We start from the raw sequence: 143,599 nt of genomic DNA, 5'->3' as shown, positions 1-143,599 counted from the left end.
CTCCCTCATACAAAAAAGATATGTCGATCAAATAGCAAAATGGGATTAGCTAACCAGCTGATGAAAAGTTAGGCAGATCTGGAAATACAACGTAAACATGCTCACACAGGTCAGAATTCCAGTAGAGGCCAATTGTTCAAAATTTGTACTTTAGCTGCCCTTGGAACAAAAGAAAGGAAAGAAAATAATAAACCACTAGTGATGAGGATGAAGTAGTTTAGAGCCAAAATTCCAAATTACAAATGATCAACTTAGGCCAAGCTATTTCAGCCGATTTGACCCACTAGCAGCAAATGCCATTTTCAGATGAAAAATACTGCGTACTCATAGTGTTCTCTGATCTAGTTTTCTATCGGCCACTAGGGGTGAAATAGAGAACAATGCCCTTCAAAAACCACCTACCGCAGTTTGGTGCTCATCCTGGGTACACTACGGGCACTCGAAGCAATGTTCTTCCATCATGCAACTGTATTACATTGCTTCCCGAAGTGTTAGTTGACTAAGAATTGCTTAAATCTATCCTCAACTCTCCCAACTGGCAAGTACACGATGCCTAGTTAGAAGGTCACCCTCAAGAAAGAAGAGGGAAGGGAGCAACAAGTGAAAGAAGAGCAAAGGAGAAGTATTGCCACGTCTCCGTCATGGATATGCATGTGAATTGGGTGGAATCCTAATTAATAGAGAGAGAACAAAGGTCTCCACAGCACAAATAATCCAGACGCACTAACCATCTCTGGAGTGCCTCCCTAAGCAATCAGTTGGTCTCCATCATCCCCTACGATCATGAGTCCAAGCAGCATGAAGGCCATGAAGGACCTCAGATGGCAGTTACCAGACCATCACCTTTCGAGAACTCCCAGAGTTCGAGTTGAATATGATAAGCCACTACTCAGATGAGATGAATATGATGAGATGAATTTTCTGGAGATGCTGCTGATCGATGACTGTTTCCTCATCCAGGCATTCGCCCCTAGGAATTTGACAGCAAAGGACCTCGAGTTGCAGATGAGGAACAATACATGGTTCCATTGCCTTCTTTATCAAGCTCCCGTATGTCATTGTCGATCCCATCCTTGATGTGCAGAGGACAGCAGGGTGGGCGAACATCCACCTTCAAAAAGTTGCTCTTTCTTTCGTACCAAAAAGCTAGCCAGACAATAAGTTGGATCGATCTTTGGTTCCGTTTTTAAGGTATCCAAGACCTCTCCAATGCACAACTAATATTTGACTATACATACGCAGAACAAGTCCTTACATAGGCACTGGTAGCCTCTATATGAAAAGAGTTTGACTAAATACACTAGCACAAATCTTTACGCATGCCCTGGTATCCTGGATGATGAAACAATGCAATTACAAACAAAACAAATATAACGATAATCACCATGACTGGGTCTCTGTAGGTTTGTAATGACCCAAAGACCTCGCCAAGAAATACCAGTCAGAAAGATTTTTAAGATCCCTAACCCTGCTTAATTCAAGATTACCCCAACATACACCTCATATCGGACATACACGCATTCATGGGTTCTCACAATTCTAAATCAGACCTTCTAGGTAGAGCATTTTTGTCTACTTGTTTTACTGCATCCTGAATCAACATAGATGTGACGCATGGTATGCCCGAAACTTGCTCGTACACAAATTAGACTTTTTTAGCCTCCATTATCCCTTCAAGCTTCTCGAATTGCTTATACCACTATTAATAAAAATTTAAAACCTTCCTCAACAGCATCCAATCTAATTTTCGGATCAAGCCTTAGCAGCAGGAATTTTCTATTTACTGTGGTGCGATGATTGTCCCGTATATTCTTCCTAATAAGTGTTTTCTCAATTATTCTTCCTAATAAGGAGAAACGAGCTGCCGCAGCGCCGCTGCTAACCTCACGTCGCTCTCCCGAACGCTTCGAGTCCCGCACCATCTTCTATAATAACTCATGACTAGGCCTAGATAGCCAAGCCAAGGAGTATTCCTACGGGTTGTTACAACCCAGCCGAGATCGCTAATCTCGACTCCAATTTCTTTCCGGCGGCCGCGATTCCCCCCTCTCTCTTGCTCTTGGACTTTGATCCCAGCTCTTGATTTCGGAATCGATCCTTTTTGAGGAGGATTTGGATGATTTCCCGTGATTGGTTTTCATATGCAGGCTGGAAATTAGAAATCCCAACGAGAAGATGGATGGGGAGTTTTCTTGGTGCTACCTCTGTTCCTCTTAGCAGGTATTCTCTCTCTCTCTCTCTCTCTCTCTCTCTCTCTCTCGCATATCATCTTTGACGAATCTTTGGCAACTTTGTGTTCTTGAACGGCCAAATTTGACGAGATGCGATTAGTTCTTTAATGTTTGAAGAATGTAATTGTCGTTTCCTTTTCTTCAATCATGAGAACATTAAAACGATTGTGTAACATGTTCGCATTTTATGTGGAAACAAACTGTCTAGGAGCATCATGAACGTATACCCGATCTACATGTTTAGTTTTATTTTTGTGTGTTGATGACAAAGTTTTACATGTTGTGTTAATGGTTGCTGTCTGTATTGATGACTTACGTTGTCTCTAGACTATAAGCAAATTTTGTTCTTAACCAAAAACAATTTTCAAGAACATTCAAGACTTTTGTGTGATGGAGTGGAAGCTGTTTCTCTATGATTTGGATAATTTTGTGTATTTTTTTTAATCTCATACTCGGATCAAGATTCCTTCAAGCAAGGTGATGGCAGCGTAGGGGCTCCGGACATAAGAATTTAGCATTACTGTAAAACAACTAATGGCAGGGAAAGAACTTTGGCCAAATAAGAAAAGCTAGCAAGATGAGATCAAACTTTAGAAGATATTGTCTTGGAGCATCGAGTGCTAAATTTGATGCTTCTTAACAGGATGAACCGTTCTATTGCTTCGATCGATGTGGCTCGGCCATCAATGACGGGGGTAAATATGTGGAGGTTTCACTGCATTTCTCCCTTAAAATAATAAGAGAACACGATGCGAAAGCAAAGCGATAGCAGCATGAGTACGCTAAGAAGCGATTTAGAGGCCGTCCGATTGTACAGAAACCCATAAAGGACCGATAGCAGCAAACTTCTGGTGCATATCCACAGACACATTTCGGTACTTACGGACCGGCTTACGTACGCTGATTTACTGTTTCGCATTAGATACCGCGCTGGGGAGAGGTACTAATCCCCCCCCCCCCCCCCCCCCTCCTTTCTTTTTTTTCCTTAGTAAAAAAGAGGTAGGGGAGGAAGTAGAGGTGGGCAACGGGCCGGGGCGGCCCCCCGGGCCCAAAGACTAAGCACGGAAGGCCAGCCCGGCCCGGCCCCAGGCCCCTCTATTGGTGGGCCGGGCCGGGCACGGCACGCCACGGGCCGTGCCAGGCACGGCCCGTAACGGGCGCAAACGGGCCGTGCCAGACACGGCCCGCAACGTGTCCAAACGGGCCGTGCCTGGCACGGCCCGTAACGGCTCCAGACGGGCCGTGCCAGGCACGGCCCGTCTGGAGAGGGGGGAGGTCGTGAAAATGACCCTTTTACCCCTCCCTACAGTCCAATAACGGCTGAATTGAGGGGTATTTTGGAAAAAAAAAAATTTTGGGCTTTTATAAATAGCCCATTCCTCCCTCATTCTCACCACACCAAACCTCTCATTCTCTCCTTCTCTACCGCTATTATTTCTCTCTTCTAAAGTGCTCTTCTAGCAATTTAATTTTTAGTTTGTTCAAGTGCTACACAAGAGGAGGTTCCTGTTGAGAAGAGAAGGTCGCTTCTGTTGAGAGCACAAGAGGAAGCTCGGAATCTCGGTTCTGCCTCTGCCCTCCGACCCTCTACTCAATTCCTCCTTGCGGTTAGTTTTTATTTTTTGAATTAATCATAGATATGTCATCTTTTGAGGAAAGCCAGTTTGGCATTCCTGTTTCTGAGGGAGAAGAAACTAATCCCCAACCCCCTGTTCCTAGTTCCTCTAGAACTGGTGAACCGAGTGAAGGTCAAACCTCTTCTCGTAAGAGGACTAGTACTGTATGGAATGAATTTGATAGAGTTATGGTTGAGGGAGTCTGGAAAGCTAAATGTAAAAAATGTGCCAAACTTTATAGTTGTAGTAGTAGTGGGGGAACAGGGCATTTAAAAAGACATCAAGAGAGTCATAGGATGCATGATTCTCATGCTCAAACTCAAAGTACCCTTAATATACAAGGGGGATTACTTGTAGGTAATTTTGCATATAATCATGAAAATCAAAGAAAAGCACTTGTAAAATGGATAGTTAAGGATGAATTACCTTTTAGTTTATGTGAATCTTTTAATTTTGAAGAATATGTTCAATTAAACCTACAACCTGCTTACAAAAGAACTAGTAGGCGTACATTTAGAAGAGTAGCTATGACCAATTTTTTAGCAATGAAACAAAATTTAATTGAAACACTTTCTACTTTAAATGTAAAAATTTCATTAACTTCTGATATTTGGTCAGCATCTGTAGGTAGTAATTGTTTTATTGCCATTACTGCTCATTATATTGATAATGATTGGCAATTAAATAAACGTATTCTTGCTTTTCGTGCTTTTGATTTTCCACATTCTGGGCAACAAATTTCAAATATAATTTATCAAACTGCATGTTCATATAATATTAATGATAAAATTATGTCTATTACTTTTGATAATGCATCTAATAATAATTCTGCTGTTGTATTATTAAAAGACTCATTGCATCCCATATTAGATGGAAATTTACTGCATATTAGATGTACATGTCATATCTTAAATCTTTCTGTTCAAGCTGGCATGGGCATGATTCAAGATGTGATTTCAAAAATTAGAAATGCAGTTTCTTTTATTCATGCTTCTAGATCAAGACTTCAAGAATTTAAGGAATTATGCATAAATCATGGTAAACGTTTTAAAAAATTTAAACTTGATGTAATTACTCGTTGGAACTCCACATATAGCATGATACATGATGCATACCCATATAAAAATTTATTAAGTGCATATATTAATGATCGTGGATTAGGATTTACATTGACTGAAACTGATTGGAATAAAGAAAAAATTTTGGAAGATTTTTTGCTTAGTTTTTATAATGCTACCAATGTTCTTTCTGGTATTTATTACCCTACTTCATGTTCATTTTTACAACAAGCATATATAATTAGTCAAAAATTTGCAGAACATAGATATGATGATGTTTTAATGCCTATTATTGACCTAATGGAATCTAAATGGAATGAGTATTGGGACAGGATATGTCCTATGCATAACTTAGCTGCTGTATTTGATCCTAGAGTTAAATTAAATGGCGTGCTAATTTTACTTGATGCATACTCTGAAAATATGAATCAAGATGCTGAATCTGCTAAAGATGAGGTAAAAAAACTTCTTTATGATATTTATGCTATATATGATGAAAAAATTCGTGGATCTAGAACACAAATACAAACCTCTATTTCTCCTTCTAGTAGTTCTCGTTCGTCATCTATTTTTTCATTCATTGCACAGAGAAGACACGCACATGCTTCAAGTTCCTCTTCATCTTCTTCATCTTTAAGTAGTGAACTAGAATTTTATTTACGAAATGATCTTCATTCTGCATATGATGAAAATCAAATAGAGAATCTAGATGTATTATCTTGGTGGAAGAGTGTTAGAAATCAATATCCTGTTATGTCTGCAATTGCATGCGATATTTTAGCTGTGCCGATGTCCACGGTAGCATCGGAATCCGCTTTTAGTGCAGGTCGGCGTGTTCTTGACGAAAAGAGAAGTAGGATGACGGGCGAAACGGTGGAGATGCTTCTCTGCTTCAAGGATTGGCTGGATGCTGAGGCAAGACTTCAAGATAAAGGTGGACATAATACAACATCCTCTGATGATGATGATACAAACACTACCGAAGACTGAAGACTGAAGACTGAAGAGTGAATACTGATTCACTGAATCACTGATGATTAGTAAGATTTCTTAATTTTTTATAATTGTACATTTTTATTGTATTCTGGAGGTCAGACCAAGGTCCAAACCTCGGCCCTTTCTTAGTTTCTTATTGTATTCTAGAGGTCAGACCAAGGTCCAAACATCCCTTCATGTACCATTTTGATTTAAATTAATAAACTGGTAGGGGTCTATGCCAAACCCCCACCATTAAGGTGGCTTTATATTCATAAATCATAAATTCTTAGTGTTCAATATTTATTAATTTATTAAAAAAATTTATGAAGCATTAATTTTTATCGGGCCGAGCCGGGCCCAGGCCCGGACCGTGCCAGGCCCGCGTGCCAGCCCGGCCCAGGCCCTTATGGGTCGTGCCGTGCTGGCCCGCGGGCCGTGCCGTGCTGGCCCGCGGGCCGTGCCGGCCCAGGCCCGAAGCGGGCCGTGCCAGGCACGGCCCGCTGGCCAGGACCCTCTAGCCCAGCACGGCCCTCTCAAAGGGGCCGTGCCAGGCACGGCCCTCTCAAAGGCACTGTAGCTGGCGGGCCGTGCCAGGCACGGCCCGCCCACGGCCCGGCCCAGTGCCCATCTCTAGGAGGAAGGAACAAGCCCATCCCCACGTAGCAGCCCCCACTGGGCCCCCGCCCCGCCAGAAGAATGTTCGATGCACGCAGAAATGACCGTATATTGGGCATCCTGACCGGTTTTACTCATACCCTCCCCAGCCATGGGCCCGGCTCAGCTACTCCTCTGAGCTTTGGCTTGAGTCCCACGTGTGAGTACGTCACACCCGGCACCACCCCGGCTACTAGCGGTTCAAGAACGGTCCTACACCACAAGTTCAAGCAGTGGCCAAAGTAGTGAGTTACGGTCCACAATTTAATCGTCGCCGCAGCGATTCGAACTTGGGACCTTGTGGTTAGAATTGCTGCCCAGTACCACTAGGCTACCATCTTGGTGGCAATTCCCCCCCCCCCCCCCGGCTTTTTTTTTTTTTTTTTTTTGCTTTCCGTTTCTTCTTTCTAAAGTTCTGCATGATTTACTTTTTTTTTTTTTTTTTTTTTTTAATAGTCAGTCGATCGCGGTACGATGTCTGCATTGGATATCACAATGGGACAGGTTCTTTTTTTCTTAAAAAAATTGAAAGTTTTAGAAATTCCCAAGACCCGGCTGCAGCTCAAAAGAAATGAGATATGAATAAGATATTTATAAAACTATGTTTATATTTATTTTATTTGATGAGTATGAATGTGCGCATGAATCGAATATTTAGTAAGGATCTGCTTTACCCCTGTGACATGCAGAGAGCAGTTTTTTTTTTCATTTTTTTCTAGTTCTTTGGAAATGCATATTGTTAGGGGAAAAATCCTAAGTCATATATCCACAGAGGCGCTCGGCCGAAGAGCGCCGACCGGAAAGCCGCTCGGCCGAAGAGCGCCGACCAGGAAGGCGCTCGACTAGAGGGCGTCGACCAGAGCGCGCGCCAAGAGGTGCCCCACCCAAAGCTGCTCGGTTAGAAAGTGCCGACCAAAGACAGCGCCAAGGCGCTCTGCTAGAAGGTGCTCGCCTAAAGGGCGCCGACCAGGAGTACTTGAAGCAACCCCGCCACAGGGCGCCCCATTGGGCGACCAGCTCGGCTCGGCACTCTTGCCGAGCCGATGCCTTAACCAAATATTCAACCTCCGCCTAAAGTCCAAGGGACTGACAACTCCTACGGCTTGCGACCTGCCACTCTCCAAGCCATCAAGGCATAAGATCTTCGCAGGTATTCGGCACGACCTGCCATTAATGCACGAGACTCTCTCAAGTCTCCGATGCACTCAGTCATTTAATGAACACGGCCCAAGACGATCTCCGGATCACTGAACCATCAGAGCGCATGGCTCTACCTGACCGCCGGTTCATTCGGTAATAAATGCACTTACCATCCACAGACCCCAGGCCCGCTACGGCCGGCGGTTCAACCACTCCAACAGGTCCGATCGACCGTGACAACTCCCTGATTCCGGTCTGATTCGGCCCTGTTCTCCACTATGCCATAAATGGGCCAAATCGTGCCCAATTATCACAGACAGGGACAAATCCCCCGGTTACCTCCCAGGTAACGTAATCCCCTCCTATAAAAGGGAAGCTGGGAGAACCAGGGGGGGGGGGACAAACAAAAAAACAAAAACAGATCCCCGGGACTGAACCCGCCGGGAAGCATAGACACAATTGAGGACATCATCCTCTTCGTCTTCTTTATCCTATCCAAATGTTCTTGCTGTCTTCTCCATATACTCTCTTCCCTGCTCTCTCCACATACTTGCCCCCTCTGACTTAGGCATCGGAGGGCCGGCGCCGGGAAGCCCGGCCACCGGTTTTCCTTGCAGGACTTGCACACCCCCCCGCAGCGGAGGTCAGGACCCTCAAGTCCAGGCCTCCCTCTGGAGAGAGCACCCAGTCAGAGATCACGGAGGCTGGCCATAGCCTTCAAAAGCTGAGTCGGTTCCAGGGCAACCTGCACCCGGAGGAACCGCTGTAGCGATCCTCCAGAGTGATGGACTCGACAAGAAGGTCGAAAAGTTGGAGCGCCAAATCCAGGCACTCCACGGGAGAAAATCGAGATGTAACGGCGACTTCGAGTTCAATACGAAGTCGCCCTTCTCCCAGGAGATTGAAGATGAACCGGTTCCCCTCCGGTTCAAGATGCCCCAAGTGGAGCCTTACAACGGCAAGGCAGATCCCTTTGACCACCTAGAGAGTTACCGGATCTTAATGGCCCTACAAGGAGCCTCGGAAGCCATGATGTGCAAGGCTTTCCCGGCGACACTCCGAGGACCAGCCCGGCTTTGGTTCACCGGGCTGAAGCCAAGTACTGTCTCCTCCTTTGAGCAGCTCGGCAGACAGTTTGCCGGCAACTTCGCCGCTAGCCAGCCTCAGCGGCGGACATCCGACTCCCTCCTCGACATCAAACAAAAGGAGGGAGAGTCCTTAAGGGAATATCTGGACCGGTTCACCGCCGCAACATGGGAAGTCCGGGAGCTTGACCAGTCAATCGCCATGTCGGCGCTGAAGACTGGAGCCCGGTCCTACAGATTCCTCTTCTCGATTGAGAAGAATTTTCCAGCGGACCTTACAGAAATGTTCGCTCGGGCCCGGAAGTACGCCAAGGCTGAGGAAGCCGTCGCCGTCAGGCGGGGCGGGACCGAGCAGAATCCCAAGAAGAGGCGCCGCGAGGAACGCGGCCGACCCAGAAGCTCGTCTCCACGACGAGCTAAGAATCCGCCCCGCCCGAAGAGTCCACCCCGGTTGAGAGGACCGCCGCAGCAGAGGTCACTCCGCCCGAGGTTCCCACTGCAGGCCCGTGCACCTGAAGGGAGGTATGAAAAGTATACTCCCCTTAATGCTCCTCGGGCTGAAATCCTCATGGAGATTGAGAATCGGGATTGCATCCGGCTCCCCCCTCCAAAGTCAGACACCAGAATCCGGCGTGATCTCCGGAAGTATTGTCGTTTTCACCGGGACCACGGCCATGATACCGAGGATTGTTATCAGCTCCGAAATGAGATCGAAGCACTCATTCGCCGAGGGGTGCTCGATTGGTTTGTGCAAGGCCGGCGCGAAGGGAAGAAACCAGCCGAAGGAGCAGCACAGCCTGAAGGTTCCAATGCCAACAGGCCCATCGCCGGCGTCATCAACACTATCCGAGGAGGGACCTCGGCTGGAGAAGCCTCAGGGGAAGGAGCCTCCTCGAAGCGCCCGCGCACATCTGAAGCTATCTCCTTCTCAGATGACGATCTAGAAGGAGTCGAAACTCCCCATGATGATGCCATGGTCATCTCCATGATCATAAATAAATTTGATGTAAAACGCATCCTGGTTGATAATGGAAGCTCGGCGAATGTTTTGTATTTTGATGCTTATTGTAAAATGGGGATGACGAAAGAACAGCTACGGAGGATGAATGCTCCGCTAGTTGGATTCACTGGGGATTCAATCCCAGTAGAGGGCGAGATCGACCTTCTGGTCACAGCCGGGCTCGCCCCTCGTGAAAGTACCATGGGTATGAGCTTCCTTGTGATACGCCTGCCCTCGGTTTACAACGCCATTCTTGGAAGGCCAGGACTCAACGCCCTCCGAGCAGCGGTCTCAACTCACCACCTGCTGATGCGATTCCCCACCAGCCAGGGAGTCGGTGAAGTCCGAGGGGACCAAATGGTGGCAAGGCGATGCTACCTAGCGACCCACGAGGCAAGACGACCAGCCGAGGTGCCCGCCCCAACGACTGACCAGCCCTCAACTAAAGCTATGGAGGCACGGGTCAACCCCCAGAAAGAGCGGGTAGAGCCTGGTGAGTTGTTAATTCAAGTTCCCTTGCGAGAGAACTTTCCCGAGCTAACCGTGCAGATCGGCTCTGGCCTTGGCGAAAACGGGAGGAGTCGCCTCGTCAACTTCCTACGGGACAATATGGATGTCTTCGCCTGGTCGCCTATAGACATGCCGGGAATAAACCCGGAGGTCATGGTCCACCGGCTTCAGGTAAAGCCGACCTGCAAGCCTGTGCGACAAAAGAAGCGAGGCGCCGCCCCTGAACGACAACGAGCAGCAGCCGAGGAGGTCGGTAAGCTCCTTGAAGCCGGCTTCATCCGGGAGATATCCTACCCGGAATGGCTCGCCAATGTGGTCCTCGTCAAAAAAGCTAGCGGAAAGTGGCGTATGTGCGTGGACTACACCGACCTGAATAAAGCCTGCCCGAAGGACAGCTTTCCACTTCCCAGCATAGACCAGCTCGTGGACTCCACCTCGGGTCACGAGCTGCTGGCATTCATGGACGCCTTTTCCGGATATAACCAGATCCGCATGGCGCCAGAAGACGAGGAAAAGACAGCCTTCATCACCGACGGGGGAACCTACTGCTACAAAGTGATGCCATTCGGTCTAAAAAATGCCGGGGCGACTTATCAAAGGCTGGTCAGCCGGATCTTCAAAGACCAAATAGGCCGAAACATGGAGGTCTACGTGGATGACATGCTGGTGAAAAGCAAGGCGGCGCAAGACCACATAGCCGACCTCAATGAAGCATTCTCCACACTCCGAAAGTACCAGATGAAGCTCAACCCAGCTAAATGTGCATTCGGGGTCACCTCCGGCAAATTCCTCGGCTTCATCATTACACAACGAGGAATCGAGGCCAATCCAGAGAAGATCCGAGCCCTCCAAAGGATGACGCCTCCCAGGACGGTCAAGGAGGTACAGCGGCTCACGGGCCGAGTAGCAGCCCTCGGGAGGTTTATCTCCCGCTCGGCCGAGCGCTGCCTTCCATTCTTTGCAGCCCTCAAGAAGCCGAAGAACTTTTTGTGGTCGGACGAGTGCCAGCAATCTTTTGAAGAGCTCAAGCACCTGCTGGCTTCCCCTCCCCTACTCACGAAGCCTCAACAGGGTGAGCTCCTCTACTTGTATTTAGCTGTCTCCCCTGTAGCAGTAAGCTCGGTCCTGGTCCGAGAGGAGGGAAAACTTCAGAAACCGGTGTATTACACCAGCCGGGTCTTAAGGGATGCTGAGACCCGATACTCCAAGCTTGAGAAGACCGCCTATGCTTTGGTCATCTCAGCTCGGAGGCTCCGACCCTACTTCCAAGCTCACACAGTGGCCGTGCTGACTGACCAGCCGATCAGGCAGATCCTGCAAAGATCGGATCGTGCGGGTCGGATCACTAAATGGGCCATTGAGCTCGGGGAATTCGACATTGAGTACCGGCCCAGACAGGCGATCAAAGCACAAGCACTCGCAGACTTTATGGCCGAGTGCACTATACCAGATGAGGTCAAGCCTGAACCTGAGCCACCGCTGGAGCAGACCCCGAGTTTTACATGGGCTCTACATGTCGATGGCTCTTCAAACTCGGGGGGTAGTGGAGCAGGATTTATTCTCACCAGCCCGGAGGGGGTGGTCGCCGAGCAGGCCCTGCGCCTCGAGTTTCCTGCTTCCAATAATATGGCGGAGTATGAAGCGCTCGTCGCCGGGCTTAAGCTAGCCAAAGAGCTAGGAGTGAAGGACTTGAAGGCCTTCAGTGATTCTCAGCTCGTCGTCAACCAAATTGTGGGCGACTTCGAAGCTAGAGACCCGACCATGCAGAAGTATCTCCAGAAGGTACGGGATCTCGCCTCGACCTTGGACTCTTTCCACATTCAACATATTGCCAGGTCGGAGAATCTCAGGGCCGACCAGCTATCAAAGCTGGCGTCCTCTCGCATGAGCGAGCTTCCCAAAGGGGCAGTCCTGGAATATCTCCAAAAGCCCAGCACGGACGAGACCGAGCAGACCCTCTGCACCGAGCTCGAGCCAAGCTGGATGGATGGACTCATCAGCTATCTGCAAGACGAAACTCTCCCTGCTGATGTACGAGAGACTCGCTGAATCAAGCGCCTCGCCACCCGATACATACTATACGAGGGAAAGCTCTATCGGAAATCCTTCACCTCTCCCCTTCTCAGATGTCTTCGCCCAACGGAAGCTAATTATGCCCTGCGCGAAGTCCACGAAGGAATTTGTGGAAACCATCTGGGAGGACGAGCCTTGGCCTATAAAATTCTGCGCCAAGGGTATTATTGGCCGACACTCCAGAAGGATGCTATGGATTTCGTCAAGAGATGCGACCGGTGCCAAAGGAACGCCAACGTTCAACGCCGGCCCTCGGCTCTTTTGACTTCTATCAGCTCCCCTTGGCCTTTTGCCCAGTGGGGAATTGACATCCTCGGGCCATTTCCTCTGGCCACCGGGCAAAGGAAGTTCCTGGTCGTCTCCATCGACTACTTCACTAAGTGGGTGGAAGCTGAGCCCCTCGCCCGGATAACCGAGCAGAAGATGCGGGATTTCGTTTGGAAGTCCATCGTTTGCAGATTTGGGCTTCCCCGCATCCTTATCTCTGACAACGGTCGCCAGTTCGACAACATCCATTTCAGAGAGTTCTGCTCCGAGCTTGGCATTGACCACCGCTTCACCTCGGTCGCGCATCCTCAGACAAACGGAGAAACCGAGGTAACAAATCGTACTATTTTGCAGGGTCTCAAAACCAGGCTCGACAAATCCAAAGGACAATGGGTCGAAGACCTATACAATGTCCTGTGGGCTTACCGGACTACGTTCCGCGTCCCCACCGGCGAGACTCCCTTCAACCTGACATATGGGACGGAGGCCGTCATTCCACTGGAGATTGGGCTCCCCTCTCCAAGAGTCGAGCACCACGATGCTAGCTCCAACTCTTCGCAGCTCAGAGCAACCTCGACTTGATCGAGGAAACAAGGGAGGTCGCCCGAGTGCGTATGGCGAGGTACCAACAAAAGACAGCTCAGTACTACAACGCCAGGGTCAAAGTCAAATCTTTCAGACCAGGGGACCTTGTCCTAAGAAGAGCTGAAACCTCCCGACCAACTGAGCGAGGGAAGCTGGCCCCGAATTGGGAAGGACCATACCGAGTCACGCGCATTCGCCGACCCGGAGCTTATCAATTGGAGTCTCTAGATGGGACTCCCATTCCGCTGAGCTGGAGCTCTGAAAATCTCCGCGTGTACCACCAGTAGAACCCTAAGGGGTCCCTCATTATTCAACCATTAAATTTCATCTTATGAATTTCACTCTATAAATTTCATTTCACGGTAAACTGATAGATTGCGAACTTATTCCGAGCTCACCAATTTTCTTGATTATCTCATGGCATCAGGTTTATTCTTCCCTAACCACGGTTGGGATGCCCTGATACCTCGGGATGATGGAGTACCAGCATGGACTCCCTGAAGATGTCCATGAGTTTATGGTGCGCTCTCCATGGACGAGCTCGGCTCGTGCTCCATCGACTATTGAGTAGCGGTCCTCTGACCGGACGAGCTCGGCTCGTGCTCCATCGACTATTGAGTAGCGGTCCTCTGACCGGACGAGCTCGGCTCGTGCTCCATCGATTATTGAGTAGCGGTCCTCTCTGACCGGACGAGCTCGGCTCGTGCTCCATCGACTATTGAGTAGCGGTCCTCTGACCGGACGAGCTCGGCTCGTGCTCCATCGATTAGAGTAGCGGTCCTCTCTGACCGGACGAGCTCGGCTCGTGCTCCATCGACTATTGAGTAGCGGTCCTCTGACCGGACGAGCTCGGCTCGTGCTCCATCGATTATTGAGTAGCGGTCCTCTCTGACCGGACGAGCTCGGCTCGTGCTCCATCGACTATTGAGTAGCGGTCCTCTGACCGGACGAGCTCGGCTCGTGCTCCATCGATTATTGAGTAGCGGTCCTCTCTGACCGGACGAGCTCGGCTCGTGCTCCATCGACTATTGAGTAGCGGTCCTCTCTGACCGGACGAGCTCAGCTCGTGCTCCATCGATTATTGAGTAGCGGTCCTCTCTGACCGGACGAGCTCGGCTCGTGCTCCATTGACTATTGAGTAGCGGTCCTCTCTGACCGGACGAGCTCGGCTCGTGCTCCTACCCCGACCTCGGCCGAGATGCCCCGATTCATCGGGATGCCCCGATACGTTGGGATGTTGTCTTTATCGGCCAAGCGAGCTCGGCTCATTCTTTACCGGCTTCAGCCAACGAGCTCGGCCCGCTATTCCATTTCTGGATTTCTCTGCCGACGTCCTCGAAGAACGGAGTCCGAGCAGAGAAGCGTCCTCAGTCGCCTCGGCGCATGGACGCATACGGTACAAGGTACCCATTTATTTAATATTTTTTACATTATCTATTTTTGCTTCTGGATTTCTCTGCCGACGTCCTCGAAGAACGGAGTCCGAGCAGAGAAGTGTCCTCAGTCGCCTCGGCGCATGGACGCATACGGTACAAGGTACCCATTTATTTAATGTTTTTTACATTATCTATTCTGCTTCTGGATTTCTCTGCCGACGTCCTCGAAGAACGGAGTCCGAGCAGAGAAGTGTCCTCAGTCGCCTCGGCGCATGGACGCATACGGTACAAGGTACCCATTTATTTAATGTTTTTTACATTATCTATTTTGCTTCTGGATTTTTCTGCCGACGTCCTCGAAGAACGGAGTCCGAGCAGAGAAGTGTCCTCAGTCGCCTCGGCGCATGGACGCATACGGTACAAGGTACCCATTTATTTAATGTTGTTTACATTATCTATTCTGCTTCTGGATTTCTCTGCCGACGTCCTCGAAGAACGGAGTCCGAGCAGAGAAGTGTCCTCAGTCGCCTCGGCGCATGGACGCATACGGTACAAGGTACCCATTTATTTAATGTTTTTTACATTATCTATGCGTTGCTATACCATTGGTCGAAGAACCGAGCAATGGAGCTCGGCAAGCCAAAACTTAAGCTCAGGCCCTAGAGCCCATATCCTCGGAACCTAAAATAGATCCGAGCAGAGAAACTTAAGCTACAATAGACAAGTTTCCACACATGAATATTCATTTCAAAAAGCCCGGAGGCCTAGTACAAGAGCTCGGACCCGGCCTTAACAAAGTATAGAGGCCGCTCCGGCTTACAAAAAGAAAAAAGAAGATAGGAAAAAGGGGAAACTACACCAAGGGCTCAGGCCCGGCGACTTTAGGAACAGCTGGCTCTACTGCGGCCGAGGCCCCCACGGTGGCTTTAGGAGCTGCCTCGGTGACCTCGAGAACGATCTCGCCTTCTTCAGCTTGACCCTCCTGGTCGGTCCCGCCAGAGGTTGGAACCTCTACCTCCGCCTCCGCTTCTGGGTTTTCGACCCCAGCGCCTGGTTGAAGCAGGCTAAGGTCGAAATCTGGGAGAAGTCGCCGCAACTGATTGCGGAAGTCCTTGAAGCCCTGGATGAGACCATTGACGCCTTCCTCTTCCATCAAGTTGCGAAACTCTTCCGATTCACGGAAGAGTTTGACGGCGTCCTGGGCCTGCTCCCGGGCCTCCTTCTCCCGAGCCTCATGGTAGGCGGCCTTCCGCTCCAAAATCTTTATTTCTCTTTCGCGATCCGCGAGCAGAGATTGCACGTCAAGTAGACGGATCTCGAGATCTCGGACCTTTATTCGAGCCTCCCCCACCTCCTGCTCGCGTATAGCGAGCGACGATTCGGCCTCCGTCCGGCGGGCCTCCGTCCGGCGGGCCTCCGCGGCGCGCACTTCGGACCTAGTCAAAGAGTGCGCGCCCTTCTCCTCTTCAAGTTCGGCGACCAGAGTCCGAACCTCGTCTTCGGCCGCCCCTAGCTTCGCTTGAAGCACTTTCTGCTCGGCCTCAGACGCGAGGAACTTTGTTTCGGCCTCCTCGCGCCCCCTTTGATGCCTTCGGGCCCGGTCCCAATAGTCCTGGATGATGTGAATCATCGTCTCGGTCTCGTGGAGGCGCTGCAAGAGGGACATGTAAGAAACAGTTTTAAGCCGAAACACAAATTTGCACAGAGATAAAAGCTGACTTACTCGGATGGAAGAGCAAATAGCGGAGTCCATGAACTCGCCGTAGTTCATGGACCGAATTTTGGCCTGGTCGGCCGGGAGCAGCGCGACCCGAAGAACTTCGCGCGCCACTTGTGCATTATCGAGGGCCGAGTCGCCCTCGAAAACAGCCCATCCAGGAGCGTAAGGCACCCGCTCCTGAGGACCCGAAGAACCCGCCAGACCGGCCTCAGCTGGCCTGGGTGCGGCCGACCCCGTTGCTTCTTGGCTATTCCCCGGCTCAGAGCTGGGGAATTGGGGTCGAGTAGACGGCTGACCGGACCGCTGCGTGGTAGAGGTGGGGCGTGCGAGCGCCAGATCTGTTGAGGTCCTCCCTCCCTGGTCGGAATTTGGAGCTTCCCGCCGACCAGGGACTTGCGAAATCGGCTCCGGACACGGAAGTGCCATCGTGGCTCCGCCAGAGCCCACGCCCTCTCCCCGACCAGCCTCAGGGCGCACGGGGCGAGAAGCGCGCGCCTCAACGGTTGTGGTCATCGAGGTCTTCGCCGAGGTCTTTGCTTTCTTCCTCGGCTCGGTCGGTTCTCCTGAGAGTTCGGCCGCCCTCTTCTGGAAGCGGGCGTAAAGGACTTCGCTCTTGGTCACCATTTTTGCGATGTCTGCAAAGATGAGCAAAATTAGAACATTAGAACAATAAGAAATAAGAAGTTGCTGTAACTATCCTTACCCTGAGGACGTGCCGAGCTCAAGCCCACGTTCACCAGGGCGTCCTCGCCAATGAGGCCGTTCAGCAAAATCCCGTCCCCAAGGCTGCGGATGGTATCGAAGATCTCCTGCTCACGCGGAGAAAGCTGGGGGAGCCTGTTGATGGATTTAAGTTGGGCCGGCCTCCACCTGGGGTCAAACCCCCAGGACCGTTCAGAACCCAGGAAGAAGAATTTCTCCTTTCAACCATGAATGGATGAGGGGGCACCATAAAAAAGTGGACGACCCACCCGGAGGGCGATGTAGAGCCACTCCCCGTCTCCCGTGCTCGACTTAAAAATAAAAAGTCGCCGGAAGACGTTGACAGAGGTAGGAATCCCCTGTAGTAAACACAGTGATAGGAAACCCATCACTGTCCTCCAAGCGTTTGGAGTGAGTTGCGCCGGGACCAACTGGCATACCGCCAGCAACTCATTCACAAAGCTGTGAAGAGGAAATCGGAGGCCGGCCCAGAGTGACTCCGAGTGCACTCCGATCCGGCCTACCGGAGGATCGGTTACCCGATCCCTTCGCCTGGCGGGTTCCAAATGGAAACCCGTGAAGAGGGAAAAACCACTCTTCGGTCATCTCGACCTCCAGGACACTCATGGTGGATACTACTTCACTAGACAAAGAACCCATTACAAGAGAGGGAAATCAAAAAGAAGGGGGACCTGGGAAAGATGCCGGAGAAAAGGGACTTCGGTCTGAGGAAGACTGGGAGAATAGGAAGCTGGAAGCAGAAGGCAATAGAAAGAGGACGGGGGGCCGGGGGAGAGTTTATATAGACCTCCCCAACGGCCCGGATCAGCGAAGAAAGCGCTGCGTCCTGGTTAGATGATAACACGTGTCGGCCTAAAAGACAGAACGACGCATTTAATTAGGGCTAGCGCTTTGAATGTCGAAGCGCCCCATCGGATCGTGCGGAAAGGCATCCGCAGTCGAAGATCGTGCGGCCCCATCATGAGCCCACGACGCGAGGACGCTTCGCAAAAGGTGTCCCAATAATGAGGTTCTTCGGGAAAGAAGAGACGCCGCCTATTAAAGGCACCTCGAAGCGTTCGATAACTCAAAATGCACAGTAAATCAAAATTTTCGGAATTCGTGATGACCCAATTAAAGCTACTTCCCGCGCTCCAGCTGATAGCCAACTGGAGCTCGGAAGTCGGGGGGTAGTATTAGGGGAAAAACCCTAAGTCATATATCCACAGAGGCGCTCGGCCGAAGAGCGCCGACCGGAAAGCCGCTCGGCCGAAGAGCGCCGATCGGAAAGCCGCTCGGCCGAAGAGCGCCGACCGGAAAGCCGCTCGGCCGAAGAGCGCCGACCGGAAAGCTGCTCGGCCAAAGGATGCCGACCAGGAAGGCGCTCGACTAGAGGGCGTCGACCAGAGCGCGCGCCAAGAGGTGCCCCACCCAAAGCTGCTCGGTTAGAAAGTGCCGACCAAAGACAGCGCCAAGGCGCTCTGCTAGAAGGTGCTCGCCTAAAGGGCGCCGACCAGGAGTACTTGAAGCAACCCCGCCACAGGGCGCGCCATTGGGCGACCAGCTCGGCTCGGCACTCTTGCCGAGTCGATGCCTTAACCAAATGTTCAACCTCCGCCTAAAGTCCAAGGGACTGACAACTCCTACGGCTTGCGACCTGCCACTATCTCCAAGCCATCAAGGCATAAGATCTTCGCAGGTATTCGGCACGACCTGCCATTAATGCACGAGACTCTCTCAAGTCTCCGATGCACTCAGTCATTTAATGAACACGGCCCAAGACGATCTCCGGATCACTGAACCATCAGAGCGCATGGCTCTACCTGACCGCCGGTTCATTCGGTAATAAATGCACTTACCATCCACAGACCCCAGGCCCGCTACGGCCGGCGGTTCAACCACTCCAACAGGTCCGATCGACCGTGACAACTCCCTGATTCCGGTCTGATTCGGCCCTGTTCTCCACTATGCCATAAATGGGCCAAATCGTGCCCAATTATCACAGACAGGGACAAATCCCCCGGTTACCTCCCAGGTAACGTAATCCCCTCCTATAAAAGGGAAGCTGGGAGAACCAAGGGGGGGAACAAACAAAAAAACAAAAACAGATCCCCGAGACTGAACCCGCCGGGAAGCATAGACACAATTGAGGACATCATCCTCTTCGTCTTCTTTATCCTATCCAAATGTTCTTGCTGTCTTCTCCATATACTCTCTTCCCTGCTCTCTCCACATACTTGCCCCCTCTGACTTAGGCATCGGAGGGCCGGCGCCGGGAAGCCCGGCCACCGGTTTTCCTTGCAGGACTTGCACACCCCCCCGCAGCGGAGGACGCAGCCGGCCGGCGCACCGCCGTCCGCCCCCTGTAGCAGCGGAGCTCCTCCTTCCCCGGCTTCGCGGCGGCCCCCGGGTCCAATTTCCAGCAACACATATGAAATAAGTATAATTTATCTATTTAAATAGATAAATAGATAGAATAAATTTGGAAACGAAGACAAAACTGGACCTTGCGAATCGTACAGATTATATGGTAGGTTATATGTAATCTTGGTTACTTGAGAATTAGTTACAACTATAATAAGAGTTATTCTTAACCATTATAATCAGAAACAGCAAAAGCTTACTATAGAAATAATGAAAATTTTTTATTTGTGTCCATGCTCACAAAACAAAATATTAATTTTTTTATTGACATATGGTTTGCACCTATATTATATGTTAAATAGTTGAACATGAAAACCCATCATACAATTCTTTTTCTCCCTAAAAAAAAGAAGAGGAAAATATGTCATATAATGGCTCTTATTCTCATATTTGATGCATTATCCTTATATAGTAGATTGAAGTCATCAAATGCCTGATTCGAGCATCTAATAGCAGGAATTTTTGTCAGCATATCCAAGCGATCTCTACGAGAACAAAAGCAGAAAAAAAGAATGAGTCCAAGCAAAATTGAAGCAATAGAAGTCAGCCAAGAGACAATTGTGAAGATGGATCCAGCATGGGAGAAACAAGTACTAGGTAACATAGAAATGTCTGGGCAACGCAAACTTCCAGCTATGCCAAGTATCTTCAGAGTCTCCCCAATTCCGTGATAAAGCAATCTGTATGCCTACGAGCCAAAGTTGGTCTTTGTTGGTCCTTACCATCAAGGTAACCCTAACCTTCAAGTCATGGAGGAAATCGAGTGAAGAATACAAGACCACCTCCTCTTGAAAGCTCTGAAAGGTAGCATCCATCAATATCTAAAAAAAGATGCATGACTTAAAGGCCAAAGTCCGAAGCTACTACTCTAAAATGATCAACATGGACAGCCACAAATTTGCAAAGATGTTGCTGCCCGATGGCTATTTTATTATTCAACTATTCATCCACTATAATTTGATGACCAATGAGCTCGGCGATCTGTTGAACAATAGAATTTGGCTTGAAGTCTGTACTATGAAGCAAAAGCAAATCTTGAAGGAAACAAACTTCAAGCCAAATATTGTTGTTAGCTAGGTCGTCATATTATAATAGATGAATAGTTGGATAATAAAATAGCTATCAAGTAGTAGCATCTTCATAAATTTTGTGGTTGTCTATGTTGATCACTTCATAGTAGTAGCTTCGGGCTTTCACCTTCAAATCATGCATTTTTTAGGTACCGATGGATGCTATCTCTTGGAGCTTTCGGAAGGAGGTGGTCTGGTATCCGTCACCTATCCATGACACGAAGGCTAGGGTTGCCACGATGTTTAGGACCAATGGAGATCAGCTTGGGCTCATAGGCATGCAAATTGCTTTGCCGCAAGATTGGGGGGACAATACGATTGGCAACAAATAGCTAAAGTAGCAATACTTAAGCATTTGCTCTAGGATATTAATTTTCAACAGAGTATTAGAATATTTTTATATGCTGGACAAAAGAAAATGAAATGTAACTCAACTACAATGGTTCAAGGATCTGAATATTTGGACTCTTTTCTCTTTATATATATAGCTTGCTGAAAAGTGATGTTGAAGAAAACGAAAATTAGAGCCCATGACCATGCATCAGCGACTAGCTTTCTCTCTCTCATTCTTTTTTATGAGGTTTGGAATATAGAGTAAATGAGAAGGAATTCTAATTGATGAGAGAGAATGTATCATGGAGCAATCTTAATATGCAACCAATTAAAAGTTTGAATCTTGATTTTTTACCTATACAAATCTATAAATTTAAAATTTCATATTGATTTGCATCAATTTCACTTTATAAGTTATTGGGATTTATTCACTATTTATTGATACATTAGCCATATCCCTTTCCATTAACCCATGACATAGAATACCATTTTCTGTTTATTCTTTTTTCAATGTTTTCGTTTAGCCCCGCATTAAGGGGTGCTTTGCTTGTCGGCCTTAATGGGGTCTTTTGTGAAGTAGGCTGCCAAGGATTTGTTTGCAAGTTGCCAAAATGTGTACAAAATTATCATTCAGTACCTTAATGCTAGTTTGGTCCAAAATTGAGTTTTTCTTTGTCTAGTCTAGAAGCATGGTTTGTATGAGAAAATTCGTTTAGCGGGCACTGCGGTTGAAGCAACATGATGACGATTCCTGGCACGGAACAGGGACGTGGTTCATGTGGGCATTGGATCTGGCTCAAAACCCCATGATGTGAATTTGCGTCCTGATCCAAACTAACACTTCCCTAAAAGGTGTTCCCTATTCCAGACCCTTCAAATTTTGATTGATGAGTCTCCTCCATCACAAACTTGTATGACACGAAGAATAGATTCCAAATTTTGGTAACCAACGGATTCTTAGTTGCAGAACACGGAAATCCTGTTACACCTATCCTACAACATTCTACAACAAACCAAAGACTTCATCCAAAAACTTTGGAAAGATCATTATCTTATAGTTATTGGAAAACATAGAGCATTTTTATAATATGAAGAAAATACATAAGATGACTAGATATCAGATTATTATGAGTTATTAGTATTATATAAATGAAAGTACACTGATTGCACTCCTTTTCTCAAGACTCCAATGTGGAATATTTTTTGTTTACCCCAAGTCACCTCCTGGCCGTGAGATAAAGTCCAGAAGCCAAGGCAACCCCGGTCACTGCCACACCTATAGATGCTAAGATTTTCATCCAAGGAACACCTGCACCTTTGGCAGGAACTTCCAATAGATGCTTTACCTGCAACATACAGGACAGAAGAAAATTAAGAGATATGAGACATATGTGAGCAAACCCCCTCTATAATTACTCGGGGGTTATGATGGATAATCTCATCCATGGATGCAAGGCAGAATTTTGCCAGACTATACAAAAAAGTCTCTCACGAGTTCAATCTAACTTCATTAGTTATTTTGTTACCAGATCTCGATGTCGTGTCCATGCATAACATCTCGTATAATAGAATCAATTACCATGCAGACAATGCCTAATGATATAGCATGCAGACAAATGCCTAATAATGAAGTTATTGATTTATGAGAGATGACAACCAATTGTTGCCTATTCCACACGTTCCGAAAAAATCAACCGAGCTGAAAAAGGCCAACACTAGTTACCAATAAAACAACCTAGAATGGATTCTCCGAGTAGAAAATTGAAGTAGAAAATGTATCTTTTGAACTACACAATCACCACTACTTGGCGATAATATGTTTCCAGTAACGATCTTTAAGGACATTAGTAATTTCATAATGCTTTCTAAAATATAAAAATATTATCTAACTAAAAATACTGCTAACATGCATTACACACAGAATGTGATCTCATTATAGCTTTCACATATCTTGAGACAGTTCAGCAACGATAGAGCTCTCCAGACTCAACCTACCTTTCATGAAAAGCTAGAATCTCTCGTGGCAACCATTCTAGCAATATTATGAATCAAATTCACAAACAAATCAGCACGAATATCCATTACAAAAATGGTTCTAACCTCAATAGGCTGCTTCCAGTGCTGCTTTATCCCAGACAAATGCCCTTTGCCAACGACTGCAACAACCGAAGAATGTTCTCTAGCAACCTTCAGCAATGTTGATGACATATACCTGGATTGCAATTCTACAAAGGCTAAAAACAGTACAAAAGAGAAGAAAAGAGGATCTGTATTTCCACATTAAGCTAATTATAAAAATATATAATGGATCATAACAAGCATAAGTGTGAACGTACTAGTTGATACCGGTACATACTGACATATCGTATCAATACCGAATCGCTATACGGTACAGAGGGCATACCGGCACTTGGTATGCTGAACTGAATACCATATTGAGAGTACTGGCACTATAATAAGATGGTACCGATATGGGGTCCGATACCAAGACGACAAACTATGGTATAATCAGTTGTTTTCCGCATATCTTAGGTGTGTTATTGACAACTACATAACTACTGCCAATAATTTTATCCTCCATACTCTAGATTATCTATATCATGATTGTATTGCACGTGAAAATTGCACTAGAGTGTACCTTTTGCATTTGATTACATAATTGTATAAATTCAAAAGTAAAACAAAATTTAAATTAAGATGTTGATGCTGGAAGGTGTTGAACTTAGGTTGAAAACACGAAGAAGGAAAGATATATCGACGCAACCGATTGTGGCAAGGTAGAAACCTCACTATAGCACGTACAACGTAAGGTATTAGAACGGACGAATAGTAGTTGAAAAAGGAGCAGGGCGGGTCACTCTCTTCCAAGGCTAAAAAATATCACCTTGGCTGGCCACTCTAAGGATACAACTCTCACATGCTCACTCACAAATCCTAAAAATCCACCAAAAGAGAAGAGAGAGAGAACAGAGATAAGGCAAGAATAATTCTTACTAATCAATAACTCAAGTTTCTCTAGCATGATTGCAAAAGAAGCCCCAATGGAAGTATTTATAAGCTGTACAAGGAGACTCATTTCTTCAACTTTTCAATATAGAATTCCAAGTTCTATTTAAACTCGCAGAACCCTAACTTCCAACTTTCCTAATAATATCAGAAGTTCTCAAAAACAAAGTTCACAAAAATCAAAACTCCCCATAATTAACTAATATTTCTAGCAAAACATAACTCAATGTGGATTTTGAGACCCATGCATACGGAACCCGCGACCCATGTGGCGGGCACGTGCGCCTTGCACAGTCCCACAACCCGTGCAATCCAATCTCACGACCGGTTTTAGCTCAACCCCACTTATCTAGCAAGTGAGCCCGGTTGGAGAAGACTCATCATAGAGTCTAGATCATTTTGATCTTCCTGGTCTTCAACATAAGGCAATAGGTCAGCTATGATGAATGTTGCAAATACTCCATATTCTTTAGAAAGTTCAATTTTGTAGACATTGTCATTGATGAACTTCAAAACCTTGAAAGGGCCATCAAATATTTTCTAGCATGGTGTTCTGGTGGCAGATCGCATTGCAGAGGGATCGAGGTTGGGCAACGAGCACAAGAAGCTGAAATGTCCTTAAAGTCTAATGAGAACTTAAGGTTGAGGTCTAGTGCAGTTGAAGGATTGATAAACCCAATACCAGGGTCGAACAAAGTGGAGAGATATAGAAAGTACAGTTCGGAGCCTTGTGACATGATAGGTTGCCCACAGTCAATATGCTTCTTAGCAATGGTGGATATGGCAGAACCAATCATGGACAATGTCCACATCGGGTGGGCTTGCTTGATGAGCTTATGTATTGTAGTAACCACTCTCTTTCCGGCATGAGCCATGTTATGCAGCATGTTCAATTTTGGCTCCATTGAAGCAGATGACAAATTTAGAGACATTAAAGACCATTGGCTTCGAAATACACCAGCAACAATATTTTCTGCACTAAGCAGGTAGTTTGAGCAATGTTACACTTTAAACTGGTGTCTTCATTGGTACAATTCCTTTCAATAGAATCAATAGTCGAGCTCTTTTTCATATTCTTCTTTGTTTTCTCTACTGATGGACTTTCACTACCACTTTGGTTATCCCTACTTGAGTCCATGGTGACATCTCCATCAATGTTTCCTAATTGATCCACCTGTTTGTCACAGAAAGGATGGCAAAAGTGCATCTTGAGTTTTGGATCCATGGATACCGCAACACTGTCTTGGCAGAGTCTTTGCATTGTATCTTTTTTAAAAAATTGATGGAGAAAGTTAGCAATGTCAAGTGAAATGCTCAATTGACAAGGAGAAGAAAATGGAGATTGTGCATGAGAAGGTGATTGCATAGGAAAGCTTGTGTTGTTTAATGATCCTACATGCCATAGAGCTAACTGGTTGAGGCTTCTTTAGTTTTTCCTCATTAATGATGAGTTTCTCCTATTGTGCTACTTGCAATGCATAGGTTAGACAAATACTTTTCTCAATTATATCTCGTATGTAGGAAAGAGCCTTTGATGCAGCATCAAACAATTCTATTTGAATTTCATCTTAAAGTAGATTCGTGGCGAAAACTAACCTTTTGCATCACTTTGGTTATCATTTTCTAACAGTATTGGATTGGAACCACCATTGCTAACCTCAAAAAGAGGAGAAAAACCTCAAGAACTGAAAGGGTTTGTAGAACTAAAGGTACCCAGTTGAAAGAAATCTGAGCAATCAAAGCCTGGTACTGATAAAAACTCATCCATGAGATCCATCTCCATAGTGGCATCCAAGAGGGCTTTCTTGTAAGCTAGCCATCGGAAGAACGTTATCTTCCATCACTGAAAATTCCTTTTCAACTCCATCACAGAAAGCCAAATCCAGAACAACCTTTCCATGTGAAGGGCATTTAGTGTGGAAGATGTAGCGTAACCAATCTTATTCATCAACTACCATGGTTGTATTAAGGCTGTGGCGGACCACCAAAGCTTCACCTTGATTGGCATGCACTAGCTCTTCCTCGCTCGGACCTTCCTCATCCCACTTGACTGGCTGATCTTCTTCTTCCTCTTCCATGCATGATTCTTCCTCCACCAAAAAGATGAGCTTTCTATTTAGGCGATCAGCTGCAATATGCCCAAATCCTTGGCACTTGAAACACTTGCAAGGGTTAGAGGCAAAGAAATGGTTGGAGTTGCTGAGGATGTCCTTACCCTTCTTCTGAGACAGTTGGGAGGCACCGATTTTGGCGGATACCGACGTCTTCGACATGGAACTCCCCCAGTTGGACGCTCCATCTCCATACCATGGAAAGCGCAATTACTTATTCTCAATTGTTGATTCTCGACTTTTGTTGCCTATCCTATCATATCATTCAGCATGCAATAGGGTTGGAGTTATATGACTTGCTCAATTTCATGCTTCAGTCCTTCGGCGCTATGGTTTGCTCTTCAAGCTCCTTAATGTCACAGGCATGGTATGCTGAACCAGCCCATACCAGCCGGTTTAGCCCGTACCGGACCGGTCCAGTCCCTGACCGGTTCAGTTCAAGCATGGAAAACGGTTCTGACCCAAAGGAGCCGGAACCGACCGGTACAAGCTCGGAACTGGTTCCCCACGCGCGAACTCGGCCCCGCGTGGGCGCGCTGTCCTACGCTACCCCGCGCTAGCCATTTACTGCCATAGTGTGGCATTTAACGCCACTCTGTGGCATTCGGGTTGCGCGCGTCCGCGCGGACACGCGCTGGGAACCGCGCCCGCATGTGGTTCCCCGTGCTCGGACTAGGAATCACACCCGCACAGGGTAGCGCATTAGCCATTAATGCCTCTGTGGCATTCACGTATGCATGGGCACGCGCGGGGAACCGTGCGCGGATGGGAGCTGGAAATCTCGCCCACGTGTGGTTCCCCGCGTGCGATTTTCCGCGCTTGGACTCGAAATCGCTCCCGCGCGTTGCCCCACGCGGGCCATTTAATGCCACTCTGTGACATTTAACGCGTCCGCGCGCGCCAGAGCGCATGCGTCCACGCAGGTCTGTTGGCCGATTCAAACCGGTGCAAACCGAAACCGTACCGGTCCGGTAGGCGACCGTACACCTACCAGTACCGGTACGGCATACATTGGTCACAGGTCATAAGAAGTTACTCAACTTCCATTGTGTACCCTTTTACGGTCATGTCGCATAGTCGAAGATTGTGGAGCTTAAGAAATTTATTTTGATGATAATCTTCAGATACTTACATTTGAGTTCATGACACATCTCGTCCCACATTCAAATCTTGCTGTGTCCATGCTGACATCATCGTTTTAGATTTTCCCATTAAATTTATGCATGGTTCTTGAGCTTGATGGCAATGAGGTTCGTGGATCAATCGTCAGAAACTTTGTTAAGCTTGAAAACTCGTTCAATGGTGTGGAGCTAATCAACGAACTTGCCAAGTTGCTGGCGTCTTTCAAAGTTGAGGATTTCTATGCTGAAGTCGTGATAGTTGTGATGTGATCTTCGTTCGCATTGGCGATGAATATCTTCTTCACTCGATAAAAACATTCTTCTCTTGTAGAATGGATTGAAATCTCTCGCCTTCATTAAAACGCTCGCTTCTATCATTAGAGGGCTCTCTGTTAGAGTAGTGATTGAAACCCTGGCGATATCAGCGTTTACATTGCTCTTGTCGTTGATGAAGCCGCTGATTTTCTTCTTGAAGTTGTTTGAGCTAGTGGCACAATTCATCTAGTTCGATATCTCGTAGATCTTGCTAATGTTCAACACGTTCCTCGATGTTGGGGCGGCGAAACGGCATCTCGAAACCATGCTCTGATACCAACTACCGTCGGGAGGTGTTGAACTTAGAATGAGAACTCAAAGGAAGAAGCATATGTCGACGCAATCGATTGTGGCGAGGTAGAAACCCGACTGCAACACATACAACGTAAAATGTTAGAACGGATGGATGGTAGTTGGAAGAAGAGCGGGCGGGTCACTCTTCCAGGGCCAAAAAATATCACCTTGGCTGGCCACTCCAAGGATACGATTCTCACATACTCGCAAACCTTAGAAATCCACCATACGGGAGGAGAGAGAGAGAGATAAAGGATAGAACAATTCCCACAAGAGAATTCTCACTCATTAATAATTCAAGTATCTCGAGTATGATTACAAAAGAAGCTCCAATTAGGGTATTAGAAGTAGTATAAGCGGACTCATTTCTTCAACTTTCCAACGTAGGATTCCAAGTCCTATTCTAGCTCGAAGAACTCTAACTACTGATTTTCCTAATAACATCAAAAATTCTCAGAAAGAAAGTACACAAAAATCAAAACTTCCTAAAATTAACTAATATCAAACTTTCCTAACAAGACAAAACTCAACTTGGATTCTGTAACCTATGCGTCCGTAACCCACGACCCGTGAGGCAGGCACATCCACCCTGCACAGTCCCACAACCTGTGTAGTCTAGTCTCGCATCTAGTTTTGGCTCAACCCAACTCGTCTAGCAAGTGAGCCTTAGGCGCTCCAACATCAAATGTGGTTACAATCCCACATCCTGAATCAAAATAAATGTCAGGAATAGTATGCAGAAAACCTGCTCATACCAAATCTTTTAGCCTCCGCTATCCCTTCAAACTTCCTGCCATTTACTTTCTAAGTTTTTCAGTTCATTGCATGCGGAAAAAATTCTAACTTAAGTGTTGCATGAGTTAGGTGCATAACTTGATTTTGTTATATAATTTAAATAAATAAAGGTATGTTTCCAAGATTCAATAACTTTAAAGGACATTTGAATTGTCAATAGCAAACTTATAACCACTATCAAGAAAAATCTACAACCATCCTCAACACCAGCCAATCCAATTTTCAGATCAAGCCTTAGTAGCAGGAATCTTCTATTTACAGTGGTGCACAAGCTTCCGAATCTCCTCTAACACTTGCTTCCTAAGTGTTGTCTCAGTTATTTTTTTAGGAAACCAACTTCCCAATACCTGTAATCGACCTGCTTCTATTAACTACAGATCAAGCCATCCCTAATTCCTATGGCTAATTGGGGCCCACTAAGATGTCACTTGGATGATTCCCCCTCTACTTATCTCTCTCCCTCAACCTCCAATCAGATTTTCTTTATGTTGATCCTTCTATGTATCTCACTCATCACTTCAGGTGCATAGATATCTTCCATCTCTGCCCTGTCTCGTCTGACTGCAACTCAGTTGAAGTGGATTAACCAAGTTGACTCACGATTGACTCAAGATTAACAAAATATCACAGAATGGAGGAAGAGGGGCCCATCTATTTGTTGATGTTGACCAAGAGAGGGGAGTGCAGCTCGGGGAGTGGTGGTACAACACAAATAGAGTAAGGACCTACAGATGATGACTACAAAGAAGGATCATGGGAAGTTTGGTAAAAAAACACATACAAGCACGTCTTTAACAAGTGGAGTGCTCAACATACTGCCCATTATATGCTCCACTAGCTACCCCTTTCAGTATTGTTCTTCAACATAATGTGGTTATTCCATAATTTTCAGTTATTAACTTCGAAACCATGTATCAATGACTACAATGGAGAAAAGAATGACAAGATGTTGGTTCGGCTATCACCATAACAATTAATAGCTATATCAGGGAAAACAATATAAATAATTACAGAAGGTTCTAATATAAGTAACCGTGCCCTCTAACCTACACAATAAGATAAAATGGCTGTTATGTATCAAAGCATGCATAAGAAGGAAAAGAGTATACTAACATATCACGTTCATGTAGAAGTGTCTCCATCAATGTGGGGAATGCCTTGCTCATCTCTTGAATTACAAGTGTCAGCATGTCAACATCATCCATTTCCTTCAACTGAAATAGGTGCAGTAAAGTCATACTCATTCCATGGAGAAAAAGAAGAAAAAAAACCGTAGACCATTTCAAGATTAGGAGATTGAATAAGTTATAGAACTACTCAAGGAACCACGTAATCATTCAAAATATTTATAATTCTGGAACATACTTATATACATGCACGAACCTATGCATATGTGCATGCAATTTGCAGCTACATAGTAACAAAGATCAGTGATTCAAGGCAGAATAGATCAAAACAAAGTAAATGACACACTGAAGTAATATACACACCATAGATAGAAAGCTATATAGCATGGTATATCATACCATATCCATTTCCATGAACTGAAGAGATATGAGCATTGTGTTCAGCAACCCAAAGAAATGATTAGTTAACATCATGGTCTGCCGTACCGGTCCGTACCGGCCGGTACGGGCCGGTACGTACCGGTCCGGCCTGGGACCGGTATCGGATCAGCGTGAAATCCGGTACCGGTAGTTTATTGTTGAAGAACCGGTACGGACCGGTACGCCACCGGTACGCCGATCGGTACCGGTACGGCGGACCTTGGACTTAACATCAAATAAATAAAAAAAGATTCTATTGTGAAATATGTTTCAAGTAGAGGTCAGGTCTCACCTATTGAATATAAGGATGAATGGCAAGATGTAATGCACATGTGGGAGAGGCTGAACCAAAAGCCTCTGCACCAGGTTTCAAGCTGGAGAAAACTTGGATTTGTATTTTGACATCACAGGTCAGGTTCAAGTAAAGTTCTATGGCTGACTCTAATTAAAAGCATCCAATTTTTACTTGATCCATTAGATCATTCCATATTATAGTTTCTCTGTGTGAAGTAATAGGTGCTATTTGGCATCACCTTCATTTTTCTTATTTTCAAAAACAGAAAAATAAAAGTTATATTTTTGTTTTAGTTTTAAATTTTTTAAAAAATATAAATATGTTTGGCATATTCAATTATGTTTAAAACATAACCATGATGATAGAGGCTGGGGCAATGATAGTAGTAGTAGAGACAATGGAGGCCATAATGGTGATGGTGCCAAAGACGACAGCGGGAGTGCTAGTAATGTCGCGATGGTGGCAATGGTGATGAGGGCACCGGCAATATAATGGTGGCAGCAACAACGGTGGTGGTAGTGTGGTAGAGGCCATGGCGGCGACGATGTTATGACGAAGGTGACAGCAACAACAATGGCGTTGCTGGAGATGCCAACGACAATGGTGGTGGTGGAAACGATGGTCGCAGTAGTGGTAGTGATGGAGATGGTGGAAACGATGGTGACGGAGGCAGTGATAGCAATGGTGGTGGTGGAAACAATGGTGACGGTAGTGATGGTGGTAACAATGGAGATGGTGATGATGCTGGTCGTAAAAGACGAGTTTTTTATTTTTGAAAATAGTGAAAGTAAGAATTTCTTACTTTTATTTTTCTTAAAAAATAAATTTTGAAAATAGAAAATAAAAATAATACTACCAAATATTTTTTTTGCCTCGATTTCTATGACTATTTTTAAAAATAAAAAAATAAGAATAAAAATGATGCCAAGTAGGCCCTTAGCTATAAATAGAAAGATTAATTAAACAAACACTAAAGCACTATTCAGAAAGGTATACATGAGGCATGCCCTGGGTCATTCTTAAAAACAAGATCTTCAAGGAACATCCAAACCCTTTCACAAGGTTATAGAATTGAAGTCGTACACCTCGGACTTAAGAGGCTCAAGTGACTTTCTGAGGTGAAAGCAAGCACCTTGCACCTTGTTTTGTGTTTCTCATGAGACATATGCATGTGGGCAAGGTTTAAGTCCTGGCAGGATAGGACGCATCCCGGCGTGATAGAAGGCATCCTAGCTGTCTGTTCCGTTCCTGTGAGAAAACAAGACCGAGAGAGGGTCGGGACTCTGAAATCCATCCATACAAAAAAAGAAGAAAAAGTTAAGAAAGAAAGGAAGAAAAGATGAAGAAAAGAAAAAAAGTTAGGAAAGAAGAAGAAAAAGAAAGGAAGGAAGGGAGAAGAAAAAAATTAAAGGAAAGAAGGAAGAAAGGAAAGAGAAATAAGAAGAAAAAGGAACCAAAGAAAGAAGCAAAAGGATAATAAAAAAAAGAAGAAAAAGGAAATAAAGGAAGGTAAGGAAAAAAGGAAGGAAAGCAGGAAGAAAGGAAAGAAGAAAGGAAAGGAAAGGGAAGAAGAAAGTGAGAAAGATGGAGGGTACCTATGGAACTCTCGACCGGGATTACCGCCGGATGGGGTAGAACCGTGAGGAATCCCATTCCATGAAGAAACTGGGACACCCCCATCCCACGAGATTTAAATCCTTGCATGTGGGCCAGTTTCTCTCATAGTTAAGTTTGTCTTTTGTGCATATGTCCTTCCATGTTGGTGCATGACTAGAATCAGCACATTGTACAATATGCAAAACCATGCTGGTCTTCATCTAGCACAAATTCAAGATGCAATATTTTATTTACTTGCAACAAGTACAATAGAAAGTACCATTTTGACCCCAAATATTTCTTGTAAAAGCATATTCCATCAAAATTTGTACTGAAAAATATAAGGCAAGCTGATAAACTATAGATTGCTCATTGCATGCTTATCCAAATTTCAGGTGATAGTATAAAACAATGCAACATAATATCTGATTTTACATGCGACTAGAATGCATGATATAAAGAAATCAGAAGAGATCTTTAAATTTCAAGACAGCAAAGTTTTAAGACAACTTACCATTTTATTGAGATCTTCAGGGCTGGGTAAAAAGATTGCTTGGAAGAGTATGTAGTGCAGAAATTTTATTCGATGCCATAATGGCATTTTGCCCCAAGTTCTCCTCAAGGTGATCTATTAAAACAAAGAATATATGATTAGATTACGCATCATAAAACTCTTTGAGTTGCTTGATGGATGCATGGTTGGAACAACTACAACTCATCTAAAGTTGCCAGATGTTAATTTCTTAAAGCATTGCACAAAGATGGCTTGTAGCCAAGCCCCAGTGACAAAACACTGACAATCCACATCAATGCAACTCTTATACAGAAACAGGTTATGAAATCCAAGACTACACAAGCATATTTTGTCATCTGTGATGCCCTCTAGACTCCACATATAAAAGCAATGGTGAGCCAGTCAATGAAACTAGACCTAGCAGAATTACAGCAGCTAGAAAATTGTTCCAGACCAGAGACATATCCAGACAACCTACTGTAGATTATATGTACAACAGAAGTTTCATTGCAAAGTGAAAAAATATTGACCAAAAGCACATAAGAGTAGAACCGCTTTGGTACAACCAATTAACAGCAGATGTATGTAGAAAATTAAGCATCTGGTACAAGCAATCTAGACACCAACAATGGGTTGGGTGGTGATAGGGAATATGTCAAGAATTACCATTTCAGTTCTCACCTTTCTGACAGCGCAATAGGGAAACAAAAAAAAAAGATACAAATACAATAACCAAAACCAGTTTGTGAGACATATCAAATGTCACTCAGCAAAGTAGTTTCATATATAAAATTCCATATAGATGCAGCAAATTCAACCTAGTCAAAACACAACTAGTTAAACAGTATAAGAAAATTGACATACATGGACTGGACGATCACCCAATATAACCTTGGCTCCATAACTCATTGCTTCTTCAAATGCCACTCGAAACTCGGAACCAGGAAAAACCTCAAGTTTATCAGCAACCTACAAGAAACAACCAGACAATATCAACTGCCAAGGTTCCACCAAAGCTAAAAATTAAAACTGCAGAAATAAGCCAATAGGAGCATTCCTTGGCAAGAAACCAGCTGTAGAGAATTCCAAAAGTATTCATCTTCTTTTTCTTCCACATGTCAATCATTTCACTGACAGTAGGAACCTGATGGAGCAACAAGTAAAAACTAAAATATGAATTATAGGTACTCAGAGATGTAGTATTTGAATCGCAATGGAGATTTAAAAATATAAAAACAAACAAAGAAAATAATCAGTGATACCGCAATGTCATCTACGAATATATTTGAACTATCTTGCTTATGCTAGTAAGGTTTAAGAACAATGGCTGTACTAGTTACGTGCTTCTTATATATTTGGATATGTATAACGGGCCTCATTAAAACATATGCTAAAGCTAGTAATAGGCATTCCTAAGGTAAAGCCTAGTTTACGTTAAAAAGATATCAGGCCTCATATCAAGTCCTTATCAGATCGTCATGCACTATGGTTAATTATCAGATGAGAATACCAATAGAACACAGCATGGAGCTCCTATAAATTTCTTTCGCACTTTTTCAGTTTGCTAACAAGTCAGAAAATGCTTTCAGAATTCTTGCAAGAGAGAGTAAGATCAGCATAGTTTCATGTCTCTTAGCATTAAAGGAAATCCTAGTTCTTTAAAGCTATTTATTAAAAACCATTCTTGAAATGAATTTGTTTGAGCATTTGTGGGAAATATCACTTCAACAATAATAATTCTCAAATCAGCATATCGGAAATTCCTTAATATACATAGCTGACCAAACAACTGTTTCATAAATTAGTTGATGCTATAACATCTTGAACCATATAAACATACAATGGTGTAGTTTCAACCAAGAGAAGATCACACCAAATCAGGTAGTTGTTTTTCAACTTTGTTTTTATTATTCATTGAAGATTATAGTCCATAATCCTCAATATATATTGTTAGGTCACATTTAATTAACATCAATCATGTAGTTGAGCATTTGCACAGTTAGCTTATCAATTTTGTAGCTCCTAATACTCAAGACATAATACCAACATTCCATGAGTCTATACAACTCACTGACGAACATGGTCTGCCGTACCGGTCGGTACGGGTTGGTACGGACCGATACATACCGGTACCGGACCCCACCAGTACGGTACAGCTACATATTTCGGTACCGACTCGGTACCGGCCCGTACCGGCCCGTACCGACTCGGTACCGGCCCATACCGACTCGGTACCGGCCCGTACCGACCAGTCCGTACCGGCTCCAAATTTTTTTTTGGCTTTTAGCCCCATCGGTACAGTACCGGTTCGGCTCGGTTTGGTTCGGTACCGTACCGGTACCGATGCCCACCGGTACGTCGGTATAGTCGGTACCGCGTACCTTGCTGACGAACAATATATGTTCATGATCTCATTCCATTTAGCCTAGTCAATTTTTTTATAGGTGCCTACTACTATTTTATCCACAAAAAAAAAAATCTTTATACTTTTTTTGATTTGTTGAATGGTTCAAGATAAGGTTTACTGAATCAATACTGGAACCTGTACCGACACACGGTACGATGTGGCGTGCTAATTTCGAACCGACATGTCATTTTTTTTTCAATTTATTTTAAGTTTCAAAGTTTAATAATCAAAATTTGGGGGTTTTTTGAATGATTTTAAGTGTAGTTTGATATTTCTTAATGTTTTTTAATGTTTCCATCACCCAGGTACACCTTAAATGATGCTTCTTGATGTTTTGAAGTGATTTTTCCATGTCAGTGGTATGCTCTAAAACATACTCAATCATCAATATGTCACATGACATTTTTATCTAGACGCTAGAGGAATTTATTATCCAATAATATAAGATACTCAATCATCAATTTGCCACATGATATTTTTATCTAGACTCTTGAGGAATCTATTATCTATTAATGATGATGTTTGGTTTGTCAACTATGTTATATGATTGTGGACATCTTCCTTCTATAGTTGATGTCATGTGATTGTGGACAATTTTATTTTATGGTTATTCATAATTCGATGTTACTGTGGACATTTTCATCATATGAGTGATGTTATTATGGTTGTTAGCTTATGATATTGTCATTAGATTAAAGACTTTTGCATTATATGGATATTGGCATGATATATGTTAGGTGGATGGAATTTTTAATATGTGGTAAGAAAATATTGATGTTTTTTTTAGCAGTCCGCTTTGGGTACACAATGCTTGCTATAGTGCCAGCTATCTCCACTATGACCCCCCCCCCCCAAACAAAAAAAAAGGCCCGCTACATGCCCACTATCTGCTTTTCAATACACCGGGTTTCAAACTTGAACGGACTGTTGTAACAAAAATTTAAAATAGCCTATATTTTTATTGGGGTTGCATCGTGTCCTAAAGTCGATAACCTGCATACAATTCTTATGTTTCATCCCCTGAGAAATTCTATGATACACCAACAAAAAAGTGTCAGTTAAAAATGGAAAACTATGAGCTTTTAGATAACAAAGTAGAGTTTTTAAGAACCATATTGTAAGACATTGCAACAGCATTGTTTGATGAAAGAAATAATATACATTCAACGGATTCTTGGTAAGTTTTACCCCAGACTGATGGGGTAAGGCCAACATCTGCCTCTCATTTGAGGTAAAAAATGTTCAACTTCTTATGCTATGGTAGTAATATATTCTCATAATAATCCAAAACAATGAAATCACAAATAATTAATCAAATTATGATGCTTCTAGAGTAGGGAGCATTGAAACCAAAAGTGATACCAAAAATACCATGGAAAAATAGCAACACCCACTGCAGCACAAATATTGCATTATACTTGGACCTTTAGATCAATGGCAGACAATTAGCTCTACTATAGAAAGTATCTTTTGACAAAGGTCTGAAAAGGATTGCTGGACATAAATATCATGTCACCAAAGCTAATTTTTCTCATAAAATCAATATGCAGAAATCTGAGTTATATCCATAGGGAAAAAATTGACTTAACCCCTCTACAGTTTCATGATTTGAAGATATTCTGCATTTTAATTCAATCTTTATTAATCTTATTACATATTTTAGTTTTATTCATAGTTACATTTTACACATTAATTCCATAGGCACTCTTAACTATCAGTAATGACACTTTGATTATATAAAATAAGTTTCAAGTATTCACAGAAGTTGCAGAGACAATGGAATGTTAAAGAAAGATAACACAGGAAAGATGTTAATACCTTAAGATTTTGGGGAGTCAAGATGGCAACACGGTTCGAACACAACTCCAAGAAAACAACCTACACTTAAAAAACATCAAAAAATCAACCAGGAAATGCACATTTCTTTTATGGAAAATTCTAAATACTGCATATAATTAAGCAATCAACAAAATGGACATTCTAATGCAGGCAGCTAACCTGCTTAATGATCCATCAATCAATCAAGTGGTTGATGAGTTTCAATAGAGAAGAACCTGCGGTTTTAAGTAACTGATGACAGCCTGAACTTCCTTGCATGATTCCTGCATTTTCATAGGGAAGAGTAAATATTAACTCCCTTTGCACATCAAATGGTATATAAAAGCCTCATAACCTACAATATTATCAATGATGATAAAATTTATCCAGATAAATTGGTGAATTACAGTCAAGAGAAATCTCAAAACGAGAAACCAGTATGATTGGTGAATTACAGTTAAGTACAGTTTAGTGAAATCCGAAATCAAGATCCCAAATTTATTTCTAGTAACCATAACCATGTAACATCAGGAAAAAAGAAAAGAATAGCAAACCAAACATAATTGATTACATCTTGGATAACAAAGTTGTGATCTCAAAAACCCATTTTGCTATATTTGATCAATGAGGAGGGCACAATTTAGCCCAAAAAATAGAAAGTTAAAAGTCTACGAGAAAAAATCAGCACATTCAACATCCGAGACGAGACAAACTATACAGTATACAGTCTTCCATCAGGGGAGATCAGGGGAGAACAAAGAAAAAGCAAACCAAGATAAATGAATTCAGCTCGATATCTTTTAAAAAAAGAAAAGGAAAAGAATTCAGGTCGATTCCCGATGTTTGAATAGAAAATAATCTTTTTCCATGATGATGGACACTAAAATTATAAAATATACGGATATCAGATCAGATGACCTGAGAAACGTGAGCCGTTCCAACCAGGTACACGTCGCAGGTGCCGCCTTCGGCCGAGGTCTCGCACTTTAAGACCACCACGCCCTTCGATAACTCCTCCAGAAGAACCCTCTTCCGCTCCTCTCCCCTATCAAAAGAAGCCATCTCCGGACCTCCCACCCCTCCAAGAACTTCATCATCGGCGGCAACCAAAGCAGAGGCGGCCTCTTCGATAGATCTCCTGAACGGTGCCTCAGGGAGCTCGGGATGCGCGCTAGGGTTAGGGTTAGGGTTCCGCACCGCCTGTTCGGCCGCGGCGACCGCCCCAGGGGGGTCGGCACTGGGGACGTGAACGTAGTCCTCGGCGGCCGAGGAGGAATCGGATCCCGACGAGGAGTCTCCAGCGCGATCCATTGTCGCCGGGTGAGGGCGGTCCCGGCGGCGGCGACGGGAGGAGACGAGACGCTTCAAGTAGGAGTGGGTTTCAGGGGAATATGAAGGGATACGGGTCGGGGTGTGAGGAAAGGCGGCGAAACCCCGGAAGGGTCGATGCCGGCGGCGTTGGAACGTTGGTGAGTTAATAAGGAGGCGTGACTCGGGCGAGCTGAGAGGGCGAATCAAGCGAATCATGCGGTCACGCCCTCATCGCTCAGCAATTAGCAGCTTTCATGCCCCGGGAAGAGCAAAGAGAAGCTACGCGTCCCCCATAACTAAACTGATATATGATTATTATTATTATTGCAATTGCAATGAAAGATAACAATTTTGGAGAGGGCCCATCTTTTTGGGCAAATCAACATCACTAAAACTAAAACATTGGTAACTATGGGAAAAAAGTCTTTCAAATTCTAAATTCAAAGTATGGATCAGTTCATGATTTATATTACAAGTATATTATAGAGAACCACCTACATTATTGAATGGAATAAAATAAAACCCAAACTCAAGCTTTACATGGGCAGATGACATGCAGTGTTAATTTTGGATGCATGAGCCCAAGTCTAAAAGGACAACTAATAAAACAACTGAAACATCCCAAACAGAAGCATAAGAAAAAATTGAATACAGCCAAAAATAAAATTCTAAATTGATATACTTCAAATTGAAAAAAAAAAGAAAAAATAAATTGCAAGAACTAGAAAATATGACAGGACGCTTGGCACCATTTCTTAATTTTTCTATCAAAACTGTGTGGAAAGTAGGGGTGGCAAAATATAACCTGACCTGCCAACCCGATGTTGGGAATTGTATCCTAAAAGTCAATCGTTAGCATATATATGATTGAATTTTGTAAATGAATGGATAAATTAATAAAGTGTTATTTGGCATTATTCATCATTTCATTGTACATCTTCAAATGAACTCTTATATAATAAAGTCCTTAGGACTTATTTTATGATAAAGGAGGATTTATCTTCGAGTCCTTAAATCTGTTCGCGACCAAATGATATGCTGTTACTAAGACGACAGCATTATCAAGATTAGGTCGTTGTGTGATATATACGTTGGTTGTCCTTTTAACCAAGGAGTGTGGAGACACTGATATGTCACACAGGTGAAGTGTAGGAGTACATTTCACTGAACGTGATCAATTTCGGAACGCTCTACTGTCAAGAGATGTTTCGAGTGGATATGTATATAAATATCCCTTAGACCTGAGATCACCACAGTGATTAGCAAGCAACTCACTGTACTTTAGTACCGGACTAGCAGAATTTCTAATTTTGGGACGGAAGGTTACTGGGTGCAGTCAAGTACTTGCGAAATCAGTGCGTGAGTCAAGATGGAATTAACCCCTTCTGAAAACAGTAGATAATGCTTTGTGTTCAATTTAGCAAAACTTTGGTCAGGATAATCCTTGTGAGGAGTCATAGGATTTCTAAAGTTAATCACATAGAGGATGTACTTATTACAGAGTTGACAGAACTCTGAGATCATCCTGGCATTAGGAATCAAAGGGATGAATTATACAGCAACCATAGTCCAAGATTTCAGAATATTCGTTTCGTATTTATTCGGCCTATCCGAACATTGGGTACCATTGCTAGATGGTCACATCGATTAGTGCAGGAAGTCGTTCCTATACTACCGGTTTAGGTTCGAACCTATGAGGTCACACGCATAGAAGTTTCCTGATTGATCAAGATGGCTGAAGGATGATTGAAAATCATTCAGGGGTAATTTGGTCAAGTCGATTAGCAAATTATCGTAAAAAATAATTAAAGTAATTATTGAAGGATTAATTAGTAATTAGATTACTAATAAATTTAATTTAATTAAGTAATTGGACTAAGCATGAGCCAAATTGAATTGGATTCAATTTTGGGCTCAATCAGAATTTTTGACCTGAATGAATTAGGTGTGAACCAAGAGGAATTAAGCTGACCAAATTAAATTAGATTAAATTTGTATTTAATTAGGGATTGACCTAATTGGATTAGGTTCAACCCAAGGTAATTGGACTTTTCTAATTGTTAGGATTTGATTGAATTAAATGGGTTTGATCTGAAATTGTTCAGATCTCGAAATCCACATGTCACATATCCATGCATGGCGCCATAAATTGATTTTTAATATAATAAAAAATTAATTTGATTCATTTAATGGCGCCATGGGATATGTGGCACACATTAGGGACCTCCTTCATCATCAGATGGGGCGACATGGAGAGATAAGTTAATGAAAAGAATTGGATAAGATCAAATTCTCTCTCTTCATGGCGCCATGACACATGTATGCATTTCTCTCTCCCATTTGCATTTGAGTTTGAATTTTGAATTCAAACTCCACCCACCTCAACATGACCCTCTAACCATCAGATTGTGGGCACGGGAATTAGAAATTGAAAGAGGGAAATGGCGACATGATGAATGGTTTAGATTAGATCAAGCTTCATCATGTGATGGCGCATGAACTTGAATTTTGAACTTTGAATTCAAAACTCTACAAAATTCTCCCAAAAATATGGATAGTTGGTGTGTGAAGAGGAGAGGAGTTAGGAGGGATGGCGACAATAAGAGGGGGTCATCTTGCTGGTGGTCGAATGCAAGGAAAAAGAAAAGAAAGAAACCTAGTTCATGTGAAAAAGAAAATTCAGCCATTCATCTTCCAACTCGCCATTAGATCTTCCTTAAGTTCATCACGCTATTGAAGTTAGGGGTCCTTGATAAGAGCCTTTAGATCAGATCTAAGTCCTCTTCAATCATTATAAACCATTCCTCCAAATTCTTCCAAGAAGGCAGATCAAAGGTTGATAGTGTCAGGAAGATCAAATTTCAGCCTCAAGAAATTCTGTGCATGCTAGCACTTCCATGGGATTGGATCTCTCCAGGAACTTCGCGTGGATTACTCGTGGAGGCCAGACGATTGTGTGGCTATGAAGCTCGAGCATTTGATCCATTGTATTCTGATTTTGCAAAGGTATAAATCTCATACCAGTACTTTAGATAAGATCTAATCCCCGAGGGTTAAACCTCTTCAGGGGCTCTTTATAGAGTAATCTTCAGAACCTATTCAATGGGTACTCGAAGATTAGTTGGATCATAAATTAGTTAAGTTTAGAACTTAATAATCTCATTTCAGATCTGATATTAATCATGCAAATATTTTAGCATAATCGTTTAAACGATCCCGGCATGTTGATCATGAGTTTTTTGTAGTGATATTTTTGAAATATGATTTTTTATGCATGCTAGAATTAAAATGTTTAATTCAATTTTTTTTTTTGCTACGATTTTAAAATTAAAAGAACTACGATTACTTGATTCTCCTTGTGAAGGGGTATGTAGACAATCCGAACAGGTGCAACCACTAAAAATTTTAAAATTTCAGCACGCAATCACTGCTAGAACCGATCAAACACTTTCACCTGACCCGTGTTCAACCCACTATAAATAGGTTTGGGTTTGGCCTAAACATATTCGGGTCGTAAACAGGTTGACCCGTTTAACCTATTTATTAATTGGGTCGGATATGGATTTTAGACGTCCAACCCGTTTAACCCGTATAACATGTTTAATTGTTGGGTTGGTAGATAAGGGCCAGGAGACAATGCCCAGGGCCGGCCCAACTTTCTGCCGCACACCCGCATGGGCCGAATGCGCATGGCCTCAGCCCGATTTCACCGCGAGGGCTCAGGACACGAATATGATCCCTCACTATTCCTCTCCCGTCTTCGCTCCCGTCTTTCCTCAAGACCCTCGCAGAGTCGCAGCCTCGCTCAGGTCCTCGGAAGGTCAGGGACTGCACGTCAAGGGAGTGGAGAGAGGAAGAGATGGGAAAGAAGGCCATGGCTTTGGCGGCGGTGGCGGCGGTCCTTGCTCTCGAATCACTGCCTTGCCGAACTCGATCTTTCCATCTTCGCTGTCGTCGATCTCGGCCTCACCCTCTCCGTTGAGATCCAAGGATCGCCACCCCCGACCTCATCACCGTTAGAGGCGCCCTCTCAATCGGTATGCTTCACTATCTCTATCCTCCCCCCACCCCACAAACCCCACCACCAAACCCTCCTCCGACGCCACCACCACCAGTCCATCCCCCTCAAGCCCTATGCTCTGAGCCAGGCCTGATCTATCAAAGCAGGCACCTCTCTCTCTCTCCGTCAAACCCTCCACCTCTCTGTCGAACCCTCCACCTCTCTCTCTCTCTCGGTCTCTCCCCGTCGAACCCCCCACCTCTCTCTCTCTCTCCGTCGAACCCCCCACGGCCCAACCTCTCCGTCGAACCCCCTACGACCCCACCTCTCTCTCTCTCTTGCCAAAAGCAACCCCACCAGCGGCCGAGATCGACGACAGGATGACTGGCCCACCCTTCCATCTCTCTCTCTATATTTGGTTAAACGGGTTAGAAGAGCAAACTCGACACGTTTAATCAACCTGTTTATTAAACAGGTTAAACGGATCGGGGCGGGTTACCTGTTTAATAAACAGGTCGGATTCAGATTTGTAATTTCTGACCTGTTTAATAAACAGGTCAGGTTCAGATTTATATTTTTCTGACCCGTTTAACATCTGACTCGATCTGTTTATGTCCAACCTGACCCGATTGCCACCCCTAGTGGAAAGTCCATGCTAGCCATACCTGGCCTAGGCGGACCAAACCAAACGTGAATAATAACCAAACCAAATTAACCATTCTAGCCCTTGACTAGAGCAAGGTTTGGAATCACATTTGAACACCATGACAAGCCACACTACTCGTATTTTTATTTGAGGAAACACACAATCATACCTGGCTCAAACCAACCAATTAAACCACACTCCATATGCACCATCATATCTATGATCCACATCAAACCCTCGAGGGATGTTTGTGGACCCAAATGCAGATGCACCCCTATTATATGTGGAGGGGCTGCATGCCATCATGCAAGCGTTCGGCCACCAACTTTTTATTAGTAGTAAATCTAGATGGAGTAAACTAATTGAAGGATGGCGAGTCAGCAGCGCTTGATGAATTGACTGCCCATGGATTTCGATGTAGCCATGAGCAAGTTTTGCATGCCACCTTGGCCATATTGACTCACACTAGTAGACCTTCACACCCTTGTACACTCCCATTAGGTACTTGGTTGTTATTGTCCGATGTGACCTTGTTGCCTAGTTTATTGAAAGGAATGAAATGGCCACACCATTGACCTCTAAGCCGCTCCTTGTAGAAGCAATATCCAGGATCTTCTTGGTGCGCAGTTTACATTGTAGAGTAGTATATAGTGCTGAATAGCTACCATCAAGGGATGGATAGTTGTTAACAATGACACACTATGTGTATCACATAAGATCGTCTTCTTTAATAGCCATCCATTTTCTAATGGTGGTCATAAAGTATTGCACGGTATTTTGTAGTGCAAATCGTGCACTATAGAGAATCCGTGCTCAATAGAGCCAGGCCACTATTTTAGAGGGTCGATGATGAACATGATATAGTTATTGATGCCTAGCTTGTATTCATTGCGACACTGCTCCGAAGCAATGAAGTTCGGAGGATGAAGTCTTTGTTGTTGCTGACCAGATGGTCTAAAATGATTCTCGATTCGCTCACCTTTAGCTTTGCTCTAGCCTCTTCAAGCACATTTACTGATTGGATGGACGGCAACAATTCTACTAATTCCTACGACTCTGGGTTCGAGGCCTTGCTACGGCAAGAAGGCAGCTTCAAGAGCCGAACTTTAGTGATGTGCATCGAGACCGACCATAGCTCACACGAGAGGCCATGTAACTAAAACTCACCACAAAGCCAGTGCACCACTAGTCAAGGCCAGCCACTTGGCATGCTCGGAAATGCGCTGCCAGGTTTGAATATTAAAAAGTCCCTTACAGTTGGCAACACGATAGTTGAGATCCCAAGTGATCTCTAAAATCATGCCGACCTACCAGGTGGGGCACGATCCTCATGCAAAATGCCCGTACCTGATATTCGGAATGTGCAAAGGCTTGCCAATTCTGGTTGATCCACGTGCCCAAATTCCATGGTGATAGACTCTCACCTTTGCCTATACAACCAACTCTCCAGAGAACCTTCCAAGTAAGTGCCTGAGTACCTTAACAGACTATTGAAAATCTCTTAATGTTTCCTAAGTATCGTTCTTACTTAGGCATCAGAGGGTCCTCTGCCGGACATATCACAACAAGAGGATCTCCTTATCTGTGTCGTATCAAGTCAAAGCGTGAACTAGTATCTCGACAACTGCCACCCGCATTAGGTCTCGGTCTAGCATGATCCAAGCCCTCTAGCACTAATACTTTACTTTCTTGGCGCACCTAGTATTGCAACACCTAGTATTGCTGATGATTGGAGTTAGGAAGGGATGGCGAGCAAGGGACTGTTTGTGAGAAGGTGAGACCAGGCCGGGCCTTAGATTTCATCATTTGGTCGGGCTCGGGCTGGAAAAGCGTAAGGGCCGAGGCCGCGCTGGGCCGGATGGATATTCCCTCAGGTCGTTCTTCCCGGACGGTACTGTCTGGGGACTCTTCCATAAGCCGCTTCGAGGTTGTGTACTCAAATCCACGAACTCAAATCCAGAAAAGAAATAAAAAAGAGCAAAAAAAAACGAGAGAAAAACCCCTTTTTCGTTTTCTCTCTTCAGCTCGCTTGCTCGCCATGGCTGGACTGGGGTCCTCGAGCTCGGAGATTGATCTCGACCACCTGTACGGACCCCTTTCTCTCCCTTTCTGTCCATCCTCTTAATTTCTTGATATTTTCCCTTTTTTCTTGAATTTTTTTGAGCTGTAATTCGCTGCAAACTCTAGTTCGTTTGATCAGGAGGGAGGTTAGGATTCGAGATTTTAGTGGTTTTTCTCTCAAGATTTTGACCTTAAATAATTTATTCTGGAGATTTTCGAGGTGGGTTCACATCTCAGACCAGCTCAAGTACTTTCCTTTCTTCTAAGTGGGATTCACTCTTGTTCTTTGAAGAAAAAACGTGAGCAAAAGATGTTGAGGTGATTGGCGAAATGGTTCGTGTCTATGACACATGCCACAAATAAATGAATCTTGCTGCTCGACCCCATGAAATCATAGAATCATTGTATCTCGCTGGTGACTGGTGTTGATCTGATTCCTGTTAGCGTGACTTTTACCACAGCTCCACTGGTTTTGGATCTCAAACTCAACGCTTTTAAATTCCTCCTCTTGCACTTGTGCAGTCTAAGTCAAACCATCTGATGATTTTTCATTTGGATATGGAGTTTTATTGGCCTAAGTTTATGTTATTTTAGTTTAAGGGGACCAAGCTTTTTGAGAGAGAGAGAGATCGTCCACATGAAGCAGTAAATTATCTGTTCAAATATTTGAGATGCACCACCTAGATGGACTGAAACCCTCCATTTTGAGGGGCGTGACAGCTAAAGCATCAACCAATTCATATAACCATGCTGTAGCTGTTTTAGTAGATCAAAATCTACTAGCTCAATGTAACTAGGACTCGTTTGGTTAAAGTATGGTCAACTGAAAAATTGCAGAAATGCCTGTATTTACTTAGTGTTTTGAAAAGAAAAAGATGGAAAAGTAGATTTTTTCTCGTAAAAAAAAAAAAATCTATGAGCAACATGAAAAGGTCTAATTTTTAATTGGCTAAACATTGGAGATTTTTTTTTTTTTACAAAATATTCTTAAGCTTTTCGATAAAATGGAGTAAGATCTTTTTTTTTTAATTAAGCGTATAACAAATATTTTATACAACTCCTCTAGAAAATTAGATGCTTAATTAAACATAAACTACTGTAGGATATATAATTTTTTTGTAGTCAACCAAATATGTAAAAATTAATTTATTAAGCATCAGCATTTCAAAAAAAATATTCTTAGTAAGAAAAAATTCTATCTATAAACCAAACAAATTCTAAATGGATATTGAAATCTAAACAAGTATGAGCAAATACACAATCAAACAATACCCAGAGCTTCAACAATATGCGACAACAAACTAATTAATTAGAACACGAACACAAGAGGTGTTTCATGCCTATGTATATATATATTCCTATCCTCCCAATATCCGTGACTTCCGTTTCCTGCGAGTCCGTGACTTCGGTTTCCTGCTGCTAATCCGATGCATCTTCACCCTACCAACCTTTCCATCCTTTCCAACCGGCACCCTTGCTTGCTCGACGATCCCATGAACTTTACTCCACCACCATAAGGTCTTATACCTCACCCTCGTCACCAACCCCATCGTCAACTTCGTCGTCCCATTGGCGACGGCCCTCACAACTGCTTCGCTCAACCTCCGGCCGGCATCCACTCTTCCCCTCAGCGAAGTAGTCTTCTGATGACCTTGATAGAAAGAAGGCATCGTCATCGACCCGGCATTCTCATCGAATAAATACACTGTGACGTTCATATCGGAATAGTAGACTCCGCCACCTAAGTTGGGGTTGGAGACCTCGAGACCGAACAAGATGGTGGTGTTCTCGGTGCCATTCAAGTTTGGGATGGAGAGGTCGACGATGGCGTAGGAGGGGGCCGAGGGGCGGAGGATTAGCCAAAGAATTAAGATGACGAAACCGAAGAGGACGATGACGAGGAGCCAGATGCAGGCTCCGCCGGAGCGAGACATTTCGCATCGGCCGGCAATACTGTGGGAAATATTATGGGGATGGGTTGGTTCGGAATCCCGGGGTTGTGTTTGCTTGGAGTTGGAGGGAGGCACTTGATTCTTTGCCTTTTCCTATGGAGTTTTTCTTTTTTAAAAATTTTTCAAGAATAACTTGACGCTTTTTTCCTCTCTTGGTGGAAAGCAACTTGATACGTTACTTGAGGAAATTCTCTAGTTCGGAGCTGGACTGTGGAGGTCCAGACCTGCAGTCACAGCCATATAAATCACCAACAAGATGAACACTATGATTTGAGCTCTTTCCAAATATGACGGGAGAGGGCGTACCCAGGCTAGTCCTATGTACTGTGTCATGATTCGCACACACGCTTTGATCGACAGGTGGATAGTTGCCATAGCAGAGGTAATCAGTGGGCAATGAGCAGTGGGTAAATGGTAAATGCATGGAAGGATTAAAATGAGCGTATTTTTTGAGTCCATGACTATAGAGGTCAATTTTTGATAAGGTTGGAATATAGAAAGTGGGATTAGAGCATTTAAATATGTAGGGGTTTCGTTTGACTACAAAGTGCGTTCTCCCTGCCACATACGATCATTGATAGAATCAAGAATTACAATTCCTAAATTGCATGTATCCAGAGGCTTTTGTGTGATTAATAGGTCTCTTGTAAACGTGAGGGGTTTGCGTTTATAGCATTATTATTCTTTTAAGTACATCCTGTCAAACGAAAGTCAAGCACGGCATGATGCAAAAGAAACTGTTGCGGGGACGGCGATTTGGCCGGAGCCTCGCGCAACAGCATAGCCCACATTAAGCTAGCAGAGAAAGAGGACCACGTTCCTCCCGAGGTATTGTCCGCTTTGGGCGCTCCGGCCCGCGCGTCCAGCGCTGACGGGGGGAGACTGGTGCCCTCACGGGTTTGCCCTTCAAAAGGCGCCTCGAGAGGAAAGGATTTCCACCCCCCATTTAAGGCATGGAACCTTTCCGCTACTAGCCGATGTGGGACTAAATTCAAGGCCCCCTCCCCTCCCCACAACATAGCCACCCAGCGAGAAGGTTCCTTGCCGGTTTTTAACGCCGGGGGCCCCCACAGTCCTGAAGAGTAGTCAATGGAGGGAGGAGGCGCCCCTTCCTGGCGCGCCATCTGTTGCGGGGACGGCGCTTTGGCCGGAGCCTCGCGCAACAGCATAGCCCACATTAAGCTAGCAGAAAAAGAGGACCACGTTCCTCCCGAGGTATTGTCCGCTTTGGGCGCTCCGGCCCGCGCGTCCAGCGCTGACGGGGGGAGACTGGTGCCCTCACGGGTTTGCCCTTCAAAAGGCGCCTCGAGAGGAAAGGATTTCCACCCCCCATTTAAGGCATGGAACCTTTCCGCTACTAGCCGATGTGGGACTAAATTCAAGGCCCCCTCCCCTCCCCAAAACAAGAACCATCGTATGTAACCTGCATGGAGTCAGGAATCATCGCTAGTGATACATGTTGGAAAACGTTAGCAGTACTGCATGGAGTATTTCCTGCGAGAGGTCAAGAGGCTCGAGTCCCGAAGTGATCTCATCCATCGTGGTTTCAGCTCCGCGCTTCCCAGGGAACTTGCCCGGAACACAAAATCCGGGTCCCATGAGCAGTGGATCTCGGATTATCCACGTACTTGGGAAGATAGTAGTGGGTTGGTACATTTCTTTTTTATTTTTATTTATTTATTTATTTATTTATTTATTAATGAACCCTTCTTCCCAAGATTCAAGAGGAGAATAAAATCCTTGATTCATCTGGTCAAATATCAACCGTTGTAATGGGATAGCTGTCGTTAGTCTAAACTTTGGTTCCACATGGCTCAAAGAGTCCATGATAGCAGGCATCTCATCTCATGGTCTCTCAAATTATAGGAGTAAAGTAGATGTATGGAGATCCATATAGACGTATGTTTAGTCTCGTATTAACTATATATTCGATAGTACTTGACTACTAAGATCAAAAATCTAAATAATATTTTTTGGCTATTTTTTTTGGATGAAGTATTCTAGATTTTTGGATATATATTATATTATAATATATTATTAATCATATTATTATTTTATTTTTAAATTATAATGAAAATATATTAATGTACTTTGTATTTATATTATGAAACTATTCAATTTATTACTTTTATTTACCTTATTTTCCTTATTAAAATAAATAGTGGTATTAAATAATATATTATAAGTATAAACATAAATAATAATTTTATAATAACAATTAATATATTTTTATAGGAATAGTAATTTATAGGATTAATATATATATATATATATATTTATGGAATATATCACAAGTAGTTTTGGTATTATATGGTTAGTGTCTTTAGATTTCCATAAAATATGAAACAGGTTATTTATGAATATCTGGAGATCTTTAATCGTTAGAGTATAATATACCAAATGAGGTGCTCTTGGATCACAAGAGATCAGATTGCCTTAGGATAAGGATCACTAGTAATTTAAGATCATCTCGGTGATCTTATTTGAGTTACCAAACACCATATAATTGGATTTATAGTGTTTTGAGTGGTTGGCATACTCTATGTTTTTTGGCAAAATTCTGCACTTCATTTTTGACAACTAATAATGGTTTGGCATTGGTATTGACAATAACACATTCAATTTTCATTTTATTCTATGCAGATGGACACCTTCCTCTACACTTAAGAATCTGTTAATGAGAGGGGCACCCTAACAAACTCTGGGACCAAGTGTCAGATGCCATACTTTATGCCTTCATATAGCAAGATCCTGAAAGCAAGGTAGCTTGTGAGACCTGCACCAAGATCAATATGGTCATGGTATTTGGTGAGATCACCACCAAAGGCCAGGGCCGACTGAGAAAATTGATAGCGATACATGCCGAGGTATTGGATTTGTCTCACCCGATGTTGGTCTTCATGCTCATGGCTGCAACGTTCGTCAGCATTGAGGAGCAGAGCCTCACAAAGCACACGGTGTTGATGTCACCTCATAAAGAAGCCTGAGGAGATTGGTTCTGGGGAACAAGGCCACATATTTGGCTATGACTCCCTCTCTGATGCCACTGACCCATGTTCTGGCAACAAAGCTTGGTGCGAGGGTCATATAGGCCCGGAAAAATGGGAAGAGTATCGAGTGTCAAAACAATGGTGGTGCGATGGTCCCAATTCGGGTTCACACTGTGCTTATCTCCATCCAACATGATGAGTCTGTCACCAACGAGCAAATTGCAGCTGACTTGAAAGAGCAAGTGATCCAATTAACGAGTGATCCCTTCCATGAACAGACCATCTTCCACCCGATCAAAACTTTGATTTCAGGCCTGGAATGGTCGCTATCAACCTTGACTTGAAGAGAGGTGGGAATTTCAGGTTCCAGAAGGCAGCAGCATGTGAGTATTTTGGCTGCGATGATCCTAATTTTGCATGGGAGAAAGTCAAGGTTTTGAAGAGTTACCAAGCTTGATTCAGTCATTAAAGTGCTAGTCCGTAAGAGAGATGCTTCCATGAGATTTTTATGTCCTCTTGGTTTTGCAGTCTATAACTATTCGGGGCTGCCTGCGGCCTTTTCTTGGTGCAAGTTTTTTCTGCCATTCATGTTGGTTGAGTGAAGTGTATCTTTAATTCCTGATCTCTCGATACCTTTACCTGTTCTTCATGTTATTGCTAATTACTAAAGATTGAGTGAAGTTGAAACACCTTGTCTGTCTATTTTGCATATCTTAATTTTTTAATTGGCTTTTGTATTACTTTATTTTGATTTTATTGTAATTCTGACTTCAGATCATCTTGATTTGGTTGGTTCTGGTTAAGCTGAACCATCTTATTTTATTCATAAAGCTTCGGTTCTGGAAAAAAGCACCTGCCTATAGAAAAGTGTCTTGATGACTATATGTCCATATGACGTCTACACAGCAGTTTGCACTCTGGATAATATGCACAATGATGGAAGTCAGATAAATCTAATCAAGCTCTCTTGTTTTAGGTTTGGTTATACTCTCTAGATAAATGGTTGTTGTGTTCCCTCTTTCATCGACTGCATGGTCTTTAACCACCACAAGTTTTCTACTGCTGTTTTATGAGCGCATATTGTAGCTAAAGAAGACTTTTGATTGCATTTCCTTTCAACCCAAAAAATGGGATGGAGTCTGACCTGCTCTTCTTGTTCCAATTCTGAAGGCAAATTATCTACATGCTCTATGGGAATGCCATGACTTCTCAGATTTTGTAACATGTGTCTTTGCTAGCTTAGTAAATATTTTCTTACTGTCATTGCCTGATATCCTCTCATGGACAAAACTAATAAAAGAACTAGAACTAATTTTGAAAGGGTTAAACAAATAATTATCAGAAAGATAAAAGGTCTGCATTTCTGTTTGACAATATCCAGTTCATGTAGCAAGCCTTGATGGGTACAAACGAATGGTCAAAACTACAATGTCGGAAAATAAGTAAATTATCACATATCTAGTTCAGAAGTGAATAGGAAAACTTGAAAACTAAGTGAACCAATGCCACTGATCTTCTGCCGCTCCTTTATCTAGTTGAATTGCTCAACAAGGAGCAAAATGACACCCCTTTTCCTTCTCTGAGCAAATATCACCCCTATTCTAAGTGCAAGCCTTATGAACAAGGCCGGACTCGTGTTCAACATAGGATTGATCTGGCGTTCAATTCTTAGTGCCCTCACCTTTCTTATTTTCCTCTCTTCCTTCATTTTCCCCTGTTTTCATCTTTTGTTTCAAGTGGGGGTTCTCTTCCCTTCATGGCCCGTGCCCACTTCAGTATTTCATAAAAATTTCTGGTGGATTCCTCCATATTTTTCTCTTTTTTTCATATAAAAGTTAATCCACTTTGTGCCTTTGTTTTTGTTGCATGCCATAGGCGGCTCTTCTTTGGATATGATTCATAGTTTTTTTTAAAAAAGAGAAAAATCCATTGCATCCATCTCTCTCTGAGAGAGAGAGAGCCGTGAAAATCAAATGAAATTTGGAGTCTCTTCAATGGATCACATGAAAAAAAAGAAGAAGAAAAAGTAAATAAAAAAAATCATCCATATACCAAGTATTCCATATTCTTGATACGACAAAGTTGTTGTTTACACATTCCCGAGCGAGAAGAAACGTGAGAGAGTGAAGTCAGGAGGGAAGGGATCACACGCAAGTTATTTAATGTCAACACTAGAAGTAGATGGAGCACTTCTCGTTCGTGTAGGCAGCCAGGAGGGTTCCGTCGGAACCCACCGCCAAGTCGCACTCGACGTGCAAGGTATGGTGGTGCGTGTCCCAGGTCTTCACCTTGAACCGGATGAGCGATTTCAAGTCGAGCCGGAACTCGACCCGGCCAGCCGCCGCCTCACCCGACAGCTGGGCCGCCAGCGCGTCCCCGGCCGCCGGCGCCGTCCCGGTGAGGTTCCCGGCGACCTGCGTCGTGTTCTTGGGCGGCTGGAAGAACGGGTTCAGGACCGGACCGGACGCGACCATCCTTTCCTTGTAGTAGACCGAGCCGTAGACGACGTCGTAGTAGATGCCAATCTTCCGGTTGGAGTTCCGGTCTGTGACGTTGAAGGAGATGGGCGAGTTGAGGAGGCCGGCCGACGGCTGGGCGACGGCGGGGGCGGAGAAGGAGGAGAGATAGAGGCGGGGGCGGTGGGGGCGGAGGCTGAGCCAGAGGATGAAGACGATGAGGCCGGCGAAGAAAAGGAGGGAGAGGAGAACGGAGCAGACGCACATGGCGAACCGGGTCAGCAAGCCCTCCCGGACAAGGTGCCGGGACCGGCGGGGGTTGGACCGGCTTTGGGTCTGGGGCGGTGACTGGAACGCGGACGACATAGCAGGCACTCTGGATGAGGGTGAGTTTCTACGTGAAGGGAGCGGTGACGGGACTCTTTTATAGAACTGGGAACAGGACGGAGATGGCGAGCTTTGGAAAGGGGTTAGGCGGTGGGAGAATATAGAGATCCTTCAGCTTTTCTCCTTCACTTTGCTGTTCGGGTTGAGGAAGAAAGGAATATTAACTAGTTGGACACTTTTGCTTCTTTCTGTTCTTGAACCGACCCAAAGCGGAGTTGGTCTAGTAATAATACCGGGGGCTGAACCAAATTAGTTTTAGGTCTAAGTTTGAGCAGCTTCAGGTTATCTTTGGTGTTATAACATGATTCCTCAGAAATTTCAGCTGGTTAAAATCATTGAACTAATCACATGGGTCCAAATTAAACTTGTTCGCGTTTGGTTTTAGCATGATGTTTTCCGCATGCAGTAGTTCTTAAAATATAAAATTATATTGAAATTTCCTCCATGATTCTAAGCCCTGTTAATACTAGAGCACTACACATACAACCTGCTCATCCAGGAGGCCACTAATCAATAAAAATCTAAATTTTTCCAAATCTTTCAATAAGGAAACAAGACAAAATCATTTTAAAATATACTTATTAGATGAGAGTCGCATTCATGTATAGTTTCTTTCTGTGATCACAATAATTCTACTTTCTTTTATATACATCATCTGAGCTTAGAACCAGTATATAAGCGGTTCACAAGTTTTGCGAAAGGTTGCGCTCAAAAGGACTATTCTTGAGTTGGTTTTATGTGGATTTGATTTAAATCCGGTCGATTTTATTTATTATGGGTTGGGTCGGTTGTGATCCAAACAGCTGAAGTACCAAGTATCCCTTCCTTGGGGCTGTGGCACAGTATGCTCCAAAGCACCAGAGACAAGACACGAGATCTGAAAAGCGAGCACTTCGACAGTTAACCAGCTTTTTTGTTTTCATAAAGGATAAAAAAAAGAAAACAAACCAAGGAGAGAATGAAGTGCCAGCTTAGGTTTGTAATGTTGTAAAGTACTTTTGATATAGCATCCTTGGGTGCTTTATAACCTTTTGATGTGACTGAGAATTTCTGCGAAACTTAGGCCTTGGGCAACTTGGGGAATCAAAAGTGGCAGGCTATGGACAGGACTTCTTCCCAACAGCGTCTGAAACTGAACTGAGAACAGTTCTCCGTCACTGGGATCAAATATCGACTGCCTCAGACTGCTTAAAATGCTCAAGTCACATTGGATAGGATACTTTTTGATTATATTCTGGTGCTTTAAAGAAATTAATCAATCCGTTCCCTTAAAAAAATAGAAAGGAGAAGGAGATAAAGAGAGAGGTTCGAGTCATTGGATGACTAGATATTTGATAGGTCCTTTGTGCTCATATTTGTTTCCATCACTCATTTAATTTAAATTAGTATTCTTTCTTTTTTATTTGTTGCTTGGATATTATGTCAATCTATTTCATGATTCTTAGTTTTATTTAAATTCTATTAACGGCCATTTAAAATCTTATCCAGGATTATTTTTGGCCAGTAAATTTAAAGGCAAAGACAATGCTGAAAAAGTTAAAGCCAAAATGCCAGAGCTTTAGCTAAGTTGTTTTGATTTTTCAATCTGTGATAAAAGCATCATAGGTCATTATGGTTGTAATGGCCCACGTCTTCATTTAAAAAACAAAAAAGCGCTAGCCAAAAAAATATTATTGGAGGTCATTGGCACTGTATAAGTATTCAAGAACTTTCTAGCACGTAATCTATATTGGACTAAACATATATCTATACAGTATTTATATACTCTCTTGTTTAAGTTTTCGGGTCATTGTTAAAGTCTATATCCTATTAAATTCAATCACAAATACCACAATCAGATCGTAGTTAGTCTCAAATTGGCCATACTGCAGTATCCCTCCTAGTCCATAGGGATTACAGATCGTGTCTGCTCTGATACTAATTATAATAACTTACGATCTGGCTTAAAAAATAGCTGGAAAGTATCATTTGAATTCTTCATTTCCACATAAATACCTATCCCTGGCACACTACCGACCTGAGATTAAAGACACCCATACAGGTCCTCGCTATAGCATCATCCATCTAGTAGATTTTATTATTGTATATTTAATTCAATTGTACTTTTTGCTAAGTTCTTAGACCATGCAACAACATTGTTCTGTAAGCTTTCAATTTGTAAGTTATTATGCTAGTCACAATCATCACCTATACACCTACACACAATATAAAGCTCATATTAGAAAAATCTTGAAAGAAAACTTTGAAGATAATTTGATGACAGATTTGAAGTGAAGGAGAGTACTTAAAAAAATTATGCCTGGTGATGATATAATGGTGACAGAATCATTAATATTGAGATTCAATCATTAAAATTTCTGGTGTTATTGACCACAAAATATAAAATATAGAAAAGCAGAATTGCAGCTTGTTTCATTTTGCTTATGAACCCATCCATGCTGCATTGCAATAATAATGACGCATTAAACTTTCTATGTTCCTGAACTTTTCGTGTTAATAATATTTTTAAGAAATAGTTATGCTCATAATTGAAAAAGAGTCCCCTTTGCATGCATGATTACCATCTATCATTAACATGGTATGGCTGATTCTGTTAATTTCTCCTTCCAACTTCAGGTGCTCATAGTGTTGGATTCTGTCACTGCACATTCTTCATCGATCGACTTTACAACTTCAGGGGTATTCATTAAATTATCCGCCGAATGAACCTAGCTTGCCCAAAACCCTAAAACAGAAATAACCTCCTCATGTTAACAGAAGTTGCTAACTCTAGATCCAACAGTCTCCATGAATCAAGTGGCCTCCACCCCTTTTACTCTAGACAACTCGTTTTATCTCTATGTGCTCAATAAGAAGGCAATTTTAAAGTTGGACCAAGATTTGGCTCTCACAATCTCACAAGTAGATTAGCTTCAAGATATGCGAATAATCAGAAATTTTTCAGGGGATACTTTTGAAAATTCATGATCAAACTTGGAAATGTGGGTGTACGAACAGGACAAAAAGGTGAGATCAGACTGTCAGAGTAAATAGTGACATGTCCAAGAAGTTGAGAAATTAATTGTATTCTCATAGTCTGTTTTATATTCTTTTTTCATCATCTCAGTTCAAGTCTCATATATTTATTATTGTTGTAACTTAATTCATTAATGATCTGAAGATAATAAGTAGAACCATGTGAGGTTCAGAATACATTGACTAAAAAAGAGCTTCTATTCTTGTACTGAAAGCTCCTAAGTATTGTCACTGTGATAATGGGCCATCAATTCATTATAGTGGGTTTAGTTTGTCATGCTTGTAGGTTATCCTGCCTCCATAATTTGTCTATGAGAAAATCATTAGCTCAAATTTTCAGTTGACTGACCTAACTGTGATGCATGTTACTTCTACCTATCTTCTATTCTCCCTTTTCCAAGAATTTATTGTGCTCTATCCTTCATTATCTTGCATCCAAAAAATAGAACCATCGTTATGTTTAAATTATATATTTTTGAGGAAAAGGGAGGAATAGTTAAAAATATCACTGAGTAAATGGAGTCCAACAAAAGTTTTTTCCTAAATTTCATAAGTCCCTCAATTAATCTTCTACCTGTCTTTTATACAGTATGTTTTGGGAGGAAATATTATTTATAAGCCTGGTATAGATATATGATTCCTGATTGGTTCCTAAGTTAGAAGCCTCATGAGAGCATGCTTTGGTGCAACGGTAAAGTTGTTCTATTATGATTTGGACATCGAGGTGTTTATTTCTGTTCTTGGGACCATGGTAGAACAACTGTGGCATCTCAAACCTTTCATTACGATAACTCATTGAAAATTACTAGCAACTAAAAACATTATTACTCACCCGCTTAAGAATCAAAGAAATACAAATACACTCGAAACTGTCATCTTCACATCACTGGATCTCTTAAAGAAACATAACGCAGCAATCCCAATATCCTAATAATCTTCCATAGGATCAAATAACAAGCCTGGCTAGCTAGTTAACAAAAGCACACGTCTTCCTGATCTCACCCTGCGTGCCTGTAAGGACTTGGATGTTACCCATGTTAATCATGGAGTCCCCGAAATCTTTGAAGAACTCCGATCCAAAGGCACCACCAGCTTGACGCAGAACATAAGCTCTGGTCTGGCTGTTTTGAAGAAGAGCTGCATCAGACTCGAAGAGCCCTCTCCTCTTTGACACATCGGTGTAGTAGCTTGTGTCGAATGTTCTGAAGCTCCCTGGATCCATCTCCACAAGGGTCGTGTTATCATTGGGGGCGCACTTGGCCTTCAACTTTGGTATGTAGTTGCCATCAAGGTTGGGGTCTGTGTCACCCCTGCCGGTGTAGTTGTATATGCGGTTCGAAAAGGCTGTGCAGTGCGAGGTCCCCAGTGTGTGCCCACCTGGTTGGAAAGGAGCCCAGTTAGATTTATGATCCTTGGTTGTTCATATAGAACTTTCAAATCTAATCCAAATGTTCTCACTACAAGGAAAATGGAAATTCTCGGCTTTGATATGCTGAAACTAAATAGAAGCGTTGGTAATTTGGTTCGTGCGCCAAAACTAGCGCCACCAACTAGCAACTCCTTCAAAAAGTGTCGGCAAATTAATTTTTGAATCTCACGTTGCCGACGCTTTTGCGACACTTTAGAAAGTGTTGGAAATAAAACTACCGACGTGGATAAGCGTCGGTATATACATTAAAAAGTGTTAGCAATGCCTGTTTTTTTTTTGTAGTGTCTCCAACTCTTAGTTTTAGAGTAAATATAGGACTCCTTGAATTTTGGCATGTCAAAGAATCAGGATTTGATTGTGCATAACATCAAACGTAATTTTCCATGCTCTATTTGATATAGGTATCTGATGAATTGGCTTAAGTTGGCATACGTAAGTTATGCAAACAATGAGCACAACAGAGTTGTATGTTGTAGGTAAATCAAACTTTTGTTTTCTCAAAAAGTAAATCAAATTATATGCACCTGATAGAACTACTAGGTCTTTGACACTAAGACCCTTGGAGGCAAAAGATGATATCAGTGAAGAAATGGTGGAATTGGAAGGCGGAAGCTGCCTGGTCTCCTGGGCAATTGATACGCGGCCATCTCTTCGGCCTGTCGGTACTGGCCAGAATGGTCCTTTGGTCTGGAAGCAGATAATTTTTTTGGTTAGAAAGGCCCTTAATTTATCAATCAGATAAGCTGTAGAATTGAACTAATACATGGCATTTCTTTTTCATCAAAATATACATGGCATTTCTTACCAAGAACACTGCATCCCTCGCAACCAATGCAACGATGTCGGCACAGGAGACTGTCATAGGACAAGCTTTCTCCAATCTAGCCTTGACACGGTCGATCACCCCAAAACCTCGGAGGCTTTGATTTGGGGGTGCATCTTTCTCAGCTACATTGTTCTGAGTAGAGTTCAGAAGGACTGAGCCATCACATCCCTGCATGCCGATCATTTATATTAAGAACACATCTTCTTTCATCTCTTGAATGATGTGCAAGAATGTTTGGCATGACAGGTTTAATGACATACCCTTACAAAACAATCATGGAAATGCATCCTAAGTAGAGGACCAGCAAGACTTGGAGCAACCGAAATGACTCGAGTCATCTCCTGGCGAACGATGAGTTCGATATCAGGACATGTCTTGCTGTAGAACCCAACCTGCAGGCCTTGTGCTGCCGCTGTGCCCAAGCAGAGAAGCACAAGAGCCAAAGAGAGCAAGAACATGGAAAAGGTTCTTGAGGCCATCTTACAGAGCAAAGGTTATAGAACTCTAATGCTGAAGTTTACAGAACTTGAAGCACTTATATAGTGTCTGGTGATCATCAGACTTGTACTTTGAAATGCTCATCTTCTTTGCAGTTTCATTTGTTTCTCTTACTTCTTCAATGGTTTGAAGAGTCTTTTAGTATCAATAATCGAGGTACGATTTTATGAGAGGAGTTCGGTGAGGAAGAAAATTTAAACATTTCGGCGAGAGGGTTGACTTAGCTTATGTTAGAAGCAATCACGTAACCTCGAGGGCTCGTGCTTCCAACGTTTCAGTTGGTATTAAACATGGACGTCAACTTAGCGCAACTCATCCATGCACCGGGAAAGGTGGCGGGGGGTGAGGAACTTGAACATGAATATTGAAAAGGATGAGTTCATGTACTCAACCATCAAATTAAGTTATTTGATCGTGTGGAAATCGAGCTCGAAAGACATTTTAAAATTACAGATCCAACTAGCCATCATCACTTATTGGTGTGGAGATCGTGCTAGTTTCGTGCTGGTTTCATAACATAAAAATGAATCAAATTGCTTAAATAAAGCGGCTTATATTATCATGCCCTCGTACTTGATATTTAACTAGAAGGGTCGTGGATTGCAGTTATAATGACAAGCGGATCTTAGTGAATAAACTATTGGTAACAGTCGTGCTAGAGTTTAGAGCGCGATTCAACTTGGTTCAGCAGTTTATTTTGAAAGGTAGAATGAATGTTAGGGGTTTGCTTGGTGGATTTTTCCATAATTTTAGTTGTCTCTAAGCATTAAGAGCCTAAATTTCTATTTTTTTTTAAAGGAAATCTGTTGCTGGAAATTGGACTCGGGGGCGGCCGTCGGCTGAGGAGGTGGAGCTCCGGCGAACGCTGGCGGGTGGCGATCCGTCGGCGAGCGGCGTTCTCCGTAGGGGGCCTGCAAAAGAAAACCGGTGGCCGGGGTTTCCGGCGCCGGCCCTCCGATGCTCAAGTCAGAGGGGGGCTTAATCTTGGAGAAGGGGAGAGGAGGAAGATATATTATGCTGGGCCTTTTTTTCTCTTTCCCCCCCTCTAAAAAGGAGGGGTCCTATTCTTATAGGGAGGGTCGGATTTCCTATGATGTGATGGGGCGAGGTCGCCGTACGACTTAGCACGTTGCTTGAGTCGGTGCGCGATCGGATGAATTAATATCTTGATGTCGGAGGTAAGGCCGGGATCATAGAGTTGTCACGGCTGACCGAACGCTGCTGAGCTGATTTGCCGTGGAGAGCTAACGATCCGTAGATAACCGGAGCCATGCGCATTAATTGTTGAGTGAATCGGAGATATGTATTAATTGTTGAGTGAATCGGAGATATGTATTAATTGTTGAGTGAGTAGGGGGTTTGCAGAGATCGTGCGCATTAAATGCTGGAGGCGGTGGCAGGGCATGGCCCCTGACCGGACTTCGGAAGGGCGCAACCGTGGTAGGTGGGCGACGAGGTCGGACTTCCGAGGTCGGGCGTTCTGAAGTCGGGCATCAAGTTCGGTCGCCTGAGATCGGCCGTCATCCTGCTCCGTATCGGCAAGGTTCTCATGTACTCGGGGGGACTTGCATTCCCTCAACACTACCCCCCGACTTCCGAGTTCGAGCTGCTCGCGAGCTCGGACGTGGGAAGTAGTGGTCTTTATTATGGTGGCAGGGATCGAGGAGAGTTGAATTATGCTGGCGCCCTCATGCGTCCCGAAACGTTTATAACGGAAGGGAGGCGGGGGGTTGCGCCTCTCGACCCTTCGTTGCCGTCTCGTATGGTGAGCTCATGACGGAGTCCTGGGACCTGGTGGGGCGGCGCCTTGATTCCGTATTCGAGGCGTCCTTCTTGAACAAGTACGCTGTCTCAATCTTCGAGGTGGACATGTGGTGTGATCTGGGCGGAGGATATTTATTGAGCCGGACGCCTTGGGGTCGGATGTTAGATCAGCCGTTCGGGGCCTAAAGCCAAGTCGGTCGTCCGGGGCTGAGAATTAGGCCAGTTGCTTGAAGTCGGACGCACTTAGTCTCGCATCGGCCGAATGGGGATTTGGGAGGCTACAATTATGTCGGCGCTCCGCGCGTCCCGAGGCTCCTTTAATAAGGAGAGCGGGGGCGGCACTTGCTCGCCTTTCGAGGTGATCCGGTGTAGCAGGTCCATGATGAGGCCGCGAGATCCGATGGGACAGTGCCCCGGTTCTGCACTCGAGGTATCAGTCCAGAATGAATGCGATGCTTTGACTTCCGAGGCCGACACGTGGCGTGATCCGGACAGGGGGTGGAAACCAGCCCTACCGATCTGAGCCGTTAGAAAGGTCTATATAAACCCCCCAATCTGGCCCTAGGAGAAGTCTTACTTAGTTGCTGTCTCCTTTCCGCCGTTTCTATCCTCGTCTTCTTTTTCAGTCACAACAGAACCTCCCCGGCGGTGCCCGGAGCGATTTCCGGTGGCTCTTCCCGTAGGTTTTCTCCTTGTGCTGGCTAGGGGGTCTTCCTTTTTCCTCCCTTTCCCCATCTCCTTCGTCTTTCGGTCATTATTCTTTCCTCTAAAATGGGTCTTGGTCCGGATGAGGCTGGATCTAGTTTGTCGGCGGAGGAACTGGAGTTGGTCCGTACCCGGTTCTTTTTCCGACCTGGGTTTGGTCTCGAAACTGCGGGGCGGGAGGACAGGGTGACGCGGCCGCCCCCAGGTCGGATCAGGATTCATCTCGAGTCACTCTGAGCCGGCTTGCGGTTCCCCCTTCACGAGTTCTGAACAGCTTGCTGGTGGAGTACCAACTCGTCCCAGCACAGCTCGCCCCGAACTCATGGAGGACCATAGTCGGATTTTTGTCCCTTTGCCTTGCGCACGGGATTCCGACTTTGGTGAGAGTTTTCCGCCGGTGTTTCTTGTTGAAGACAAATCCGACGGATGGAGAGTGGCTATACTTCGCCTTTCGGGGCGGTATGTCACTTTTCCAAGGTGCCCCTTCCTCTATTTATAAGTGGAAGGGAAAATTCTTCTTTCTTGCATCCGAGGTGCCATGGGGATTCGACCTGAGGTGGGGGCACCCCCGGCTGAAGGCCCTTAACAGGCTCTCCGAGCCCTCGGCGAGCGATCAAAGGGTCCTTGACGCTCTGCGGGGCCTCGAGAAGGGTTTTAATCTGACCGACCTCCTAAAAGAGGATGCCTTGGCGAGCATTGGCCTGAGTTCGGCGCATCCCGAGGGTAAGAGCAGCCACATTGTTTTGTCTTCGCCTTATTCGTTTCTTTCTCTCGTTCTTTTGATGTTGGTCTAACACTCAAAAGGATTTCTTTGTCTCAGACATTCCTCACATGCCGACCAGCAACACATCCCTCTTCTCTCGGTTGAAAAGGCGAGAGGCCGAGGCCGGCGGGGCTATTCCTCAGCCCCGGAAGAAGTCCAAGTCGGCTGCCACTTCTACTCCTGCCGGGATAGGAGGCCCGGAGGCGGGGACCTCGGCAGCCATTCAAAGGCGAGCGTCGGCCGCCGCGGACGCGGGCTCGAGCTCCGCGAGGGCATCCGACTCGGCGGCCCCGCCCTGCCCTGCCCCTGTCTCCCAGCGGGAGGGGCGGACGACCATCCAGTTGCAGCGCTCGGAGCCCGAGCCGAGCAGGGCCCCGAGGCTCCAATTTCGGGCGGGCCGAGCACTTCGCGGGGCCCAAGGGGAGAGTCGGCCGAGCCGGGGTCCCCACTCCTCGAGGGGAGCTCGGCCTTTCATGACGCCAACGTTGCGCGCGCGGTGTTTTGGCGCGCCATGCTTCCGGCGGACCGGGCCGAGTTCCGGAACTTGTCACTGGAAGAAATTGTCGACAGTACTTACTGCAATACTGTTCGGGTAAGCCATTCTCTGAATTTTCCTTCGGCTACTAGTGTATATATATCCTTTACTTATGATTGCTTTCTCTCTTCTTTTTTTTTTTTTGCAGCATGTTCACGAGGTCGACACCCTGGTATTCATTGCCCAAGGATGTCAGGAAAAGACTCGACGACTTAGCCAGCAACTGGAGCCGGCAAAAAAGAGGGTCGCCGAGTTAGAGGTTGCGCTAGCAGAGGCCGAAGCATGGAGGGAGGCAACGGAGGCTGGGCGACTGGCCATTGTCGAGGAGCTCGAGGAGGAGAGGGCTGCTCACTCTCTGGGCTTCTTACCCAGCATATTGCCTCACAACCAGCGGAATCAGGAACCTGGGCCACAGATATAAGGCGACGATCCCAACCAAGGCTATCGTAAGCCTGACCCGCTACCACTGCATCCGTCCGTTTTCCTTTAAATGTTGTTATGCCCCAGTGACGTCGGCCCTGCGCGCTTCGGAGGCGCGCCTGATGGAGGCTCGATCTGAAGTTGCGGGCCTAAAATATGAAGGCGAGGTCTTGTGCTTGAAGATCGAGCAGCTTGAGGCCCGGAAAAGGAGGGCGCTCGAGCGAGCCGAGCATGCCGTGGACTTCTTCAAGGACTCAGAAGAATTCCGCGACATGCTGGAGGAGGAGACCGTGGATGGGTTTCTCCGCGGCTTCGATAATTTTTGGAGGCAGATGGCTCAGTTTTGCCCCCAGCTCGATCTCTCAACGATCCGTCCGAGGATGAGGTTGGACGCCGACTCTGATGACGACGTTCCTGCAGCCCTTGCGTCCGAGGAGGAGTTTGCCGAGGCCGAGGCGGACGCCGCCGCGCCGGCGGTGATGGAGGCTCCCCGCGGTGGAATCACCGAAGACGCTCCCGAGGCACCCACCGAGGTCCCTGTTGCAGACCCCAAGCCCGCGTCCGCTGAAGGCCCTCAGGTCATCGCCATAGATGACCCCGAGAGTGACGTCGGCGCGACTGCCGCCCCTTAGGATTTAGATTCTTTTTCTCTTCTTCATTTGTTTTCTTTAGTTGTAAGTGAGGTCGGTGTTCAACTTATTGTTCTACCGACCCTAAATTTTGTATCCTAGCCTTTGGGCTGCTTATTAATGAAAACATGTTTTGTGGCTATGTGTTTTGCTTTTCTTTCCTCCGACTTGTTCAAGTATTCGAGTTCTGGTTACGCTGATTAGGGGGACTCCGAGCTCGGACTCTAGGAAGATTCACAAAGTCTTGGAGCTCGGATTTGAAGCTTGCAGGGGTCGCCGGGTTTGGCTTCTGGATTTCCAAGGCACCAGGCTCGGGCCTCGGACCCCCAAAAGGGGTATTGTTAGACTTGCATGGGTCTCTACTGGGGTATTTGGCCAAACTTTTGAGTTCGGCTTTTTCGAGCATAGGTCCATAAAAATGTTAGGGTTGATCCCAAAAAGGGGATCATGAACTGCCGTCGGGGCTTTCGTGGTTGTTGGCCTCGGGCTCAGCCGAGGTTCTGGCGAGCAGAGTCGAAACCTATAGAGAGTGCCTTGGCCCTCTTGAGCTCGATCAGCGCACATGTGGTCGAGGTCGTTTCCGCGGGTTAACGTCGATATCTCAACGCATGGGGGCTGAATCGAGCCCTTATGCAGAAAGGTTTGTATGAATTGTCATGGGAATTATCAGTATGGAGCATACATGAGATCGGTGGAATCTCGGTCTTGGATCAATTCGGAGGGGCGACCCGGCCTTGGCTGGGATGAGGTCCCGATCTCAATCGGGATTTCGCTGGCAATACATAGGTAGATGAATATAACAAAGTGGGACGTACCTCTTGCACCTCCGAGATCGAGCGCTTCATAGTGGAGTAGGTCGTTTTGTTTCATGGCCGGCCTCCGGAGTCGCCCTTTAGCTTGGGGTCTGTTCCAGGAGTACCAATCGAACCAGGAGGCATTGCTGTTGTTGAAGGTTTTTGCGAACGTTGTTCCGTTGTTGCTGTCGAAGGTTTTCGCGAACGTTGTTCCGTTGTTGCTGTCGAAGGTTTTCGCGAACGTTGTTCCGTTGTTGCTGTCGAAGGTTTTCGCGAACGTTGTTCCGTTGTCGCTGTCGAATATTTCGGAGGACCGTCAAGGCACTATCCCCGGTCTCATTAGGTTAAGAAAGTTTAAGCTCGCCATCGGCCTAGCGGTACTTTCCGAGGTCGAGGGAGTTTGGAACTCTACGGTCGACACACGGGGCATCCCGACCTTGGTCGAGGTATCGAGCGCGAAGTCGAGGGAGCTTGGGCTCGCTATCAACTTGGCGTCGCTTTCCAAGGTCGAGGGAGTTTGGATCTCTACGGTCGACACTCGGGGCATCTCAACCTTGGTTGAGGGATCATACACGAGATCGAGGGGTCTAGGACCGCACTGTCGACCCGCAACACTTTTCGAGGTCGAGGGAGTTTGGGACTCTACGGTCGACTCTCGGGGCATCCCGACCTCAGTTGAGGGATCATGCGCGAGGTCGAGGGGTCTGGGAACGCACCGTCGACCCGCGATGCTTTCCGAGGTCGAGAAAGTTTGGGACTCTACGGTCGACACACGGGGCATCCCGAACTTAGTCGGGGTCTCGAGCATAAGGCCGAGGGAGCTTGGGCTCATCGTCGACCTAGTGGCGCTTTCCGAGGTCGAGGGAGTTTGGGACTCTACGGTCGACACACGGGGCATCCCGAACTAAGTCGAGGTATCTGAGGATCACAAACATCCCAATATTAGGAGTGTCATAAAATAACCATTGAGAGGAGGTAAATCATTGTAAGGAGGAGACGGGATTCATGTTCCTAATCACCAGGGGCCCCTTAGGGTTTTATTGATAATACATCCGTAGGTTCTCGGAATTCCAGCTTCATGGGATAGGGGTTCCTTCGAGAGACTCCAATTTGTACGCTCCGGATCGTTGTACTCGGGCGATTCGGTATGGTCCTTCCCAGTTTGGAGCGAGCTTTCCCTGCTCGGTAGGCTGAGAAGCTTCGGCTCTTCTGAGGACGAGGTCCCCTACCTTGAAGAGCTTGGGCTTGACTTTGGAGTTGTAGTATTGGGCCGTTTTCTGCTGGTACCTTGCTATGCGGATTCGGGCGACCTCTCGTGTTTCTTCAACGAGGTCCAAGTTATTCCTGAGCCGAGAAGAGTTGGAGTCGGCGTCGTAGTGCTCCACCCTCCAGGATGGGAGGCCGATTTCCAGCGGGATAACAGCCTCCGTCCCGTATGCCAGGTTGAAGGGAGTCTCGCTAGTGGGTAATCGGAACGTAGTCCGGTAAGCCCAGAGGACGTTGTACAGGTCCTCGACCCACTGTCCTTTGAACCGATCAAGCGTAGCCTTGAGCCCCTGCAAAATGGTATGATTTGTTATCTCAGTTTCTCCGTTTGTCTGGGGATGGGCGACCGAGGTGAAGCGGTGGTCAATGCCGAGTTCGGAGCAAAATTCTCTGAAGTGGATGTTGTCGAACTGACGGCCGTTGTCAGATATAAGGATACGGGGGAGTCCGAATCTGCAGATTATGGATTTCCAAACAAAGTCCCGCATCTTTTGCTCGGTGATCCGGGCTACAGGTTCGGCTTCGACCCATTTGGTAAAGTAGTCGATGGAGACGACCAGGAATCTTCTTTGCCCAGTGGCTAGGGGAAAGGGCCCCAGGATGTCAATCCCCCATTGGGCAAATGGCCAGGGGGCGATAATCGAGGTCAGCGGGGCCGAAGGTCGGCGCTGGATATTGGCATTCCGTTGACACCGATCACACCTCCGGACGAAGTCCGTTGCGTCTTTCTGAAGTGTGGGCCAAAAATAACCTTGGCGCAGGATCTTATGCGCGAGTGCTCGGCCTCCCAGGTGGTCTCCACAAATCTCTTCATGGACCTCTCGTAGAGCATAGTCTGCCTCCGAAGGGCGGAGACATTTAAGGAGGGGAGAAGTAAATGACCGGCGATAGAGCCAATCCTCATATAGCACGTACCGGGGAGCTTGACGCCTGATCCGGCGAGCCTCCAGCTCGTCGTGAGGGAGGGTCCCGTGCTGGAGGTAGTTGATGAACTCGTCGATCCAGCTTGGCTCGATGTTGATGCACATGGTCGATTTAGGTTCCTCTGTGCTGGGTGTTCGGAGGTATTCGAGCGCCGTTGCCTTGGAGAGCTCACTCATGCGGGAGGTTGCCAGCTTTGACAGTTGGTCCGCCCTGAGGTTCTCCGTTCTGGGGATATGCTGGATGCTGAAGGAGCCTAGGGCGGATGTAAGTTCCCGCACTTTTTGAAGATATTTCTGCATTGATGGCTCCTTTGCTTCGAAATCCCCCTGGACCTGGCTCACTATTAGTTGGGAGTCACTGAAGGCCTTTAGGTCTTCTACCTTCAGCTCCTTTGCCAACTTGAGTCCGGCAATGAGCGCTTCGTACTCTGCCTCATTATTTGAGGCTGGGAACTCGAGGCGTAGGGCCTGCTCAGCCACCACCCCATCCGGGCTGGTGAGGATGAGTCCCGCTTCGCTACCCCTCGAGGTCGAGGAGCCATCCGCATGTAGGACCCATGGCAGCCTCGGGGTCTTCTCTGTGGGTGCGAGTGGCAGCTCGGGATCGTCTGGCAGGGTGCACTCCACGATGAAATCGGCGAGTACTTGGGCTTTAATAGCTGACCTGGGCCGATATTCAAGGTCGAACTCTCCGAGCTCAACCGCCCATTTGGCAATCCTTCCGGCACGATCCGACCTTTGCAGTATTTGCTTCATAGGCTGGTCGGTCAGTATGGCTATGGTATGTGCTTGAAAATAGGGCTGGAGTCTCCGAGCTGAAATGATCAGGGCAAAAATTGTCTTCTCAAGCTTAGAATATCGGGTCTCAGGATCCCTGAGAACCCGGCTAGTATAGTAAACTGGCTTCTGGAGCTTGTCCTCTTCCCGGACCAGGACCGAGCTTACTGCGACCGGAGAGACGGCCAGATACAAATAAAGAACCTCGCCCTGCCGAGGCTTAGTAAGCAGCGGGGGGAGGCCAGGAGGCACCTGAGCTCTTCAAAGGCCCGCTGGCATTCCTCCGACCACAGGAAGTTCTTTGGCCGCTTTAGGATCTTGAAGAATGGAAGGCAGTGCTCGGCCGACCTGGAGACAAACCTCCCTAAGGCTGCGACCCGCCCAGTGAGCCGCTGGACCTCCTTAACCGTCCTTGGAGGTATCATCTCTTGCAGCGCTCGGATCTTCTCAGGGTTGGCTTCAACTCCACGCTGGGTCACTATGAAGCCCAGAAATTTACCCGAGGTGACTCCGAACGCGCACTTCGCCGGGTTGAGCTTCATTTGGTATTTCCTGAGCTTGGAGAATGTCTCATTGAGGTCAGCTACATGGTGCTCCGCCGCTCGGCTCTTTACCAGCATGTCATCCACGTAGACTTCCATATTTCGGCCGATCTGATCTCCAAAGATTTGGCTGACCAGCCTTTGGTATGTGGCTCCTACATTCTTCAGTCCGAATGGCATTACTTTGTAACAATAAGTGCCCTTGTTGGTGATGAAGGCCGTCTTCTCCTCATCTTCGAGCGCCATTCGGATCTGATTGTATCCTGAGAAGGCGTCCATGAAGGTCAGCAGCTAGTGTCCTGAGGTGGAGTCGACGAGTTGGTCGATGCTGGGGAGAGGAAAACTATCCTTCGGGCAGGCCTTGTTCAGGTCGGTGTAGTCTACACACATGCGCCATTTCCCGTTGGCCTTCTTCACGAGGACCACGTTGGCAAGCCAATCTAGGTAGGAGACCTCCCGGATGAAGCCGGCCTCAAGGAGCTTATCCACTTCCTCGGCTGCCGCTTGCTGCCGTTCCGGGGCAGAGCCCCGTTTCTTTTGTTTTACAGGCCTGCAAGTCGGCTTCACCTGGAGTCGGTGGATCATAACATCAGGATCGATTCCCGGCATGTCGGCGGGCGACCAGGCGAAGACGTCGATGTTGGCCCAGAGGAATTCGGTCAGGCGCCTTCTTTCGCAGGGGCTTAGGCCGGAGCCGATCTGCATAGTTAGCTCTGGGCAATTTTCTTGTAAAGGAATTTGATTAAGAAGCTTACCGGGCTCTACTTGCTTCTTCCAGAGGTCATCCCTTGCGTCCAAGGTCTCTATGGGCAGCATGCGGCCCATCGCTTGAGTTGGCACCTCGGCTGATAGCTCTTGCCGACTCGACGCTTCAGTTGGTTGCTTTGCTTTGCGGGTCGCCATGTAGCACTGTTTAGCCATCAGTTGGTTCCTGCGGACCTCGCCTACCCCTTGGTTGGTGGGGAATCGCACGAGTAGGTGGCAGGTCGAGACCATGGCTCGGAGGGCATTTAGCCCTGGTCGTCCGAGGATAGCATTGTAGGCTGAGGGTAGGCGGACCACAAGAAAGTCCGTCCTCATAGTACTTTCTCGGGGGGCGAGGCCGACCGTAACAAGAAAGCTGACCTCGCCCTCGACCGGGACCGAGTCCCCGGTAAATCCAACGAGCGGGGCATTAATATTCCGAAGCTGGCTTCCCGTTGACCCCATTTTTTGGTAGGTGTGGTAGTACAGAACATTAGTTGAGCTTCCATTGTCAACTAAGACACGTTTTACATCAAATTTATTTATAATCATGGAGATGACCACAGCGTCATCGTGAGGGGTCTCAACCCCTTCTAAATCCTCATCCGAGAACGAGATGGCTTCAGAAGTGCGCAGGCGCTTTGGGGGGATTCCTTCTTGGGCTGAATCTCCAGCCGAGGTTCCTCTAATTACATTGATGGTGCCAGCGATAGGCCTGTTGTTATTCGGATTTTCGGACGGTGCGGCGTTTTACACTGGCCTTCTTTCCTCACATCGGTTCCTTACGAACTGATTGAGTACTCCGCGGCGAATAAGCGCCTCAATCTCGTCTCGGAGCTGAAAACAATCCTACGTGTCGTGCCCGTGGTCTCGATGGAAGCGGCAATACTTTCTGGGATTGCAGGGAACTCCTGTATCCCGCATAGGAGGCGGAGGTCGGAAAAAGTCCCGACCTTCAATCTCCATCAGAATCTCGGCTCGGGGCGCGTTGATAGGAGTGTAGTTTTCGTACCTCCCCGGGTGCATCCGAGGTCGTAGTGGGGACCTTGGCTGAGGCGGGGACCTCTGTCGAAGCTGTCCCCGCTGTCGAGATGGGCTTCTCAGCCGGAGAAGGTTCTTCTCCCGGCAGGGGGACCGGCTTCTTTGACGGCCGCGCTCCTCGTGGTGTTTCTTCTGCTTCTTTGAAGCTTGTTCGGTTGTACCCCGCCTGGAGGCAATAGCCTCCTCGGCCTTAGCATACTTTCAAGCTCGGGCCAACATCTCGGTGAAGTCGACGAGGAAGTTCTTCTCGATAGAGAAGAGGAATCTATAGGAACGAGCCCCAGTTTTTAGTGCCGACATGGCTATCGACTGGTCAAGCTCGTGAACTTCCCACGTGGCGGCGGTGAAGCGGTCAAGATACTCCTTAAGAAATTCCCCCTCCTTTTGCTTGATATCTAGGAGGGAGTCCGATGTCCGCCGCTGGTGCCGGCTGGCAGCAAAGTTGGTGGCGAACTGCCTGCCGAGCTGCTCGAAAGAGGATACCGTGCTCGACTTTAGCCCGGAAAACCAAAGCCGAGCTGTCCCTCGGAGGGTCACTGGGAAGGCCTTGCATAGCACGGCCTCCGAGGACCCTTGCAGTGCCATAAGAGCTCGGTAGCTTTCCAAATGGTCAAAGGGATCGGTGGTTCCGCTGTAGGGCTCCACTTGAGGCACCTTGAACCTCAGGGGGACCGGCTCGTCCTCGATTTGGCGGGAAAAGGGGGACTTGGTGGTAAATTCAAAATCCCCCTCATGCCTTGCCTTCCTGCTGTGGAGCGCTTCAGGTTCTCGACTTTTCTGTCGAGCTCCCCAACCCGGAAAATTGTCACCGTAGTTTGCTCCGGCTCACGGCGGTCCGGGGCCGACTCGGCTTCGGAGAGCTGAGGTCTTCTGTCTAGACTTTCCCCCGGCAGCTCTCTCTGGGGGGACACTCGCTTTTCGTTGTTGGCCCTGGAAGAGCCATGAAGGTTCTGGCCTTGGAGAATCGGGCCGTTCGGAGGAAGCACCGACGGTATCTGGGCCTGCGGGGGGAGCGTAGGTAAGGCTTCCTCACGCCGCAGACCTTGGACGGCGGCGGCCAAGGCCTGGACTTGCTGCACCAGGGCGTTGAACTGTTCCGGCTGAACTTGAGGAACCGGATCAGCCGGAAAAAGCAAATTCTGGACAGAGTGTCCAGGGCTCTGCGGGAGACGTCGGGAAGCGTTGGAGGCTCCCTTACTTCTGAACTTCATGACCGCGACTCGGGGCCCTTCCTCTAGCGCCAACTGTTGCTGGAAATTGGACCCGGGGGCGGCCGTCGGCTGAGGAGGTGGAGCTCCGGCGAACGCTGGCGGGTGGCGATCCATCGGCGAGCGGCGTCCTCCGTAGGGGGCCTGCAAAAGAAAACCGGTGGCCGAGGTTTCTGGCGCCGGCCCTCCGATGCTCAAGTCAGAGGGGGGCTTAATCTTGGAGAAGGGGAGAGGAGGAAGATATATTATGCTGGGCCTTTTTTTCTCTCTCCCCCCCTCTGAAAAGGAGGGGTCCTATTCTTATAGGGGGGTCGGATTTCCTGTGATGTGATGGGGCGAGGTCGCCGTACGACTTAGCACGTTACTTGAGTCGGTGCGCGATCGGATGAATTAATATCTTGATGTCGGAGGTAAGGCCGGGATCATAGAGTTGTCACGGCTGACCGAACGCTGCTGAGCTGATTTGCCGTGGAGAGCTAACGATCCGTAGATAACCGGAGCCACGCGCATTAATTATTGAGTGAATCGGAGATATGTATTAATTGTTGAGTGAATCGGAGATATGTATTAATTGTTGAGTGAGTAGGGGGTTTGCAGAGATCGTGCGCATTAAATGCTGGAGGCGGTGGCAGGGCATGGCTCCTGACCGGACTTCGGAAGGGCGCAACCGTGGTAGGTGGGCGACGAGGTCGGACTTCCGAGGTCGGGCGTTCTGAAGTCGGGCATCAAGTTCGGTCGCCCGAGATCGGCCGTCATCCTGCTCCGTACCGGCAAGGTTCTCATGTACTCGGGGGGACTTGCATTCCCTCAACAAAACCAATCTTAAACTCGAATGAGAAACATAACGTTGACCAGTGCACTTTGCGTGGGTAAATATATGCTTATAGGTAACATCTGAAGTCATTAGTTCTTTCATTAGCTTGGTTGCCGTGGAATCAATCCTAGCCTACTCATAAAAAAAAGAAGCACTATGTTTGAATGTACTATGTTACCTTCGCTTGAAAGACTATTATGAAGAGTTCCTATATTTGCATACCTAGTGATCCTTTACGCTCGCATCCTCCCATTTAAGTGTAGCTTCTGGATAGTCTTAATTTCTAGCAAAGGAACATAATCATTTAAGCACTGGCATCCTTTCCAGACTAAGGATCGAAATCCACTCAAATATAATCATAAGCATAGGTTATGACCCAAATCTACTCTGATACTATTTATAACGACTCAAAACCTCATCTAAATAGGCTAGTTAGAATTAATGTATTATTTTAATTTTTTAATCTTATATATCTATCTAGTACGTAACTGATATGGGAATGAACACACCCCCATGGATCCTCACAGCTATCTACGAAGGCACCGCACTCTGTAGTATAAAAGCTGCACTATAGAGGATCCCGTTCATATGAACCTAATTGGATAGTTTATTCTTCTAAGCTCATGATCCACTATCGCTTTTTTAGCTTAGTTGAGTTGCGCCCCATTCCACCATATGTATGTCATGGGTGCGATCGTGCACTTTATAGCATGGAAGACACATCTCCTACATTTCTCGGATTAATCTATGTTCTTCTGGGTAGGTATGGTCAGCCTTGATTGAATTATACTTCACGGAGCTTATTAGTAAGTTCAGCACATGGGAGATCATCATTACTTCATAATCAAACTGTGCATTCACATATCATAGTAAATTTCTTTGTATTCTAAATCAATGTATAGACTATTAGAAGAATCTAACATGAGAGCTATTAATGATCGACGCGAACAAACTACTTACTCGGAGGATTTTATGCAACTATCAAGCTGCATGTGAGGTTAGGTTTAGTCTGCTTTTCATCCTTGAAGGCATCGTTCATGTCACTACTCAAAGCCTTGTTGACAAAATCCCCTATGAGTTGTGCCCTGCTTTCAAATATTGTATATCACACGTTTCTCCTAAGTTTCTTCAAGGGAAAGGTCATCTTCTCTGGTTGACATTGCTTTCCCTTTGTTTTTTTTCCCTTTTAATTCAAATAGTTAGGGTTGATACCGAATATCCAGCGAAGATAGAGAAACAAAACACTTTCTGACTCCCTTGCATGTGTGATCTCATATATACTCTGGGATACGATGCATGAAAGCATGCCTTCCACTGGTAGAACAATAAATTGAGTAAGATTAATTGACTCAATTTCCATAATGCATGAAATAGTTTAAATCTACTGCATTTCAGGATTTAAATTAATGTCTTAATTAGTTTGGCTTCTCTATATGTATAACTGCTTCTTACTAGAGCTTGTTACTAATATGAGCTTACAAGTAACATATAGTATTACCTGTGCAAGCAAATTAAGATTTGTATGGCATATAATCTAAAGACATTGTCAGTCATGGCTTGCATATCGTTGCATTCGAAATTATGATATGAAGAAAAGTAAGTAAAATTATCGGATTTGGTAATATTTAAATAGCCTTTAGATGTGAACTGTTAAAGAAGAGGTGCTGGTGCATCCAATAAAGCCTTCTATCTCGGGCCCAAAAATAAGATATCGGTGACCAATTGCGGTCCTTCCAAAAAACCTTGCATTAGCTGACCTCTCTTCAACATTTGTAAAAATAAAGCAATTATGGTGCTCTGCAAACGTTGGTGGAAGGACTTACACAAAGCCTATGAGGAAGTGTTTAGAGAGAGGTGCTTCAATTCCTCTGGATTGTGGATTGAATTAGAAGAGAGTTCTTTGGAAGACAACTTCCCCCTACTGAAGTGAAGGAACTTGCTTTAATTTCTGCTGCTAATGGACTAACTTTAGACCTACCAGGCTGGACAATGATTTAGTTGACCTGAGCACCTCTCTGAAGCTTGGTTATAAGCCCTTAAGTACATGTATCACGCATTTCTTATCCATTAATTAAAAGAAAAAAAATAGCCGGATATCTACGTAGGGTGCTTGTGTGAGGATCCGTGCGGACGTGTGTTTAGTCCCATATCAGTTATTCGCTGGGTAGATCTTGGGTACTTATACAGAATCAAGAAACCCAAATAATATCTCCGGCTAGCCATTTTGGGTAAGGTCCTGCATTGTTACAAATGGTATCAGAGTGGACCCGACCCATAACCTATGTGGACTAGGGGACACTGCAGCACAGATCTATTGGAGCTGACCACGGGCTGATCGTGGTGTTTGTTATTAGATTCTAATGGATTTGAACCTTTAGTCTCACGAGGACGTCAGCACTTGAACGGAGGGAGTATGTGAGGACCCGTGCGGGCGTGTGTTTAATCTCGCATCGATTATTCGCTGGGTAGATCTTGGGTACTTATACAAGATCAAGGAACCCAAATAATATCTTCCGGCTAGCCATTTTAGGTGAGGTCCTGGGTTGTTACAGCTTGTTTGTTCACTGAATAGTAATTTGATTTTTTTTTCTTAAAAAAATATGTTTAGAAAAAATTTTCCAAAAAAAAGAACTACGTTGGGACGAGCTTCCCCTGGAATAAGATAGAAATGGTTTATCTTTAAATAATTAATTAATTTGGCTATATTTTTTCCTTTCTGTACTGAGCTGGGCCATCACGCCAAAGAGGTTGGGCGCGAGCCTTGTGGAATGGGCTTGCATGAGTCCAGTAAAGATTGGGCCTCGTCCTTTATTCCATTTGGTTGGGAATTGGCCATCAAACCTCATGGTTCCAGTAAAAGTCTGCAAATTGGTTCTCTAAGTTAAGGGAGAGGATCAGATCTGCTCATTTATAAAAAGAAAGGTAATCGGCACATCCTCCATTTTGTTTATTCTTTTTCTTTACTTTGTGACTAACAGACCAAACTGATTCCCTGGTTTAAAATGTCATAAGTTACCTCTATGTTTTCCGGCCCTTGATGAATTAAATATTTGTGCCATAACTTAAATTCAATGCTTGATTAGTGATCTATTTGTCTGGCTAGCGCAATAGAGACCACAGATTACATCCAAGAAAGAATCAGATGTGCAGCATACCACTTGGGTTCATCTTTTTGGAAGATCCTGGGGAGGATGTTGTTAAGAAGAGTCAAGGACTTGAGCTATGGAGGGACTCTCCTCTTGGAAATATGTTAGGTGCTACCGTGGCATTGGGTGCTGCTTAGATGACCGTTGTAATGACAGGCCAGTTGGGCTGGAATGAATAAATTGAGCCCTAATAGCTTCCTATCAAGAAGGCTAAGATAATGCGGCTCTGTCGTAGAAGATTGGCCTTAGTTGCATTATTAACAAACTGCCGATGCAAAATGAACAAGAACAGTCTTCACCGGGCCTTGTTTTGAAAGGTTAGTTTATTGATTAGTGGTGGTGGCCCATAAATTTTTATTGGGACGATCCATGCAGGTATATGTTTAGTCCTATAATAGCTATATTTTGAGTAGATCTTACATCCTTATACAAGATCATAAAATCCAAATAACACATTACGACTAGCTTTTTTAAATAGAATCCTAGATTGTGATAAATGGTAGTAAAGTGGACCAGTCCTATAGTCCATATGGACGAGGTGATACTGTACCATGGGCTAATTGTGATGTTTGTTTTTGGATATAGTACTTATAATTAAATTTGAATAGATCTAGCCCATAACTTGATAAGGACGTTAGTGCTTGAATAGCAAACATGTAAGAATCCACATTGGCATATATTTAGTCCTGTTGTGGTTCAAATTTGGCCCGAGGGTGACCACGCCGGTGGAGTCGAGGGAGCCGCTGGTTGTTGGAAGAAGAAGACGGGAACCACCTCCTGCGCGACGGAGGCGGACCTGCACAAAATTTCACCAGTGTTTTCGGTGAGGACCCTCCAACGATCAAGTTAGAGTGGGATCAATTTGGTCCAGCCAAGAGTCCCTAGAAGTTACCTGATCGAGCTATTTATAATCTCGGTGGAGAGGCCCAGGTGGCAGAGGCACTGTCAGCCCTCATCATGAAGGAGCGGGCTCGAAGCCGAATGGCGCGCAGCTGAGGCTGGTTGGTGGCGTGTGGTGATGTCTGTTCTTAAGAACAGTAGGGCGTTAACAATCACAGTAGAGTATGGCTGGAGTAGTCATGGTGTCGTCCTTTGACTATTGAGGGTCGGCCATGGGGGCGTAGCATAGTGGTGTCATAACATACGGCTACGTAGGAGGGCGTAGGCACGCACGTAGATACTGTTGTTGGCGAGGCCGAGCCTGTTGAGAGGTCGCGTCGTGCGTCTGGCAAGATTGGCTAGACGGGTGCTGAGGGTAGCTCGGCTTCCCGAGTTTCAAGATGTGCTCGGTGGAGCGCCCCAAGCTCGAGGGTCGGGGCGTACTATTGAAGTAAGCGCCCCAAGCTTGGTCGGGGCAGGTCGGCGAACACTGGAGACACCCCGAGCTTGGTCTAGGCGGGTCGTCAAACACTGAAGACACTCGAGCTTGGTCTAGGCGGGTCGTCGAACACTGGAGACACCCCAAACTTGGTCGGGGGAGTCGGCGAATATCTGAAGTCGATGGAGCTTTTGGCGGAGTCCGAAGTCGAGCTGATTATAGGCCGAAGTGAGAATTCAACCGGTCGGCGTTGGCGTTTATTGGGCCAAAACTGGGCGGCCTTTTAGCTGTGGGCTGGACGATCCATTTTGTCCCCCATCAAATCCTATATCCATCATTAGAACTTGGGTATTTATAAAAAGCGAAGAACCAAATAACACTTTTTCGCTAACTTTGCAAGTATTAATCATCTATATCTTGACTAGGATCATGTATGTAAGCTTTCACTTTAAGCTTCCAACAAAAAAACTTCGTGTCTGAGCTCATAAATACTAATCTTTTCAAGATGATAAAGGGGTGATGTTTACATGGGTGGGAAAAATTTAAGCAAGATAGGCCAAAAATTTGTTGAGGAACAAGATAAGTCAAAAGATTAAGCTTGTCTAAATACTCTTGATATACTAGTCATATGCTTAAAGAAAAAAAAATACATCTTTTTTAAACACCAAAAGATATATATTAGATCCGATGATCCTCATCTTTCTATTTGATGTAAGATCTATGCCCAACAAAACAATTCACGTGATGAAGGCAACTGGGAGATCATAGTCAATAAGTAGAAAACGACGTGCAAGAAAAAAGAAATCCCGTCTCAGTTGATCTTTCAACAACATATCTTATCAAAAAGAAAAAAAGATCCCTTGCAGCAAGAATACTCAAAGCACCCACTCCTCACCCCATCCACATCCTTCCACTCTACGCAGCCCATTTCTTGGTGGAGTCAAAAGTGTTTGCCGTCCTCTTCAAGGCTAGAGACCCTGTATCCGTTACTCAAGGCAGCACGGGTTGGCATCTAAGTGGGTTTTCTTTCTCTTTCCCCAAGTCAACCCGTGACAAAAGCTGTGAAGAATAGCATGAAACATGCGAGGATGTCGAAGCCTGTGGCGGAGAACCTGAAAAGAGACCCCAGTTGCGCGCCTGCCCAAACATTTATAAAAATAACCTAAAATATACCACAAGATACCAAAGTAAAGCTATGAGGTTCTTTGGACAAGTTGCTCTATATGCTGCAGGTATGACATCCCACATATGTATCACAGGAGAAATTATATCGTGCATCATGTCCATCATATGGTGGTACACCACACCAATCATAACCATCTATTATTGTTGCAATGCACCGAGCTGAGCACTTGGTAAATAGGGTCCACAGAAACAAGCAGTTGTAATTAGTATGGTGCGCCGCCACGTGATGCAGGATATAATTTTTTACATTAAAGATATCTTGGCTATAAGGCATCGAGAAAAACTATTTGTACTGTACTGGCATATAAATATTTGAACTTTTAAGGTGCTTTGAAGTGAGAACAAGTGTTTTTTCTTGTATTCTATCTTTCGCTTTCTTTGGATCACTGCTTACACTCTCAACTAAAATGAAATTCTGGGTTCAAGACTTCAATAATGAATTGTAAGATAAGTGGATATAAGGATTGCATTTTGGATGGATTCACTTTCTTTCCCTCAGTCAAATTGACCTCTTCAGATGTTTGATCTTGCAAATCTGATTTCTTAGCCAGTCTAAAGGGAAAGAACATCTTTAGGGTTGTATCTCATATGCCATGAATTTAACAATTTTACCATTCAAATGATAGAGAATAGTTATTTTGCACTCCCGCCAACTAGATAGCTATGACTAGCAACAAAACTAGTAATGTTTTCACATCTTGGATATATTATTTTGTTAAACACTGAATTTTATCATGTACCTGATTAGGATAGACTATATGTGAGGATCTGTGCGGGTGTGTGTTAAACAAATTAGTTAGTCTTTTTAGATGAAGTCATGGATTGTAACAAATGGTATCAGAGCGAACTTAGCCCATAATCCATGTGGACTAGAGAATACTACAGTACGGATTCATAGAGATTGACCACAAACTGATCGTGGTACTTATGATTAGATTTGAATGAATTTGAACTCTTAACCCAACGAAGACGACTCTTAACACTATATTACATGAATGAAATAAAAATAGTACATCTCATTAGAACTCTATAGTTGAGCATATGCTTGAATTAGAGTAGAAATAAAATGGATGATCTTCAAAAATCCTCTCCCACCGAGAGCCAATATTTCATAGACTTGCTCTGCTGATAATACCTCATCTCTTTGCATGGTAACTTCTCTATGTGTATCCATGATCATTTGCGCCCCATGATTTTTTCCTCTATAGTCAAGAAAGAAGATCATACAATAAAAGAGAACAGTTATAAAGGTTATCTTCATTTTGTTGTCTTTATGCGCACCGCACTGATGAGATGCTTTCCATTATTTGAAAAGTATATAATACTATACAGTTCTTGGTGAATAAAACATGGAGCTAGCGGCTTGTAATGGTGGCACCCTAAAGGTTGTTTGGATATCTCTAGAAATATCCTGTAGTAATCAGGCTTTTCAGCTTATCCAACATGTATTCTTCTAAAAGCCCATTCTAGTTTTAGTCTAAATCTAATATGTGGGTCTGTAGGAAACAAAAATATATAGTGGTCCATGAGATTTAGGCTAATACTATTTGGTTGACAGGCCCTACCCAAGTAGATTACCCAATCTATGAATCCAATAGAAAATCCAACTTAATTCTGCTAGATTTTCTACAGAGGTTCTAAATTTGGTCATATAGCTACCATTTTTTTCGGGTATACTTATGTGGCGTACTAAATTGAAATCTTATACATTACCACATCTTATCACCAACCAAGAATGCCACCACAACATTTTCTCGTATCAAAACTCACAGTTGTATTAGTGAGAAATACTCAGTAACACACAACAAAAAGACAAACAGCTAATATATAACGATTTCATTTCTTCTTTTGTATATAGCAAATTGTATTTCATTTTATTCAATAAATTGTCAACTAATTCATTATCTATCTAACAATAATATTATATATTGCATTATATTATTACTATTTATAATATAGAATTGTAAATTATATATTAATAATACATATATTATAGATTAATATTAATATTATGATATTTGTAATATCAAGATTACTAAATACTCTAATTATTACATTTGATTCAACTAAATTACTAAATTATTTTATCATGAAATAGATTTTATAATCATTGTAACCTAGCATTTATTTTATTATATTATTAATTATATCACCTATATATTTACATTATTTGAATCATAACATCAATAACATTAATTTTAGAACTCATATTAATTTTGATAATATTATATATGATATTATATCAACTTAAATAATATAAATCACATAATAATTTAATTGAAATTTAAAATATTTCATAAGGTTAAGGAGATGCTCACCAAGCTAACCTTGCACACAGAACATCGGAATAAACTCAGGCTAAGGTAGGGCCCTACTCTTTTCCATCAAAAAAATAGCTCCATCCCTCAATCACCCTGCACGGGATAAAAGACAAAGTTCTATCCCCTCTTCTTTGTCGGTTGAGAAGCTCCACACCCTTCTTTTTTGACAGGGGAATCATTTGCAATGGAAAAGCCAGCAAGAACAGCCCAAAAATGAGAGGAAGAGGCTATAATATGAATAATGTTACTATACTTATTTTGATATATTTTTATAGTTATTATTGAATTATATTGTTTTTACAATATTATGTATTGTATTATTACTAATTTATTATTATTCTAATTATTATAGTAATATTACCATTTGTACATTATAATATTTTGATCATATTAGTAAATAAAAAACTAATTTTCATATTACTATGTTAATAATATTAAAATTATTAAATGTCATTACATTCTATGTTATTATAATTATATATTTTGGTAATTATAGAATAAATAGTATTAGATATTATAGATATTACTTGGTATTTATATATGATGTTACTAATATTATTATGATATTATTATCATGTTAAACTATTTATTGTAATTACAAAAATAACAAATAATTCTACTATATTAATGTAAAAAATATATATATTGATATTATATACTACTTGGTCACTTTTATTCTGTAGAGATTTACCTAAACTTACCTAAATACAGGAATTAAATTAATTTTCATCACCATTCCTGAGAAGTGGATCTTTCATGAATGGTTTTCCTGTTCGTTTTTTTCCAATTAATTAATCCAATAAGCAAACATGGTCGTAAATCTTGTCCCAAGCATTTTGACCATCTTTATATTAATAAATTAGCCAAAGATATAATTAAACAAGTTTTTCATTGCTAGAACTTTTTTTTGGCATTCAAAGTTTCATGAAACAACAATTAGTAGACTTGCACCAATAGGGCGTGCTCCAGAAGAAGAGCCCTTTGGGATTTAGGTGCCATGAGCACTGTTATCTGAGTACCTGAACAATTTGTTGTGGAAACAAAATCTATCTTATTGATCAGGAAGGATCCTTCGTCCAATCAGTGATCCTTCACAATCAGTTCTGTTCCGAATGGTAACTCCGTAGCTGGCTTTTGTCCATGGAAGCTCTGATAAAGGTTGAGAAAGAGGTCCCATTTTTGGTGCAGTGAGAGAGAAAGAAGTCCTTCAATTGGACGGTTCAGTTGGAAGATTTGGGCATTTGTTTAGTATGCATGATAAATAACAAAGCGACCCCCACACTCTCAGCCTCCAAGTATCATCTCGAGCCGGCAACTTCGTAAATTTTCGTCCAAGTACCTATCAGAATACTTTCACAAGTTAATGTTGCTTGCAATTGCTAATCTTTCATCCATGACATTACGTTATGCCATAATTAATATCTGGCACATGCAATGCTTATGAAACAAAAATGGAGGGACACTTGCGAAGAGAAGAAGAGGACAAATGGTAGTGCTCCAATTATATTGAAAGTAGATTCAAATGTCCGAGATAGAGTATAAACCCCATCATTCATATTTTAATAATAAAGATAATTTTGCTGTTGTTATTAGATTATTAGAGAACAGTTATTGCTGTTATGTGAATATTTTAATAATTAAACAGGAATACTAATCTAAAAGGATAATTAATTCAAACAAAATGTAATTATACATTTACGAAATATGCTACCACAAAGTTGAACTTAATTTTATTGAATCAAGATTAACCAAAGCCAAAGTCCGAGTATGGACCAAATCCAATATTTTAATTGCCCGAATTAGAAGCTAAGTGGATACTTTAGAAAACTTTCTCTGGTGATACTTTATGGATTGATTTTGCATCTGTTAATTTTTAGTTCCATAATATTTTATTTTTCTAATTTTATAGAATATATTTATATTAGGATAGTGCGATCCTACTGTTTTATCAAAAAATAAAAAAAACTTTCAATAAGGAAGCCCTCAGCAAACAGATGTGGATTCAAAATCTTTTGGATTCGATCCTGGTCCTGTCAGCTTCTCCCAAATAATCTTCATTCCCATTCTTTCCTTTTTCCTTTTCTAGTCAAAATTCTCATTCATTCTTTATTCGCTATCTGCCACAAGAATGGTGGATTGCGAGCTATCCACATTGGATTCCCAGCAACTGCAAAAAGTACAGGAAATATCCACCCCAACGCACGTCAAGCAACATACCGTGACCACCTCAAACTCCACGCAGGTGGATCCGAGCTTGAGAGCAGTCCCTCTTCCGAGTCCATCGCCGCTGTTGCTCATCCCCTCACATGCCTCTTTGGCAATTCTACCTTTTCCCCGTCTTTAATTAAAGTTTCAATTTTTTTCCTTTCTTAAAGAAAGTTTACAATGAGAAGAAGAAAGCTTTAATCTACGCGAGTTTCGTTGTGACTCGACGGCTTCCTTATCCTTGCAGCAGTGATAAATGGCGTGGCGGTAGCTGAAGAGTTCTTTTGTTATTATTCTATTCGCCTTTCCAAAGGAACGTTACATGCTCCTCGTTGGCTCCATCATGGCTGCAGTTACAAAGCTATCTACTCTTTCAAAAGATTAATTTTAATATTTATATCGACTTAGGATAATAAGAATGGACAGAAATATCTAGGCAACACTTCGACATCGGTATCAGTCAAATATCTTATTTTGGATCGGCTAAGATTTAAAATATATGTCTCCAATAATATTGAAAATGTTGACTCGACGATAATATCCATGCGAGAATTAAGAAAAAAAACTATTTTTCTAAAGGAGGATTCGAACAACTTCAGCCAAAATAATTAATGAATAGGCTTCAAGATGACGACCCTTTTCTTTCTTTTATCTATGCTAGCTTCCTCTTTAGAATATTTTATAATTCTTTTTATAAAAAGTTTGCTCTCTACTTTTTTATTTTTTCATATTTTCATCCAGTTTTGTCTCCACTCTTCTTCTCAACATGCTTGTTCCGCCGGGTATAATATTTTCTCCGATTCTCCAACTTTCTGAAATACACTATAAAAATATAATAAGTTAGGAATACAATATTTTTTTAAAAAAACAAAATTAATTTTAGCTATTAATTATTTGATGTCATAATTGAAAATTTAGAATAATCGATGTCCATAGGGTTATCCTCTCAGCTCAAGCTATCTTCTCAACTTCAAACCATCCTATAATCCCATCACCCACCAGTCCACCACCCTTCCTCGTTTGACTTTTTCCATCTTGGAACCCCCGCCCCCTGTACCGGCTGCCCCAGACTCGTTGGCCTATTTTCTTAAGTCCTTCTCCGCCGCGCCCCCGCGCCCCCTTTATCATCCTAGTTACAAAGCGAGGGAGAAAATATTTGATACCTCAACTTCAAGCTTAATCTTTCTTTTTATCTCGTATGTAAACTAAAAAGAATTACCTCGGCCACAACCAAGCAACTGATCATCCAACATAAGCTTTTCGACTCTAGCCGAAGAACTGATCGACGAAGAAGTCATTGCCCAAGTAGGACAATTGGTACGAGTCAACAAGAACTCACAATCTCAATAACTGATAGTTCTGACAATCCGTAGTCACGATGACATCATATCTTGTGCCCTACTAGTGCACTCTACTGCCCACGTGGATTAGCACCCATACTGTGGTCGTACCACCGGTTACTACCTAGCCATCGTTGCACGCCATGTCAACCCAAATAACTGTAAACTAGTTTTTCTATATAAGAAAAGTAACCTAAAAGACCTCAGGTATGTAATATACGTGCAACCCTATTCACAAAGTGACCCTCTACTGAAACTCTCTTCCTTCCATACTGTTGCTTTATTGTTCTGACTTAGGCATCGGAGATTCCTCCGCTGAAAACTCTCTAGTAAGTAAACTTCTTGCGTGCCACCTAGCAGAGCAAACCAGCACCCAACACCTCAACTAGCCTGTGCAGCTCGTCTCTAGCTGACCTCAAAGTCGTCCAACTGCACTCTCACCTCGGCCTGAATTCCGCGGCAACACGAAACACTCTAGCAAATCTTGTAAAAGAATAACGCTCCAAAAGCTAAAGAGCAACTCTTATTAGACCACAGAAAGTGAAGACATAGATGATACTATAAGGCAATATAGAAAACCAACATAGAGTATACACATACTACCAGGCCAAATGGTTTCTAATTCATTGCTTTCAATACTTTGCAAGCTATCTATTGTCAGATCAATTATGTAGATTACATAATTAATAAGATAGGACAGAGCACAAAAGCAAAATCTTAATAAGATATAATAAATACAAAATTTTAATAACCAAATTTTATTGCACATTAAGCAATAACTTTATGATTACCAAAAAAAAAATCTTCATGATTAATACTCATATCCACTTAGCAATCACTATATCAATATCAATATGATAGTCATCAATACCAGCATCTACATAGAAAACAAAGAAGTCTATCCAAGCTTAGCATTCCTATAGAACCTCCTGCCAAAAATATTAACTCCGCATGATGCATAAGGCATGATTTTTTTTTTCTTCTTTTTTAAAACTAATTTTAAAATTTAATATAATAAAGCAAAAAAAATTAGTAAATAAAAAATTTTAATAAATAGATTTCTATTATATATTAAGAAACACATTTTAATGATGGTTGATCATATTAATATCATCATTAATATATATTATATCTTAAATAATAAATTTTAATAATACTTAATTATATTAATATCAATATTATTAATACCGGAGTCCATGCGGCAACAAGAAAGTTTTGTATAATATCCAAGCTTTTGTTTTAGGTATATATAATTCTTTATTTTAGACATATAAAATAGATATGTAAAACAAAATTTTCAAGGTTGAGAGCAAGATCATGACCACACCAAACAAAAACGAGATTATGTAAGGCACACGCCATGGAAAAAAAGAAGAAAAAAAAAAACGAGGTTGAAAGGGTCGTGGTGGGTCCCTTCTACTGAAAAATAAAATTTTTACAATAACTATATTAGAATTCCCACGCGGCCCCTACCATGTCTTCCTATCCTTTCTCACGGTGTTGATATCCATAAGCGTCTCTCCACTCTCAAAACTTATTATAAAGAGATGTCTTCCTTGAAGAAGAGAGATGGATTGGAGAACTGGTCCTTTTTCCGCCTCAGAACATTTTCCCTTTGACAGACCGAATACGTGATCTTTTGCTAAATCCACTGACGTTTGAGGCCGCCTCCATCGCTCCGTAGCGCCCGAGAAAGAAAGAAGACTTCCAGGGAAGAACTCATGGCGGAATTTCCAAAACCAGTGAGTCTCTTCGCGATTGCTTTTCTGTTTTTTTTTTTTTTTTGTATGGAAGATGGAGGAAGCAAGATGCTTCCCCCGATTTATTAAAGAAATTGATCCAACTGATTGAAGAGAGTGCTTACTTAACTTTTTAGTTGGGAGACTGTTCTATTGGAGTAGGTGGATAAAAACAAAACCTCTGTTCTGATTCTAGTTCGGTTTTTTAGGGTTTTGGAGAAGTGAAATCGAGCGCTCCAGCGATGAGTTTCGCCTATCAAGAAGGCGATGGGAGCAAGGTGGAGGCGTCCGACGGCTTCGTCGCCATCGATATCGGAGCCCTCTCGGCTCTCTCCGCCAACAACGATAAGGACTCCACTTCCAGCCCACGAGTCTCCGTAACTCTCTTTCCTCTCTTCCCCCCTCCTCTATACCTTGTTTTCCGCTTCTCTCGGATTGGGTATTTAATATTATTCATCATCTTCCTCTATTTTCTGTGTAAATTTTAGAACTAGAAAATAAATTCTAAGAAAGCACTCGTTCTATTTATTGATTGATTTTGTTGGGGTTTAAATTTAGATGGTGAAAAGCCTTTCGCGAAAAGGATCCCAGAGAAGCGGTGGAGGCTTAGAGCGGAAGGCGGCGGAGGGAGAGACCGCCAACTCGTTTCCTGGTGAGTTCCCCACCCCGAGTCCGATTCCTCTCCCAGTCACCGACTCGCCCGAGTCAGCGGCGACAATAAAATATTTGTTATAAGAAAAGAGGGATGTAACTTTGTTATAAGAATCGTGTCGTGACGTAATGCGGGAATTGACGTTTTCGTGATTTTAAACCACTAAACCGTAATTTTGTCTCGATTTGCGCGGACTCTTTCAACGGTGAAATCCTCGACGCGGTCGTCCCCTTTGGACGGGTCTGATGAATCGTCTGGGTCGTATACGTGTGCAGGTGGGCCCGGTGGGGGTGAGAAACCCGCAGCTTGGGTGCACGTGGCGGGTGAGAGGGAGGCCTCCGGATTGCAATCGGCGGCGACCCCAACGGCGGCTGGAGGGAGGAGCAGGAGACTCGGGAGGCGGCAGACCCCGTGGCTTGACCCGAGGAGGGTTCTAGTCTTCTTCGCCAGCTTGTAAGTTTCCATTATGACCAAAATGGCCTTATTTTTTTACGTTAATTACGAAATGCCAAGGAGTTCGTGATGTTGACGGACAAGTAATTTGGGCATTGAGTCTGGTTAAAAGCGTAATGGTGGGACGGCGCGCGCGTGGGACCTACGCGGTGGGTCCACCGATCGCACGGCCGTTGATGGTGATCGGTTGGTGGGCCCAGGGGAAGCCCGTGACGCCGTGGGCCACGTCTCGGAGAAGTCTTGGACGAAACGACACGCCCAAGTGTGGCCGTTTTGTGGTCCATTGGGTCCATCAATTGCGACAGTCCGATCGATGGACCTGACGCGTTTCGGGCTGGGCGACCGGGCACGTGGTGGACCGGTTCCACGGTGGTCGTCATCCGACGCGGTTGAGAGTTGACACCTGGGACCAACGGGAACCCCAACTGGCGTTCTGGGATTTTTTTTTTTTAAAAAAAATTAGTATAATTCGTGCAATGCACAAATTGTGAATCCGAATAAAATTATCGGGATCCAGACGGAGATTAAAAAAAAAAAAAGGCGTCGTCCTATGGAATTACATCCATCTAGTATTATAAATATGTAGAGAAAATAGAATGCATGCATGATGAACTCAATTATAGGGAGGATGAGTGAAGTTCAATCTATGAGAATGGGACACTTTTAGAAGAAATTATTTTAGGAAGTTATGATAACAAACTTTGCAGGTAAAACAAAATGAATAACTTTCAGATTTCTCCTTTCTTTGTAGGTGATATTTCTTTTTGTATGATTTAGAGTTTTAAAATTAATAAGCTTGTCATTATAGTAATATTATATTTTATAATTGTTTGTTGATGCTTCTGTATTATCTTTAGGTATGGTAACATTGAATCAATTGGTTTTGCTAATACTATGTGATTTGGGCTCTTTTTTTTTCATGTATTGTACATTGTATATCAATTTTATCAACTCCTCCAAATCCCTTCCCCATTATTCTAACATCATCAACTTAATTAGAGTTCCCATAATTTCACCTCCTCTCACCGTTCTCCTAATCACTTTAAAATTTATATATTTTTCTTTTTTATTATTTCTAAACTGGCATGCCATGTAGAAAGAAAGGCATGAGTATAATGTAATCTATAAACAAGGGATGATTTCAGCATAAATAATTATAAAGATGCTACAATCTTTCTAGAAACTCTTTTTTCTATGAAGGTGATATTTCTTTTGGAGGGTGGGTTTTTGAGAATTTTATTTCTCTTGAAGTTTGACATTATAACAATATTCCAGTTACTCTTTGTCAATTGATGCCGTCGCGTAACCTTTGGTTAAGGTCAGTGCCTTGTTAGGTGGTGATATTGATGGTATGTTAGCAGATCCTTTAAATCTAAGTAGTGGAAGATTCTTACAATTAAAGTACATGACTAAATCCAGGCCAAACAAAGATTGTAGGCAAGATAGATAGGTATATATTTAAATCCAACCCCTGAAGATGCTTCCACTTTTTGGGATGTTCTTGTGCACAACACAATTAGAGACGCAAATGAAATAAATTTGTGCATGATATAGACTTTAGACTAGTAGTTTATGAATCTGCTAAGATTGGAGGGAAGGTAAATGATGAAACATTCAAGATTTCTCTCGAAGATCAGTTAATTTCACAATTTAGGGTGACATCAAAAATAGTACATGTCTAATACTGATGCCCATAAAGAGAAGATTCCTTTGCTCTAGTGGGCCCCGTCGCTGTCAGTATATCATGACATAATTGTTTGTTTATTATATAGCTGCTGGGTTTATAGGTATATGACGTCTCTACTTTTGACCGTATGTGATTGAATTTCTTTCTGGCCATACAAGCCTGCCGACGATTATATTTCTACTGTATATCGTTCAAATCTTGCTATTTTGTTAAAAATATTCTATATTTCTTTACAAAGCAACAATATCAACTTGATGGTTGCAGAGTCCAATGATGGTGTTCTCGCAAGCGGCGATGAATAAATTTATGTTATATACGTCCATTACGTTTGCTTGGCCTCCACTTGATTCATTTCTTCATCATGTTAGGTTTTTTTATTTTTGGAGATGTATGGTACCCTAAATATGTGCGATATATCTATCTATTTGTCTATTTATATATTATATATGCCTGAAAATTTCTGTTTTCCGGATGGTCTGAGAGGGAGCTGGACAATGGATCGCATGTGCTCATGCATGCGACACCTGTAAAGCATTGCTCTACTAACCAGTGTTATAAATCACAAGAAAGAACTTGAAGTAGGCTTACGTGGTATTTTTTTTTGGCTCTAGGTCCAGCATGGGAACGCTGATACTGCTGTACTTCACACTCTCTATGGGCAAGATGGCCGGCAGTGACTCCAACGCCCGGTGATGTGACCTCCACCGCTCCACGCTGTGTTCCACCTACTGCTCAACAAAAATATTTTCTTCAGCCTTGGAATTTTGCCATCCCACTCCACAGATACGATGGAGTTCAAAAGGAGATATGGAATATACGAAATGAACCCAAAAGGTGGAGACAAAGTAGAAGACTAACAGTGGGGGAAAAAAAAAAGTAGTGTACTTTGGCGAGAGTATTAGAAAGAGACGCAGCATGAGAAAGAGATGGGTAGGAGGAAAGGAGATGGAGAGATGGAAATGTCTTACAGTATGTTGTTGATAGTACTTTTTTTCTTTTTTTTTTGTGCCTGTCCCGACCGAGGTCCATGGTTCATCAGTTTCTTCCTTTCTTCGGTTTATAGTGGACTGGCTTGATGCAACTTCTCCACTTCTTCCTTTCTTTTTGTTTTGAATAATCTTGGGAGTACTTGGCGTGGGTGGCATGTCATAAGTGGGCTTTGTTTATTTGGGGCCATAGTGACCTCTGCGCCTGCTTGCTTGAAAGGCTAGTGGCTTTTGAGGCAAAGCCCAGAGGAATAAATAACTAAGATTAATGAAAAGCAAATTTCTTTGTACAGTAGTGTGGTGGTCTAAATATGGGTGTAAGCAGCAGGCCGAGCAAAGGTTCTGTCAGAGACTTTCTCAGGCCATATCCATGTCCCGTCCTGAAAATGGTATTTCCCTACCCATTTGCAAGACCTGGTTTTCGTTTTGCAGGACAGGATTTCCCCGTTGTAGCTTTAAAAGTTAGAACATGCAATATGTTCTTTGAGAATGTAATTAGCATCTTATGGCTTCTAAAGCAAAATAGATGTTCGTTGAAATAAAGGAATAAAGATAAAATCCATGAAGATGAATGAGTAGAGAGAGGATCTCTTCATTCAAAACTCATTTGATTATCGGTTCATGTTCATCAAATTCAAATAAAACAGCATGACTCATAAGGTAACCACCTTGTGAATTAAATAATGACAAATACAATAAAAGATTATAAGAAATGTTGAAAAAGAAGAATAGGAAAAGAGAATTGTATTTTTGTCTGTTAATTACAATGTACAGAAGCAGTTTTTATATAGAATTAGAAGGCTGACGAAGTTTGGTAAGACCGATTAAGTTGGCACAATCAACCACAAATTCATGGATTCTAACAAGAAAGATGCAAGTGACAAGGTCATACGCAATATGTTGTTTTCATAATTTTTTTTGACAGCAAAAGTTGAAAAAAAAGAGAAGAAGAAAGTGCATCAATATATTCATAATATCAAGGAAAATCAACCTCCACATCTAAAGAATATATTCATGTTCTCTGAGGCATGCATATTTAAGACCTAGCTACAAATATTTGCACACACATTCTAGTATCGTTTGGAAATGCGTCGCATTGAGCAGCGCTTCTGCCCCGCCATGCTATATCCTTACCGCAGCTGCTGCAATTTCTTCTATTGCTTTTCCAGTTACCTCTGCATTTAAAAAGAGCGATCATGACAAGGACTGAAAACCAACAGAATAAGCCACCAACCTCATCAGTTCTTACGAACCATGAAGTAATCATGTAGAATCCTACTTACCAATGACCGGCCAAACAGAATTTTGCTTGAAAATTCTGTTGGTATACTCCAACTCTTCTCTTAAGTGGCCCATCTCTGGATAATTGCTCCTCATTTCACTGCCAAACCCTTAAGACTCTTCGCCCTTGCCTTTCTAATGGACTGCAGAACAACTGGATTTACTGTCCATCCAAACACCTTCTCTTGATTGATTTAAGAAAGGGTGAGATCTTTTTTTCCCCTATAGATTTTGGACCGGCCTACTCCAAAGCTATTCCTAGGCACATATAAATATAAACCTAGTCCAATCAGTAATTCTATGGTTGTGCTCGTCGTAGTGGCCCAATCTACAAATGCAATAAGATTTTCAGCCCAATCCTCGTTAGGAATCGGGACTGTTTGCCTGCTCCACCTGTTTTCTTCTAAAGGCCCGTCCCACATTCGGCCTGTTTCCCATCTATGGCCTTGTTGAACTGCAGGCTAAAGAAAAAACCAATGGAGCTTTTCTTTTTTCTTAGGTTGATATCGGGTTTACTTAAATAGATGATGCAATCCACGAACCTATGAAAAGTCCAGCCTAATTCTTTTGGATTTTTCTATCCTTTTTTTTAGCTAAATATACTGACAAGGGTGTCTTCCAGGTGCGTGAAACGCCAAAAAGGATGACGGGCGCAGCACACTGTGCTCCATCATCCTGTTTGATGGTGAAATCAATGGCTCTCAGTACGTCGGAAGTCCCTTGGAGCCTTTCTGCCTGGTGTACCTTGGGGCATCCCAGAGAGCGGAATACCAGGATGGGAAGCAACAGCGTCAGTGGTCCGTCATACTATGTCAATGAATGGAATGCCCCCGAGTTTGCAGGCCTATTCTGCAGTCATGGCCATGGGAGGAGCTGCAAGGGTGTGGACAAGCACAGCACCTTCCATTGCAGCTTATTTTATTAGCTCCATCAGTATATCCACATCTTCAAACTGAGGAAGATCAGCCACATGAAATTGTCGAATTAAGTTGATTGTGATCATACATGCTTTGTGCTAGGAAACGAAATTACAATGTAGGGAAGATAAAAAATACAGGTAAAGGAGGGAAAAAAATCTGAAACCATGCCTTATTGTTCCTTAAGCATTCTCTCGATGTCAAAATTTGTCTATCTTAATTGCCAAAACACTTTTTCCTGGGTTGTATCTTCATTGACAAAATACAGGATGTAAAAATTGGTCATTTTCTCAGGAGACCCTTCATACTATTGAAAAAGTAACATTGTGTGAGTTTAAACAGTTTGAACTATTTTTTTTGTCTGACCAAACTAGGTCCATCCGAGTTCATCAAAGTCGTGTTCAATTCTTAAAGAACCATACAAGAGGCCTGGTCTTGGGAATAATGCTTCGAGTTCTAGACTTGACTTTTGGGTGCTGGTTTAGGTCTGACTTCAACAGATTTGCAGCCTATACAGAGAATTATGCATCAACACGCACAGAACTAAGCATAATGTAGTCAAAACAAATTATTCTAGAACTATAAGATGATGACCACAATCAACTTGTTTGCTAAGAAGCAATTTTAATCAGATGCAATGGATCTCATGTACATTTCAACAATCTTTTCTTGTGAAAAATCGGTAAAATAACCTTGGCCTGCAGTCAATCCCTCCTCTGAAGCGAGCCGCTGGACTTCGATCTGTACCTGATCAGCTCCAACTTTACTTGGATCCAGCAAATTACATGCCACCTCTGTCATTGCCTCACCATGGGCTAGCCCCATAGCCTGCACCGATTTAAGCCCACCGCCTCGCTCGCTCAGCCTCCTTGCAATCCTTTGAGCAGCTTTGATGTCAGTAGACTGGATGGGTACGTTGTAGTTATCCACCCACCTGGTTGCCCCAATGGCCACAACGCCTTTGGCTGGCGCTGATTGGAGGGGGCCTGCATCAGGCTTCAGACACAAAACCTCTGATCTAAGCCCTCCTGCCCATAGATTGCCAGCTGAATTTGGTTTGAAATAGCCTAGCTCTCTTCTTATAGAATCAAGAGTCCTACCTCCCTCATGAGCTGCTCCATAGAGAAAGGTGGGGACTGCATTGTATTATGCCAATATGATCAAGTTAGCATGGTAATGTCTCAAAAACCGCAGAGATCATAGCAAACCACAAGTTTAAATTTCTTCCAGCCAATATAGAACTAGAAAAAGAACTTCTATCATGAGTAAAAAGTGCCTACCTCGGAGTTTTCGGCCAATATCAGCTGCCACAGACTTTGCGATCCCTGCAGCCTTGTCCAGCGAACCGTGAACCAGAGGGTGGAAGCAGATGTGGTCGACAACTCCAAGCCGAGGATGAGTTCCAGAGTGTAACTCAAGATTAATGGTTTCAAAAGCTGCTTTAACCATGCTGAGCACTGCATTCTTCAAGGGGGCAACATCAGGCGATGAGGTGGTATCAAAGCATGAGACAAGTGTATAGCCAACTCTGTTGTAGGCCTCATCCTTGAATTTGTTGATGACAACAGCTTCCGGGTATAATTTTGCAGCCACCTCAATCGATTCCAGCGCAAGAGAGTTACGGCTTTCAGATATATAGAGCTTGCAGCAAGCAAGCATTGATTTCAGCATTTTTTGTTTCTCTCGCCCTGCTTCAAAAAGGTGCATGATAAAATATAGAACTAAACAAAAATATCCTCATCTTATCTATAAGAACTTTTGTGGCCAGGATTTTTCAACGCATAGACAGGATTGATTGGCGATAGAAATGGACATGAATGGGCAATCTCCACAGCAGAAAGGGAGAAAAACATGAGGTAGAACAAATGCCATCAAATTAACAATTCATTGAGTGCTGGAGGAGTTGGGGGAGGGCAGTTACTGCAAAATGTCTTGAGTTGTTCGTCAAGACAAATCTTAAAAAATGTTCATTCTCAAACTCAACATGGAACCATAGGTATCCACCGGTTTTTCTTTCCTACCTACACCCTACCCTTACCCAGACAAAAAGAGAAAGGGATAAATCAAAAGCGGTAAAAAGAAAATGAAACAGAACAAAACAATAAGAAAGCACATAAGAAATATCTAATTCCAAATTTCAAACCAATTAAACATGGGAAAGAGAATTAATGATTAAGTATATGTGGCTTACAAAACAAATCCTGTGACACCCTTCCCAGTTGTTCATGCCTGCAATATAGTTTCACTCCGTTTGCCATGTAGTAATTTTGATGATTAAAAAAAATGAATTAGAACTAAAAACTAATAAAAATGGGTATCAATAAACATTTTGATGAGTATCAAGTATCCACATATTCTGTACCTCTTAAACTGACAAAAAAAAATCCAATCTAATCAATTTTAAATCACTAACATCAGACTTCAACTTCTTAGTCACTGTCGTTAGCGAAAAAGAAATGCATACTTCCGAGCATGACAGAGAACAGTAAAACCCAGAGGATGCATGCAACCATTGTGAATTACAATGCAATCAGCCATATTACCAGTTAGTACAAACAAGTTCAGAAGCACATCAAAGGCAACTAAAAGTCATCATTCATTAATAAATCTCAGTATCCGTCGTTGAAGGCAGATCTCAAACTCCCCAGAAAACGATACCGCAATTTTAAAGCCTTGGTTAAATTTACATGCTACCATTTCACCGAACAACAAGGAAATAAATTTTGCAAGCAAAAATTAACAAAAACCGAAGATGAGACAACACATTGTTCTTCTAAACATCATGAGAGACTTCACTCCATAACTGAGAATATAATTGCCTGATTCTCCGACTTAAGCTACAAACATGTTAAGATACATTAGAATAGCCATCATATTATGACACCATGATTCTTATTCTTCAATAAATATTAAATTCCATTACTTCCGCCTGAGAGAATAGCAAAAGCAAATGAGTCTTCTTAGCTAAAACTAAAATCGCCAAACTCCTTGAAGAAGAAAAGGAAGAAGAAAACAGAAAGGACAAGCCCAGCAAGATGACAAACTATGGAGCAAGTCCTTGGAAATTAAAAATCCACCACATCTGTTTCCGATGATTTTGGGTAGCCTTCATACTCCAACCTCACCCCCAACATCGCCGAAATAACCCTAAATTTTAGCCTCATGGTGTTCATCATCTCTTGAACCTGCTCATTCTCTGGCTCTGACAGGGGATACTTATCCACCAGCTCTCCCAGTTGTTCAATGCTCTTTCGAAGCCGAGCTGAGAACGCCCCTGGGTCGACCCGAATCGCTGAGCTCCACACATCGACGCAGCCCCGATAGAAGCCCAGCTCCTCCCCAACTTGAAATCCCAGCTTCAAGCCCACTTCTCTGCCCTCCTCCTTTCCCAAGCCCAAGCCATCATTATACCCGTCTTTGAATCCCTCCTCATACTGTGCTTCGTCCAGAAGCACCGTGGATTCAAGGAAGTCATCGGTATCGCTAGCCTTTGGCTCCATGCTTCCAAGGAGAGAGATCCTAAAATTTGGGTACAATTTTCTTAATCGAACCTTAGGAATGTAGTGAAACCTAAAATAAATCACAAATAACGGTTTTTCCCGAGATATATCAAGCTAAAAGAATCCAAAAGCGGGAGGAAAAACGAAGAAGATCAAAAGGAAAAGAACCCACCAGATGGACTCGGCAACGATCTGTTTCTTCTTCTTTTTTTCTTTTCCCTCAAACTCCAACGCCGCCTCCTTCTCGTTTGCCTGCCGCTATGTAATCCGAGCGATGCAGGGTTCGGACCGGCGATCCGGCCGGACGGTGATGGCGCAGACGGCGGTAGGGACGGTGGTCGGCGGGGGAACGACGGGCCGGAGGTGGATGAGAGGGAGTAAGGGAAGAAAGCTTCGTTCGATTCGCCAGAAGACCGATAGGAAAGGGTCGAGAAGGAAAAGAGGCGTTTGGTTTCTCCAGGGGCACGCAGGAAAGCCACTCGTTTTGAAGCATTATGCCGATTATGGCAAAATTTGGAGCAATTTTACATAAAGCCCCTTAGTGCAATAATAATTCTGTACAAGGGGATGCATGCAATAACGCTTCATTTGTATCTTTATATAACCCTTAGCTCATCAACCACTACAAAAGAGTTGCTATGATGATTCACGTTCATTTTTACACAAAAGAAAAAACACTTACAAAGGATTCATGCAATAATCTTGCCCATCTAGTTTTGCATATGATGGCCTAAATAGTGTAAATATTATGAAAGGGTCTTGTATGTTGGGTTTAAATAGTGGGGGTCACTTTGCCCAATCGGCAATCTTGGAGATCCTAAGAGATAGTGAAGTCCGACCTGAACTGGCGGCCGGTGGTCGGCAAACCAAGGAAGAGGAAGAGAAACAGGGACTATCATATTTCATGTGATATGGTGGCTCGCCGATCCTAGATCAAGCGGCGGCAACGGTCATGGAACCAGAAAACTAGAAGGAAGAAGAGGCTTGACTCATTACCTCTCTGCCTGCAAAGTTCCGGCAGTTTTTTCCGGCGATAATCCAAGAAAGAAATTCAGAATTAGAACTTGAAATCGGTGGCTAGATTTCGATCATTATCAATAGAGCCAAAAGGAGAAGGAGGATTAAATAGAGGAGGTTCCCGAGTTCTAGAAGAACTCAGATTTGCTCTGGCAGTCTCTAATTTCTGTGGGAATTAGAGGAGGAAGAAGACTTCTATCTGAGTTGATAGGAATCTTCTTCTTTGCCTGCATCATGAGACATGAAGAGGCCAGCCCACAAGGACAAAGAAAGCTGGGCTGCTACAATATCATCTTCTAGATATTATACAATCTGCAAGTTGTTCACATATTAGGTGCACAGGTGCTATGTAAAGCCTCCCAAAGTTTAAATGGAGCACAATCAAGTAGAGGATAAAAACACCAATCAACAAACTACACCAATCCTACCATCTTACGCTCCAGATCTTGAGCATAAATGGTAAAAACCCACATTATTAGATATACATATTTGGTACAAAGGTGCTAAGTAAAAGCCTTCCAAATTTCATGAAGCACAATCGAGTAGATGAGAAACATACCATCTAATCTTTAGGTCCAGACCTTAAGTATCAATTATAAGGGCATTATCAGTGTAGGAAAAACCTTCCCCAGTCTCCTGAGCTCCTGCAACAAATAATGATACCTCATTGAACTTGAGATGAGAACATGCATTACTAAACAGACAGACACATGGACTCTGCGATAATGGTGCGGTACATGCGCTCTTCGATACTTTTGTACGAAATTATCATTACGATACAAAGAGTTCCCAATTTGCAAGTCATCATAGATCCCCAACTGATACCAGAAGAATATTGATGATTATCCACAAACCATACAGCATAGAGGGGAATGCATGGTCACTAAATCTCCTCAAGTTAATACACAAACTGAAAGTGATTCATGCAACAAAAGATGATGATAATATAGTTCAATCACCTTGAAACATTGATATACATGCCAGACCTTCATGTAAAGCCCTTAGAAAAGCACGTTGAAATGACATAACTGGAGCAGAAAAGATGAAGAAGATGAAACATATTCCAAACATCTTTAGATCTAATTTGTACAGGCAGGTAACCAGGTAACAAATTTCAAAACACAAGCTTTATGACATAACTAAGACCACCATATTCCTTCCCATGAATGTAAAAAAACTGCCATCCTCCACAAGGAAAGTACTTTCAATCATACCCGAGCTAACATTTCAAGCAGCAGTAAATTCATTCTCCCAATTACCTGAGGAAATTGCAACAACATCGATAAAACCACTTAGAATGATTGAAATCCCCTATTCATGAATATAAAAGTGCAAATCATATTGAATCAATGCTGTTATTCTCTAGAAATTAAGTAGAGCATTGATAAAGGTCGCTTGTATAGCCCATATTGGCCATATTTATTCAGTAATTACGATCTCCCTTTCATGCAAAATAATAGCAAAGTTCATAAAAATGGCATAATCTTAGAAATTTAAAATAGAAATAGAGTTGAGAACTATTGGGACTTGGATACGAGGCTAGCCCCTTATTACGAGGTTAAAAATGACATGCCATGGGCCTTCAGATCAGAATTCAACTAGCAAGAATCAATCGGTCAGGCCTTGCTATAATTTCATTTTTAAGACATTACCAAACACCTTTCAAAAGTGATTAAGTTGTCAGCAAAGTGAGATCAATAGAGGAGAGGAGAGGAGTGAGAATCATATTCATACCACCATGAAAAAAGCAATTGCTTTACCTTTCTTCTCGAGCTCTTTACCTTCTTCCTTGCTCAATAAATAGATTTGTAAGGAATTTGTTTGACCCAATCAGGAGCTCCTTCATGTTGCCATTGTGCTATCAATGCCGGATTACATCCCCAAATGTCCAACTTTTTCAATGAGGTAGGCAAGCCAATAGGCAAAGCTCGTATCATAGGACAATATGTTATGGCCAACTTCTCCAGAGAGGGAAGTTCATGAAGCTCCACAGGAAGGAACATGAGATTCTTACAATTGGAGATGCATAGCTCCTCGAGTGAGGTGAGGCCTTTAAACCACTCTTTCTGCTCGGTGGTGAAGGATGTGAGTTTGGAGCAACGGTCAATTTTCAACTCTCTGAGGGAGGTGAGGTATCTCATGAGGATTGGTCCTGTGGGCAGGGGTGTTTCAATGATGCTCAGAGAGATGAGTGATGACCTTCCAGCTTCATCTTTCTCCTCAACCAACCAGGACGAGAGATCTGAACATCCATCAACCTCCAACTGTTTTAGGTACTGCATTACCTCCCCTGGGAAGTATGTTAGCTTTGGTGCTGACATCTTTAGTGAGGAAAGAGAAGTGAGGACCTTCAAACATTCAGGCAGCTCACTTTCAAGATCCGGACACGTTTTCACCTCAAGCTCTTCTAGTGATGAAAGCATGGAAAGTGGGGGTAATCCTTTCACCTTACGGCAATTCAGAGCTTTTAACCTTCGAAGGTGGTGAAAAAACTTGCGACCTTGGTCTTCAAATGAGATGCCCTCAAACAAGACCGACATGTCAACCAACCATAGCTCCTTCAAGGATGGAAACATCTCAACGACCGCATCACCTCCATCAACTACCACATCCATATTTTCCATGTGGAGAACCTCAAGAACAGGCAGCTGCCCAAGAGGCAGGAGGCGCCGCCACCTTTCACAGCCTCTTAGATGAATAGACTGCAACGACCGGAGAGATTGTGCTGCTAGCCAACTCGGAGACTGGGCACCTCTGAACCAGTGGAGCTCCAGCTCTTTGACAAGAGGTGGTGGTTGGAGGCACTCAAGTATCTCCTGCGCATCAGTCCTGACCTTCTTCCGCATCCACCGGCTCCATTTCAGTTGCAACTTTTCAATATGGATTTTATCTTTCAAGTTAGCCTCAATCGCCTCTTCCTTGCTTCCCACATCTTCGAGACTCTGAATGCAAAGCTGGCCTCTAAGCTCCCTCATGTTCTTCAACTGTCCGATGTCATGTCCTCTGACAATTCTGACATGAAATTCCTTCAATTCCTGAAGGCAAGTGAGCCTCCCAATTCCAGCTATCCAAGAAACTGCTTCATCACTTGCGCTGAGATGCCGCAAGTTGATCAGACTGGTCAACCCTTTAGGTAATCTGCGACATGTATTTGGTACTATCAGTGACTGTAGATGGTAGAGCCTACACAGTGATTCAGGTAAACTGTAAATATTATTGCCTGAAAGGTCCAGGTATCGAAGATGTATCAGATGACTGACAGCATCCGGCAGCTGCCTCATGTAGCTGTAAGATATATCTAGCACCCGGATGCTTCTCAGTGCTCCAAAATCTATGCCATGCATGGAGTTAACCATGAGGGTTCGCAAGCTCTCCCATTCAGAAAGGAAATCAGGTCCAGCCCAATGAGATACAGATAAGTGGCGAATTGTCTTTGGCATGATTCCTAACTCCTTACCTTCATATATGAGGCATTCATCCAAACAAACAGATACTGCCAATTCATGCATCAAATCATGCATCACATGGTATCTTCCTTGCCAGTAAGATTTCCTATAGTTGGGGATTTCGAAATGAGACCTGGATACCAAGTCACTGAGGTACTCTCGTCCTACATCCTCCGGTCTCTTGTTCGTGTTCTTTGATTGAATTAATCCCTGGGCGATCCATATGTTGACCAACTTGTCGACATCAAATGGGTAACCTCTGGGAAATGCTGAACAATAGGCAAAGCACCATTGGAGATGAGAAGGTAGGTATTGATAACTTAATCTCAGAGATGGCATAATGTCATGGGGGTCCTTTCCTAACTCCCATAAGTCACTTCCTAAAATGTTTGTCCAGTGGCCAGCATCCATATCAACTTGCAACAGCCCTCCCACCACCTTTGCTGCCAACGGCGAGCCCTTCAGCTTTTCAGCTACTTCCTTCCCAATCCTCTGCAACTCTAGGTGTTTATCCGGGTCTTCATCACCAAATGCACATTTCTTGAAGAGTAACCAAAATCATCCCCTTTTAAACCCTCCAAAACAATTTTGCTCCTCTTAACTTCCTCATCTACCACTTCTTCCCTTCTCGCTGTCATCACAATCTTGCTACCCCTTTGACCAGATTTTATAGCAGCAAAGCGCGTTGTCCACTCGATGCTCTCAACATCATCGAGCACAAGCAAGAACCTCTTTCCTTTCAGCTCCTCCTTTAGAATCCCTTCCAGGAAGTCTAGCTTTTCAAGTTGAGAGACTTCATTGGCTCTAGAAGTGGGAGAAGGCCCCAAAACCACTCCTGCAATCCTCATCACATTAATATCATCGGAGGCACAAATCCACAAACTTGAATGGAAATATTTCTCGACTCGTTTATCGCTATACACATACTGAGCAAGAGTTGTCTTGCCCACACCCCCCGCACCAAATATCGGAATGACAGGTACATTCTCGCCACAATCTCCCGAATCCAACAACATCCTTACCAACTGCTCTCTCTCACCATCGCGACCATATACCTCCCCTTGCTTAACGGTTGAGGTAATCCTACAGCCGTTCGACTTCTCAGGTGGTCCTCTAAGATCACTATCCATTCCTGGAATGTTCAAGGCATCCTTCCATTGACTAGAAATAAGGTCTAGTTGCCCTGTAATTTTCTCTATCCTTTTTGCAATGACTTTTTCATAAGAAATTTCTGGTAGCTTAGAATCGGTTACCTGGTCGGTGGTACCTTCATCATCCTTGTGCGTCGAATCTGAGGAGCCACTTGCCTCCTTCATGGCATCACCATCAGCCTGCAAATTGGCATTGTTTTGAGTAGAACTTGGATCATCCTTTCCCTGGTTGAAGCGGTTCTTGTTGGCATCATCTCGCAAAGTAGCAGGGGATCCAACTTTCTGGTTCATAGCATCATCACCAACTTGATGGCGGACAACTTCCTTGCGCCTCCACTTGAAAATTTTACGAATCGATTTGCTTGACCGTTTGTCAGCATGCTCTCCAGCTTGAATAGAATTAGAGGATGCACCGACTGTTCGATCTGTGAGACCATCTCTACCATGAAAGCAGCTGCATAGAGTTGACAAGGATCCACTGATTCTCTTATGCGAGCCGTGTTTGCCGGTTGCACGATTTGTTTGGTTTCCTTCACCTTCGCCGCCAGTGCCGGTGCCGGTACCGTCGGATACCGGCGCCAAGGATCCGCCGCCAGCCTGGTTAACGGCAGAGCCACCAGACGCGGTGACCGAGGATTCCCCACTAGCCTGGCTTGGGATTACAGGCTGATACACGGCGTCTTCTTCGCCGGTTTGGAAGCCTTTGAATACAGAGAGATTGAGGCCACCAGGTGTTTGGTCGGCTGAAGCTTTGGCCATCTCCTCCACTCGTTGTTGCAATGCTCTGTACTCGAGCTCGTCAACCAAGTCGTCGGCAGCGTAGGCAGCGTCTCTGAGTTGGCTCATGAGGTCGGGCGAACACGGGGTTTTGGTTGGAATCGTCTCCGTGGCGCGGAGCAAAGCGCAGTGCAGCGTTTGGAGTGGTTGCTCGAGGCCGGAGGACGAGGGGGGAAGGGTGTTTAGGTGGGAGGCCAAGCGGTCGAGGGTGGAGTGGAGGATGGGAGGTGCGAAGAGCCCAGGGAGCGGTGGCATTGCGGGCGAAGCCATGGCGAAGGTGGCACTCTTCTTGGGCGGATTAAGAGGGAGAAATGGGGGCTTGGAGGGAGGAAAGAGAACTGGGAGGTTGCTTCGGGCAGAGATTATACCTTTCTTTTTCTAACAGAAAGGGAGAGATGCTGGGATTCTACATTAGCGTCTCAGAAGGAAGGAGAGATGCTGGCCTTGGCCTGATGCTGTGCCTCGATGCCTTCAAGAGCTGACCGTATTGCTTTCTTCTTCTTCTTCTTCTTCTTCTTCTTCTTCCTTTTTTTTTTTTTTTTTTTCTTTTTTTTTTCTTTTTTTTTCTTTTTTAATACGGCAGTTTATATAGCTCTAACTTGAGTACCCAGTCATGAGAAAGTAAAGAGTACAAGGAGAGGGAATCTTTCCTGCAAATGTCCATAAGAAATCTCCGGAGTGCCTAGCGACGAAGGAGGCGACCCAGTCTGCTGCCCCGTTTGCCTTCCAAAACACATGAACAGCCAACCCACCCATTTCCATAACCATCCTGCGAGTCTCTCCGATAAGAGGATGGCCATCCTCGTATCTATCCACAACTCGGATCCAGTCAATCACCACAGAAAAGTCCCCCTCGAGATATACCCTTTCGGCTCCAAGAGTCCTCCTCGCATATGTCAGCCCCTCCCTTGCAGCCTGGAGCTCTGCCCCAACAACAGTAATCCTAGAAATGCGCCGTCCTCCGGCTGCTACTAGTCTACTAAAAGAATCTCTGATCACGAATTCGATACCTCCAACTACACCATCCACCAACATACCACCATCGAAATTCACTTTGAGATGACCAAGAGGTGGGGGTACCCAAGAAATAAGGACGAACCTGGGCGCTATAATAGCGGAAAGAGTACCCCAGATGCCTCTGGCCGTATTGCTTTCTAAAATATAATATCTAAACAAAATAAGATACCAAGAAAGCAGGATTTTCAATCCCACTTGTCTCTGAAAACCTTTGGACAGGAGAGCGAGGGGTGGGACATCTGCGGCAGGAAAAAGGAAGATTTCAAAGTTTGGTGTCGTTTTGTGGAATGTTGTTATTTTTTCGATTTTTTTATAAATAATTTTCCAAAAATTTAAAATTTTTAAATATTTTTTAAAAAATTATATTTATTTTTTATTCTCATAAAATATTATTTTTTATAAATATTTCTAATATAATGATTCTTCTAACACCATTTCTAAAAATCATATTTATTTTAATTAAAAATAAAATAAATTTTCGAAATTACTTTTTTTTCCATTGCGGTAGACTTATAAAAATTTTTTTTGCGCATCTATCGATTAAGATTATTTTGTCATTTTAATTTGAAACCGTTAATTTTAAAAAAACGTTAGATGGTATGCGTACATATGCAAAAACTAAGTAAAAAAATGATAAAATAACAAAACAAGTGTTTTACGAAGGTATACATGCAAATATCAATTTTGGGAGGGTATTCATGCATCATTTGATATTTAAGAGGATATTCATATATATTTTTTTTCCAGAAATGTTGTTATATCTTTATCACTCATAATTCATAGTAAGTATTTTTAATTATCTCTGCTCTTCCTTAGCTGTAAGTATAATTTTGTTAACTGATATTAAATATTTGTATAGATAAATATTTTTTAATTTGATTTTATTGTAGACATGCTTCCGAGCATAAAAAAATGAGGAAATCGTCAGCTTTCCCATCAATACAATGCAAAAGTTTTTATGCGAATAAATAAAAAAGTGCACAATTGCGAGCTCACAAGAGAATCAAATTCCTCTAAAAATAGTTTACATTATAATGCTTTGTGACCATCTGAGTTGCATGCTATATGTGTTATGGAGCAAAACTTAACCGTTTCTAAACCTAGACTAAACAGGATAAATGTAATGATCTCTTATAATTAAGGCGATGCCAGCGATTGTTTATACATAAACGATAGTGCAAATATTCTATAACTTTTCCTAAAAGATTAAGCATTCTTTTAATATGGTAGAGTTTAGACCAAGATTTTTTTTTTTTTATCGTCCACTGATTGATCCAAATTTAAAATTTACAAAAATTCATCATATCTTGTTATGAATGGCCACGTCATAACTTGAGAAATTAAAGGGTATTTTAGCAACAAAGAAGGCCTTCTGTATATACTATTAACTTGGCTATTAGAGTTGTGTATGAATTCATCAATTCTTAGAGACCATACACATTACGATTTCAAGGCATTAGGATATTCTAGGCTCAATAAGCCCTCCGGCTTCCTCTGCTTTCCAGTCTCTTGGATACCCGCATCTCTTAATGTGGAGAACTTTGATGGCTAATAGCATGGGAACCGCACTGCACGAGGGTTTGAGCATAATAAAGAAGAATATTTGAAATATGATCAAACTTACATGGACAATAATTTCATTGGGGGTGTAGTTTCTTCACTTGTACTGGAAAAAAAAATGTTGGATTAAAATATTATACAGTTATTATTATCTGGTAATGGAATAGAAATAGTGAATGGAATAGAAGGAAAAACAACACTTAAAAGTTACCTAGTATGTGGTTTTTTTTGCAGGTGGTATTGTTTGCCACTCTCTATGCTCGCTATGCATTGTTATATTAGTTTTGTTTTTCTTTTTGCATAGGAAATAATTGGGAAAGAAAGTTAATAGTAAAAGTACATTACCGAGTTGTGCTTGGTGACATTTTTGTAAGAGTGTTTTTCTGAAAAAATTCTGAATGAAGGGATGTACACTGCAAGAGGAAAAAAATTATTAAAAAACAAAATAATATGCATTATATATGATTAAAAGTTTTTCTCAACAAAAATGAAAGAAAATTTTTTTCCTCTCCCGCACCCCCTCCTCCCAAAAAAAAAAAAAAGCAAAGTTCCAATGAACTATATATATATATTGGCTATATAGATCACATGAAAAAATATGCCCTTCTTCTCTAAACCCATACTCGTTTTTGGGTTTAAATGGGTCGGGTCGGATCGGGTACTTGATAAATCAGCTAAAATTGCCATCCTTATCTGCAGCCAGATTATTTTCTCCTCCATTGCTCGGTGGGTTAATGGTCTGAATGTTGGGGAAAGGGAGGAGGGGGAAGGGGTAGGGCCAGGTCCAGGTTTGGGCTTCGGGGCAGGGTCGGGCTAGGCCTAGCATCGTCCCTGGTCCAAAATTGCTTCAGATCTTATTGTTAGGCGAAAGTCCTACACAAACTAACTCGTCTCTAGGCCATGACCCCGATCAGAAGCCACCCGGGCCTGGCCCCATTTCCGGCCCAACTCGTCCTTAAAAGCTCCCTTCATTTCCTGGTATATCTTCATTCTTCTCTGACCTTACCAAGAAACCACCTTCGTTGGCAAGGTATGGTACCTATATCTTGCTCTAATCCTTTATTTCCGTTGAGGAATATAAGATCTTTTTCTGTTCCTATTCACCTTTTCCCCTCCCTTTAGCATATATAATTCCAGATTTTAATATTAGTGGATTTGAATTTGAAAGTCTTATGAAAGCTAGTAGCAGTTAGGTATCCAAGAACTTGAACAGGGGAAGAGCTGAAAGGAAACTTATTATTGAATGAGATGTAAATTAGCTTAAAGTTTTGAATTTATCATGTCTTATGATCCAGTTTACTGCAACATAGAATGATTTTTATGATTTGTTGATAACTAAAATTCTAAGTATATGTGCGAAAATTGTGCTACCTGCTGCTGATGGCTATTTAATATTTGTTATTTTTATGGTTATTGCTTGCTTTTATTGTGCTATGAAAATGGAGGTTTTGTTGGCTCCATGGAATTCCTGATCATGATGAAATCCTTGTGTCCTCAAAGAGGGAAAAAATTATATGTGAAAGAGTGTTAAGAGTAGCTGCAGTGTTATGCTTTCCTTGTCTTTGAGAACACATTTTCTGAACTTTTTTATCATCTGAATTTGAATTGATCTTGTACATGATCAGCAGGATACAATATCTAGATCATCCTTTAAATATGAAATAACCCTTGAGATACACATAACCTGAGCTGAGAAACAAGGAAATGCAATGCATGATCGATGGTGCCCCTTAAAAATCTCTTGGCCCTAAAGATAATGCACCATTGGGCTCTATTAGGATTGTAAATAGATGTACTCAAATAAACCTACAAGATTGGCTGTGCTAGATCTTTTATAACTTATTGCATTCATTAGTTATCAATGCTAGACTGTCCTAGTTGCTCATTAGGTTCACATTGTTCGTCTTCAACCAATTACTAGATTCATCAATATTAGGCAATCCTCCCTGGCCACTAACTTGCCTTCTAAATTTCCTGTTAGATTTGTCTCTTAGTAACTTTCTAGAAATTGAGCATCAATTTTCAGAGAATTTATGTTGACATCTAATCATCGCAATTTGCTTAGACTTGCATGGAGTCTTCATGACTTGAAGTTACATTCCATTTCTCTCCTCTTTTTATGGGTGCTTAGATGGTGATCATGATAAGGATAAATAGTAGTTAGACCTCTTTCTTTCTCAGAAAATGTAATTATTAGTGCTCTTAAGTGTCCTTTATGGATTGAAACCAAGTCCTCTTTCAGTTCTTCCTTTATGTAAGAGCGAACTCTTTAATCTTTATTTATTTACTAGTTTGAGCAAACATGGTCATACAAACTCTTACACCGCGACTTTGGATCTCGTCTCAACCTATAAAGATACTTTAGTGACCACGTATATTTGACTCTTGATCGTGAGAATCCATTCTTCTGGCAAGATCACATTGATGTATGTCCTTTGTCATATCTTGGTTTTCAAAAGAATTTTTTCTCTCTAGCTGATATATTATCTTTTTGTAAATGGTTATGTCCATGATCATCACTCTGTTTTCAATTCATTGAGGAGCACATCTTAAATTAATCTTGCAAATCTAATTGCTTCCCTTGGACTACAGCATGGTCTGATCGAGTGGATGTTATTTTGAAATACACACGCACGGGCATACACATATATATGTTGTTGGGGGGAAAAATGGACCACCCACAAATTAAAGCACCCAAATCTGACAGTAAGGCCGAGCTCATGCAAACCGAGCTCAGAAGGCCGAGCTCAAAAGGTTGCCGAGACCAGAAGGCTGCCGAGCTCAGAAGGCCGAGACCAGAAGGCTGCCGAGCTCAGAAGGCCGAGACCAGAATGCTGTCGAGCTCAGAAGACCGAGAACAGAAGGCTGCCGAGCTCAGAAGGCCGAGAACAGAAGGCTGCCGAGCTCAGAAGGCCGAGACCAGAAGGCTGCCGAGCTCAGAAGGCCGAGACCAGAATGCTGCCGAGCTCAGAAGGCTGCCGAGCTCCGAAGGCCGAGACCAGAATGCTGCCGAGCTCATAAGGCCGAGAACAGAATGCTGCCGAGCTCAGAAGGCCGAGCTCAAAAGGCTGTCGAGCTCAGAAGGTCGAGACCAGAATGCTGCCGAGCTCAGAAGGCCGAGACCAGAATGCTGCCGAGCTCAGAAGGCCGAGACCAGAATGCTACCGAGCTCAGAAGGCCGAGCTGACATCAAAAGGCCGACCTCGTCGTCCACCTGCTGCAGCCATGCCCTGCAACAGCCTCACCGCACCATACTTTACTTGCCGGCCACGCCACGACATATCAACTAGGGACCATACCCTGCTACGACTGCAACGTCTCACCATTCCCAAGAATGTACTGCACTGCGCGCCACAAGTAAGCTCTGGCTGCACGCCATCTTCTTCCATGATGGGAACGGACCATCCACGGCAACTCATTATTTCCACGCCCACGTCGAATCGTGATGGTAACCCATTAATTCGCCCAGTCATATCACAGGTAACCCTGGCACTTCCTCTATAAAAAGGGAGCTTCTCCTTCTAAAAAAGGGGCTTCTTCCTTCCAAGGGAGGGCTTCGGACTTCGAAATACAGTCCCTCTCCTTCTCCAAAATTAAGCCCCCCTCTGACTTAAGCATCGAAGGGCCGGCGCCGGAAACCCCGGCCACCGGCATTTTTGTAGGTCTTCCGGAGGACGCCGCCCGTCGACGGACCACCACCCGCCATTCTCGCGCCGGAGCTCCTCCTCCTCAGCCGACGGCCGCCCCCGGGTCTAATTTCCAGCAACAGTTGGCGCTAGAGGAAGGGACCGAGTTGCGGCCATGAAACTAAGGAGCAGAGGAGTCTTTAACGCCTCTCAGCATCATGTTCCAAGTCCCAAACGCTCAGTTCAGAATTCACCACCAAGATCTCCGGTAGATCAAGTTCTACAAGTCCAACTCGAGCACTTCGATGCGCTAGTGCAGCAAGTCCAAGCGCTAGCCATTGCAGCCCAAAGCCTGCAACAAGTGGAGGCCCCTCCTGTGCCGCCTCCATCAACTAATCGAGCTCGGCTCGATCTCCATCAACTAATCGAGCTCGGCTCGATCTCCGTCAACTAATCGAGCTCGGCTCGATCTCCATCAACTAATCGAGCTCGGCTCGATCTCCATCAACTATCGAGCTCGGCTCGATCTCCATCAACTAATCGAGCTCGGCTCGATCTCCATCAACTATCGAGCTCGGCTCGATCGCCAACAGACAAGGCCAAAGAAGGCCGCTGAGTCGACCTGAAGCACTTAACTCCAACTGCATAAGAGGTACACCCTATTTAGCATGCACATCTCCATAGATATTTAGCTATATTACAAGATGATAGACGACTGGACTACTTCCTTCGCCCGAGCCAAAAAGCAGCTCGAACTCGGAAATCGGAGGGTAGTGTTGGGGGGAAAAATGGACCACCCACAAATTAAAGCACCCAAATCCGACAGCAAGGCCGAGCTCATCCAGGCCAAGCTCAGAAGGCCGAGCTCAAAAGGCTGCCGAGCTCAGAAGGCCGAGACCAGAAGATTGCCGAGCTCAGAAGGCCGAGACCAGAAGGCTGCCGAGCTCAGAAGGTCGAGACCAAAATGCTGCCGAGCTCAGAAGGCCGAGACCAGAAGGCTGCTGAGCTCAGAAGGCCGAGCTGACCTCAGAAGGCCGACCTCGTCGTCCACCTGCTGCAACCATGCCGTGCAGCAGCCTCACCGCACCATACTTTACTTGCCGGCCACGCTAAAAGACATATTAACCAGGGACCATGCCCTGCTACGACTGTCAACGTCTCACCATTCCTAAGAATGTACTGCACTGCGCGCCACAAGTAAGCTCTGGCTGCACGCCATCTTCTCCCATGATGGGAACGGACCATCCACGGCAACTCATTATTTCCACGCCCACGTCGAATCATGACGGTAACCCATTAATTCGCCCAGTCACATCACAGGTAACCGTGTCACTTTTCCTATAAAAAGGGAGCTTCTCCCTCTAAAAAAGGAGCTTCTTCCTCCCAAGGGAGGGTTTCGGACTTCGAAATACAGTCCCTCTCCTTCTCCAAAATTAAGCCCCCCTCTGACTTAAGCATCGGAGGGCTGGCACCGGAAACCCCGGCCACCGGCATTTTTGCAGGTCTCCCGGAGGACGCCACCCGTCGACGGACCGCCACCCACCATTCTCGCGCCGGAGCTCCTCCTCCTCAGCCGACAGCCGCCCCCGGGTCTAATTTCTAGCAACATATGTATATATGATATTTCATCTGAATGATTGAGTCTATAAAAAATTAATTACTTTGACACTCAACAGAATAGAGTTCATCCTATCTTTGGTGCCATTTCATTTTATTTCACTTCCATTATGATTTAGAATTCAAGAAGAAACGTTAAAATAGATTCTAAGGTGATAAGGTGATCTAAATTTGAATCAAATTTAGTAATCAAAATTGGGATGTCAATACTTTTTCATGTGCAAGCGCACCCATTGCTGTTCAGTTTCAAAAGCTTTCCCTTACGGTTCGGAAAATGGTCAATTTCTGAAACTTAATTCAAGCTTTAAAACACAAATCATCAATTCACTTAATTCAGATTCCAGCCAATTACAATTTACAAGTTCACATCCTGTTACTGCTTGTATGCTTTATAATTTTCATCAAGCTGCACGATATTGCTAAGGCCACTTAAGCTGTATGTTGCACCTGTGGCTAAGCCTGTGATAGCCTACAGTCTGGCCTTAGCAACATAGCTTTTCCAAATTATTCATTTATGATTGAGTAATTTTTAATTTTGGACTCTTAATCCACCGATTGAAAGCAAACTCAATTTGTTGCTCTTCTTCCAATAGAACAAACAGTTAGAGCTGAATGCAGGAAAAGATAAGATTTAGTAATGCCTACTCTGTTTTTCTAAATGCTTCGTATATTGGCTGAGAGGAGCTTCCTTCTTTTTCGCTTGTTCTTTCAATGTTGTTAACCAAATTTCCATGTCCAAAAAAGTTAACCGGTGCCCTACGTCCTTTTTTTTTGGTAAGAATGGAGGTTGCCAGGAGCAGCCCCAGAATTTATTCAGATCAGAAAGTATTCACATAGTGAGAAGAAAAAGAATTTACAAGGGAGAGACAAGAGTAAGAATGCTGTTGCACACAAGATGCCAAAGTTATCACACTCTTCCAAAGATTCTTATGCTGCTTCTCAGTGTTCTGGTTACAGAGGCACTCCCAACTGTGAAATTTAGTTGAAGTCTTCTGGAGAGTCGCATGTATTGAGTGAGGCCTTCTCAGAGAAATCTGCGAGTTCCGTTCTCTCCAGATTTCTGAACAGATGGTTGCTAGAAGCTGATTCCCTGCCCTTCCATTCACCAGATGCCTGTTCTTTCTTCTCAATTGTCCAAAGATCATGAAGATTTGTCAGCCAACCCTTCAACTTCAATTGCGTTTTCTTGATGGCAGACCAGATGCTTTTTGAAAATGGACATCTTATAAACAAATGGCTACCTTCCTATGTTGCTTGGATCTACTTGTTTTCTTTTACTTGTTGCTTGATTACTGGCTCTATACATGAGGATGATATATATATATTGCAACCCTTTTATCACTTGATGAGTATTTGCGAGAGATGATTTACCCTGTGATTTATTTATCACCAGTCAATAACTTCTGACTGCATTGCTTTGAAAGATAAATAAGTTGCAGAAACTGCTTTCATAGATGATACTTATAACCTAGTCCACCTGAGCATAAGGAGACTATTATTGTTAATTTGATTATGACTTCCCTAAACAGAAGGTAAAGATTCTTGAGAAGCTAAACAAATGCTTATTGGGATCTGCCATATTTTGTTAAGGTTAATGCATGAAATATGACAGTTGGAAGAACGTTTTAAAAATGATTATACATAGCACAGAAACACACCCTTTCTTGATGAGCAAACCAAACACTAGACTTAATTTCACCAAGCAAAATCGCTTGCATTGGTGGTTAACAACCACTTACATAACTTTTATTTCCTTTCTGTAATTTTTAAGATGCCATCTCAAATGCTGTAAACCTGTTTTGATTACAATATTTGCTGCTTCTTTTTCTGTATGAAATATTAAAATCTAGCCTTTTGGCCTAAAAACGGGAAATAGGAGAACCCGCAAGAAGTGAGGGGGTCTGAAAGAAAGAAAAAAGCTCTTGCCATTTTATCTTCTTATGAGTACCGGCCCTTCTATGGTCATGTGTTTTGAGCAAGGAACCTTGCAAGCCCAACCTTGTGACCTGTCCCTCTAACATCCTCTTGGACTTGCTGTCTGTACTCCCCAAAGCTAAACTTTCTATAGATCGCAGGCTCTGCAAGGCTCCGTATCACAGTGTCATAGGAGGGGCAGAGGAAGTATGCCACTGAGAACCTCTCCTGTTGGGGGTTGGACATAACTCTATGTTCCACACTCTTGTACACTCCATTACTCCATGCCTGCATGTGTTCAAAAATCAAAATGAACGACAAACCATAGTGATTAAAATCAACTTTAACCATTTCTTCAGTGGGAATCTAATCGTTTAAAACAAGCTATGTCGGTACTGCAAAAATCCTACAAGATGCCGTACTTAAACAAGATCGTGTTAAAGCATGGTTCCTCCTCTAAATTTTACTCCTTGAGTCATGCCACCTTATGTTTTACCAATATAATTGTCCTCAGTAACTCTTATTTTTAAAGCAGAATCTCCACAGTTCTCTTAGGAGATCACCATAGTAGAAAGCTATGGCATTTGAAGGTTTATATACCTGGAACAGGTCACCAATGTTGACAATTAATGCATCAGCATTGGGTTTAACAGTGATCCATCTCCCATCCTTCATCAATTGCAGCCCACCTACTTGATCTTGGCGTACTATGGTCAGGAAACTAGTATCAGTGTGAGGGACCAAACCAAAGACTCGATCTTTTACTGGGCAGGGAGGATAGCGATTCAGCCGTAAATAACTAGAATCGCACGTGCAATTCTCCGTTATATACGTGCCATCATGGCCCATTCCTTCAGCTAAAATCCCCGCTAGTAGATGTGCCAACCACGACATTGCCGTTGAGAACTCCTCCATTATGTGCCTGTATCAAACGAAAAAGATCCGAACAAAGGAAGCAGGGAAGCAATTGCAGACAGAAAAAGATCTGAACAAAACAAAGTACAAGAGATCTAGGATTAAAGAAGCAGGGAAGAGATCAGAATTAGAAGCGTAAGAGATTTTAGAGATAAAAATATGACTCCAGTAGGAGAATGAAGCATGGACTCTTTCATGGCACCGAGGATAGAGGTGCCAGACTGCAGGTTAACATTGCCTCAATGTCGGAGGTAGTATGTTCTTATCCTGCTCTTGTATCAATCCATATATGATTTTAAGACGCGCTCAAGAATAGACTAAGCACCTTCGGTTAGAAAAAAAGAATAAGTACCTGGTGCTGGTTTCAGCTAGAGTAATGTAATATTTATAGCATAATACAATATTATAGATATAAATTATTATTATTATTATTATATATTAATATTTTATTAATATAATATTTTTAGAAATTAATTTTTGATTTTTTTTTATTTTTTTGAATATTTTCTGTAATTATAATATTTTATCATGAATATTTTGGAAAAAAAATTATAAATCAAAATAATTTTTCGATGTACACTAAAAGTGCATTTTTTAAAAAAAGCCCTATTTGTTCAGCCAAAATACCTCAGCCTAGGAAAAAAAAGTAAAAATAAAAATAAGTACCTGGTGCTGGTTTTGGTGACAGAGGTGGCCGGCGTGAGAGGGATATGATACGCCTCGGACCATGATAATTGCCTGAGGGAGATAGGCCTCGGCGTCCCCCAGCGGTAATTCTCGGGCGACAAGTCCATTACCTTCTCGCTGGCCTTCTTCTCGAACGGGAGCCGGAACACGTTAGCCTGCAGCTCGCGTATCCTGTCCAGGAGACTACTGGAGACGCCATGGTTCCCCAGCTGAAAGAAGCCCCACTCGGAAGCAGCAGCCATGATGTCTCTCTTGCACTGCTCCGCCTCGGACTCGCCATTTAGACGGCTGAGATCGATAAGGGGGAGCTCACACTCCTCGGCTTCCGCCGCTTGATCAGTATCGGACGACTCTGGTTGGCTGTCGAAGAGCGCTTTGTATGTTTTGAGGAATGGTGGATCGGGGTCCATTAGCACAGTACCCTGGTCTTCGACACTCTGGAAGACAATGAGAATGAGACGAGGTTACTTCTTAGTAGACGTCACCAATACTAGCTAGGTGCCTAGGTGTCGGGTTGTACACTAAGGGCTCGTTTGGTTCGCAGGAAAAGGAGGGGGGAAAGTGTGGTCAACGGGAAAGTAATGAAATGCCTCTTGTTTGGTTGGAGTTTTCAAAGGAGAGAGATGGAAAAGTTGTATTCCCATGGGAATATGATTCCCACATTTCATGGGAAAGTCTTTCCCATGAGAAACATGGGAAAGTTACTTTCCCATGAGGTGGGAATCACTTCTTTTTTATTTTTTCCCAAAAAGACCCTTCAGCATTAAAGAAACATTAAAGAGGCATTAAAGACCTAATTTTTATTAAGGGCATAATAGGAATTATACACAACTTTCCTAGGAAAATGGATGGTTAACCAAACATAAGCACTTTGGAAATTTGTCACTTTCCCATGGTTAACCAAACATGCCAAAAGTACTTTCCTAGGTATCCTCTTCCTAGGAATCTGATTCCCAGGAATCATATTCCTAGGAGGGAAAATACTTCCCGCGAACCAAACGAGCCCTAAGGATTTGGGATCCTGTCACCCGCAGAGGTGACTGGGTAGGCTTACCTCATGGGGGCATAATTAACTTACAAGTGGGCTGGATGGTACGCGCGGCTAGATCCGCCCTTTTCAACTAGACATTACTTGGCACGAACCGACCATGAGCTGCTTATTTTAAAATTTATGCTATCAAATAAATAAAATGGTTTAGAGATTTTTAAGATCTGCGCAATGGATGATCCAACCGTAGTTTCGTGCCAAAAAAAGATGAATTTTTTTTTTGTGCGAAGGATACAACCAGATCTCTTTATCTGGATCCAATTAAAACCTGATCCAAATTAGTTCCAACGTATCGCTAATTACTAATCGAAATTTAGGATCTAGGACCTTTATGGGTTGCGAGGTTAACATGAACTCTTGTATATGAATGTTAAGACAATGTCACAAGCAATCACTATTTCATTGCTATGTTGCCAACAATCAAGTAAGAACTATGAATGGAGTAGTATAACAATTTTGCATGTGCACTAAATCTGCTTCTATTATTGCATAATCCTTGTACCTTTGTCGTTTTTGTAAAGCAAGATACCATATAAAAAACAAATGGGATGGATTTTTTATAAACAATAATAATTACAAATTTAGGATTGATGTATAATTATTTTGTTAATATCTATTTTTAGAAGGATGTTCTTTCTAAACTTACCAAGTGCTTGCTGGCAGAGCAAACGCAATCCAACATCATCTAATCCTAGTATTTGATGAGCTACATCCAAGTCTAGCTTTCAAAATTTTTAATAATCAATTTAAGAGAAAAAAATAAAAGGTCTTCGACAACAAATTTTGCAACGTAAATTCCACTGAATCAAGGCAAATAGAATTTGATAGAAACATGGAAAATATTCGGATGCGTATTAATTTAGGAACTCAAAAATCTCTATGGTGTATGATTTGCACTGCAGAGTGCTATGCAACACTGAATAACTGCCATCAGGAGATGGATGGCTACCAAACACAGCACCCTAAAGGACTGATGCTCTAATTTAGGATAAGAATCTTGGAGCAAGTCACCTCCTCACACGCGGTGATTAGATCTGAATTTGGAGACAAAAGATGGAACAGGAGGGAATAAGCGAGGACATTTGGATTTTGAGGCGAATACAAGAGGCTTTTCCTGTGTCATTTTCGATAGGAGCAGAGCCGCATGAACGTCTCCGGATTTAGGGGGCGGGCCGGGCGTGTCTTGGGCGAACGCGCCGTCCCGGCGGAGTATTTTCTACTCAGGTTTTTGCCATCTTCCTCGGGTGGTGGAATGGTGATGGTAATTTTTAAATACGGCTGGCTAGACCTGACGGAAAAGAACATGGTGACCATAGCGATTATCTAATGACAGCCACTACTGTTAAGTCCTCGAGATGAACACTATTTATATTTTGGGGGTGAGTGATGCTATGGGCTCCAATCGTTGCATCAAAATCGGCCCCATGGCATGCAATTTAAATATTGGTGCGCTCCCTATTTAGATTTTTTACCAATGGAGCTTTTCAAGCCTAGCAAAATGAGGAAATTGAGGTTCATTGATGGTTACTTTATATTGGGTTATTATTGACGGAAAGTATTATGCTTTTATGATTGATTTCAATAATTGTTGACCGGTAATTTGGCATCAAACAATGAGCAAATAAAACATAACAAAATTTAGATATAGCTGGTGTCTAACAGGAAACCGCAAATATACAACCCTCGTGCATAACTTTTCTGTGCGTAATTACTCTTTGGGGTCCCCTATATTGCCGCTTTTTATTCATTTTACACAGCCAAGAAGTCTTCATTTTACACATATTGCAAATTGATGTATCCTCATCCCAAATTTAGTAATAATGGCTAAATTAAGAAACTCCTACATCGAATGATTTTGGAATTTAGGGTACATTTGGTTGCAGAATAAAACTTGAAAGGATGAATAGAACTTATGCAGATATTATTAGAGGGATAGGACCCATTCCATGGGTCAGGGTTTTTTCAGATATTTGGTTGGAGAGATAGGTGGAAGGAATAAGTGCACGCATCTAATCTATATTGAGTTTCACAATGATTTAAATTTTATCACAGCGATGAAATTGCTCTCCTACTCTTTATATATTTTAGAAAATGATCGAAGGCGAAAAGAGTAATTATGGGGATACCTTTCTCTATTTCTATGATGTAAGTCTTTTTTTTTTTTTTTTTGATGAAAACCTTAGCTAAGATGACGGCAAAAAAACTACTTGAAAAACAATAGCAAACAATAGAGAGAAAGCATGATATTCGATAATATGAATATTTTTGGCATAGTTTTAAAGTTATATAACTAACATTTCGATTAATCTTGATTTCCCGACTCCCGAAATCCTTGGTTCATGTTATTGATTTATGCTTTTAAAATATATTTTAATATTTATCCAGTTAAAAATGTTCAAGAGCAAAAAGTTAGCATGTCCGATAAAAGGCCAAATTTTATTTAAAGGAAAGAAAAAAAAAGGATAAAGACAAACTCACAAATAAAATACGCTTAAAAATGTATCAAAGATCTTTTCCCATCATATGTACACATTCACCTGTATGATAACAACAGTATTTGCCTTGCACCATATCACGTAGCAGACATGTAATTATTTCACAGTTTTAAATTAAGATAAAGGAAACAAAAACAGAGTTTTCGGTACCTGAGACGGCAATGCTTCTGTAGTCTTTCCCAACTCCTCCATCAATTCCTCCCTTGACATGTTCTTCACCCCTTGCAGTGGTAGTATCAAAGAGCTTAACAATTTATAGATTTATGGCAGTGATAGAATTAATCCTCCACGCGTAATATGTGTGGCAAAACCCCTGAGAGCTGTCTCTCCTCTGTCACCCCCTCACTCATGAGCGAGGCGCCGAGGTCACGTCGCCTGAGACTTAATTTCCACACGCTTAGACCACGGCTTCGCCGCTGCGTCCAAAGGAGCACTGCTGGTTTTATAGTGGCGCCAATGGGCAGATGGAGCCTAGGAGAATTAGTGAAACAATAAAAGCCATTAACTTGTGGCCAATTTGGTGCTTACGACTTCCTAAAGTAGATGATGGGTATGCTTGCAGTGACTTGCAAATCCATAAATGCTGTACCCTTAGATAAAATTTTGTGGCCAGATGCCAGACAACCCAAGAACTAGTCAAAAGCTACTCTTTTTATCTGGACAAAATAGAGGTGATGGAACCACTAACAGTGACAGTCCAACATTTTCTTTTCCAAATTTCTGAAGCAAAGGTGGGCAAACGCATCACTTCATTTGACTGTTCGACAAATTGACCATGGCAGCTTCTCTACCACTTCTACTTCATCTCAAGGAGAGTGGATTATCAAAGTCCCTGTTAAGGGTACGTAAGCCTTGAATTCGGATTTAGTTTTAAAAATTAGTTCATTGGATCTTTCTTACTATTATAGATTACCAACTTTATCTTTTCTTCCAAATATCTTGATGCCTTTCCATCCTTGTATAATAACCATAGTGGTGCTTTTTTCCATTACTTTCCATTTTGCTTTTCTTCGATCTCATCAATCTTGAGAATATGATCATGTTATACGACTAGAAATATGTATCAGAGCAGACATCAACTGACGCCTGCCAATAGTCCTCCATATTTCCACCTTGTCCCTGCTCACCGTCTCTAATATCTCTCATTTTGTTTCCATTAAATTGGATAACCACAGCTATCTTTTTCGGCAGTTCTGTTTCTTCCAGTCCTCTGATCCCACAAGTCTTTGGGATTCATTGATTGCACATTCCTATGTCCGGAGGAATATGTTAAAAGCTCCAATGGAAAACTTGATGAAAATCTGAAGTATAAAGAGTGGAAAGCAAGATTAACTCCTCTTGGTTTAATGCAACACTGGTCACGTAGTTTGGCTTGCATTTGAGCAACAATGCTTATCCCTCTCAGCCTCTCACGTTATCCAACTAAAATATGATCTACAAGGAACAGAGAAGAAGATATACTCTCTGACTGCCTATCTCCAGCGTATCAAGCACCTTGCTGATTGTCTTGCCGCCATAGGCAAACCAATTGATAACATCAACTTAATTTTCCACAATTTGAATAGCTTACATGGTGAGTGCGAGTTTGTTTCACTCTTTTTATCAAAAGCAGATGGAAGAGGAGGATGAATGCCTTGAGCTCGAAGGATTTTGATTAGTAGAATGTTACCTATACTACTGAAAATTAAAAGATAACAAAGAGGAAATAAAAATATTGAATATCAGAAATAAAGATTCATTCATAATGATATTCGAAAAGAAGCCTTTGTTCTTTACAATTTATGATCTTTATACTCTCCTCTCCACATTCTACCATTAACTGCTAGGAGGCATCTGAATTCCCATCTTCGCCATGTGTCATGGTTGGTTAACATTACTATTTTATTTCTCTTGTCAGTTATGAGCTTTAATTTCAAATTCGAAATCTCTCTTTGACTCTTCATTAACTGCCTATGTTCACTTGCAGCATGACGACACATAAACCAATTTCAGCCCTTTGTAACTTCATCAATTTGTATAAGATTGGATTTTGGTGATACAACTATTCATCCTTCTTTATCCTAATGGTACAACACTTTCTTTTGGATTATTTATACCTTAACCTTTTATAGCCAGAATCCATCGTCCTACCTTTATTAACATTACCTATCAGCCAATTTTACTAATATTACTCATCAATGCCTCTTGATGTGCCAAATGGTATTGTTTATTGTATGATCTATAGGGTAAACAAGGTCATTTATGTCACGCCCCCGCCTCTGCGAGGTACGTGAGGCACCTAGTGCCCATGTGGGGGCCACATGAGGGGGGAACACGAGGCTCCCATGCCAGATATTGTCCGGTTCTGGGGCTTCATGCAAGCGTCCTTCATCCCTCCCCGATTTTGTTTTCCACCCAAAATATGTCTGCAGGATTTGGAGACACCCGCCTCATATGCCCAGGCTCTGAAACAAGTCTTTCCGATGTGGGACTATTGGGCCTCACACCCTTCCCACCATCGGACAAGAGCCGTCCTTGGCTCTGATACCAAATGTCATGCCCCCGCCTCTGCGAGGCACGTGAGGCACCTAGTGCCCACGTGGGGGCTACATGAGGGGGGAACACGGGGCTCCCCTGCCAGATATTGTCCGGTTCTGGGACTTCACGCAAGCGTCCTTCACCTCTTCCCGGTTTTATTTTCCACCCAAAATGCGTCTGCAAGATGTGGAGACACCCGCCTCATATGCCCAGGCTCTGGAACGAGTCTTTCCGATGTGGGACTATTGGGCCTCACACCCTTCCCACCATCGGACAAGAGCCATCCTCGGCTCTGATATCAAATGTCACGCCCCCGCCTCTGCGAGGCACGTGAGGCACCTAGTGCCCACGTGGGGGCCACATGAGGGGGGAACACGGGGCTCCCCTGCCAGATATTGTCCGGTTCTGGGACTTCACGCAAGCGTCCTTCACCTCTTCCCGGTTTTATTTTCCACCCAAAATGCGTCTGCAGGATTTGGGGGACTATTGGGCCTCACACCCTTCCCACCATCGGACAAGAGTCGTCCTCGGCTCTGATACCAAATGTCACGCCCCCGCCTCTCTGAGGCACGTGAGGCACCTAGTGCCCACGTGGGGGCCACATGAGGGGGGAACACGGGGCTCCCCTGCCAGATATTGTCCGGTTCTGGGGCTTCACGTAAGCGTCCTTCACCCCTCTCCGGTTTTATTTTCCACCCAAAACGCGTCTGCAGGATTTGGAGACACCCGCCTCATATGCCCAAACTCTGGAACGAGTCTTTCTGATGTGGGACTATTGGGCCTCACACCGTGGGCACTAGGTGCCTCACGTCCCTCGCAGAGGCGGGGGCGTGACATTTGGTATCAGAGCCGAGAACGGCTCTTGTTCGATGGTGGAAAGGGTGTGAGGCCCAATAGTCCCACATTGGAAAGACTCGTTTCAGAGCCTGGGCATATGAGGTGGGTGTCTCCAAATCCTGCAGACGTGTTTTGGGAGAAAAATAAAATCGGGGAGGGGTGAAGGACGCTTGCGTGAAGCCCCGGAACCGGACAATATCTGGCAGGGGAGCCCCGGTGGTCCCCCCTCATGTAGCCCCCACGTGGGCACTAGATGCCTCACGTGCCCCGCAGAGGCGGGGGCGTGACATTTGGTATCAGAGCCGAGGACGGCTCTTGTCCGATGGTGGGAAGGGTGTGAGGCCCAATAGTCCCACATCGAAAAGACTCGTTCCAGAGCCTGGGCATATGAGGCGGGTGTCTCCAAATCCTGCAGACGCGTTTTGGGTGGAAAACAAAACCGGGGAGGGGTGAAGGACGCTTGCGTGAAGCCCCAGAACCGGACAATATCTGGCAGGGGAGCCCCGTGTTCCCCCCTCATGTGGCCCCCACGTGGGCACTAGATGCCTCACGTGCCTCGCAGAGGCGGGGGCGTGACATTTGATATTAGAGCCGAGGACGGCTCTTGTCCGATGGTGGAAAGGGTGTGAGGCTCAATAGTCCCACATCAGAAAGACTTCTTCCAGAGCCTGGGCATATGAGGCGGGTATCTCCAAATCCTGCAGATGCGTTTTGGGTGGAAAACAAAACCGGGGAGGGGTGAAGGATGCTTGCGTGAAGCCCCAGAACTGGACAATATCTGGCAGGGGAGCCCCGTGTTCCCCCTCATGTGGCCCCCACGTGGGCACTAGGTGCCTCACGTGCTTCGCAGAGGCGGGAGCGTGACATTTGGTATCAGAGCCGAGGACGGCTCTTGTCCGATGGTGGGAAGGGTGTGAGGCCCAATAGTCCCACATCGGAAAGACTCGTTCCAGAGCCTGGACATATGAGGCGGGTGTCTCCAAATCCTGCAGACGCGTTTTGGGTGGAAAACAAAACCGGGGAGGGGTGAAGGACGCTTGCGTGAAGCCCTAGAGCCGAACAATATCTGGCAGGGGAGCCCCGTGTTCCCCCCTCATGTGGCCCCCACGTGGGCACTAGGTGCCTCACGTGCCTCGCAGAGGCGGGGGCGTGACAATTTAAAGCTGCTATTCACTCGCAATCGACCTGTTTCAATTGAAGGATTATTTAAACAAAGTGCTGCTACTATTTTATCAGATGATGTTTCTAGATATCATATCCTTTTCACCGATAAGTCGGGATATTCTTGGTTGTTTCCTTTATGTGCCAAATCTGATGTCTTCTCTATTTTTATAGACTCAAAGCTAAAGTTGAGAATCAACTTAAACCAAAACTAAAACTTTGCAATTAGACTGCCGGAAAGAGTTTTTCAGTAATCCTTTTCGGTCATTTCTTTCTTGACATGGTATTAGCCATCAATTATTGTGTCTTCACATTCAAGCTAAATGTAAACATAGGCATCATGTTGCAACTGATCTTGCTCTATTATCTCATTCTTGTATTCCCTTGTTCTATTGCGTTAATGTCTTTAGTTCAGTGGTTTATCTCATCAATCATTTGACTCCATGTAACCTTGGATTGAAATCTCCATGGGAATTACTATTCCATTGCACTCCAAACTACACCTCCCTTCGTTTCTTTGGCTGTGCCTACATTCCTTGGCTAAGGCCACATAATAATCATAAGTTGGAGTTCGGTCTCGTCTGTGTGTCTTTATTGGTTACAATTTGAATCATAAAATCTATTGCTTCCTTGATCCCACCACTAGTTGCATTTATATTTCATGTCACATTATCTTTGATGAGTATTTCTTTGCCTTCCAGAAGTCTACTACTGAACCTCTCAATGAAAACTCAATCACCAACTTGATGTCATCGCGGTATGATTGCTAGATCGAGTTAATGTACTTCTCCCATATCTCTTGCCCTCCTTGGGCACTCTATTTCTAGCCAAGGTACCATTCCTCCTATTCCCTCAGAATAGCTGCAAACCCCGTTCCTAAGTCCACTCCCCATGATTACGATAATCCCAATAGCAGACCAAAAGTTACAATTGCATCACTCTCATGCTACCAATGCAAATCCCATGATCACTCACTCTAAGTATGGCATTAGTAAGAAGAAAGTCTTCTCGACAAAACATCCATTACCTTCTGCTATACAAGCCACTACAAATTTGGTTAAACCCATCTACTTCTCTACAATTAACATGAATTCAGAATAGCGCTCTACTATGATAGAAGAATTCAATGCTTTGCAATGAAATAGTAGTTAGTCACTTGTGTTCTACTTGCCAGATATGAGCTTAGTAGGATGTAAATGGGTGTATCGCCTTAAATGGCGAGAAAAAAGATACTTTAATATGGTACAAGGTTAGACTTGTTGTGAAGGCTGTAATCAATAATATGGTTAGACTACTCCGAAACTTTCATCCTAGAAACCTTTTACCATTCGAGTGGTACTTGCTTTGGTTGTTCAATTTGGCGAGACAATTCATCAAGTTGACGTTAATAATACTTTTCCTAATGTCATTCTTCACAGCCACCAGGATTTGTTGACTCCAATACCCTAATTATATCTGCAATCTTCACAAAGCCCTCTATGATCTCAAGCACATGCCATAAGCTTGGTACGACTGTCTCACAAATTTTATCTTGAACATGGTTTCTCTGATACTCATGTTGATCAATTCTTTTTGCTCGGTGGCACGATCAAACAAAACTATTTAATTAATCTATTTTATGATATTATGACCATGGGGGATGATGGGTCTTATATCACCCATCTAATTGGTCAACTTGGCTCTCAATTTTTCATAAAGGATATTGGTCCTCTACACTATTTTCAGGGGACTGAAATCACCAATGGTTGATGGACTATTTTATCTCAAACAAAATATGCAGCTCTGGATCTTCTCCACTGAGCCACTATAGTTAATTTCAAATCATACAGCTCTACCATGGTGCTTCTCACAAATTATGCTCTTTGTTTGGTGATCCACTATCGGATTCTTTTAATATTGAAGTATCATTGGTGCATTGAAGTAAATTAAGCTTGCTAGTCAATGCATGCCTCAACATGCGATCATCTTATTGTTGTAAAGAGAATCTTGCATTTTCTTGGCGTACCTTGGATCTTTAACCTTTTGTGATGTCGATTGGGCTAGTGACTTGGATACCCAATGCTTATGGCTAGTGTATTTCCATTACTATCTTATAGACTGCTAAGAGACAACCAACAATAGCCCATTCTTCTATTGAAGGCGAATATCACACTCTAGCTCATAGTACTACTAAATTATTTTGGATTATTCAGTTGCTTACAAAATTGCATATATTTATATCATCAGCTCCTATTTTTTGGTCTGAATATGTGTCATATCTCTGGCCTCCATTTCTATTTTTCATGTGTACACTAAATACATCGAAATATAGTGTCATGTTGAGAGAGAGAGTTTGGAAGGATATTGATGTGCAATATGTTCCTAATTAAGATCAGCCTACAGATATCTTTACTCCGCACTTCAAACTTCTCAAACGGCTCATCAATTTGTGGAACTGTGGTATACTGGTATTTGACTTTGCATTTGAATATAAATTTTAAGAATTAGTTTATTGGATCTTCCCTATTATTCTGGAATCCACTCTGCGCCTCTGCAAATCCCAACCAAAATCCAAAAGGAAGATCATTCGTCATCGTCCCTCAAAACCTAGCTTCGCCGACGATAGGGTGGTCGGGACTCCTCTTCACCACTTCGCCGAGCTTGCACGGTCGACGACGACGATTGGCGAGTGGCGACCGGCGAAGTGGCGACCGGCGAAACCCTAGCTCCACGCCTCGTCGCCTCCACCGCTCGTCCGCTCTACCTCTGGCCCTCTGTGCCTCTGCAAATCCCTCGGCAAACTGGGTTTAGGCGCGATTCGGGCCATTCGGCAATCAGCAGACAGCCAGACACATTTGGTTCGGTCACCGCGATTCGGGCTGGGACGGGCCCGGGCCGGGCCAATGAAATACCCGAGCCCGACCCGAAATAGAAATGGGCTTAATCATTCAGCCCGAGCCTGGCCCGAAATGCATTGGGCCTAGCCCATAGCCCGGCCCGCGGCGGCCCGACCCGAGCCCACTTCCAGCCCTAACTACTGTAGTATGGAACAGCATGAAAGGAATCTCCACGTACTGGTTCTTATTTGTTTTTCCAAATATTTTGGTATCTTCTAATCTTTGTATGAGAACCATAACTATGCTTTCTTCCATTTCTATATAATAGCCATAGCTGTATATTACTTTAAATTTTATTTTTATTCAATCCCATATATCAATCTTTGAACTATGATCTTGATGTGTGATTATAATTATACAAATCATTGAAAGGTTCTGTGTGAACCTCTTATGCACCGCACTTTTCATTAATATTCTATCTACAAAATACCATGGCCAACATCCTCGCAGATTTTTTATGCAAAATATTCTTAAGATTGATGTAAAAGATTCTATTGAGATTAGGTTGTGGTAGACCTGACCACGGTTCAGTTCTAATCGAGAAACCGGATCGAAACCAAACCGGAAAGAACCGGACCGGAACCGGAACCGGAACCGTGTCTCACGATTCTTAATCGAACCGGAACCTTAAGGAATATGGTTCGGTTAAGGTTCCAGGTTTGATGGAACCGGAATCGAAACCGAATCGGAACAGGAACCGGAACCGAAACCGAACCGGAATCGAACCGGAACCGGAACTGGAACCAGCGGTTCGGTTCCGGTTCGAACCGAAAAAAACGACTATTTTATCCCTCCTAACAACTAAAAAAGGGCTAATTTGAGGGGCATTTTGGGAAATGACTATTTTACCCCTTCTAACAACTAAAAAACGGCTAGTTTGAGGGGCATTTTGGGAAACGAAAATTATCCCCAACACTATATACCTCTCCAAATCAATTTTTTCACTACACCACTCAATCTTTCAATCTCTCTCTCTCTCAATTTTCACTCTCTCAATTATTCAATCATTCCAATTCTTTACACATTCCATAACCTTCCCATATTTTCATTTTTTTCAATCCAATTATCAAAAATGTCTTCCTCCTGCTCAAATAAAGACACAAAAAATATATATTCCAAACCTAAATTCTTGGGATCTAAATTACCGACCCCCCTCTATTGATGAGTAAATAATAAAATGAGGTACAAATTATCATGTTGTATTAATTACACAATCTATTTGTATTTAATTTTTTTCCAAATTAATTACACAATCTATTTTTTTTCAAAATTTTATAACCGGAACCGGAACCGTTTAAAACCGGAACCGGAACCGGAACCATTTAGAACCGGAACCGGAACCGCCTAGAACCGAAACCGGAACCGACGGTTCTAGAACCGGAACCGAACCGACTATTTTCGGTTCCGATTAAGGTTCTAGATTTTTGTGGAACCGAAACCGGCGGTTCCGGAACCGTGATCAAATCTAGGTTGTGGCGGAATTATTATATGAATCTTATCTCCTGCACAGAATATTCTATTGGCATGTTACCTCCGTTTCCTATTCCCACGGTTCGACGAGGCTAAACGAACACTCAAAGGAAGGCCAAAGGATGATTGCTGTGTACTCGCAAGACAGCTTGTCCTTAAATATTACTGGATTAATTAAGAAAATTTTATATTTCGCTTCTAAAATTTTGAAAATTTTTAAGTAGCCTCTGAAAAATAGTTTTCTATATCAATATGGTCCAGTTGGGGGTATCAAATGATAAAAAATATACTTAATATTGATTGAAAAATAGAAATAGTAAAAATATGGGGGGTCATGATACTGATAAAAACCCCTCCACCAAACTCGGTAATTCAACTGCCGTCTCAAATGAATTAATTGACCCCATCATCGACTTCCAACTCCAGGAGCTCGTCCACTGCCAGTCCCGGCTCCTCCATTGTAGCGACTCTAGAGCTCTCTCACGACTTCTCCGACTTCTCCAGCTTCAACTCCAACATCTCCAGTGAGCTATATAGCACCATGGCTGTGGCTCCCTCATACCAACAGCTCCCAACAACCCCACTAGAGTCTCGCTGGTGGTAGTGACACTGAGGATCATTGGTCTTAGGACTCGGGTTCTTGGCGTATCACCTATCAAACTTCTGAACTTTGATTGGGTCCTTGGGGCCGATCCTGGCTCCAATCCCCCACCTCGGGAGCATCGACCCAATGGTGCAGGAGAACATGTCCATCGCCATGTTCGACCTCTCACTAGAGGACTCAAATCGAGCGGCAATGAAAGCAAAACGGGATATGGCACCGAAGCTTCGACTTCTCTGGCATGGATGGAATCATAGAACTTCCAGGGTTTGTTTGACGACTCGAACCAGGTGGCTATCGAGGTGAAGTAGGACATGAGAATGAAGCTCCACCCTCTTGGCACAACACTAGTCGGACTTCCAGGCTTTGATCAGGTCAAAGCCAGATCGAGGACTCGAACCGGGTGGCGATCGCAGTGGTTGCCAAAGTGAAGTAGCTGCTTTACATGGCCGTTAATGGGAATAGCAATGATGAAGAAGGTCAAGAAAAAAAAACTTTCTTTCGCATGCTCGAAAGGTTAATTGGAGAAGAGAATCACTTGATTTACATATGTTCCTTTGCACAGAAATGAAAGCCAGGGGCATTGCAGAGAGGCAGGCAGGGTTATCAAGTTATCATGCGATGATCACGTGATAACTTTTCTTAATAGGAGATGGGCGGCTGGACCATATTGATACAAAAAAAAGGGTATAAATTAGTTGGAAATTTTTTAACTCTTAGAATTGAAATGTTTTCTGTCCGAAATTGAAGGATATTACTGCATTTTTCCCGTGTATTAATTGTCCATTTTATTGAGTCGTAATCACTTGTCCAGGGAGAAGAACCAACGAGCCATAGGAATATAATGGTAAAGAGCTATAACTCCTAGCTAGGGGTGTCACTTAGCCAACCTAGATCGCACGCTCTCATAGCTGGCCAAGAGAGAGTTATTAAAAATTATTAAGCTTGAATAGAACATTTTGGCCTACATTTAAGGCCTGAGCCTTGAATAAAACCATGTTAAAACAATGGCCTTTCAGATCAATTAGCTAGAACGAGCATAACTATAATTACAGGATGAAAATTATATCTATATGTAACATAGATTATGTTTTCGTATGTATTAAATTAACATCATTATAGAAAGTTTCATAAACCTATTCTTCTTCTTTTTCTTTTTTCAGAAATAAGATGGTAAAATGCCACCACCCAAGATTGAGCTCGATCTGGACCTGTCCTCAAGAGAGGGTGTCAATCAGCCTGTTGGCATAACTATAACTTCAATCAACTTTGATATTCCAACTAAGTGGGTTCTAGTGGTCTAAGTCTTCAAACAAAGTTTATATTATATAAAATCAGACTTTAGCAAGATAATATCATGCATGTGGGGCCAAGCTAATCCCAAATCACTTGAAAACTAACAGACTAGCTATATATATATATATGTATATGCTCTCATGTAATGGTTGATGCATCAAGCAAAAATGTACACATGCATATTCAAGCAAATAAACATATCACGGAACCTTATTTATCTAAACTTAAAGATAGAATAAGAGCTCTTACGCAAGTTAAAACCAAAAAGGCAGCATGAAGTGATTGGAAGAACTTACTAATTGGAGAAGAGAGGAGGGAGCACACAGTGGGAGCAGGAGTGGGAAGAACCAACGTGGAGCTAGAATATTTATATAGATGGCCGACCAAGCATTGGCCAATTGCTTGTTTCTGGCTGTTGAGAAGAACACGTTTCCGGACGGAGTATCAAAGGAAATGGAGATTAAATTTTTGCTACAGTGATTAGATAGATACTGGGAGGAGATAAAGAGAAAAAATGAGAGGGCGCCAAGGAATGATGCACGGTGGGGGGTGGGGAAGGGATAGAGTTGAAGGGGAGATTGCAGAATATCTCTTTCTTCTCTCTCCACTGCCATCAAGCCACATGACGGATTCATACGCCTTCACTGTTCTCATTGCACAACCCCCTTCCCCTCTCTCCCTCCCCCGGCCCCCCTCGGCCTCAATCTCTTACTCTCACACACTCACAGTCTCTTTCTCTCACTGGCCATGTCGGTATCGTAGGACGACTCGTGTGCCAACTTTCGCTACGGAGAAACGTGGGCATCGCTGGAGCCGTGTGCCCTTTGGAGGACGGCGGAACCCATGCAAACACGGGCTACAAGGAATCCACGGAGGAGCGGACACGTAGCCATGACGGTGTAGGTGACGTCAGTAAAGAGGGCAGGGCTTGGTCTTCTAGAGTTCACCTATGAATACTCCTGCGAGAAGATGACAAGATCATAATCTAAAGGCAACGTGCCGTTTTGGCTACCATTACGCTTGTGGCTATTGTCTGCATTATGCCCATGCAGCATCATGAGAGTTCTGCAAGGCTTTAGATGAGATGAGAGGCTTCGAGATGAACAAAAATTATATGGGAAGGCCATCACAGAATAAAATATAATATGGATTTTCTATTTTGCTATGTTTATCCTAGCATCCATCTTAAAAAAAAAAAAAGTTAGAAACTTTATTAATGAAGTCCTCATTATCGTAAATAAAAAAATAAAAAAACAACTTGCATGTGGCATTCTCTTTCTTTCTTATTTTTATAATATATTTTTTACGAATACAGACTACATGGTCAAGTGATATGCACTGAACAAATTAATCATTCGGCAAGCTAATACATACATCTAAATAAATCAATGCATAATTTTCAGAAAATGATATTCACAAGTACATAATATATAGCTAAGTGATATATACTTAATAATTAGTCGTCTAGCAACTCAATACGCACCTCCAAGTAAATTGATAAACAGTTTCAGAACATTATATTACTAGTATATATTATATGGCTAGGTGATACACACTCATTGACTTCCTAAAGAATATTATAAGCTTCTTTGATACACATATAACAGTGATCCAAAACACACCTCTAAATAAATCGATTCATAATTTTCAGAACATACTTTTTACTAATACACACTATATAGCCAGGTGATATATACCAAATAAATTAATCGTCTACTAAGCCAATACACACTTCTAAGCAAATCAATGTACAATTTCCAAAGTATGGTGTTCGTCCATACTATTAGATAGTACATTATTTTTTAGCTTTGTCTAACATAAAAAATTATATACATACCATTTTTTAGAATTTATGAACTTTTCAGTATAAAGATTCTGAAAAAAGAAGAGAAATTTGGAGGAGAAAAGAACTTGAAAAAAAAAAAAATCTCATCAATGGGAGAGATGGCTTGACGAAAAGAGGACGGATAGTGAGACTTGATGAGAAAGAAAAAGGATGCCGAGCATGATTTTCTTTTCTTCTTAGTTTTTGGGACACATGACCAAGTTCCTGACTTTTGGATTTCTTCACCAGGGGACACATGGAAAAATAGGAAGTCCACTCTATATTTTCTTCTCCCATGCTCATCCCATATCATTTCTGTTCGAGATAATCCAAATATCTAGGACATGGATAGATCTAACCACGTAATGGTTAATTACGTGGTAAAAGACAGCAAAGGAATCACTGAAGCCACCTTCCGGCAAAAAGTTTCTTTGAATCTAAAAGGCAAATATGGGCATATTCATCTAACGCATGCTGTATTTCTTGTTGGGCTATCAATCAGGATAAAACCACCTTTTGTTCGTAAATTATGATTGGTACGCACCCAATTGGGTTGCTTATTATCTGATCTTGATATTCCTCGATGCTGCAACTTGACTTAAAGCAGTCGTACGGAGAGAGAGCGATGCTATGGTAACCGAGGAATATCACTCAACAAAATTACTCAAGTGCTCTGCACCACTCACGGTGGTTCATTATACGGTACATTTCACGATGCCGATTCAAGGGATCCAGCGAGAATACATCACACGTGATGTTTTGAGTTACTTGAGTATTTTTGAAGGGGATATTGTAGGATCACTAAGGCTGCAAATGGGCCGGATTAACCTATGATCCGATTCGACTCGACCCTTTAGACCTAATCTGACCTAATTTAAAGGATCCATGAGGCTGAGTCGGGTTCTAAACTTAGACCAGTTTTATTTTTCGAGTTAGATTTCAGTTACTAAATACTCATCCTATCTGTTTTATTTTTGGTGCAATTTTGGGTTTTCTATCCTACGACTCGACCCGAGCCTGATATACTGCTAGAGCCTGCTGGGGTGCTTAACGGTCTCTAACTCTCTATTCCTTTAATTTTTTCTTGTGTTTGAGAATGAGAGGAATGGAAGAAACTATTTTTGTGTACTATCGAATGACATGAAGTTTCTATTAAGGGCTCGTTTGGTTCGCAGGAAGCATTTTTACTTATAAGAATATGATTTCTGGAAAGCATATTCCTAGGAAGAGGATACCTGAAAAAGTACTTTTGGCATGTTTGGTTGGCCATGGAAAAGTGACGGATTTCCAGAGTGCTTATGTTTAGTTGACCATCCACTTTCTTGGAAAAGTTATATGTAATTCCTATTATACCCTTAATAAAAATTAGATCTTAAATGCTTTGGATGAAATAAGGATAGCTGAAGGGTCTTTTTTGGAAAAAAAATATTTCGATTTCCGGCTCACGGGAAAGTAAGTTTCTCATGTTTCTTATAGAAAAGACTTTTCCATAAAATGTGGGAATCATATTCCCATGGGAATACAACTTTTCCATTTCTCTCATTTGAAAACTCCAACCAAACAAGAGACATCTCTTTACTTTTTCGTTGACCATACTTTTCCCCCTTCTTTTCTCGCAAACTAAACGAGCCCCAGGGCTTAGGTTGATTACATTAAATGGAAACACTATTTCCTAAGAAGAAAGTTCAGACTAATGAAGACAAAATAGAATATAATTTTGCCATGTAGAAGAAGATGAATTCATGATGAGTCCTTTATAGCAATTGAACTTTGTCATATGTTATTATCAAAACTACTTTCTTTATCTTGGCCTATATATACATTTCTTGCGATATGTTTAGAAAAAATAGTAGTATATGCATTCTAAAAAATTCATGGATTATCACTGCTGCGTAAAAAGGATTAACATACATGCAATTCTTTTCTACTCAAAAAAAATATTGCATATATGAACAAAAAAAAATTTCTCGTAGCTAATAAGGTTGAGCCTATTATTATTAGGTTAGTTTGTAATGGCATCAATTCTCGATACTTAGAAACTTTCACTTATATAGTCCTGCATAACCTATTCTCTATAGTTTTCACTCATTGCAAAAGAAACAAAACATAGGAACTGATATGCATAGGGATCCACCTGGACTCGATCCGGATCTAATCTAAATTCGATCCGAATCCGATTTTTTTTGAGTTGGGACTGAGTTATACATGGACCCAATCCGACCCGAATAACTCATTGGATCAAAAATTTTAGCCAGAGCTGATCCGATCTTCTATTGGATTAGGCTTGGGCCAACATTAGGACTCAAATAAAAAATTGGATTGGGTTAGGGTCACTTGTAACCTGGTCCATTCGGACCTAGAAATGATCAGAAAACACGTGCTTCTCGTCCACTCATTAAACAGGGCCCCACTTGATGCTTCTGAAAAAATCCCATCAGGCGCGGCAGCTTCAGAGCCTTTCAAATCTCCAACAGCTTTAAGGGGTCCCACTTCATCGCATTGGGTTGTGGGTTTGGATTCCACGTGGTGGACCTCACTTTGTTCCTTATCCGGAATTAAGCGCCCAAAGCCTCTTTTTTTTACCGTGGCTCGGTCTCAGCGAGACCAGTCAAACCGATCACGTGACTCCTGACGGATCTTTTACAGAGCCAAGGAATCCCGAGCCACGCCCGGATCATGAGTGGTGTGTAAGGGTGAAGATAATGTCGGATCAGGTCGGGTCTATAGCCTGACCTGATTCCCTATTAGAATTCTAATGTTAGGCCAAGATCTAATTTTGTAGAATATCGGATCAGATCAGGTTGGGACTGTAGCCTAAATTGGACCCAAGAGGTCATTTGGGTCTAGTTGGGTTCAGGTATAACCTAGTCCCAACTAAAAAAAATCAATTCAGATCAGATCTAAATAGGGTATGGGTTGGACTTGTTTCTATACAACAAACAAAATGTAATTATTATGTTATCAGTTCATGAGTTATAAGTCTTGCAAATGCTAATGCATCAGAAGAGAGAAAACCCATCATTCTTATGGCTTTTGGGTTGCACCGAAAAAGTTTCACCGTTCAATAGAAAAAGAATTAGAGACTAAAAACCAGAAAAGCTAATTTTTGATCTTGGACAACTCGAGCATGACATCAAAAATCATATGCCAACTCAATGCCTAAGGCTTCAAGGCTAGGCTTTTAATGATGGATTAGGGCTTACAAATCTCTTGGGATTACACAACAGTTAGGAGTATGGTGCAAATAAGTGGATTGCAATTTGCTATACTTCTATCACTACTAAAAGATGAAGCATTAGGGTTATTCGATTTACAATTTCCTTGAGGTTGCTTTGCTTCTATCTAAAGGAGAACGAAGGAAGATGGAGAAGTGCAAGGTAGGCCTTCATCTTATATAATACTTGGAAGATCATTGTGGAGGGTAGGATCTAGGGTTTGAAGCATGCCAGCATGGTGGAGGAGAGGGATCCGCCATGAGAGAGGCTAAACCACTTGAGTGGTGGAAGCATGCCGAGTGGTGGAACTTGGAAGAGGAGGATAACTCGAGAATTGTCATGAAAGCTCGAACCAATAGATATCGTCCAACAGTAAGATCGATCGATTTCCACAGTGGAAGGGGATATTGGGTGGTGGAAGAGGCTCTGGGATTTGGGGTTAAGGGAATTGGAAGAGTTAAGATCGACTTAACATCTCCCCTTCCCTTCGAGTTAACGGGTATACCGGGTTCATGTCAAGTAATAGATCAAATGACCCAAATTAGGCCCAAATAACAATTATGTATAGAGTATGGTCATAATTCAATAAACCAGACTATGATTGGAATGCAAAATGGGTATAGATTTGGAATTTGACCCGGCCCTACAGATCTTTAGATTGGTCCATGTAGAGTTTTAAGTAGATTAGGTTGGATCAGGTTATGGGTCAACCTAACCCATTTACAGCCTTAGGAAAAATATTTAATCAGTATTTTTATGAAAAAGGGGTGGATTCTGTGCTACATCCCAACTCCCATGTCCTTCGCACTCTTTCTTCTTTTACTTTGTCATTTTCGCCCATCCCTCTCCTATCTTCTCGGATCTCCACCGTATCTACGCCAATAATCCGTTGTTATTTTCGCCAATCCCTCTCCTATTTTTTTGGATCTCTACTGTATCTCCGCCAATCTACGCTTTCTTTCATCCTTCATCATCTTCTTTATTTCCAGTGAGAATTGTCTGAGCATCGTGAGATGCAGCAACAGAGTATCTTGATTCAATCTCATTTCCTATGTTTATAAAAAATAAGCATTTTTTTTCATGTCTTTGAGAAGATTTCGGGTAAAAATTGTTTTGTTCTGTTCTAACGGGGGAAAGATTATTTTTATATTAAATTCTTTTTTAAAATTTTTTGAAGCCATGATAAATTATTTATGTGAAAGATCGCTATCAGTATTTGATAATCGGTGTTCTCATACGGCCCGTGCTTTATTGAAAAGGAGATGATGTTTACTTATACGAAAGAATTTTATTACATAAAAGAGACAATGTCTACCTGAATTTTTTGATACCGCTTTTCTTGCTGTCTACCTGCATTCCACAAACGGATCTGCTTTGCAAAGTTGTGACTTCAAATTTGATATAAAACTTGCTTTATAGATTAGTCTTTTTTTGCTGGATTCAATTCGGCTAAAGAGCTCATATCTTTTCCTTCATATTTTCATGATTGGTAACATTTTATGTGATTTTCATTTTTTCTATGCTTCAAGGTGGCCATCCCCAAGAAGCTAAAGCCAGGCTAAGATATTGGGCCCAAGCAGTTGCATGCAGCTGATGGAGCATCCTTGATTTAGTTTTTGATCAAGAGAAACAGATTTTCATATGATTAAGCCTTGGCCTGACACACTGTGGATCCTAATCAAAAATACTGATACTAAACTTAAAATAGCGCAAGAAAAGATTATAGATACTAGACGGTCACATTTTTATTATCAAACTTAGGCGCACATAACTATTGAAGAAGCAAACGAACGAGGAGACGGTCGAAGGCACGACCACATTAAGCCGGCACACGACAATCACTTAAAACGGGACACATATTAGACGACACTTAAAACGGACGGACACCGACACAATGGACCGACACAACGACAATGACGAGAACCACGAGATCAACAGCCGACGATTCACATCCCACCGCGGAGGCGGAGCACCAGATGGAGGGTGGACTCCTTCTGAATATTGTAGTCGGCGAGCGTCCTGCCGTCCTCAAGCTGCTTCCCGGCGAAGATCAGCCTCTGCTGGTCCGGCGGAATCCCCTCCTTGTCCTGGATCTTCGCCTTCACATTATCAATGGTATCCGAACTCTCCACTTCGAGGGTGATCGTCTTTCCCGTAAGGGTCTTCACAAATATTTGCATCCCTCCACGAAGGCGGAGAACCAGGTGGAGAGTGGACTCCTTTTGGATGTTATAATCGGCGAGGGTGCGGCCGTCCTCGAGTTGCTTGCCGGCGAAGATCAGGCGCTGCTGGTCCGGGGGGATGCCTTCCTTATCCTGGATCTTGGCCTTGACGTTGTCGATCGTGTCCGAGCTCTCGACCTCCAAGGTGATCGTCTTGCCGGTGAGGGTCTTGACAAAGATTTGCATGCCTCCACGGAGACGGAGGACAAGGTGGAGGGTGGACTCTTTCTGAATGTTATAATCGGCGAGGGTGCGGCCGTCCTCGAGCTGCTTGCCGGCGAAGATTAGGCGCTGCTGGTCCGGGGGGATGCCTTCCTTGTCCTGGATCTTGGCCTTGACGTTGTCGATCGTGTCCGAGCTCTCGACCTCCAAGGTGATCGTCTTGCCGGTGAGGGTCTTGACGAAGATTTGCATGCCTCCACGGAGACGGAGGACAAGGTGGAGGGTGGACTCCTTCTGAATGTTATAGTCAGCGAGGGTGCGGCCGTCTTCGAGCTGCTTGCCGGCGAAGATCAGGCGCTGCTGGTCCGGAGGAATACCTTCCTTATCCTGGATCTTGGCCTTGACGTTGTCGATCGTGTCCGAGCTCTCGACCTCCAAGGTGATCGTCTTGCCGGTGAGGGTCTTGACGAAAATTTGCATGCCTCCACGGAGACGGAGGACAAGGTGGAGGGTGGACTCCTTCTGGATGTTATAGTCGGCGAGGGTGCGGCCGTCCTCGAGCTGCTTGCCGGCGAAGATCAGGCGCTGCTGGTCCGGGGGGATGCCTTCCTTATCCTGGATCTTGGCCTTGACGTTGTCGATCGTGTCCGAGCTCTCGACCTCCAAGGTGATCGTCTTGCCTGTGAGGGTCTTGACGAAGATTTGCATGCCTCCACGGAGACGGAGGACAAGGTGGAGGGTGGACTCCTTCTGAATGTTATAGTCGGCGAGGGTGCGGCCGTCCTCGAGCTGCTTGCCGGCGAAGATCAGACGCTGCTGGTCCGGAGGGATGCCCTCTTTGTCCTGGATCTTAGCCTTGACGTTGTCGATTGTGTCCGAGGACTCGACCTCCAAAGTGATGGTCTTGCCTGTGAGGGTCTTGACGAAGATCTGCATCTGTTGCAGGAGGGAAGGGAAAAAAATTAAGTATCAGAGGATGTCCTAACAACAACAAAGAAGAAAACACCAATAGATCGGCAGATGGTTGAGCCGATGAGTAGATCGGTCCATAGGGAAGGGGATCAAGTGAAGAACGAAGGATCGAAAGAGAACAAATAAAAAAACCGAGAGTTATGAAGAGAACCAGATCATATAGTCTCGATTTCTTTCAGATCTACTCAAAAACCTAGAAAGATCTGCATCTGTGGCAGGAGAGAAGGAAAAAAATTCAGCATCAGAGGATGTTCTAACAACAACAAAGAAGAAGGGGCCAAGAGATCGGCTGATGGTTGAGCCGATGTGTAGGTCGGTCCATAGGGCAAGGGGATCAAGTAAAGAACGAAGGATCGGAACAGAACAAATAAAAAAAACCGAGAGCTATGAAGAGAACCAGATCATATAGTCTGAAATTTCTTCAGATCTAATCAAAAACCAAGAAAGATCTGCATCTGTTGCAGGAGGGAAGGAAAAAAAATGAAGCATCAGAGGATATTCTAACAACAACAAAGAAGAAGGGTCCAATAGATCGGCTGATGGTTGAGCCGATGTGTAGATCGGTCCATAGGGCAAGGGGATCAAGTAAAGAACGAAGGATCGAAACAGAACAAATCAAAAAAACCGAGAGTTATGAAGAGAACCAGATCATATAGTCTGGAATTTCTTCAGATCTAATCAAAAACCAAGAAAGATCTGCATCTGTTGCAGGAGGGAAGGAAAAAAAATGAAGCATCAGAGGATATTCTAACAACAACAAAGAAGAAGGGGCCAATGGATCGGCAGATGGTTGAGCCGATGAGTAGATCGGTCCATAGGGCAAGGGGATCAAGTGAAGAACGAAGGAACGAAAGAGAATAAATCAAAAAACCGAGAGTTATCGAGAAAGCCAGATCATATAGTCTGGAATTTTTTCAGATCAAATCAAAAACGTAGAAAGAAATAGATTCCGCTGATAGAACTATCAGATCTGGAGGATACAAACCAAGAAAAAAAAAACTTCATCTAAAAAAAAAAAAAATAGAGAGAAAAGATGGAGGACATACCTTGAGAGATTAGCCTAGGACTCTTTCCTTTCGGTCTAGAGAAATGGGATGCAAGGGGAAGCGGAGGAGGGGCCATATTTATAGCTGAGATTGCCGACTAGGTTCAACGAATTGGGACGGCCGACGAAACCACCAAGAAAAGTAATACCAATTAGTCGAACACGGACGCGCTCAAAGCTGTAAAGACGTGCCCTGCACGAAAGAGGTTAATTATTTTTTTTTCCTCTTTATTTTGTTTGGATTGTGTGGACGCGCCGAGAGATACTGACGAGATTAGCTGTGAGTAGGTCATCAATAGTGTTAACAGCCGTTTAGAGGCTGTATGTTAATTTAGCAATTTACACAAGAGGGGCACGTGACCAGAAGGAACTTGATGAACGGCTGCGATATGGCAATCAGTATGATCGTTATAAGCATCGAACGGTACACTGACACCAAAAGGATGACAGCATAAAAATTAAATCGAGTACTGCTTATTAAAGTTTTATTCAAAATAGTTTATACTTAAGCGTGATTCGGGCCAAACCTGAGTCCACGAGATCAGGCCCAGCCCACGACCCTAACTTGGGCCCAGTGTATAGTCTGTACCGTTACTAGCTAGGCCTGAGAACAAGACGAAGTAGGGGCCACTCGTCCCCGGACCTGATTTCCACAGCAGGATCGTAGTCCTTCGTTCATCTCCTTGCGCTTTGGCCACTCGCAAGGTATGCCCTTTTCTCTTCTTGTCTTGTTTTTTGAACTCTTTTTGTGGTAACAATTCCTCTATTCAGTGGCCTAGTTCCTCTCCTTGTGCTCTGGCCAGTCGCCAGGGATGCCATTTTCTCTTCTTATCTCATTCTCCGAACTCTTTTTGTGACAACCATTCCTCTATTCAATGGCCCGAGGCTTCGCTTGGCTTTACTTGATCTCAAATTTGGCGTATCATGAGCCTTTTCGTGGTCCATCAATTGTTTGACAATTGTGTGAACGTGTATGATTTTTCCATTTTGATTAAAAATCTGCATTAGTGTTGCTAGGTTATAATTTTTAAGGTTTTTTTTTTGGCATAAATACCCTTATAAAAATTCAAATTTGCGTGAATACCCTCTTTAAATTTATATTTATTTCTGTGCCCTCATAAAACACTATTTTTGAACAAATACTCCTAATATAACGGTTCTTCTAACACCATTAATAAAAACCATATTTATTTTAATTAAAAATAAAATAGATTGCGAAATTATTTTTTTGTTTTTCATCGCGATCGCCTTATAAATATTTCTTTTTGCACATCTACTCATTAAAGATATTTTAGTCATTTTAATTTAAAATCATTAATTTTTTAATGACATTAAATGGCGTGGATACAAATGTAAAAATAAGGATAAAAATGGACAGAATAGCAAAATAAATATTCTACGAAGGTCTACATGAAAATATCAATTTTTAGGAGGGTATTCATGCAAAATTTGATATTTAGGAGGGTATTCATACAAAAAATTCTAATTTTTATAAATCAATGATGCAGCAAGATGTTTTACTTCTAGTCCCCACGTTCCCTAGCCATTAGGTTAACATTTCTCATGTGACACCGAGCTGATTCAGTTGTTTATCTTCTTTAGGTGCATTGGTCAGTTATATAAAGCTTGGTGTATAATAATTGAATTTGACCTCTTAGTCCACTCTTTCGTTAAATTTTAATACTGAGATTATTCTATGTTTAATGGCTAACTCTGACATACATGCACACATATGTGTATGATGGCTACATCAATATAGTGTCTTTGTGTACCGGATTCGAATTCAGGTCAATTTTTTTTGGAACCTAACAGGATTGCAAATTTAATATCCTCGAGACATTTTTAAAATATCTAGTTGGATACAGTTGCCGTTGAAATCCAGCCCAATTTTGATGCTGACTAAACTGGACAGTTGTGGAAGATACATAGTTACCTGTTCGGGCCAGTAAGATCGGCCCGAGCTTGTTGCTGATCTCTGAAATAAAAGAGATGGATGATCGTTGTTGCACTTGGATAGAGGCTTCTGTGCAGGATCAAATATGTGACAGCAAAAATATGAAAGTCCATTTGTCGGAGAGTGTACGACGAAGAATCCTCCAATGCCTAAGGCCCTATTTGGGGGAGCTTTTGGAGGGCCAAAAAGCACTTTCTGGCCATCCAAAAGTACTTTTAGACAAAAAAGGGTGTTTGGTAAAATTTCTGAAAAGCTGTTTCAGCTTTTGCGGAAAGCTGAAAATAGGTTTTGGAAAGCTGTCATTTTACCAAAAAGTACCCTCATTTAAAAATCCTTTTTTCCTCCCAAAGTGGCCCATCCACCGCCTCTTCCTCTTCGGGAAGGAGGAAGAAGAAAGAAGAGAAGGAAAAGAAAAGAAAAGAAAAAGGAAAAAAAAAGAAAAGAAAAGAAAAAGAAAAGAAGAAAAGGAAATGAAAAAAAATAGAGAAGATAAAATAAATAAATAAATAAATAAAAATATTAGTAATTGTTTAATCAATTTTATCATCTAGCTAGAAAATTTGTTAGGGAGATAAATGGTCATCAGAAGAGTAAAAATTAATTTACGCTAATAATTAAAATTTTATATTTTTATTATTGTATTATACTATAAATATAATATAATATTGTATCATAATACATTAATATGTTATGTTAAATAATTTAATATTATATTATATTATGAAAAATTAATTTATGCTAATAATTATAATATTTTATACCTTTATTATGTATTATACTATAAATATAATATTATATTACATTATATCATAATATATTAATATATTATGTTAAATAATTTAATATTATGTTATATTATGAAAAATTAATTTATGCTCATATTTTTGATGATCTTGGAAATCGTGAGGTGCCCTTTTGGGCGGCGGCGGCCGCCCACGTGCGTCCACCTTGGCTCTCTTCCGTCGAGACTGCCGCTGGCTAACTGCAAATGGTCATCAGAAGAATGAAAAATGAATTTACACTAATAATTATAATATTTTATACATTATTATTTATTATACTATAAATATAATATTATATTACATTATACCATAATAAATTAATATGTTATGTTAAATAATTTAATATTATATTAAATTATTATTCTATAGTACACAGTGTTATAGTACTATATTATAATAATATTATATTATATTATATTAATATTATACTATATCATATTTTTATGTATTAATACATATTATATTTTATTATGCTTTGTTTTATAATACTAGTAATGTCCTTTATGGTCATTTTGTCACACAAAAGTACTTTTTTAGTTTGTTTACCAAACACATGTTAAAGTGCCACAACACTTTAGAAATGTAGTTACCAAACAGCAAACAACTTTTTATAACAGCTCTACTTCAGACAGCTCTACTTCCAACAGCTCTACTGCCAACAGCTCCTCCAAACAGGGCTTAAGTCAAGCACTGATCTCATAGTAGAGCTTTAGAGATAGTAGAATGGCAGCATGATAATGGAGTTTAGGGAACTTACCCAAGGGTCTCCCGAGGTGTGTTTTATGTAGTCGAAGATCGGCATCCGTCGATCAGCAAATCATGCGTGTGCATTGGCCATTTTAGTAACAGCCTGCATATCTCGCCCGAGCATCATGCTCGTGCATCGCATGTTACAGACGTAAGGAAATCACATGCAATCGCGGTCCAAGTTGTCAATAACTAGAGAAGAGTTTAAATGGCTCTGCATGCACTTTTGTGGCTAGCTATGTGGCTAATTTTTATTGGTCGGTCTGCCATGTTAGTTGTAGTAGATTTTGAGGTGCATCAAAAATGTCGTTTCTATTTTTGCTGTTGCTAGTATATTTAGATTTGGGCAATTTTAACATGATCCTTTAAACGCTGCAACAGACTCAGAGCAGGGCTCAAAGACCAAAATATACACGTAAACCTAATAACAAGAGAGCTGTTAGGATCCCACATATGCCATGAAAATTCGAAATAATTTTCAGATTGCAGCGGAAAAACTATGCGGGATCCGTTCATCGCATGAACGTATTTTAAAACCATTCGTTTGTAGATAGATTAGAATTAAATTATTTTAAACCATTTTAAAATCATTAAGAAGATCAGATCTTCACCTTGTGCGGGTAGATGGTCTCCGCAAATCTGATTTACGTGGTATTTGATCAAGGCTCAGTGGAAGCCGCACACGCGTCCGGCCTCTACAGGTATCCATACGAAGTACTGACTCGATCGAAGCCTTTGGATCTCACCGGGGTGCTAGCTCCCTTGCAGAGATGGCTATTGATGGCTGAAGTCCTCTCCTTTGAATCAACCTTTGACTGGCTTGAGAGGAAGAAGAAGAAGGACGGATTTAGGAAGAAGAAAACAAGACCCGCAGCCTTTCTCTTTTTCTTCCTTTTTGGAACCAAGATGAAGAAGGAAGAGGGCGTCCCAAGCTTTTCTTTTTCTTCTCTTGATTGTGGCTCAAAGGAGGAAGATGCAGGAGCGTGCTCACGGCTGGAATGAGGAGAAAAACATCCATCTTTTTCGAAATTCCATGCTCCCTTTTAATTAGTTAAGAGATAAGGATGAGTTCCTATTTTTTAGGAACTCATCTTTATCTCTTCTTTTTGGCTAACAAGGAGGGGCGTGCGCCCCTCCTCTTTCTCCCACGCACATCCCAAGGGGAGGGGCGTGGGCCCCTCCCTCAAGTTCATTTAAATCTACTATTTAAATAAATTAAAGGGGGTTTTAATTTGGGTCCATTGTTTGAGTCCAATCCTAGTCAAAATAGGATTTTTGTGAACCCATTTCAATTTCCTCCAATTCCTAATCCAATTAGAATTTAATTGAGCCATGACTCTATTGAACTCTTCAATCCTAATCCAATTAGGAGTCATGAAATTAATTAGATTAAAATTAAAATTAATTAGGACTTAAGAAAATCCTAATCTAATCAGGACTTGTTCAATTTTCAGCCCTAAGACAATTTGGACTTTAGAAATCCTATTCCAAATAGGATTCTAATTTAATTTGAAATCCTAATCCAATTAGGACTCCATGATTCCCACTCCAAGTAGGACTCATGATCAAGTCCAATTAATTAAATCTAATTAATTAAATTAAATTGCAATTCGATTGCAATTGTTCCTTCTTCTAGCCACTAACTCTTAGCGGGTTTTCATTTATCAATCTAATTGATTATTTGTGATTCCTAATCACATTCAACCATTGGATCGGTCAATACCTCTAATGTTTGTGACCCCATAGGTTCTATTCTAACTGGTAGTGAGATATATTGCGATCTCTATCACAATATCATTGAAAACTCCTTTCAATGGGTTGAAACAATTTCAACTCAACTCATCAGGGTTTATCGACCATCAAGATGATCCCTGTGAGTCTCACCATCCACCAGTGACACCTAGCAGTATATAGTGGCCACCCAGCAGAATAGAATGATGAACCTCTAGGTGCAGTTATCGTATGATACAGTCCTTCTATCATGGATCCCTACAGATCGGAGGTCATGGAGAACTCGTCAAACCCCGTCGTCTGTCATATGTCTAGATTTATTTGACTTGAGTTCGATAGTGAAAAACTCTTTCTCCACTTTATATTTCTGCCCTGGCCAAGGTCTTAGAACTCAGTCTAACAAATCATATAGGATCACTCCTCTTCTATCAAGGTCGATAGATTCCATGTAAGTGCATACCCTACTCCTACAGTGAACTTACTGCAGCCAATCTACACTACAAGGACCCATATGGCTAGAGACCATGTATACGTGTAGTCAAACTACAATAACCTCACTGTGAGTAGCCGAAGCACCGCAAGTCAAAGGACCAGTCATACTACTGCAACATCAAGCAAGTCACTGACGAGTGGATAGACATCCAAGTGACTTTTTGTCTTGGTCACGCTCAGTACCCTTGTTCTCTAACAAGCACCTGCACTATCACTTCAGTGTCCCTACACTGTGGACTCGAGTCTCGTCCATCCAGAAGAAAAGTGATCTATGCACTGATAGGATCGATCACCGTCCTCGTGATGATCCATTGATCAGGAGCATTTAGAAATTAATCACCAATGATACATGGCTCAAATTCTCAACTCTTGAGAATATGTATCATCATCTTATTAGTTCCTTGGACGATTCATAGACACATAAACAATATGAATGAAAAAGATGCCCATTTATTATTCAATAATAATAAAGTCAAGTACAAATTTATGTCCTAGAATTAATAATGTGTCCGCCAGATTGGCTTCTAGGGCATACATCTAACAATCTCCCACTTGCACTAAAGCCAATCAGACATATATCTAAGTCCCATCTTCTCAAGGTGGGCTTCTGTCTTCTGCTGATTTAACTGTTTAGTGAGCGGGTCTGCCACGTTGTCCGCGGAGTCTACTCTCTGCACCTCGACATATTTCTTCTCGAGGTATTCGTGTATGAGGTGAAAGCGCCGCTCTATGTGCTTGGACTTCTGATGAGACCTTGGCTCCTTAGCAAGAGCTATGGCGCCATTATTATCGCAGTAGAGCGTGATGGCATCCGATGGCATTACATCTAGCTCTGCAATGAATTTGTTGAACCAGAAGGCTTCCTTTGCAGCTTCAGAGGCGGCGATATACTCAGCTTCCATGGTAGAATCAGCAATGATCGGTTGTTTGGAACTCTTCCAATTTACCGTACCACCATTGCACAAGAACACATATCCAAATGTAGATTTTCTATAATCAATATCAGTCATAAAGTCTGAATCTGTGTATCCTTCTACCTTTAACTCTGATGCTCCTCCAAAGACCAAGAACAAATCTTTAGTTCTTCTCAAGTACTTAAGAATGTTCTTCACAGCTGTCCAGTGCTCTTCACCTGGATTCGACTGATATCTGCTAGTGACACTCACAGCAAGGGCTATATCAGGTCGTGTACACAGCATGGCATACATGAGGCTTCCTATTGCAGAAGCATAAGGAATCCTGCTCATGCGTTGAATCTCTTCAGATGTGTTGGGGCACATCTTTTTGGAGAGATGAATCCCATGCCTAAGGGGTAATAGACCCCTCTTGGAGTTTTCCATACTGAACCTCTTCAGTACCTCCTCTATGTACATCTTTTGTGATAGGCCAAGCAATCTTTTAGATCTATCCCTATAGACCTTTATCCCCAAAATGTAGGATGCTTCCCCAAGGTCTTTCATGGAGAACTCTTTTGATAACCAGACCTTGACCGAGGTTAGCATAGGAATATCATTTCCTATCAGGAGGATGTCATCCACGTACAGTACGAGGAACACGACAGCACTCCCACTAACCTTCTTGTAAACACACGGTTCCTCTTCGTTCTTGATGAACTCAAATGATTTGATCGCATCATTAAAACGAGTGTTCCAACTCCGAGATGCTTGCTTTAGTCCATAGATGGACCTTCACAGCTTGCAGACCTTGTGATCACCATCACTGGAAGTGAAACCCAAAGGCTGCTCCATATAGATATCTTCATCAAGATATCCATTCAGGAAAGCAGTTTTCACATCCATCTGCCATATTTCATAATCATGAAATGCTGCAATAGCAAGCAATGTTCGAATGGATTTCAGCATGGCTACAGGTGAAAAGGTCTCCTGATAGTCAATGCCTTCGCGCTGACTATACCCTTTCGCTACTAGCCTTGCCTTATAGGTCTCTACCTTTCCATCCGAACCTATCTTCCTTTTATAGATCCATTTACATCCAATAGGTACTATACCTTCTGGTGGATCTACTAAGGTCCAGACTTGGTTGGAATACATGGAGTCTATCTCTGACTTCATGGCTTCCAGCCATTTTTCGGAATCGATATCAGATATCGCCTCGTCGTAGGTATTGGGATCCTGTACATGTTCCCTATCTCCCATGAGGAACATTTCCTCGGTGTCCTCTACTAGTATACCTAAGTATCTATCGGGAGGATGGGAGACCCTACTAGATCTACGAGGTGGAGGAGGTACTACGTGTACTGGCTCTGTATGAATAGGTTCTATAGGATCCATGACTCGTTGCTTTTCAGAGACTCTCTCTTCAAGCTCAATTTTTCTCCCACTGCCTCTATCAAGGATAAACTGTTTTTCCAGAAAGACGGCATGTCGGCTCACAAACACATTGTGATCCTCTGAGATGTAAAAATTGTATCCTAATGACTCTTTAGGATATCCAATGAAACGAGCACTTATGGTCCTAGGCTCTAACTTGTCCACCTGTAGTCGCTTAACGTGGGCCGGACATCCCCAAATCTTGAGATGACCAAGACTCGGCTTCT

At 43.1% G+C, this 143,599-nt stretch overlaps 9 protein-coding genes and 1 pseudogene across 19 annotated transcripts; 2 read left to right on the top strand and 8 right to left on the bottom strand.

The window, feature by feature from the left end:
• Positions 1–21,843: 21,843 nt before the first annotated feature.
• LOC103721421 (traB domain-containing protein) lies at positions 21,844–38,248 on the bottom strand. 10 transcript variants are annotated; one of them, XR_005508826.1, is made up of 10 exons: positions 37,560–38,248; positions 36,878–36,925; positions 36,642–36,701; positions 33,474–33,560; positions 33,281–33,385; positions 32,417–32,530; positions 31,902–32,123; positions 31,439–31,589; positions 29,578–29,678; positions 22,923–23,034 (listed from the first exon to the last, which is right to left on the bottom strand). XR_005508826.1 is itself a non-coding variant. In XM_039119857.1 (9 exons), exons 1-9 carry the CDS (start codon positions 38,166–38,168, stop codon positions 22,040–22,042), a joined length of 1,365 nt encoding a protein of 454 aa, XP_038975785.1. In that variant the 5' UTR covers positions 38,169–38,245; the 3' UTR covers positions 21,844–22,039. The 10 variants fall into 10 exon arrangements, 4 of the variants coding, with proteins under 4 accessions (XP_038975785.1, XP_038975786.1, XP_038975788.1 ...); XR_005508827.1 differs by having other exon boundaries at positions 22,943–23,034; positions 31,439–31,554; XR_005508831.1 differs by lacking the exons at positions 31,439–31,589; positions 31,902–32,123 and adding an exon at positions 21,844–22,168 and having other exon boundaries at positions 29,622–29,678; positions 37,560–38,246.
• A 7,542-nt stretch (positions 38,249–45,790) lies between these two features.
• LOC103721436 (protein NDR1-like) lies at positions 45,791–46,593 on the bottom strand. The gene has a single exon (XM_008811639.4). The coding sequence runs from the start codon at positions 46,591–46,593 to the stop codon at positions 46,018–46,020; it is 576 nt and encodes a 191-aa protein (XP_008809861.2). The 3' UTR covers positions 45,791–46,017.
• A 2,661-nt stretch (positions 46,594–49,254) lies between these two features.
• On the top strand, positions 49,255–49,984 carry LOC103721437 (annotated as a pseudogene).
• A 1,788-nt stretch (positions 49,985–51,772) lies between these two features.
• LOC120106805 (NDR1/HIN1-like protein 26) lies at positions 51,773–52,423 on the bottom strand. Its single transcript, XM_039119855.1, has one exon. The coding sequence runs from the start codon at positions 52,421–52,423 to the stop codon at positions 51,773–51,775; it is 651 nt and encodes a 216-aa protein (XP_038975783.1).
• Positions 52,424–56,211: 3,788 nt separating this feature from the next.
• LOC103721424 (peroxidase 1-like) lies at positions 56,212–58,243 on the bottom strand. The gene is made up of 4 exons (XM_008811623.3): positions 57,975–58,243; positions 57,694–57,882; positions 57,413–57,575; positions 56,212–56,836 (listed from the first exon to the last, which is right to left on the bottom strand). The coding sequence occupies exons 1-4, from the start codon at positions 58,191–58,193 to the stop codon at positions 56,427–56,429; spliced, it is 981 nt and encodes a 326-aa protein (XP_008809845.1). The 5' UTR covers positions 58,194–58,243; the 3' UTR covers positions 56,212–56,426.
• A 25,924-nt stretch (positions 58,244–84,167) lies between these two features.
• On the top strand, positions 84,168–88,464 carry LOC103721425. The gene is made up of 5 exons (XM_008811624.3): positions 84,168–84,394; positions 84,601–84,768; positions 84,950–85,043; positions 85,319–85,496; positions 87,795–88,464. Exons 1-5 carry the CDS (start codon positions 84,374–84,376, stop codon positions 87,874–87,876), a joined length of 543 nt encoding a protein of 180 aa, XP_008809846.2. The 5' UTR covers positions 84,168–84,373; the 3' UTR covers positions 87,877–88,464.
• A 2,173-nt stretch (positions 88,465–90,637) lies between these two features.
• LOC103721438 (glutamate formimidoyltransferase) lies at positions 90,638–94,340 on the bottom strand. The gene is made up of 4 exons (XM_039119854.1): positions 94,040–94,340; positions 93,435–93,886; positions 91,648–92,055; positions 90,638–91,503 (listed from the first exon to the last, which is right to left on the bottom strand). The coding sequence occupies exons 2-4, from the start codon at positions 93,865–93,867 to the stop codon at positions 90,992–90,994; spliced, it is 1,353 nt and encodes a 450-aa protein (XP_038975782.1). The 5' UTR covers positions 93,868–93,886; positions 94,040–94,340; the 3' UTR covers positions 90,638–90,991.
• Positions 94,341–96,677: 2,337 nt separating this feature from the next.
• On the bottom strand, positions 96,678–98,741 carry LOC120106804 (putative disease resistance protein RGA4). The gene has a single exon (XM_039119853.1). The coding sequence runs from the start codon at positions 98,739–98,741 to the stop codon at positions 96,678–96,680; it is 2,064 nt and encodes a 687-aa protein (XP_038975781.1).
• Positions 98,742–109,802: 11,061 nt separating this feature from the next.
• On the bottom strand, positions 109,803–126,613 carry LOC103721426 (gibberellin 2-beta-dioxygenase 8). Its single transcript, XM_008811625.4, has 5 exons — positions 126,192–126,613; positions 115,288–115,608; positions 111,574–112,031; positions 110,593–110,914; positions 109,803–110,280 (listed from the first exon to the last, which is right to left on the bottom strand). The coding sequence occupies exons 2-5, from the start codon at positions 115,345–115,347 to the stop codon at positions 110,041–110,043; spliced, it is 1,080 nt and encodes a 359-aa protein (XP_008809847.3). The 5' UTR covers positions 115,348–115,608; positions 126,192–126,613; the 3' UTR covers positions 109,803–110,040.
• A 6,040-nt stretch (positions 126,614–132,653) lies between these two features.
• On the bottom strand, positions 132,654–135,489 carry LOC103721427 (polyubiquitin). 2 transcript variants are annotated; one of them, XM_039119852.1, is made up of 3 exons: positions 135,338–135,489; positions 133,697–134,255; positions 132,654–133,468 (listed from the first exon to the last, which is right to left on the bottom strand). In XM_039119852.1, the coding sequence occupies exons 2-3, from the start codon at positions 134,253–134,255 to the stop codon at positions 132,882–132,884; spliced, it is 1,146 nt and encodes a 381-aa protein (XP_038975780.1). In that variant the 5' UTR covers positions 135,338–135,489; the 3' UTR covers positions 132,654–132,881. The 2 variants fall into 2 exon arrangements, with proteins under 2 accessions (XP_038975780.1, XP_038975779.1); XM_039119851.1 differs by having other exon boundaries at positions 132,654–134,255.
• Positions 135,490–143,599: the final 8,110 nt, after the last annotated feature.

This window comes from Phoenix dactylifera, unplaced genomic scaffold (assembly GCF_009389715.1).
Source record: "Phoenix dactylifera cultivar Barhee BC4 unplaced genomic scaffold, palm_55x_up_171113_PBpolish2nd_filt_p 000643F, whole genome shotgun sequence".
Lineage (NCBI taxonomy): Eukaryota > Viridiplantae > Streptophyta > Magnoliopsida > Arecales > Arecaceae > Phoenix > Phoenix dactylifera.
Note: the sequence above shows the minus strand (reverse complement) of the source record. Positions and strands in the feature narration are given on the sequence as shown.

Bases quoted from the DNA above. Each gene is read 5' to 3' on its own strand.
- LOC103721421 (XM_039119857.1), bottom strand. From the start codon at position 38,168: ATGATTCGCTTGATTCGCCCTCTCAGCTCGCCCGAGTCACGCCTCCTT. The intron at 36,926-37,559 runs GTCATCTGATCT...ATGAAAATGCAG, and splicing joins GAACGGCTCACGTTTCTCAG to GAATCATGCAAGGAAGTTCA. The intron at 23,035-29,577 runs GTTAGTATACTC...ATTGCAATCCAG, and splicing joins CTTCTACATGAACGTGATAT to GTATATGTCATCAACATTGC.
- LOC103721436 (XM_008811639.4), bottom strand. From the start codon at position 46,593: ATGTCTCGCTCCGGCGGAGCCTGCATCTGGCTCCTCGTCATCGTCCTC.
- LOC120106805 (XM_039119855.1), bottom strand. From the start codon at position 52,423: ATGTCGTCCGCGTTCCAGTCACCGCCCCAGACCCAAAGCCGGTCCAAC.
- LOC103721424 (XM_008811623.3), bottom strand. From the start codon at position 58,193: ATGGCCTCAAGAACCTTTTCCATGTTCTTGCTCTCTTTGGCTCTTGTG. The intron at 57,883-57,974 runs GTATGTCATTAA...ATCGGCATGCAG, and splicing joins TCCATGATTGTTTTGTAAGG to GGATGTGATGGCTCAGTCCT. The intron at 56,837-57,412 runs GTGCATATAATT...CTTTCCAACCAG, and splicing joins AGACCTAGTAGTTCTATCAG to GTGGGCACACACTGGGGACC.
- LOC103721425 (XM_008811624.3), top strand. From the start codon at position 84,374: ATGGCGGAATTTCCAAAACCA. The intron at 84,395-84,600 runs GTGAGTCTCTTC...TCGGTTTTTTAG, and splicing joins TGGCGGAATTTCCAAAACCA to GGTTTTGGAGAAGTGAAATC. The intron at 85,044-85,318 runs GTGAGTTCCCCA...ATACGTGTGCAG, and splicing joins GACCGCCAACTCGTTTCCTG to GTGGGCCCGGTGGGGGTGAG.
- LOC103721438 (XM_039119854.1), bottom strand. From the start codon at position 93,867: ATGGAGCCAAAGGCTAGCGATACCGATGACTTCCTTGAATCCACGGTG. The intron at 92,056-93,434 runs AATTTCCAAGGA...TTTTTGAAGCAG, and splicing joins AACAGATGTGGTGGATTTTT to GGCGAGAGAAACAAAAAATG. The intron at 91,504-91,647 runs GTAGGCACTTTT...AATACAATGCAG, and splicing joins TATTGGCCGAAAACTCCGAG to TCCCCACCTTTCTCTATGGA.
- LOC120106804 (XM_039119853.1), bottom strand. From the start codon at position 98,741: ATGGATGCTGGCCACTGGACAAACATTTTAGGAAGTGACTTATGGGAG.
- LOC103721426 (XM_008811625.4), bottom strand. From the start codon at position 115,347: ATGTCAAGGGAGGAATTGATGGAGGAGTTGGGAAAGACTACAGAAGCA. The intron at 112,032-115,287 runs GTACCGAAAACT...ATTGTCTTCCAG, and splicing joins CAGAAGCATTGCCGTCTCAG to AGTGTCGAAGACCAGGGTAC. The intron at 110,281-110,592 runs GTATATAAACCT...GAACACATGCAG, and splicing joins ACATTGGTGACCTGTTCCAG to GCATGGAGTAATGGAGTGTA.
- LOC103721427 (XM_039119851.1), bottom strand. From the start codon at position 134,255: ATGCAGATCTTCGTCAAGACCCTCACAGGCAAGACCATCACTTTGGAG.